At 42.0% G+C, this 144,179-nt stretch overlaps 2 protein-coding genes across 6 annotated transcripts in view; one reads left to right on the top strand and one right to left on the bottom strand.

Annotated features, from left to right (window-relative positions):
- dph3 (diphthamide biosynthesis 3) overlaps nucleotides 1-462 on the bottom strand; it is a 10,391-nt gene extending 9,929 nt beyond the window's left edge. Inside the window, exon 1 of the mRNA XM_067985439.1 lies at nucleotides 1-462. This exon is cut by the window's left edge and continues 286 nt beyond it. The gene's annotated coding sequence lies outside the window, so the exon portion shown is untranslated.
- Nucleotides 463-64,202: 63,740 nt separating this feature from the next.
- nck2b (NCK adaptor protein 2b) lies at nucleotides 64,203-143,865 on the top strand. 5 transcript variants are annotated; one of them, XM_067986189.1, is made up of 6 exons: nucleotides 64,204-64,415; nucleotides 65,790-65,872; nucleotides 115,472-115,570; nucleotides 127,199-127,441; nucleotides 138,548-139,269; nucleotides 142,742-143,865. In XM_067986189.1, the coding sequence occupies exons 4-6, from the start codon at nucleotides 127,216-127,218 to the stop codon at nucleotides 142,934-142,936; spliced, it is 1,143 nt and encodes a 380-aa protein (XP_067842290.1). In that variant the 5' UTR covers nucleotides 64,204-64,415; nucleotides 65,790-65,872; nucleotides 115,472-115,570; nucleotides 127,199-127,215; the 3' UTR covers nucleotides 142,937-143,865. The 5 variants fall into 5 exon arrangements, with proteins under 5 accessions (XP_067842292.1, XP_067842290.1, XP_067842289.1 ...); XM_067986188.1 differs by lacking the exon at nucleotides 65,790-65,872; XM_067986190.1 differs by lacking the exons at nucleotides 64,204-64,415; nucleotides 65,790-65,872 and adding an exon at nucleotides 64,465-64,688.
- The last annotated feature ends 314 nt before the right edge of the window (nucleotides 143,866-144,179 follow it).

Raw genomic sequence — 144,179 nt, 5'->3', positions numbered from 1 at the left:
CGGTCTGCGCATGTGTGAGGCTTGCTGCTGTTCCGCTGCTCGCGGCCAGTGATTCCCTCAGAGGGAAAGACTTGTATTTCTGTAACTTTTCACACCTCAGGGCGACCCAAAGCGCTTTACAGACAATGAGGTACTTTTCAAGTGTAGTCACTGTTGTAATGTTGGAAAATCAGCGCTAATTCTGGTGACTATAGTCGGCTCCTAAATAGTCACCTGAGGTGAGTTTGCTGCTCACCTTCCAAGGCCTTTCTCTGGTCCATAATCTCCCCCTGATGACTTGAGATGGATGACGTTCTTTCCGAATTTGACCAACCCAAAGAAAATTTTAATATTTCTTAAACTCAAAAGAACCTATATTCAAAAAAAAATCCACAAGGCGCTTGTATTTGAATTGAACGACTCTTGGATACTGGTTACAGACAGATGGGGGTAGAAATTGCTTGGAGTGGCGAACCAACACTGCTCAGCGCTGCATAAATTTTTACAAACCCGTTAACTTACTGCGGACTTTTCTTCGGCTCTTCCACGAATAGTAAGCGAAGAAGAGCCCAGCATTAGTTCATGCAAAGCTAGGACCTTGGGAGAAGCGGGAGGATCGATTTCTCCCCTCGACTAATCCGATCGCAGCATTTTTGACAAGCTGCATTAACTCTGCAGGCTTGGAACATTAAAGTAGGAAGTGAAAGATGCATTAAAATCAATGTAAAAACAGTTAAAGACAGCAAAAAAAGAGGGCAAGAAATAATTGAATTAAATGAAAGTGACAGAAGAGAAAAGTTTTTAAATTTTTTTTTAATATATAAAAAATGTTTAATGTCCAAAAACTATTGAAATAAGGAGCAAGAGACTCCACATTTTTAAAAGTTAATTTTTAGTTGTTAGGCAGTCATTAAGACTTACCACATGTTAAAACTTAGTTTAGACCTGGTATTTTTAAGCGTACCGGCTTTTTGGTGTAAACAGTTACTTTCCAGCTGGGCAGATAAGCAAGTTTGCACTTTTTCAATGATTTCTCTGACTGCAGTGTGCGACATACCTTTAATTCGAAGCTGTCATGTCGCCAGCGAACCAGCAAGAGCAAGTTCCGGATTTCTGCATTTCACTGCGCATGTTTTACTTGCACCATTGAGCTCACAGTTCTTTCGTGAGCAATTTCTGCCCCAACATCTGTTCTACGCCTGTTGTGTTTCAAAACAAGCTGGGTCATTTACTGTGAGTGGTTTTTAACCCCTTATGTACTTTGACAAAAAAAGAAGCCAATAAAATGTTACAGTTGGCCTCAGCGTCCCTGGACAAAAGAACATAAGAAATAGGAGCAGAAGTAGGCCATACGGCCCCTCGAGCCTGCTACGCCATTTAATAAGATCATGGCTGATCTTCGACTTCAACTCCACTTTTCCGCCCCATCCCTTAAAATCCAAAAATCTATCAATCTCAGTCTTGAATATACTCAACGACTGGGCATCCACGGCCTTCTGGGGTAAGAATTCCAAAGATTCACACCCCTCTGAGTGAAGAAATTTCTCCTCATCTCAGTTTTAAATGGCTGACCCCTTATCCTGAGACTAATGTCCCCTAGTTCTAGACTCTCCAGCCAGGGAAAACAGCCTCACAGCATATACCTTGTCAAGCCCTCGCAGAATCTTAAGTGTTTCAATAAGATCACCTCTCATTCTTCTAAACTCCATAGAGTATAGACCCATTCTACTCAATCTCTCCTCATAGGACAACCCTCTCCCAGGAATCAAACTAGTAAACCTTTGTTGCACCGCTTCTAAGGTAAGTATATCCTTCCTTAGCTAAGGAGACCAAAACTGTACACAGTACTCCGCAAGTGTGGTCTCACCAAAGCCCTGTACAATTGCAGCAAGACTTCCTTACTCTTATACTCCAACCCCCTTGCAATAAAGGCCAACTTATCATTTGCCTTCCTAGTTGCTTGCTGCACCTGCATGTTAACCTTCTGTGTTTCATGTATAAGGACACCCAAATCCCTCTGAATACCAACATGTAATAGTTTCTCACCATTTAAAAAATATTCTGATTTTCTATTCTTCCTACCAAAGTGAATAACCTCACATTTCCCCGCATTATACACCATCTGCCACCTTCTTGCCCACACACTTAACCTGTCTATGTCCTCTTGCAGATGCTTTGTGTCCTCCTCATAGCTTGCATTCCCACCTAGCTTTGTATCGTCAGCAAATTTGGATGTATTACACTTGGTCCCTTCATCTAAGTCATTAATATAGATTGTAAATAGCTGAGGTCCAAGCAATGATCATTGCAGCACCCCACTAGTTACAGCCTGCCAACCTAAAAATGACCCGTTTATTCCTACTCTTTTTTCTGTCCGTTAACCAATCCTCTATCCATGCTAATATATTACCCCCAACCCCATGAGTCCTTATCTTGTGTAACAACCTTTTGTGTGGCATCTTACCAAATGCCTTTTGAAAATCCAAATATACTACATCCACTGGTTCCCCTTTATCGACCCTGCTACTTTACATCCTCATAATAGATTTGTCCAACACAATTTCCCTTTCATAAAACCATGTTGACTCTGCCAAATCATATTATGATTTTTTAAGTGCCCAGTTACCACGTCTCGAATAATGGATTCCAGCATTTTCCTGACGACTGATGTCAGGCTAACTGGCCTGTAGTTCCCTGTTTTCTATCTCCCTTCTTCCTTGAATAGCGGTGTTACATTGGCTACCTTCCAATCCGCTGGGACCGTTCTAGAATCTAGGGAGTTTTGGAAGATCACAACCAATGCATCCTCTATCTCTGCAGCCACCTCTTTTAGAACCATAGGTTGTAGGCCATCAGGTCCAGTGGATTTGTTGGCTTTTGGTCCCATTAATTTCTCCTGTACTTTTTCTTTACTAATATTAATTGCTTTAATTTCCTCACTCTCATTAGACCCTTGGTTCCCCACTGGGTGTGTTTTTTGTGAAACATAGAAATTTTCTACTGTCAAGATGGATACAAAATATTTGTTTAATGTCTCTGCCATTTCCTTATTCCCCATTGTAATTTCTCCTGTTTCAGCTTCTAAGGGACCCATGTTTACTTTCGCGACTTTCTTCCTTTTTACATAATTGTAGAAGCTCTCACAAGCTGTTTTTATATTTCTTGCTCGTTTACTCTCATATCCTATTTTCTCCCTCTTTATCAATCTATTGGTCATCCTTTGCTCGTTTCTAAAACCCTCCCAATCCTCAGGCTTACTACTCTTCTTGGCAACATTATAAGCCTCTTCTTTTAATCTAATACTATCCTTAACTTCTTTAGTTAGCCACAGATGGATCACGTTTCCTGTGGAGTTTTTATTCCTCAATGAAATGTATATTCATTGAGAATTATGAAATATTTCTTTAAATGTTCACCATTGCTTATCTACTATAATATCTTTTAATCTAATTTCTCAATCAACCTTAGCCAACTTGCCCCTCATACCTATGTAATTGGCTTTGTTTAAGGTTAAGACTCTAGTTTCGGACTTAAGTATGTCAATCTCGAACTCAGTATGAAATTCTAGCATATTATGATAACTCTTCCCCAGAGGATCCCTTACTATGAGATTACTAATTAACCCTGTCTCATTACAGAAGACAAGATCTAAAGTAGCCTGTTCCCTGATTGGTTCCATGAGGTATTGTTCTAGGAAATTGTCTCAAATGCATTCCATGAACACGTCCTCCAAACTACTTTTGCCAGTTTGATTTGCCCAGTCCATATGAAGATTAAAGTCCCCCACGATTATTGCATTACCGTCGTTACAAGCTCCTCTTATTTCTTGATTCATACTCTGTCCAATAATATAACTACTGTTAGGGGGCCTATAAACTATACTACCAGTGTTTTCTGCCCCTTGTTATTTCTTAGCTCCATCCATACTGATTCTACTTCCTGATCTTAGAGTCATAGAGTCATAGAGTTATATATTCCAGCATTTGGTCCGTAGCCTTGTATGCTATGGCATTTCAAGTGCTCATCCAAATGCTTCTTGAATGTTGTGAGGGTTCCTGCCTCCACAACCCTTTCAGGCAGTGAGTTCCAGACTCCAACCACCCTTTGGGTGAAAAAGTTCCTTCTCAAATCCCCTCTAAACCTCCCGCCTTTTACCTTGAATCTATGCCCCCTTGTTATAGAACCCTCAACGAAGGGAAAAAGCTCCTTAGTATCCAACCTATCTGTGCCCCTCATAATTTTGTACACCTCAATCATGTCCCCCCTCAGCCTCCTCTGCTCCAAGGAAAACAAACCCAATCTTCCCAGTCTCTCTTCATAGCTGAAGCGCTCCAGCCCTGGTAACATCCTGGTGAATCTCCTCTGCACCCTCTCCAAAGCGATCACATCCTTCCTGTAGTGTGGCGACCAGAACTGCACACAGTACTCCAGCTGTGGCCTAACCAGTGTTTTATACAGCTCCATCATAACCTCCTTGCTCTTATATTCTATGCCTCGGCTAATAAAGGCAAGTATCCCATATGCCTTCTTTACCACCTTATCTACCTGTTCCGCCGCCTTTAGGGATCTGTGAACTTGCACACCAAGATCCCTCTGACCCTCTGTCTTGCCTCGGGTCCTCCCATTCATTGTGTATTCCCTTGCCTTGTTAGTCCCTCCAAAGTGCATCACCTCGCACTTTTCTGGGTTAAATTCCATTTGCCACTGTTCCGCCCATCTGACCAACCCATCTATATCGTCCTGCAGACTGAGGCTATCCTCCTCGCTATTTACCACCCTACCAATTTTTGTATCATCAGCGAACTTACTGATCATACCTTTTACATTCATATCCAAGTCGTTAATGTAGACCACAAACTGCAAGGGACCCAGCACCGATCCCTGTGGTACCCCACTGGCCACAGGCTTCCAATCACAAAAACAACCTTCGACCATCACCCTCTGCCTTCTGCCACTAAGCCAGTTTTGTATCCAAAGTGCCAAGGCACCCTGGATTCCATGGGCTCGTACCTTCTTGACCAGTCTCCTGTGCGGGACTTTATCGAAGGCCTTACTGAAATCCATGTATACCACATCCACTGCGTTACCCTCATCCACACGTCTAGTCACCCCCTCAAAAAATTCAATCAAATTAGTCAGACATGATCTTCCCTTGACAAAGCCATGTTGACTATCCCTGATTAATCCTTGCTTCTCCAAGTGGAGACTAATTTTGTCCTTCAGAATTTTTTCCAAAAATTTTCCTACCACTGATGTTAGGCTCACTGGCCTGTAGTTCCCCGGTTTTTCCCTACTCCCCTTCTTGAATAATGGTACTACATTAGCGGTTCTCCAGTCCTCTGGCACATCCCCTGTGGCCAGAGAGGTTCTGAATATATGTGTTAGAGCCCCCGCAATCTCCTCCTTTGCCTCACACAGTAGCCTGGGATACATTTCGTCCGGGCCTGGGGATTTATCCATTTTTAGGCCTGCTAAAACCGCCAATACCTCCTCCCGCTCGATGTTAATATGTTCGAGTATATCACAGTCCCCCTGCCGTATTTCTATGTCTACATCGTCCTTCTCCATAGTGAAAACAGATGCAAAAAATTCATTTAGAACCCCTCCTACATCTGCCGGCTCCACACACAGATTGCCATTTTTGTCCCTAATGGGCCCTATTTTTTCCCTAGTTATCCTCTTACCCTTAATATACTTATAAAACATCTTAGGATTTTCCTTTATTTTGCTCGCCAGTGTTATTTCATGGCCCCTCCTTGATCTCCTAATTTCTTTTTTAAGTATCCCCCTGCACTTTTTGTACTCCTCTAGGGCTTCCTCTGTCTTTAGCCTTTTGTATCTGCCAAAAGCCCTCCTTTTTTTCCTAATCCATTCTCGTATATCCCCTGACATCCAAGGTTCCCTGGAGTTCTTGGAACCACCCTTGACCTTTACGGGAACATGTTGCCATTGTATGGTCTCAATCTCCCTTCTGAAAGACTCCCATTGCTCCGATGCGGATTTTCCTACAAGCAGCTGATCCCAGTCCATTTTGGCCAGATCCTGCCTTATCCTATTAAAAGCCAAGCCAAGATCCTTTCTCACTACTGTCTGTATCTCATCTTTTATTATCAGGGCTACCCCTCCTCCTTTTTCCATTTTGTCTGTCTTTTTGAAAAGTCAAGTACTCTGGAATATTTAGTTCCCAACCTTGGTCACCTGGCAATCGCGTCTCAGTAATGGCTACTAGATCAAACCCATTTATCTCTATTTGTGCCATTAATTCATCTATCTTGTTACGAATGCTTCGTGCATGCAGATAAAGCTTTTTACTAATTTTTCCTGATTTAACCTTATTCACTGATGCACTATTACTGTTAAACTCTCTGTCCCTTCCTGACACACGCTGCTTATCTTTACCCAGATTGCTACACTGCTGTATGGCCTTGACTTTTCTCTCTAGATTTATAAGTTTACCCTTACCTGAACCCTCTCCCCTACCCCTTTTTAGTTTAAAGCCCTATCTACAGCCCTAGTTATTCAATTCACCAGGATACTGGTCCCAGCCCGGTTTAAATGGAGCCCGTCCCAACGGACAGCTCCTTATTTTCCCAATACTGGTGCCAGTGCCCCATGAATTGAAACCCCTGTCTCCCACACCACTCTTTGAGCCACGCATTTAACTCTCTGATTTGTTTGACCCTATGCCAATTTGTGCGTGGCTCAGGTAGTAATCCAGAGATGAATTCCTTTAAGGTTCTGCTTATTAATTTGGACCCTATCTCCTCAAACTTCCTCAGCAGAACCTCATTCCTAGTTCTACCTATGTCATTGGTTCCTATGTGCACCACGACAACTGGATCCTTCCCCTCCTTCTCCAAGTTCTTCTCCAGCTGCGAGGAGATATCCTTAACCCTGGCCCCGGGCAGGCAATACAGCCCTCGGCACTCCCTGTTGTGGCTGCATCTATCCCCCTAGGGAAAGGAAATCATCCTGGGCTTCTGCTCCTGAGTGAACCCTGTTTTATGTGTGAATGCTGATTACCAAAGAGCAGCTGACAGTGATGGAACTGTACCCAGCATGACAGGAGGGATAAAACTTAAGAATACAATGCATCTAGACTAAATTTGGAAGTAGGCAGAACAATGGCAAACTAAATTTAATAGAGAAGTGCAAGGTGTGACAGATTTGGAGAAAAAAAATAGGAGACATTTATTCAATGAATGTTGGTTAAACTGGCTAAGGGAGAGGCTGAAAGAGACCTGGGAATGATAGTAGACTCAACACATACTATGGTGGGAGTAACTATAACTCTCAAGGGGTTCTTTGTTATAGTTAGTTATATTGCGGCATGGTCTTACTGTATTATTAATATTTGATGATGAACTAACTAGTCCCAGATTTCTGGATCACAATGTTAATCTGTGTAGAGCATTCCCCCTTCTGGTGAAGGAGATTAGAATTCTCCAATAAAAATAAGAGTATCCATACCAGATGTGATGAGGCCTGAGTTATAAATGGCCTCATCAATGTGCCAACAGTGTCTGGCAATAAGTTGATTAACAATCCACCCATTAAAATACCCATTCTGAGGAGCTGGGTAGACAAAATTTTGTGACCCAAATTGGGTATTTGGATGTTAATTTGACTGAGATGACCAACTTACCTAATTGGAGGCCGATCAGTGAGTTTGCATATCATGTCTAGGAAGTGGACACTTATAAAAATGAGTAGGACAACTACATATGGGTTAACTCCTCATTTAGAAATAGAGGATTTTGGAACTCAGAGCATACCAACTCCGTTGTTCTGTAATTCCACCCTGAAAAATATGCAGGATGACTGTAATGCCTCTGAGAACAATAACAACAGGCAGTTTAGGGAAGATATAACAGATCAGATATACATTGAGAACATAGTAATTCTCCCAAGGGTGATAAAATTGTCAAGTGAAATTATCAATTAAATATTCAATGGATGGTCTTTGTTGCCAGGCAAATGATGAAATATACCCTATTGTGGTTTAAGCAGCTTCTTAGAACAAATCACTATGCACAGCTTTATAACTACTTGTGCTAAATGTGGCATCAATTATTAGCTTGTGACTATGCTAAATATATACCTAGACCCAAGGACAGAATGAAAAAAAGCATTCCCCTGTCAAACTTGTTTGGAGGCTTTTTCTAGAAAAAAATCACCTTGGCTATCATTTAAGACATGAATATCCTCTCTTTGTAATCGGAAGAGAATTGAGAAAATGGAGCCCATGCGGAAGCACAGAGCCAAGTTGTTATGGTCTGAGAAAGAGGCTGACATGTTTTGACAACTGGAAAGAGAATCTATGGGTGTTCAGAATATAAATGTGCTTATCGCCAACAAATTAGGCACACAAACAAATAAGGAATTTTACCTGGAAAAAAAGGAGAGAGAACTCTGAAAATTGGTCTTGTAGGAGTTATATCTGACTCTCTATTTGATCTGTTGTTAGAGGGTGCTGGGTAAAGGTTACAAGAAGATCAAAACGGCTAATATTATTATAGGTGCACATATGTGAGATGCAGCTAAGAATAACATGCTGGTTTAATGCTGGTTTTAAGCAGTGTCACTTTATTAATGCATTACTTCTCACAGCTAATATTTACCCCACCCATACAACAACAACCCATGGTAGACCACATGCTATGAAAATCTGTAGAGGATATGATGTAGCATTAGAAACAATATCAAACATCTCAGGTAGTTGCCTGTTTGTACTAGAATAAAATATCAGAACAAAATCCTTGGAATACTGATTGGCAAGGCTACTGGTTATGAATGAAAAGTGGTAATTGAACCAAGGGTGGAGGCAGCAGATACTTTGTTATGGAAAAGAAATGTAATGTTCTATAAAGAGGGAAAGATGGCACTGCGCAATGGGATAGTTCATCATGAAAACAGTAATCAGTCCCTTCAAAAGACAAATATGGAAAAGAAAATTAAATATCAACATTTAGTGAAGAATTTTTAAACGTTGACTGGTGGAACTGAAATAAATCTCTTTGGTTTTGTTTAAGGGTCATAGAGGCAAATGGATTCCAAAGAACAATTTGTTAATTAGATTTTTAAACATTATGTGTTATAAAGCATTTGAGTGGCATGTTTCCTGATTAACCTTACTTTTAACACTAGACATATTAAAATATTCAGTGATTATTAATTTAATTTATGTTACCAATTTGACCATTTGTTGATTTTGACAAATAGTGGATAGGTCATGCAAATGCATGGAATGAGCACTTTCTTTTTTAGCGTTAATCAACAAAGGGAATGGACTGCTGAGCTATATTGCCATTCAGTAGAAGGTAAGTCTGAGACCATCATGCTGAAGCTGTATAGTGCTCTGGTCAGGATGCACCTTGAATAGTACACTCAGTTCTGGTCACTGAAGACACAAAAGAAATATCTAAGCTCTGGGAACATTGCAAAGAAGGGCCAGGAGGCTACTCTGGCATCAGGTGACTGAGTTATGAGCAAAGTTTACAAAAACTCAAACTTTTATAGCAGTATATAAGACACTAAGTGGAGTAGAAAGGTTAATCAGGAGCATTGTTTTAAATTAAATGCAATTGTAGGACCAGGGGGCATGGGTACAAATAAAAGGCAAGATTAAGATTAATGTCAGGAAGCACTGCTTCAACTAAAGAGTAACTAACACCCACAAGGTTTTTTGGGTAGAGTAGTGGAGGCAAAAACTAATTCAATAGGCACTTGGATGCTGTGATGGGGGTACCAATGGTTTCTATGAAGGATGAGCGAGATGGGTTGAATGTCTCATCATGAAAGAAACTTGCAGCCTTCAAAAATCAGAAAATCAACACTTGCTGCAGTCCTTTAAATCCAGCAATGCCCAATTTACCACCGTCCAATAGATAAGTTCAGGCCAAGAATGCAAATTATGCAAATAACATTGACTCTGGAAATACATGTGGCACACTATGGGTTAGCTGGGTGCTCTTCTTGTTCTACCCCACTTATGGTCAGACTTGAGCTTGATCGGAATATCTAAGCTTCTGGCTCCTGTGACAATTAGATATTTTCTGTTGCTCTGTATATTGCAAGTGATTGCTTTCTTTCCCTTTTTAAAATCCTTTTTAATAAGTGTGACACAGGAGAGAAATTTGTATATAAACAGGTGTGATGGACAAAACACTCACTAGATGTACAGTAGATCTGTGGTGTTGCTCATGGTGAATTGGATAAGTTCTTTCACAATGAGGGAATTATTATAGCATGCCATGCACAATATTATTCTGCTGCTAAGGTAGAGTTGTGTTTAAGCTGGCCTGTCCTTTTGAAGCTATAAAGTTTAATTGTTTTAAGTGGACATAGGCCCTCAATTTTGGTGGGCTTTCCAGCACAATCCCACCTCATAATCTGATAGGCAATCCTTCTCTCACTGTCACAACCTTTCTTCTCTCTCTATTTTATCAGTACCACTATAGCCTGGTTTACTTCTAAGCTGGACTACATGCTCCTTCTCTTCTCTGAATCCTCACTGTGTTGAAATTAAAATTGATCTCCACAGTCTTTTACTTCCCTGGACCTTGAAACTGTGGAACTTCCTCAGTCTCGCCTTCCTCCCACAGTCTTCAGGTTTTTGAAACCCAGGCTTTGTTATGTGCCCTGATATACCTCATTTCTTTTCCTGTTTTCAACTTTGGTGGAGCTCTGTGCTATGGGCAGAAGCCCTTCAGCTTGGTTTCACAATATATATAAAAAGAATTCTTAGCAACAGTCACAAAGGAGGATGAATATCCCTGGAGGTGTCTCATACTATTCCAATATACTTCTTCAACATGAGTCACTTGAAGAATTCACCATGTGCTTACTGATTTTTTTTTTAATTGTTCACGGGATGTGGGTGTCGCTGGCGAGGCCAGCATTTATTGCCCATCCCTAATTGCCCTTGAGAAGGTGGTGGTGAGCCGCCTTCTTGAACCGCTGCAGTCCGTGTGGTGACGGTTCTCCCACAGTGCTGTTAGGAAGGGAGTTCCAGGATTTTGACCCAGCGACATTGAAGGAACGGCGATATATTTCCAAGTTGGGATGGTGTGTGACTTGGAGGGGAACGTGCAGGTGGTGTTGTTCCCATGTGCCTGCTGCTCTTGTCCTTCTAGGTGGTAGAGGTCGCGGGTTTGGGAGGTGCTGTCGAAGAAGCCTTGGCGAGTTGATGCAGTGCATCCTGTGGATGGTACACACTGCAGCCACAGTGCGCCGGTGGTGAAGGGAGTGATGGGGTGCCAATCAAGCGGGCTGCTTTATCTTGGATGGTGTCGAGCTTCTTGAGTGTTGTTGGAGCTGCACTCATCCAATCATACTCCTGACTTGTGCCTTGTAGATGGTGGAAAGGCTTTGGGGAGTCAGGAGGTAAGTCACTCGCCGCAGAATACCCAGCCTCTGACCTGCTCTCGTAGCCACAGTATTTATATGGCTGGTCCAGTTAAGTTTCTGGTCAATGGTGACCCCCAGGATGTTGATGGTGGGGGATTCGGCGATGGTAATGCTGTTGAATGTCAAAGGGAGGTGGTTAGACTCTCTCTTGTTGGAGATGGTCATTGCCTGGCACTTATCTGGCGCGAATGTTACTTGCCACTTATGAGCCCAAGCCTGGATGTTGTCCAGGTCTTGCTGCATGCGGGCTCGGACTGCTTCACCAGAAGGCGCATGTAGTACATGCATTGTTTGCTAGGAAATAATGGAAGTAAAAAATGTGAGCTCAACCACCTAATTTAAATGTATCAGTGCTTCTTTACATTCTTATAGAACAACTCTTGATCAAGTGCCTGGAGGTACATTCAACTTTTCATGAATTTGTTCTAGTAACCATTGCTTCTCAAGCAACTTTTTCTGCAGACATTTTTGATACATAAATAGTCATGTCTGGAAATAGTGAAATCAAAAGAAAGACAACTTGGTGTTCGCATTCCTTTACTTTATGTTAAATGTGAAAGAGGCCTGAATTTGCGTGATAAAAACAGATTGCTATCAAGAATACGAAAGTACACCATTTTTAAATGTGCGATTCCTGCAAGAACAAGGTTCATAATCCTTAGATAGTCAATCACAGTGCACCCGTAATAGTGATCCTTTATCATTCCTCAAGGAACTACTGAGAAGTTAATCTCTGTAAATGTCTCAAACTTTATTAGTCTAACTTTTGGAGTGCAGATTTTTTTCTGTGAAATGATGCAATGCCAATGTTTCCGGCACTTTCCTGTTGGGTCAGGCTGCGGTTTTCTCTGCTCCGCCAACCACTCTAAGCATTTTTCTCTGCTTTCCCACTGTCCCACATGCTCTGTGTATCTGTTTCAGTTCCCATCTCTGTCTTATGCATATGATACTTCCAAATTTTTTTGTTCATTAAAATCACTGATGCAGATCTGACTTGATATTAAATATTCCCCTTTTGAAGTGCCTCCAATGCTGTATAGTTTTGCAGTTTCCCTTAAATTAATCTTTAACAAATCCTTAGCAAGCACAACTGTTTTTTCCCAACCCTTTTGATAAGGTTTGTTAATCCATGGTAATAGGAATCATCAGAGAAGCACGAAACACAGACAGACAGATATAAACTTCTATTTTTCAATAAATGTGTCAAATTTAGTAATTTTGGCCCATGTTTGAATGTCAAAGTGTTACAACAGCTTTTGCATCATGAACTGTGAAAGCAACAGAAAAAAGAAGGCTTTGCTAAAAGTCAGATTTTTAAATTTGCTTTATCAATACAAAAGACCCCATTTATACTGGCCACTCGTCCACTAACAGAATCCTGTTTAACTAATTACAAATGGAAGGAGAGTAGCTAGATGAAAACAAAGGGCCCTTAAAGTGAAACTTGAAGCTTCTGCGCAGCAATCAAAAGCCACTGCAAAGATGGATTATGATGCAGTGCATCATGAGGCCAGAGGATTATTAAGGAGATGAAGCAAAGTCAGCGGATTATGTTTATTCATAAGTGTGCAATTACACAAAAATGATCCTAAATCATTTTTCTGTTAGCTAAAATCTATTGGCAATCATGGCCAATGATAGACAGATCCATTGCTCTCCAACAAACCTATGAGGCATCCTCGGAGTCTGTGGAGAACATTATACTGAGTTGACAGCTGGCCCAAACCCACCTGGATGGAAGTTGGAAAAGCTGCTGCAGTGTGCTGCATGGATCAAAGGCCTTAATGAACCAATTATGATGGAAGGAAGTGGACTCTGCATTGCCCTGCCTAGTTAAGGGTAGGGCGGCTGGTGTTATCAGTATTCATGCTGAATTCTTAAAAGCTGCTTTAGCAAGAGGCAAGATGGAATGGCAATGATCTTAGTGAACATCAGCGTGAACGACCATCTCGACTTGGTTTATCTTTTCTGAGGCTGGTGAATAGGATTCTGTTTGAAGAACACATGCTCTCTGTTACCCAGAGTACAAGAGTGATTATCCACCTGAAGGGGGAATCCTAGTGAGCATGAAAACTAGAGATGAGATCAATAGGTGGTTCTTCGGGTTGTCACAGCACATATATTGGATGTTCTGGAGAACAGAGCAATCAGAAAGAAACAGGCAGGATTTTGCTCTTGTGAGGAATATGTAGTGTAGGCTGTGGCTTTATAGAAGATTTCAGAAAGTTGTAAGGACCAGAAAACCCCACTTACACTGCTTCCATCAATTTTTGTAAGGTTTTTGACTTAGTGCTTCCCTCGTGTAAAAGCTGACAGCAATGAGAGCAGAAATGCCAAATCTTAGATTTCGTCTGGGATGTAACCCCAGCTCCAAGATCCATGTAGAGAGGCTTACTGAACCTACCTGTCTTGAAAGGAGAGTGAGGCAAGGTTGTGTTCTGTCACCCATCCTATTTGATGTTTTCATCAATAATGTGACGGATGGCATTGTACAGGACCACCTCGGTGTGTCTGTTCCAGGCATTTCTAAAAATATTGCAGCACTCCTTTTGTTGATTATATTGTGTTGTACCCTACTCATCATCTTGAACAGTAGGGTAACCAGTGAGACATGGTGGTGGGCACCTTCAAGTGTGGTATTATGGCCTTGCAATGATCAAGAGTGTACCACAAAGGTGTTGAGTGGAAAATACAAGGTGCACCTGAACCAACTATTAGTTCATATTGGTACCCGTGGTCCTGATGGACGCCAACTTCAGCCTGGACGACACTCTGGGATCGTACTGTGAAAGGGTAAAGGGCACTTTGGTATTTTTTTGTCTTTCTTCATTGACAGCAAAATCTCAAACTTGTGGCAAATAAGACATGTGTACAAACACTACTGTTTCATGGTTTAGACCTCATAGGCATGCAATGTAAAGGCTTCTTTCAGCATATCTGCAAGACCCAGGACCAAGTTATGAGGTGGATTTGCAGCAAAAAGAGAAAGTGGCTGCAGGGAGGGAGGGCTCCAACCTACATTAACTTGTCACTGGGTACCCAGGACAGGGAGTTAGCTTCACAGTAGATATACCTCTTTGCTAAAGTACCTGACATGGATCTGGAATAAAAACAGAAATTGCTGAAAATAGTCAGCAAGTCAGGCAGCATCTGTGGAGAAAGAAACAGAGTTAACGTTTCAGGTCAATGACCCTTTGTCAGAAATGGAAAAAGTTGAAGATTAAACAGTTTTTAAGCAAGTACAGTGCCAGGCAAAAGGGGTGGACGAAGGGGAGGGGGGAAAGAACAAAAAGGATCTGGGTTTAGCAGTTGCTGCTGAGTAAGTCTGGTATGTGGCTATAGACTTGGGCATCTATAACATCAAGGTGGCTACCCTGATACAAGCTGCCCTGTGTAGGCCTTCCTTCACGTTGAATGTACAAGTCCATCATATAGCTGAGGAGGAAATTCTGAGACCTGAGGTTGCAGTTGAAGGAAGGCTTTACCTGGAGACTGGGATATATCAAAGGCTCAAACCCATGATTCGGTTGCAGAGAGACAAGCTCCGCTGCTGAAGCTCCACACTACTTAATGGTGGAACCACAGTTCAATGGGATATGGTGTGTGTCCATGGTGTGGCCAGGAAAGTGGTGGCAATGCACTTACATATGGTGAGTTGTATTGCTTACTATACTGCTTGTGAGTATCTCCTAGTACCTGCTGTTCACCTAGTGAGGGTTGAGGTCTGCATTTGTCAGTTGTCTGATGATCACCTAGTGACTATCCTTCTTGAGAGGTAGATAAGTACAGCGTCTTTGTTGCCGAGGTGGCTCCAAGACCTCTATAGTAGCCTCGGTAATCTAAAATCTGAGCCAGACAGGTCTGCAATGCTTAAGGACATTGCTAATGATTGACCAACAAGCCTGACTCAGTAATGGAACTTGAAAGGGTAAACCTGCTACCTAACTCCAGATAACCCTACAAGCCAATGCCCCACCAGATAAGGTGGTCTTAGCTGGACAACTAGCAGTGAGCAACTCTGGTAAGCTGTGCAGTTTTAGCTGGTTAAACTCCAGCAGTATCCCTACCACACACTTGGAAGTCCCTAAGGCTTGATCCTGTCATTCTGTCAATCTGTGAGCCCTTCAAGTTTGGTATTGATGCAGAACGTTGAGCTGCAGCAATCATTGTCCAACAAAACCCCCACTGCAGACTGAGAAGAAGAACAGCAGCTCTTGCATTCATAGAATCATAGAATCTTACAGCACAGAAGGAGGCCATACAGCCCATCCTGTCTGTGCTGGCTCTTTGAAAGAGCTATCCAATTAGTCCCACTCCCCTGCTCTTTCCTCATAGCCCTGCAAATTTTTCCCTTTCAAGTATTTATTCAATTCCCTTTTGAAAGTTACTATTGAATCTGCTTCCACCACCCTTTCAGACGATGCATTCCAGATCATAAAAGCATTCCTAGCATAAATATGGAGGTCTGGCTTCAACATTAACAATTATGTGGTGCTGCTTTTGCCAAAATTTTGTAACACATTTTGCTAATATTGTGGAAAGTGAGGCGATTCTGGTATGGTCGGCCATCCTCATCCAGTCTACTGGTTTACATGACTTTGGACTGAACTGAGCCAGGAGAATAATAAGTTCTTCAGAGGGTTTACCAATATTAAATAAAAGGTCATAGTATATCATTGAACTTTATAAAGTTTCGTTCCCTTGTGGCTGCCCCAAAAGTTGGTAATTTAACAGTGTTAGGTAGTGAGGAAACGTTAGCATTGTGGTAAAAATAGCAAAGTCAAATCTTCATGTGGACAAATTTAGCAATTAAACTGAAGAAATAGCTCCAAAAAGATAGATTAAAATGCTTGCTCAAAAACAAATATAGAGGGATCAGATATTGGCCCTAAAATTACACAACGGTAGTCTTGATCTCCTGCTGTAACTTCAGTGGGAGATTGGCGGAAGTCCAGAGGAACAGTATAAACAGCTGAAAACAAAGTTATGGTGGGAGATCAGGAGAAAAGCTGTGGAATTACGAGGCTAGTAACTGTGATCTTACAGATTTAAGGATGGCTCCAGTAAACTCAGTTTGATTAGAATTTTTATAATTATATACTGATATGGCAAATCATACGAACATATGAACATATGAATTAAGAGCAGGAGTAGGCCATTCGGCCCCTCAAGCCTGCTCTGCCATTTGATAAGATCATGGCTGATTTGATTGTGACCTTAACCCTATTTTCCAGTCTTTGACTCCCTTGTTAATCAGAAATCTATCTAACTCAGCCTTAAAAATATTCAATGACCCTGCCTCCACCGCTCTCTGGGAAAAGGAGTTCCACGGGCTCACGACCCTCTGAAAGAAAAAATTTCTCCTCATCTCCGTCTTAAATGGGAGACCCCTTATTTTTAAACTGTGGCCCCTAGTTCTAGTCTCTTCCACAAGGGAAAACATCCTCTCAGCATCTACCCCTTCAAGTCCCCTCAGGGTCTTATATGTTTCAATAAGATCGTCTCTCATTCTTCTAAACTCCAATGAGTTCTGCAGTCTCTCTTCATTTAAATAATATACTGCTTTTCTATTCCTCCTGCCAAAGTGGACAAGTTGACATTTTCCCACAATATACTGCATCTCCAAATTTTTGCCCACTCACTTAACCTATCTACATCCCGTTGTAGACTCCATGGGCCCAATATTAGGAGGGCGGCAGGTTCGCAGCGGGTTCGTTACTGGGTGGGTAATGCGCCCAATGAAATCGGGGTGCTCCGCACGCAATCACAGGCTAATTGGAGCCACTTACCTGTGCTTCCGGGTTTCGGGCTGGAAAGCAGCGCAGCGGGCGGACTGCGCAGGTGCAGCATAGGCTGTCAGCTGGAGGAGCCCTATTTAAAGGGGAAGTCCTCCACTGACTGATGCTGCAGAAAATAGGAAAAATTACAGCATGGAGCAGCCCAGGGGGAAGGCTGCTCCCAGGTTTAATGATGCCTCACTCCAGGTATTATTGGATGGGGTGAGGAGGAGGGGGAGGACAGAGATCTTCCCCCCGGTGGGCGGGAGGAAGTGGCCTGCCTCTGCCACCAAGATGGCCTGGCTCGAGGTGGCAGAGGAGGTCACCTGCACCACCAACATATCGCGCACCTGCATACAGTGCAGGAGGCGCTTCAATGACCTAAGTAGGTCAGCCGAAGTGAGTACACTTACTCATTCCCCAACACTCCATCTGCCACATCACCGCCACCACCCCACATCTCCTTCTGCACTGCCAAAACTACTCTATCACATCACTCCTCACACCCACTCAAACCTCATCCTCATCTTACCTGCACTTACTCACCTCGCCAGTACTCATCCCGCCACTACCACTCAACCCAATCCTCATACAATCTCATGGCTCTATCTCATACTCAACTTCTCATGCATCTCTTTCATGGTCAGCCTCACTCAACCTGCCACTACCTGAGCTGCAGCCACAGGGCATGCATCACATATGTGCAGTAGGAAGCGTAAGGCAAACGTGCCATGAGCATGAAGGGGATGCACAAGAGTGTTTGAGGGTTTGTCATGGTTTTTACTTATATTTAATTTCTGATCAACTCACATAACACATTATATTGTCACCACTACTGCCACGTCTTTACAAACTTGTCTGATTTGTGCAATAATGCCCTTTCTGAGGATCACTATGAAGACCCACAACTGATGCCACCCATTGTGTCACTGCAGAGTGGGTGTAGGCGTATTTGCAGGGCTCTTTTGTGCAGACGACTGAGAGACGTCGCGATGTCCCTGGTGGCACCCTGGAAGGATGCAGAGGAGAAATTGTTGAGGGCAGTGGTGACTTTGACAGCGACAGGTAAGAAGATGGTGCTTGGGCCAGCCGGGAGCAGCTCGGCATGAAAGAGGCTGCAGATATCCATGACTACATGTCGAGTGACTCTGAGTCTCCGTGTGTACTGCTGCTCGGAGAGGTCCAGGAAGCTGAGCCTCGGTCTGTAGACCCTGTGGCGAGGGTAGTGCCTTATGCGACGCATCTCTCTCTGTCATTGCCCTCCCTCCTGCTGTGCAGGTGGATGTGTCACAGCACTGTTTTGTGGGGGTCCATGTGTCAGAGGTGGACGGCGTGGCCGGTGAGGCTGGTGATGCTGTTCGTCCTCCGAGGAGGTCATGACTGCAGCTACAGCGGCCCCCATCCAGAAGATGTCCATTTGAGGGGGTCCGCAAGGTAGGTACATGTGTCTGGACACTGGGGTAAGTGTGCAAGTTTGTGAATTTTATTGTTAGGAGGAGGGTGGTGGAGGCCAAACTTTGTCCAAAGTGACAGAGTGGCCTCCTGCAATGAGTGAGGGTCTCCACCCCCCCCCCCCCACACCTGTCAAATGGAGCTTTGCAGCTGCCACAGGCTGATGGCTGCAACACGTCCATTTGAACTGGGATTATGGGAAACAGTCCCAGTTGTTTGGAAAATCCCACCCCTCCTAAAATATCATGTTAATCAGGTCTGTAAACGACCTGAAGTACCTAAATAATTACTTTAAGTGGTATCCCACCGGCTTCAATTGCCGGCGGGAGTCCCACATGCGGGGGCTGCGCGCACATGTCAGCGCATCACTGGGGAACCCGGAAGTGGGCGGGTTGGAGCCGGGCTCCGGACCTGCCCCGGGAATGCCCGATTTTCGCAGCCCCTCCCGCCACGAACGCACCAGCTTGGGGGTGCGAAAATCGAGCCCCATGTGTCCTCTTCACAACTTACTTTCCTACCTTCCTTTGTGTCATCAGCAAATTTAGCAACCATACATTTGGTCTCATCATCCAAGTCATTGATATAGATTGTAAATAGTTGAGGCCCCTGCAATGATCCCTGTGGCACTCCACTCGTTACATCTAGCCAACCTGAAAATGACCCATTTATGCCTACTCTCTGTTTCCTGTTAGCTAACCAATCCTTTATTCATACTAATATGTTACCCCCTACACCATGAGCTCTTATTTTGTGTAATAGCCTTTGATGTGGCACCTTGTCAAATGCCTTCTGGAAATCCAAGTACACCACATCTACAGGGTCCCCTTTATCCACATCATACTGCTGAGTCATTCATAAAGCAATAAACGGTTCAGATAAAAGAATATATAATGGGTTATGCTACATTTAACATGAATATTGGGCTAATGAACTCTGGTCTTTTCCTGCTACAAATACATCAAGCAGTACCTCACAGTGAAATGCAAAAAGTAATATCCGACATGTATGCAAGAATTAATATTGAGATCAAACCCTTCCTCTCAGTGTGACTGAATATTCTATTAAAAGGCTTTTGCCCTTCATTTAGTTAATATGAATGTGACGGTTGAGACTAAAAACAGCTAAAAACGGAGCCCAGACTATTTCATCCTCATATACTAATTATTATATCTTTCATTCAAAATGTTATTTATAAACTTGTTTGATAGATATTTTCAGCTGGACGTAATTATATTGAACTGAGGCTAAGGCCTCGATTTTAACTCGTGGCAGGATGAGTGCATACGGGGGGGTCAGGGCAAGCAGCAACCTCGCATCCTGAGGCCCGACATCTCATTTCCATATTCAGGCTCCGACTCCCGCCCGAACCCAACAGGAATCACTGCCTGGCTGGCAGGCGGGAGTGGGAATTCAGGCAACGGGAGGCCACCGGGCACCTGTGGGAAGAGAACAAAGCATGGTAATGATTGATGTGATCAAGCCAGTCAGGCCATGAATGGCTAGGCCACTTTTGCACTAGGTACTTTTGAATTTAACTTCATAAAACCTGGAATTCTATACTATATGCAAGCACTTGTGGATGAGAGTAGTGGACAGGTAAAGTGGTTAAGAACAGAATGGCCCAGAATTTCCTGGAGTCTTAGAAGAGAATTTAGGGGTGAAATTTGTCTGGGGTGGCAGGGCAAAAGGGCAATAATAAAATGTCAGCCTGAAAAACGGGCCGTTGATTCGCTGTCGCCATTTTGCACTACCACCCGAGCCGAATTTCACTCCCTTTGTATCACACCACACACCGAATAGATACAATCTGAAAACTAGGGTCCAAATGCCTGATTTGATGCTCACAGGTAAGAGGTCAGAGATTTTAAGTAATGTTAGATCAATACATGAACATGGCAGCTGTCATACAAGTCAATGATTTGAAGTAATGCAATTGTGCGAGCTTTGCAGTGCAACCATTAAACTATAAAGAACATTTTGCATTCCATAGACAAACATCTGCTCCAACGCAGTGATGATTATCTGGTTCCTTCCTGGTCTGTACTCAATGCAAATTGACAAAGCGTTTCACTTCGGTCAACTGTAAAATAGGATGAGCTCATCATTTTTCTTTCATATCTAATAAGTAAAACAATTATTTCTTCTGTATTTTCCTTTCTGAAAGTCTCAAATCAAACATTATTATAATGGATTCAGCCAACTGTTAAACATGAAGATGACTAAAGGCCTACTTTTAAAACCCTGTCCCCGAAGAGAGCAAGGTGCGCGAGGGGTTAAAATCATGACAGCGTGGTACTAACTTTGATCGCACCGCACTCTCACACTGCGCCATTTTAAAAGGCACGTTTTCCGCAGCATCAGAGGCCCTTGCCTCAGACAAGTGAGGGCCTCATAAATATTCAAAAGTTGTATCCAATTACATCATTTGGACCTCGACGTGTATATAACCCTGGGCTGTGTGTCTCTTGCTGAGTGCCAAAGGCCCAGGAAAGCTGCCAGCAAATAGTTCCAAGGCCACAAAACCAGCAAGGTAAGTTTAAATTTTTTTTATTGGTTTCTTTCTGGGCTAGGAGGAGCAGAAAGCCTCCCGTGCCGCCGACCCTGACACTACCTAATACCTTTCCTTAGTGCCAGGGCCTGTTCACTGGATGGCGGCCTTCAGCTGCCCAAAATCCCATTCCTGCCCATCAGCCTCCACGTCATTGCCGCTGGGATTGGATGGGATTCAGCGTTAACAAATTTAAATGAGGAAGGGGGGGTTAAAATGGCCTAGGCATCCCGCGGGCATTGCCATGCAAGCCTGTCACTCACTTCAGCCCCACACGCCGCACTTACGCCCCCAGTTAAAATCAAGGGTTGAGTTTATGGGGGTTAAATTAGGCTGCATAGTGCCCATTGTGTAGGCGCTACGCAGACTCCTAAGCCCCAAAAATGGCATCCGAAATGTGCGTGCACAGGACACCATCTTGGTAAAGGTGGCTGCACATGGACACCTAACGAGCACCGGCAGCATGTAAAGTAGAGAGATTATGACATACATCAGTGTACAACGCTGATTTAAAGAGACCGCTGCTATATTGGAACTCCACACTCCAGCCAACGTACTGTCTCAACCTCACACAGCTGAACAGGCTTTAAACAGCATGGAGGACCCCACCAGCAGCGCTATTTAAAGGGATCATTCAAGATTTACAGGTTAGTTGCTGGATTATTGCTCCAGCTGCTGATGCATTTGTACCTGTTTTTGGAGGTCTCCTATAGTTGAATACTAGGACTAGGTGACATAGCCTAAAAATTAGAGCCAGGACTTTCAGGAGTGAAGTTAGGAAACACTTCTACGTGCAAACGGTGGTAGAAGTTTGGAACTCTCTTCCACAAATGGCGGTTGATGCTAGCTCAATTGTTAATTTTACATTTGAGGTTGATAGATTTTCGTTAACCAAAGGTATTAAGGGATATGGGGCTAAGGTGGGTATATAGAGTTAGGTCACAAGTCAGCCATGATCTCATTGAATGGCGGAACAGGCTCGAGAGGCTAAATGGCCTTCTCCTGTTCCTATCTTCCTATGTTCCTATAATAAAGTTTCAATACTCTACAGGGAGTGGGCTGGCTAGCTGACAGGCAACAGCATGGGCACTGGAGGGGTGGGGCAGAAATGCTATCATCCTGTGAGAGGGCTGCAGGTTCATGTTCCATGGAGCCACTGCCACTTGCTGCCTCCTGTTATGCGCCACCTTCTCCTGTAAGAAAGTGGGAAGTGTGTCAGTGAGTGTCCTACAAGATGTTTGGGTGATGTGGCTGTCATGGTTGAATAGCTGCTAAATGTGTGACCTGTGAGTTGTGGATGTGCGGCTTGCAACAGTGGTAATGTGTGAGGGTGAGATGCAGCATTTGATTGGAAGGGTTGAGGACTGATTGAAAGAGTTTCTTGGTAGGTGGATGATGGGGAGTATTGTGCGTGGAGCAGTGGATGAGGCTAGTGGTGCAGTTGGTAGGAGATGCCACTTGACAGTTGAACTCACTCACCCTGACCACTCGTATGAAATCATTGAACTTCTTCCTGCACTACATCCAAGTTCATGGTGCTATGCTCCTGGCATTGACCTCGTCCCCTACTGCCTCCCACCTCCTCGGGAGCATATGTCTGCAGGGCCTCTTGCCCCCCTGCGGATATAAGATGCCACTCCTTCTGTTCACCTCTTGCACCAAGGTCCCTAGTGCATCATCAGAGAACCTTGGTGCATGCTGTCACGCATCGGCAAACTCAGATTGGCAGATTGATGGGGTCTGGTGTGCAGATTGGAGGATGTGGGATGTAGTTTTGAGTAACATTTATTCGGTGTTTTAAAATAAATCAACAGTTTTTAAACATAAGGATGGGACCTGCATCTATGTTTTACAACCAAGTTGTTGCTCATTAAAAATTCCAGAGTTCTCATCATCACCATGCTTCACTATATTGCTGCATAGATTCACTTCACAGTTGACTTCCACCACTTTCTCCAGCCAGTGTACCTTCCCTTTGACAGGTGCAGCCACTCCTGATATCTGGGTCTCCTGCCGGATCGTGCAGCCACTCAACAGTGCAGGTAGTGCTGGCTGGATGTAGCAATCATTGAAATCACCAGGTTGCACGATGATTACGCGCTGCCTGCATCTCAACAATTGGGTGTGGGTTAATCACGCATTGCGATCCCAGCACCTGTTTTCCAGGGTTAACCAATTTAACTCCCTATACAACTGTAAATTTGTACAATTGCACAGAAATATATAAACTCTTAAGCTCCAAATTTAACCAGCCCGCTCGGCAGGTAGTTAAAGTGGCGCTTGAGGGATTTGCACTGCCTTCTCGACATGTTCCTCCCCGATGCCATTTTAATTGGAGGAGAAAAGAATTCGGGAGGGCAATCTGCCCCAGTTAAATGAGGGCCTACTTAACGTTCAAAAGTCATGGCCCGCTGATGGCATTGGCGCTGCAACATGATTTTAACTAGAGAAATCAGGAACCCTGCACGGCGCCAAAGCTGCCAGCTAAACTTAGTAAGGAATCTGACGAAGGGGATAATCTCCGAAAGCTTGTGATTTAAAAATAAAATTGTTGGACTATAACCTGGTGTTGTAAGATTTCTTACATTTGTCCACCCCAGTCCATCACCGGCATCTCCACATCATAGCTAAACTTAGCGGGAGGTAGCTAAATGGCCAGAAGACTATATAAAAAAAGTAATTTTTTATCATTTCTTTGAGGATTCCTTGTGCTTTCGGAGCAACCGGAATGCTCCTCCGGCCCCCAAAAGGAATCTTTGGCTCTCCCTAGCCTCAGCCTTCCCTCTCCCTCTCAGCATTGCATCTGTTTGGAAACCCCCCCTTCCCAGCACTAACCTTAAGCTAAGGATCGTTCCCTTGGGTTCCTAGTGGCATCCAGCTCCTGCGTAAATTCCCACTCCTACGTGCCGGTTAGGCTGCATGTAGACCACATTATCTCAGTGCTGGCTGCATGCAGGGCCACCCAATTTTGCACAGGGGGCCTCAAGCAGGTGTTAGGCTCCTTATTTACATATGCAAAGGACCCTGGATGTCTATTTTATTGCCTATACCAATATGGCGGGCAGCACACTTCCAGCTCGTAGTAAGTGAGTGCTTCCTGCCTGCCATATTGGCAGCTTAGTTGCCCATTTAGCATGGAAGATTTGTTTATTAAAGGCATTCCCGCTGTAACTTTCTCAGACTTTTTTTTATCTTGGGAGGAGATAGGAGGCTTCCATTCCAGACACTGATTTGACTAAGTCTAATCCTGGCTGGGATGTGTAGCCACAAGTACTGGGTATGTCCTGTACTGGGACAGTTTCTGTTAATTTTATGTTTGTATGTTATTTGTAAGAATTTGTATAATGCTGTATGTTGTCCATCTGTCTGTGGTATATAGACTGCCAATAGTGACTTCACTATTTTCTGAAATTTCTTTTCCGCTCAGTATTGAAGTGCTTGAGTTACACCTACCAGTTCCGTGTTATGAAACAATCTCAAAAATGCTTTATCAATGTGGTGGGCATGAAATTCTGTGGCAGACTTTGCAGCTGCAGATTGATGAAATTCCAGGGGCCCTGTTAATAATCATGATCTGCCTTTGGGTACAAATCAACCAGCTATTTTTATATAGTAATCCATTACTTATGCGCTGGTGGTGCAAAATGCACATTTAGTGAATTGTTCAGAGTACTTTTAGTTGTTTGCAATCTGGATACATTGTTCTGTGTGTTTATCTCAACCTGCTTGTTTAAATTATAAACAATTTTACAACACCAAGTTATAGTCCAGCAATTTTATTTTAAATTCACAAGCTTTCGGAGGCTTCCTCCTTCGTCAGGTGAACGATGTGAAAACCTGACGAAGGAGGAAGCCTCCGAAAGCTTGTGAATTTAAAATAAAATTGCTGGACTATAACTTTGTGTTGTAAAATTGTTTACAATTGTCAACCCCAGTCCATCACCGGCATCTCCACATCTTGTTTAAATTAAAGATGCAGCTTTGACTACATGCCATTAAGAGTAGTCAAAGATTTAGTAGGCCTACATTATTATGTGGTTTAATAATCAAAAACTAACATCTGAGATTGCATCACCGTGAGTTGTAGTATGTATAATATGTAGTTAAAGGAATTTTACATGGCTCAGCAAGTTTATCCAGTGAGCAACTCACCTTCAGGGAAGTTCCAGGTTTGATTCTCACTCTGCTGAGTTATCTGATTTCAGCTGGGGTGGTAGTAGAAGCACTACAATTGATCTTAGCTCCCCTGATTTGGGAGGGGAATATTGGCAAGATTCTTGCCTTTAATTGTTATCCGGTGACTCCTACTGGAAGTGGGCATGTGTGGATGCGAGGTAAGGACAGGATTAGGCTCTACTGTGATGCCCTTATGAGGTCAAATAGCTTGGCGCCGCTCACTGCCATGACTCACACATGAAAGATGACCACTGAGGCAAGATACCACGGGGTGACTAGTGCTGTGGAACTGCACCCCAGCAGATAGTCAGCATTTCAGGAGACAAGGGACTTGGAAATATATCGCCGTTCCTTCATCATCGCTGGGTCAAAATCCTGGAACTCTCTTCCTAATCAGCACTGTGTGAGAACCTTCACCACACAGACTGCAGCGTTTCAAGAAGGCGGCTCACCACCACCTTCTCAAGGGTAATTAGGGATGGGCAATAAATGCTGGCCTTGCCAGCGACGCCCACATCCCATGAACTAATGAAAAAAAGGAAGGAAAAAACTTGGAGGGAAAAGAAATATTACATGTCTTATTTATTTAGTATAAAACTATTACCATGGGCCCGATGTTAGCAGGGCTGCGGGTTCTTGGCGGGGGGGCTATCGGGCGCGTGGGTAACGTGCCCGGTGAAATTAGTCTGCTTCCCGTGCGATCGTAGCAGACAATCCACTAATTGGATCCACTTACCTGCTCCTCCGGGTTCCCCACTGCTGATCTGCACGTCGGGCGGGCTGCGCATGCGCAGTAAGATCTGTCAGTTGGAGGAGCTCTATTTAAAGGGGCAGTCCTCCACTGACAGATGCTGCAACAAATAGCAAAAATTACAGCATGGAGCAGCCCAGGGGGAAGGCTGCTCCCAGTTTAATGATGCCTCACTCCAGGTCTCAATACATGGGGTGAGGAGGAGGGGGAGGACAGAGATCTTCCTCCCAGCGTGCGGGAGGAAGCGGCCTGCCTCTGCCACCAGGAAGGCCTGGCTTGAGGTGGCAGAGGAGGTCACCAGCGCAACCAACATATCGCCCACCTGCATACAGTGCAGGAGGCGCTCCAATGACCTCAGTAGATCAGCCAAAGTGAGTACACGTAGTCTTTCCCCTACACTCCGTCTGCCACATCACTGCCCCCACCCCACATCTCCTTCAGCACTGCCAACACTACTCTGTCACATCACCCCTCATACCCACTCAAACCTCATCCTCATCTTACCTGCACCTACTCACCTCGCCAGTACTCATCCCGCCACTACCACTCAACCCAATCCTCATACAATCTCATGGCTCTATCTCATACTCACCCTCTCGTGCATCCCTTTCACGGCCAGCCTCACTCAACCTGCCACTACCTGTGCTGCAGCCACAGGGCATGCATCACATATGTGCAGTAGGCAGCGTAAGGCAAACGTGTCGTGAGCCTGAAGGGGATGCACAAGGGTGTTTGAGGGTTTGTCATGGGTGTTACTTATATTGAATTTCTGACCAACTCACATTACATATTATATTGGCACCACTACTGCCATGTCTTCGCGAATCCTGTCTGGTTTGTGCAATAATGCCCTCTCCTGAGGATCACTATGAAGACCCACAACTGATGCCACCCATTGTGTCACTGCAGAGTGGGTGTATGTGTATTTTCAGGACTCTTTTGTGCAGACGACTGAGAGACATCGGCGATGTCCCCGGTTGCACCCTGGAAGGATGCGGAGGAGAAGCTGTTGAGGGCAGTGGTGACTTTGACAGCGACAGGTAAGAAGATGGTGCTCGGGCCAGCCAGGAGCAGTTCGGCATGAAAGAGGCTGCAGATGTCCACGACTACATGTCGAGTGACTCTGAGCCTCCATGTGCACTGCTGCTTAGAGAGGTCCAGGAAGCTGAGCCTCGGTCTGTGGACCCTGTGGCGAGGGTAGTGCCCTCTGCGACGCATCTCTCTCTGCGGTAGCCCTCCCTCCTGCTGTACAAATGGATGTGTCACAGCACTGTGTTGTGGAGCTCCACGTGTCAGAGGTGGACGGCGTGGATGGTGAGGCTGGTGAGGCTGGTGATGCTGTTCGCCCTCCGAGGAGGTCATGACTGCAGCTACGGCGGCCCCCATCTGGAAGATGTACATCTGAGGGGGTCCGCAAGGTAGGTACATGTCTCCGGACCCCGGGGTAAGTGTGCAGGTTGGTGACTTTGATTGTCAGGAGGAGGGTGGTGGAGGCCAAGCTTTGTCCCAAATGACAGAGTGGCCTCCTGCAATGGGTGAGGGTCTCCCCCCCCACCACCTGTCAAATGGACCTTTGCAGCTGCCACAGGCTGACAGCTGCAACACGTCCATTTGACCTGGGAGTGTTTCCCCCAGTGTGGGAAACAGTCCCAGTTTGCTCTAAAATCCCACCCCTCCTCACATAATCTCAGTTAATGACCTGAAATACCTAAATAAATACTTTCAAGTGGCATCCCGCTGGCTTTAATTGCCTGCGGGATTCCCACCGGCGAGTCAGCGGGGAACCCGGAAGTGCGCGAGTTCGTGGCGGGCTCCGGTCCTGCGCCGGGATTCTCCGATTTTTGGAGCCCCCCCGCCAGTAACGCACCCGATAGCGGGTGCTAAAATGACGCCCCATATTCATGTTCTTATTTAAAATTAAAAGTGTATGTTGAAGTAGTATGCTTTACTACCATTTACCAGACTGTACCAAGCTATCAGTTGCTAACACACTCAAGGAAAGCACAGGCAACGTTGTTAACAAATATATGCATGGCCATGCACCAAGAAACTGAATATGTAACATTGTTCATGTGTTCATATGTTTTGAAGAAGCTTCAAAAATCATGAGTTTCAATGAAGTACAAAAATGAAAAATTGTGACAATTACTCCATTGTGTCTGTTGCTGTCCACATCTGCTCAGCATTTACATGATCTGGTGACAAAACAAAACTAAGCAATTTTTAAATACATGAAATGAGGCATTTATTGTACAAATTGTAATTATAAACCAATTTACTATATCAATTGGAGCAAACAATTAGACATTGAAGCTTTCCAAGTTTCTTTGTTGCAAGCAACTAAATCAGCAATGGTTATTCATGTCTGTGAAATATCTTTATGTTGTTATAGGTGGAATAACAATAGCAGTACATAAAAATTCATCAGTAAAGCTTCTCAGTTGTGGAGTAGTCTTACTATTATATATCTCTATTTCCAAGAAACAATAGCAAATTTGGAGTATTGGGTGATGCAGTTAATTAGCACACTAAACTTTCACCTCTAGGGTCTCAGTACAAATCCAGCCCAGACTGAAGGAACAAAAATCTCTCTCGTGACTATAATGGTTCTAATTGAAATTATTTTGAGCAATCTTAGCCTAGTGTCTTGAGGATGTGATCCCATAGCACAAACCTATCCCTAATTTGGCACTAATGGCGTGAAATTCCATCGTGGTGCAGGGGCACTTTCTGCCATTGACACACTGAGGAGACCTCTCCAGATTTTGCGTTGTCCCCTCATTGCCTTATAAATGGTGCACTGCCAGCACACTTTGCACAGCTCACAGAGGTGAGGAAAAGCGCAACTGCTGGGGCAGAGCTCTAAAAGTGCAAGTGTAGGATCTTAAAGCTGCACCGGTACTTCCTGTGGAGCACAAAAAGGGTGATTTGGAGAGCAGCTTTCGTCATAATGGAATGAAAATCAGACAGGTTCTCCAATGCACAGGTGATCCGCTCCATCAGATTACTGCCCAGGCTACTTGAGCTGTGAAATACTGACTGAAAGAAACACTGACAGAATTAATTGGTACTGAAAGAAGTTAAGAAAGCAAATTTGGTTTGAAGAGGAGTTATTGCTGTTGGCAATACTTAAATATAGCTGGTGTAACTGGAGGATGTGTGATGGTGGTGCTGATTGGAGAGTTTGCTAAAGTAAATAGATTAAAGATATTTAAAGTAGTTGCATAATGATAATTATGCTGTTTGAATTAAGGGTGTGGGTAAGACAATTGAGTGAATTCCTGAGTGAGTCATCAGGTAGAGCCCTGTAAGTATGAATTAAGTTGTTATGCAAATAATGAGCTACTTGAGTTGCAGAGACTGACTGAATGGGGGTAATTTTGACTTTGGGCGATAGTGTAAAATGGGTGATATTGGATCAGCCGCCCGTTATACATCTCTCCTGATTTTCATTTTCATTGACTTCAAGTGCAGAAGACAAGACTGAAATGTTCAAAACCATCTTCAGCCAGAAGTGCTGAGTGGATGATCCTTCTTGGCCTCCTCCTGATGTCCACACCATCACAGATGCCAGTCTTCAGTCAACTCAATATCAAGATATCAAGATGGCTAAGAGCACTGGACACAGCAGCGACTGTGGGCCCCGACAACATCCCGACTGTAGTACTGAAGATCTGTGGTCCAGAACTAGCTGCACCTCTAAGCAAGTGGTCCCAACTACAACAACAACAACTCGCATTTATATAGCGCCTTTAACATAGTAAAACGTCCCAAGGCGCTTCACAGGGGCATTATCAAACAAAATTTGACAACCAGCCACATAAGGAGATATTAGGACAGGTGAAGTAGGTTTTAAGAAGCGTCTTAAAGGAGGAGAGAGAGAGGTCGAGAGGCAGAGATGTTAAGGGAGGGAATTCCAGAGCTTAGGGCCAAGGTCGCTGAAGGCACAGGCGCCAATGGTGGAGCGATTAAAATCGGGGATGCACAAGAGGTCCGAATAGGAGGACCGCAGAGATCTCGGAGGGTTGTAGGGCTGGAGGAGGTTACAGTGATAGGGAGGGGCATGGCCGTGGAGGGATTTGAAAACAAGGATGAGAATTTTAAAATCGAGGCGTTCCTGGACTGGGAGCCAATGTAGATCAGCGAGCACAGGGATGATGGAAGAACGGGACTTGGTACAAGTTAGGATATGGACAACAGAGTTTTAGATGAGCTCAAGTACAACACTTCATCTACTCAATAATGTGGATGCTGAAGGGCTGGGATGATTGGCCTCCATCAATCACAACCATCTTTCGTTGTGCCAGGTATGGCTGCAGCCACTAGAGAGTTTTCCCCCTGAATCCCATTGGTTTTACTAGGGCTCCTTGGTGCCACATCCAGTGGAATTCTGCCGCCTTGATATCAAGGGCCGTCACTCTCCCTTCAACTTTGGAATTCAGCTCATGTGTCCATGTTTGTGCAGGGCAGGGAAAACATAGTCAGGAGGGGAGGCTTCAGTAAGAGGCAAGGTGTTGCCACCTGTGAACCAAGTTTCAGTCAAAGCCTTGATGTCATTGCAATCATCAACAGTAAGGTTGTAGATGGCAGGGGCCTTGTTTGCAAGTGGGAAATGCGATGTAGGGCGGTGATTGTTGATCCACTGGCAGTCCAAGGAGTCAGTGGTGGGTGGGGTGAATGAGACGCAAAGGGGGTTAGCGAGATTAGCCCCCAGTGGGCACGCTGGGTGGGAAGGTCGGTGAGAGAGAGGAAGATGGGCCAGTTGGGACTGCTACTCATAAGAAGGCAAAAAACAGTGACGGCTGCCTCAGTGCATCCTTCGGAGAATCCAAAGAGAGTAGCTGTCAGCTTACCCAAGTGAGATTCAAGCCTGGGTCGGCAGCAGGAGAGCAAGAAGGCAGAGGATTAGTGATGGACTAGATTAGGGATTTAGGGGGCAAACCACCTGAGAAGGGAGAAATAAAAGGCGGCATGATTGGCTTACAGGAAAGTAAGGATACAAGTACCAAGAGCAGTGAAGCCCAGGGAGCTTGGGGACAGTGGAATGTAAATCAACAGCATCAGTGCAGATGAGGGAGCTGGTCCCAAGGAACAGCTGAAAGGAGGTAAGGAGCACACAAAATCAGCAGCAGCAGTAAGAGGTTGAGGACCTAGTGCACCTCCCCAGGGTGATGGAAAAGTTCTGAAGGATGAGTAGAGTCAGCGACACCGAGATGAAAGCAGCAAAGCAAAGGTCATTCGGCAGCAATGGAACAGAATCCGAAGCAAGTTGGGAACCAGCAGGAACAGATCAGTGCTGGCTTAGAGTAGAGTGAAAAATTCCCAGCAGAGTAGCAGAAGACTGAGGGTGCAGCAGCAAAACAGCTTCTAGACTAGAGGCATTCTAGCAGAGAATACGGTCTCTGTAGAAAGCGGTGGCGACAGTGGAGGTCACTATGCCAGTGGAGAAATGGACTTCAGCCCAGGAGAAAGTGAATTTCTAGCCAAGACTCAATACAGCAGCAGAGTAAAGCTGAGAAGCCAGCAGTAGGTTTCCATCATTAGGGGGATCAATTGCCTGATTTTCAGATGCAGTCGGGAGCCCTGAATGGTGTGTTGCCATCCACATGCCAGAGTAAAGAAAATGAACGGAGGTGTAAAAACTTCAAGAAAGGGGGGAGAAGCACCAAGAAGACATGGTTTATATAGGAACCACTTACAGAGTAAAAGGAAGGATGGAGGTTCTGTAGAAGGAATTTGAAGAATTAGGTTCTGGATTTAAATACAAGATCTCTGAGGTAACAATCTCCTGGTGTAATGTGTTGGATCAGTTAGGCAGAAACAGATTAGATACATCAATGTGTGGCTACAGAAATGGTGTCGAAAGGAGGATTTCAGATCCCTATGACATTGGAAGAAGCTCGGGGGAAGGCAAGCTCTTTTAGGCAGGTGGGCTTCACCTAAACTGGAATGGTATCAGTGTTCTTGCAAAGATGATAAATCGGGCAGTGAGGGAAGATTTAAACTAGTAAGCTAAAGGGAGATTCAAGCAAAACAGACCAAAAAAATAAATTTATGACATCAACAACAAAAATATTAAATGAGTAAAGAGATGTTTTGAGGGATTAGCTTAAACGTTTTTTATACAAATACAAGGAGCATTAAGAATAAGGCACTGGAGTTAGAGGAAATATATAACTAGTAATAATATTGATGCAATTGACATCTCAAGAACATGGCTGATGGCACAGGATGGCAAAAAGCTGGAGCTGAGAGTATAAAATGTTTGACAAAGAGAGAGAGCTACAAATGAGTAATGATAAGGACAGCAAACTGTTAATTGGAAACTGCTATAAACCACCAGCATGATGTGAGAGAAAGCTGTTTGGGTATATAAGGAGGGCTGTAAAACATTATAATGCCACTAATCATGAAGGAATTTGAACATCCCAGGAGGCTAAATGGAAAATCTGAAGGGAGGGGTAAAAATACAAGCAGATTCGCAATGGCAGTCGGGGATAGTTTCCTTGTACTGGAGGCGGGTTACTAGAGCGGAGGCTGTATTGGATTTCATGTTTAGCAATCCACACTGTTTGGTACCTCAGAGGTTGGTGAATACTTAGGATCTGGGGTTAATTGTATTATTAGATTAGATTTTGTTCTGAAAACTAAGGCCAAAAATAACAATGTGGTAGTATAGGACTTTGAAAAAGTAGGTATTGGAACTAGGAGAGGAGTCGGGGAAAATTAATTGGGAAACCATGGTTAAAAATAGAACAGAAGAATGCATTTAAGGCTGTTATGCAGGATGAAGACAGAACGTATATTCCATTTTTTTTAAAAAGAAACATTGAAAAATTAGACCACAGTGGTTTAAAAAGGTTAGAAGCAACATGGAAAATGTAACTTTTAAAGTATTTCTTCTCAAAGAAACAAAAATAGGCAAGATTGGAATTCACACAAGAAGCAACTGAGAAAGTATTAAAGTAAGAAAGATTTGCATTTATATAGCACCTTTCAAGACCTCAGGGCGTCCCAAAGCTTTGGCTTTACGGCCAATGAAGTATTTTTGAAGTGTAGTCTCTGTTGTAATGTAGGAATGGCGGCAGCCAATTTGTGCACAGCAAGGTTCCACAAACAGCAATGTGATAATGACCAGATAATCTGTTTTAGTGACGTTGGTTGAGGGCCAAATATTGACCAGGACACTGGGGAGAACTCCCCTGCTCTTCTTTGAAATAGTGCTATGGGATCTTTTATGTCTACCTGTCGGGGAAGATGGGGCCTCGGTTTTACGTCTCATCCGAAAGACAGCACCTCCGAAAGTGCAGCATTCCCTCAGTACTGCACTTGAGTGTTAGCCTAGATTTTGTGCTCAAGTCCCACAAACCTTATGACTCAGAGGCGAGAGTGCCATCACTGAGCTACAGCTGACACCTAAAATAAGTGTATTTTATGAATTCATGCTCCATTGCGAAAGTCCATGCCGGGACCAAATAATAGAAATTCAGGCGGATCCTACTGGAATTTTTATACAGTTGGTAGGAGAAAACTCACTGGTGCTGGTGCCCAAAACATATCAAACCCCTCACCCTTTTTGAGAACACCACCCTGGAAATCATAGGCTGGGAGAGAATGGGGTTGCTGAAACCAGAAGCATCCCCGAACTTATAACTAATACCATAATGCCCATGTCATATAATGTCCTACAGGGAGTCTGTCACACAGGTACATATGACTTCAATAAGATCATAGAGAGTATTATTCATTTAAGTCAGTGATTGAAGGTACTGACTTGAAGCAGCATGTTGGCATTTGTACCCTTCTGTTATCTTATGACTGCAAGAGCAGACTGCTGGAACAATCGTCTCTGAACAAGCCAGCACTTCACAGCACCCTCCATCACTATCACCACTTCTGCCAAGTACCACCACAGCTACACATAACTCAGAGGATGTAGATTGTGAGATTCAGGGCATAGTATGAGTCACAGTATATGGGTGAGGAGGATCATGTGGTGGTGATTGCTGAAGGCCAGGCAACTGCTGACCAAGATCCAGCAAAATCCTTGCCTCTGATATAGCTCCTAGGCTTTCAGATATCATAGGGCCTATTTACAGATGGAAATAGCTTTCTGAGCGGGATCATCTACATGAGTCATTTGTGTATATGCAAAATATACTGCTACTCTGGTGAGGTATGGTGGCGTCTGCTTTTCACTCCGCTCCTGTGGGATTACAATACTGAGAGTGCACCACAACAATCTTTTTTAAACATGATAATCCCACAGAAAATTTATGACTAACAACTGTGTATAAAAAAGCTGGCATTGGAGGGGTCTTAAGAAATAGGTGTATTGCTACTATGGTAAGAGAAAGTGACATTTGTGATCACTGTTTGCAGCCCACTGGTGCTGGGCATAGGCTCAACGGTGTTACTGGTTGGTGTGAGCAAATAGTTCCAATTAAGTCTTGGAAGCCCTGTGAAAGTGTCATGTTAAGGCATCTATTGAGGTAATGGTAGCTGCCACTCTGGAAACCATCAACGTCCTTAGAACCTCCTGGTGCCTTGTTGTGGCAGAAATCTCCTACACTATCGCTCTTTCCAGGACGTTCTGCATGGCATTAGAAACTTCCTGCAGTGTGTTCCAGAGAGCTTCCTGCAGTGTGTTCCATGGACTTCTCCAACATTTCAATCATATGCATGTAAATCATATCCACTGCTTGCACATGAAATCAATGCTTCTGAATCATTGTTCTTTTGAGATCTGTGTCTTTAGGTTCTTCAGCCAAGGGCCGACATTTCTCTACTCTTTGTGCAGGAATGGCACTTTCTCACTCCTAGATTCTTATTCTCACTAGTGCTTGGTGCCTCACCTAATGAAAATTCTCCTGGTTCACTAACTACTTCCTCCCCAATGGTTGTATCTGGCCTGGTACTGAGGCAGATAAGAAACCATAATGGAGTTGATGAGGGTTATGCATTTTGATGAACTTGGCTGTTCCTCTGACTAGTTTCCCTCTTCCTCCAAGACATCCTATAGGATTTCAGAAACACAAAAGTTTGTTTAGCTTAAAGAAATAGCAGTTGAGAGCATGCCCATTCTATACTTTAACAATCCACATAAAGTTGAAACAACTTGCTCCTTGTCCTAAAAGGCTCCAGGGGAACCTTCCCAGCCACCAACCTCACAACCTCATATCATTCAGGGAGCACCTTATAGCAGTAAGAGAATAGGAACTAGAGTAATTAAATTAGCTGGTACAATGGGTAGACACAGTGGTAATTAGCTTGTGAAATTACTGGAGTTACTTGGAAAATATTGATTCATCACATAGATTTCAGAGTTCTTTTTTCTGCATTTTAGTGCGTCTGAGTTGATAAAATGTGATCATTCTATTGTTGAGGTAAGGTACAAATGCCTTTGGGAATGCAGGTCTTAATGTTGAATTGGGGGTGGGGGGGCGAACCAGCCATGAGTGACGGATTTTTATTTGCCTTCTCAACTTTTGTTATTCAAGATGTGGAGATGCCGGTGATGGACTGAGGTTGACAATTGTAAACAATTTCACAACACCAAGTTATAGTCCAACAAATTTATTTTAAATTCCACAAGCTTTCGGAGGCTTCCTCCTTCCTCAGGTGAATGTGGAAATGGAATTTTCGAATCCTTCGCATTTGAAAATCACAGAACAATGCCTGGTGATTACTGCCCGTTGCCAAGGCAATCACAGTGTGCAGACAGAAAGGTGTCACCTAAAAGGCCACCGAATATACAAACCCCCCAAAAAAAAGAGAGAGAGAGAGAGAAGGAAGACAGTCAATGACCCGTTATATTCAAAACAGATAACATTTGTTCGCTGGTGGGGTTACGTGTAGTGTGACATGAACCCAAGATCCCGGTTGAGGCCGTCCTCATGGGTGCGGAACTTGGCTATCAATTTCTGCTCGACGATTTTGCGTTGTCGTGTGTCTCGAAGGCCGCCTTGGAGTATGCTTACCCGAAGGTCGGTGGCTGAATGTCCATGACTGCTGAAGTGTTCCCCGACAGGGAGAGAACCCTCCTGTTTGGCGATTGTTGCGCGGTGTCCGTTCATCCATTGTCGCAGCGTCTGCATGGTCTCGCCAATGTACCATGCTCTGGGGCATCCTTTCCTGCAACCCATGAGGACGGCCTCAACCCCACGTAACCCCACCAGCGAACAAATGTTATCTGTCTTCCTTCTCTCTCTCTCTCTTTTTTTTGGGGGGTTTATATATTCGGTGGCCTTTTAGGTGGCGCCTTTCTGTCTGCACACTGTGATTGCCTTGGCAACGGGCAGTAATCACCAGGCATTGTTCCGTGATTTTCAAATGCGAAGGATTCGAAAATTCCATTTCCACATTCACCTGAGGAAGGAGGAAGCCTCCGAAATAAATTTGTTATTCAAAGCAGTGTGTTATAAGTTGCTGCCTCCTTTGTCTGTCTGCATGTGAATACATCTCTTGTGCTCCCTCCTCTCCCTCCTGTGCGACCTCATTCTGATATAGGGATTTTTTTTTTGTTTATTCATGGGATGTGGGCGTTGCTGGCAAGGCCAACATTTATTGCCCATCCCTAATTGCCCTTGAGAAGGTGGTGGTGAGCCGTCTTCTTGAACCACTGCAGTCCGTGTGGTGAAGGTTCTCTCGCAGTGCTGTTAGGTAGGGAGTTCCAGGATTTTGACCCAGCGACAATGAAGGAACGGCGATATATTTCCAAGTCAGGATGGTGTGTGACTTGGAGGGGAACGTGCAGGTGGTGTGTTCCCATGTGCCTGCTACCCTTGTCCTTCTAGGTGGTAGAGGTCACGGGTTTGGGAGGTGTTGTTGAAGAAGCCTTGGCGAGTTGCTGCAGTGCATAGATCATAGAATCATAGAATCATAGAAATTACAACATGGAAACAGGCCCTTCGGCCCAACATGTCCATGTCGCCCAGTTTATACCACTAAGCTAGTCCCAATTTCCTGCACTTGGCCCATATCCCTCTATACCCACCTTACCCATGTAACTGTCCAAATGCTTTTTAAAAGACAAAATTGTACCCGCCTCTACTACTGCCTCTGGCAGCTCGTTCCAGACACTCACCACCCTTTGAGTGAAAAAATTGCCCCTCTGGACCCTTTTGTATCTCTCCCCTCTCACCTTAAATCTATGCCCCCTCGTTATAGACTCCCCTACCTTTGGGAAAAGATTTTGACTATCTACCTTATCTATGCCCCTCATTATTTTATAGACTTCTATAAGATCACCCCTTAACCTCCTACTCTCCAGGGAAAAAAGTCCCAGTCTGTCTAACCTCTCCCTATAAGTCAAACCATCAAGTCCCGGTAGCATCCTAGTAAATCTTTTCTGCACTCTTTCGAGTTTAATAATATCCTTTCTATAATAGGGTGACCAGAACTGTACACAGTACTCCAAGTGTGGCCTCACCAATGCCCTGTACAACTTCAACAAGACATCCCAACTCCTGCATTCAATGTTCTGACCAATGAAACCAAGCATGCCGAATGCCTTCTTCACCACCCTATCCACCTGTGACTCCACTTTCAAGGAGCTATGAACCTGTACTCCTAGATCTCTTTGTTCTATAACTCTCCCCAACGCCCTACCATTAACGGAGTAGGTCCTGGCCCGATTCGATCTACCAAAATGCATCACCTCACATTTATCTAAATTAAACTCCATCTGCCATTCATCGGCCCACTGGCCCAATTTATCAAGATCCCGTTGCAATCCTAGATAACCTTCTTCACTGTCCACAATGCCACCAATCTTGGTGTCATCTGCAAACCATGCCTCCTAAATTCTCATCCAAATCATTAATATAAATAACAAATAACAGCGGACCCAGCACCGATCCCTGAGGCACACCGCTGGACACAGGCATCCAGTTTGAAAAACAACCCTCTACAACCACCCTCTGTCTTCTGTCGTCAAGCCAATTTTGTATCCAATTGGCTACCTCACCTTGGATCCCATGAGATTTAACCTTATGTAACAACCTACCATGCGGTACCTTGTCAAAGGCTTTGCTGAAGTCCATGTAGACCACGTCTACTGCACAGCCCTCATCTATCTTCTTGGTTACCCCTTCAAAAAACTCAATCAAATTCGTGAGACATGATTTTCCTCTCACAAAACCATGCTGACTGTTCCTAATTAGTCCCTGCCTCTCTAAATGCATGTAGATCCTGTCCCTCAGAATACCCTCTAACAACTTACCCACTACAGATGTCAGGCTCACCGGTCTGTAGTTCCCAGGCTTTTCCCTGCCGCCCTTCTTAAACAAAGGCACAACATTTGCTACCCTCCAATCTTCAGGCACCTCACCTGTAGCGGTGGATGATTCAAATATCTCTGCTAGGGGACCCGCAATTTCCTCCCTAACCTCCCATAACGTCCTGGGATACATTTCATCAGGTCCCGGAGATTTATCTACCTTGATGCGCGTTAAGACTTCCAGCACCTCCCGCTCTGTAATATGTACACTCCTCAAGACATCACTATTTATTTCCCCAAGTTCCCTAACATCCATGCCTTTCTCAACCGTAAATACCGATGTGAAATATTCATTCAGGATCTCACCCATCTCTTGTGGTTCCGCACATAGATGACCTTGTTGATCCTTAAGAGGCCCTACTCTCTCCCTAGTTACTCTTTTGCCCATCCTGTAGATGGTACACACTGCAGCCATGGTGTGCCGGTGGTGAAGGGAGTGAATGTTTAGGGTGATGCATGGGGTGCCAATCCTACAAGAAGCAGTGAGATAACGACCAGATAATCTGTTTTAGTGATGTTGGTCGAGGGATAAATATTGGCCAAGACAGCGGGCACAAATCCCCTGCTGTTCTTCGAATAGTGCCATTGGATCTTTTATGTCCACCTGAGAGGGAAGATGGGACCTCGCTTTAACGCGTCATCCAAACAAGGGCACCTCCGACAGTGCAGCACTCCCTCAGTACTGCACTGAAGTGTCAGCCTGAGCAATGAGTGTATCGCTTCCCTGTGAAAATGTGTGTAATGCTTCACCTTACATTTTTGACTTTAAGTTTCATTTGCAATTCCTTAATCTATTTAAGTTGGTAATATCAATTTGAATGCTTTCAATTTCCCTTACACTAATGAACTGGCTGCATAGATAGGTGTCATCAGCAAATTTGATAATATTAATACCAGAAGCCCCTCATCCGCATGCATGAAAATGCCCGTTAGTTAGACTCTGACACCCTTCTGACTCAAAAGTATATTATGGACACGGGGGCTGAAATGGGGGTGCAGTTTATAAAAATAACTGACAAATTATATAAAAATGCATTAGGGGAGGGAGAACCACATAATGGGGGAGAAAGGGGTGCAAAAAGTTCCGATTTCAGGAGGTTATGTCCCACATCGCCCCCCCACAAGGAGCTTGAAATATGTCCAATGCCATTTTGCCTCAGCCAATATTCAGGCATCCTTAGCGGGCACCTTATAAACGGGCGTTAGGCCCCTTATGCTAATGAGGTTCTAACACCTGTTTAAGGACCCTCTGAGAAATTGGTCAGCACTGAGTGCAGTATGCACCACTCAGGTTTTCCTTTTCTTGTTGAGGTCTAACCAGTTTCCCTTAAAGGGACTACTTTTGAGGCGACCAACAAAAAGGTAAATTTCTTCTTTTTAACTTAGCTTCATGTAGATCCAGGAAGAGTATTCCTGCTCTTCCTGACTCCACATTAAGATAAGATAAAAAGAAGAAACTTTCATTTTTGTTGGCAGCTACTAGCTCATTCCCCCCCACTTTCTGTTCTCCTCCCCCATCCATCATCATGGACCTACCTGAGGGCCGCTACCAGCATCACAGCTTGTCCAAATTGGCAGGGAGCCAACCAGTGAGCTGCCCTGGATACCCAATTAGCATCCGCAGCACTCCGGAATTATGTTGATGAAGCCTGAAGCTCAATTTTGGATGAGCCTCATGGCCTCCGGCTTCTGGCACAAGCTCCGAGTGCGTTGCCTATTTCAGGCCCGAAAATGGGCCTTAACCAAATTCTAGCCCAATGTGCTCCAAATAAATGATCACTTGACCTGGTATCTCTGCTCTGTTATTACCACAGTCTAATCTCATAAGTTCTTTAAACCAAAATCACCTTCATATGTGTTAAATAAAAGCTAAAAGGTTGCTGTGATTTTCGGGAAACAAGACTCATCATCCTTTGTAGAAATATGACACCACCACGACAGGGTTCCAAAGAGAGGAGAGTGCTCCATAAACTCAGTTATCATGACTGAATTAAATAGATAAAGTAATCACATTGACAGGATAATAAATTTGAATAGAAACACTCTGTGGTAACTACTGTGCAGGTTACAGTCGGGCCCTTTATCTTTTGAGTGGCAGAGGCTGAGAATTGAGTAGGTGAAGCTGAGATTCAGCAGGCCACCTTATCTTATTTCATCAACAGTTTACTTAAGTGCATTGAGATTATATAGAAGGGGAACAAAGGCAACGGAAGGACCTGTGAATCTATGGAATTCCTGCTCAGCAAAGAATACATGAATTTTATCCAGACCCTCTTGCCACAGATCCTTAATCTTGAACACACCTCTCACCATATTGAAATAGTGATTGTTTAGAATATGAAATTCAAGGCAGTGTGTGAGACAGAAGCAGTCTCATGCTATTACATTTTTTGATAAAATTAGGACAAAGAACAGATATTCATAACAGTTCTTTGCAAGAAGTAAATCTGTGAGGATTAGTAGAAGCTGATTGTTCACCAAGACCTAACTTTCAGCTGAGTTTAGAAAGTGTAAAAGAAGTCAAGAACAGAATATTCTTTACTCCTGCTATCTCTTTAATTCTATTAACGTTTGCCTAATCTACAAAGAATTTCTTATATTCAAAGTCACATAAAAAATGATCAACAAAAGAATCTGTAACAGGCTCACTGCATAAAGATTAAGTTTATGTAATGAAATTTTGTTTATCAAGGATATTTCTTTATGTTGCTGTTGTTACTATCTTATTTCTGGTTATTTTTAGAGAGGTCTGAATCACTGTGTCCCCAAGTCTCTGATAACTTGCAAGTGCTGTCACTATGGTAAAGTACCCATTTCAAGATGTATGTGTACTGAAGACAGCGACGTAATGACAGCATCATGTTTATTACAACAGATGTTTTTCCCCATTTTTCTCCCCTCCTCTCCTGAAGGTGTTGACACACCTTAAATCCATGGCCACTGACAGATTTCCACTGGTTCATCCAATTGGCCATCCTTCATGTGTGCAGGAAATGTAACATGGGGTCAGGGAGTGGAGCAATTGGGTGAAGTGAGAGCTGGAATGCAGTGAAGTAGATCATGAGGTCCAAGTTAAAAGTAGGGATACACCATGCTTATTTTCATGTTATCTAGCAACTGGGAGCAACAAAGTCCAGACTCGAAATGGATGGAGGTGTTCCTGGGATTGAGCCTGACAGTGGAGATGTTCCTGAGGCTAAAGACAGGAGCAGATGCATTCCTGGAACAGATGGTGGCATTGGAAGCATTCCTGGAGCTGAGGCTAGGAATGGAGGCATCACTAGGTTTGAGACTGAGATGGGGCTGGTGTGAACAGTGACAGGTCTGGATAATATATAACTTGTTTGCACTACTATTGTTTGTTAGATGTAGATCATTAGTTACATTGTTTTCTCTGTCAAATTTACATCAGAGTTCAAAAGTTCAAGCTTCACTCTTGTTGGTACAAAATGTTTTTCCACAACTACCTATATATCTATGATGTGGAGGTGCCGGTGATGAACTGGGGTGAACAAATGTAAGGAGTCTTACAACACCAGGTTATAGTCCAACAGCTTTATTTGAAATCACAAGCTTTCGGAGGCTTCCTCCTTCGTCAGGTGAGTGTGGGATTCCATAAAGGTACAGCATATACAGTCAGAGAACAATGCCTGGTGATTACAGATAATCTTTCCAACTGCCCATTATCAAGGCAATCAAAGGAGTTGAATAGTGTTCAGACAGAGAAACATTACATACAAGACTACTGAATACACAAATGGTCAGAACACAAAGACAGAGAGAGAGAGAGAGAGAGAGAGAGCCACCCGAAAGGCAGAGAAAGAGAGAGAATGACCAGTTGTATCAAAAACAGATAACTTTTTTTCGCTGGTGGGGTTACATGTAGCATGACATGAACCCAAGATCCTGGTTGAGGCCATCCTCATGGGTGCGGAACTTGGCTATCAATTTCTGCTCGACGATTTTGCGTTGTCGTGTGTCTCGAAGGCCACCTTGGAGAACCCCAGTCCATCACCGGCATCTCCACATCATGGCTACTATCGACACCACAAACTGCCGGCTCACAGTGGAGAGGATCTCCAAGAAGATCGCGCATATTGACACAGACATCAAGTTTCTACAGAGCTGCAAGAAAGCAGACAAGATCCCGAAAGGACTACAGATCACGAACCCACTCAAGTCGACATACAACTCAGATTACGCTGAGAGACTCTGCCGTCGTACCTCTCGCACACTCCGCAACCATCTCGTACACCAACTCTACAGCAGACGCCGCAACCTCGAAACCAAGATAGAGTCCATACTCTCAGCCTGTACTCAGGACACAGCAGACCAGCTACCAGACACCGCCAAACAGACGAGGCAATGGAACTACGCTGCCTACATGAAAACCAAGAGCAGGAAGCTTGAGAAACTCGGCATCACCACCAGCATCGACCAAGCTTCCCCTGGTACCACGGTTGCAACCACAGGGAAGTCTATCGTCAATTTGTCCGACCACACCCTTCAACCAGACAAAATCATAGTTCTCAGCCGAGGGCTCAATTTCTGCCCCACCACCAAAATGGACCCCATCGGTCTCGCGGCGGACACAGAGGAATTCATCAGGAGAATGAGGCTCCGGGAATTCTTCCACAAATCCCAAGATTTCAGCAGCGAACCCAATGAAACAATCAACGATCCGGAACAGCAGACAGAGGGATCCGCGATACAGCAACCGAAGAAGAAAGAGTCAAATTGGACTCCTCCGGAGGGTCGCTGCCCTAAACTCGACATGTATGCTCAAGCTGCCAGGAGATGCGTCAATGCCAGATTCATCAGCCGCACTCACAAGACAGTCCAGAATGTCACCCGAGCACAACGCAACGCCATCAACGCTCTCTAGACCAACTGCAACATCGTCATCAAACCAGCGGACAAAGGAGAAGCCATCGTCATACAGAACAGAATGGACTATTGCAAAGAAGCATACCGACAACTGGACAACCAGGAATACTACAGAAGGTTACCCGCAGATCTGACCAAAGAACACACCCACCAGCTCAACAAACTGATCAAGACCTTCAATCCAGACCTTCAAAGCATCCTATGCGCTCTCATCCCACGTACTCCCCGCGTGGGAGACTTCTACTGCCTCCCAAAGATACACAAATCCAACACACCCGGACGTCCTATCATATCAGGCAACGGAACCCTGTGTGAGAACCTCTCTGGATAGGTCGAGGGCATCCTGAAAGCCATCGTACAGGGAACCCCCAGCTTCTGTCGCGACACTACAGACTTCCTACAAAAACTCAACACCCACGGACCAGTTGAACCAGGAACACTTCTCACCACGATGGACGTCTCGGCACTCTACACCAGTATCCCCCACGATGATGGCATCGCTGCAACAGCCTCAGTACTCAACACCAACAACAGCCAATCTCCAGACACCATCCTACAACTCATCCGCTTCATCCTGGATCACAATGTCTTCACCTTCAATAACCTGTTCTTTACCCAAACACACGGAACAGCCATGGGGACCAAATTCGCACCCCAATACGCCAACATTTTCATGCACAAGTTCGAGCACGACCTCTTCACTGCATAGGACCTCCAACCAACGCTATACACCAGATACATCGACGACATTTTCTTCCTATGGACCCACGGCGAAGAATCACTGAAGAGACTATACGATAACATCAACAAGTTCCATCCCACCATCAAACTAACCATGGACTACTCCTCAGAATCGGTTTCATTCTTGGACATACGAATCTCCATCAAAGACGGGCACCTCAGCACCTCACTCTACCGCAAGCCCACGGACAACCTCACGATGCTCCACTTTTCCAGCTTCCACCCTAACCACGTCAAAGAGGCCATCCCCTATGGACAGGCCCTGTGAATACACAGGATTTGCTCAGACGAGGAGGAACGTGATGGACACCTACAGACGCTGAAAGACGCCCTCATAAGAATGGGATATGACGCTCGACTCATCGATTGACAGTTCCGACGGGCCACAGCGAAGAATCGCATAGACATCCTCAGAAGACAAACACGGGATACAACCAACAGAGTACCCTTCGTCGTCCAGTACTTCCCCAGAGCGGGGAAACTACGCCATGTTCTCCGCAGCCTTCAACATGTCATCGATGACGATGAACACCTCGCTAAGGCCATCCCCACGCCTCCACTACTCGCCTTCAAACAGCCACTTAACCTCAAACAGACCATCGTTCGTAGCAAATTACCCAGCTTTCAGGAGAACAGCATCCACGACACCACACAACCCTGCCACAGCAACCTCTGCAAGACATGCCAGATCATCGACACAGATACCACCATCACACGAGAGGACACCACCCACCAGGTACATGGTTCATACTCCTGTGACTTGGCCAACATTGTCTACCTCATACGTTGCAGGAAAGGATGCCCCGGAGCATGGTACATCGGTGAGACCACGGATGAACGGACACCGCGCAACAATCGCCAGACAGGAGGGTTCCCTCCCAGTTGGGGAACACTTCAGCAGTCATGGACATTCAGCCTCCGATCTTCAGGTAAACGTCCTCCAAGGCGGCCTTCGAGACACACGACAACGCAAAATCGTCGAGCAGAAATTGATAGCCAAGTTCCGCACCCATGAGGATGGCCTCAACCAGGATCTTGGGTTCATGTCACGCTACATGTAACCCCACCAGCGAAAAAAAGTTATCTGTTTTTGATACAACTGGTCATTCTCTCTCTTACTCTGCCTTTCGGGTGTGTGTCTCTCTCTCTATCTCTCTGTCTTTGTGTTCTGACCGTTTGTGTATTCAGTAGTCTTGTATGTAATGTTTCTCTGTCTGAACACTATTCAACTCCTTTGATTGCCTTGATAATGGGCAGTTGGAAAGATTATCTGTAATCACCAGGCATTGTTCTCTGACTGTATATGCTGTACCTTTATGGAATTCCACACTCACCTGACGAAGGAGGAAGCCTCCGAAAGCTTGTGATTTCAAATAAAGCTGTTGGACTATAACCTGGTGTTGTAAGACTCCTTACACCTATATATCTAGTTGCACATTTTTCCTATCAAAGTTACCTTAGATAATGTTCAAAGATAATACTTTATTTTGTTTCGTTGTCATAATAATGGTTTCCGTCGGCCTTACTGCTGTCAGGGAAGAGAATTGGGATTTACAAACAAAAAGTCCGGGCCTGCAGAATGGCCAATCTTGTCAATCATAAAATAATCCTGGTGTGTAATGCACCTTCACCCCCTGTTCTCTCCCAGATGTGCTCCTTTGCCATGGGGTTGCCTGGGCAGAAGATTCACACACACACGCCACAGTCCCCACTGGAATTTCTCCTAATGCAGCAAACGAGGCAAATCCTGGTGGAACTGGATTTCAACTTATTTTCTGATCCCGCAAACGAAGATCCACCCTGCTTACATAAGAACGTAAGAAATAGGAGCAGGAGTAGGTCACATGGCCCCTCGAGCCTGCTCCGCCATTCAATAAGATCATGGCTGACCTTCTACCTCAACTTCACTTTCCCGCCCTATCCCTATTTCCCATATTCCCTTAGTGTCCAAAAATCTGTCGATCTCAGTCTTGAATATACTCGCCGATTGAGCATCCACAGCCCTCTGGGGTAGAGAATTCCAAAGATTCACAACCCTCTGAGTGAAGACATTTTTCTTCATCTCGGTCCTAAATGGCCGACTCCTTATCTTGAGACTATGACACCTAGTTCTAGACTGTCCAGCCAGGGGAAACAGCCTCTCAGCTTCTACCCTGTCAAGCCCTCTAAGAATTTTATATGCTTCAATGAGATCACCTCTCATTCTTCTAAATTCCAGAGAATATAGGCCTACCTTACAACTTGGTGCCAGTTGGAATTTCAGGCCTTTTATTTTTAGTACCATAATCTCATGCTACTAACAAAATAAGATGGCAGTGAAAAGGATTTTCCAAAATTATCTTACTTCTGCTCCATGCCTCCATACTAGTTGTAAATAAATGGGGTAATTAACCAGGTTTGTACGTTACATCGTATCCAATATATTAAGGTCGATTTTTTAAATTTTGCTGCTTTTAATTTCAGTTGTTTTGACATTGTCCTTCAAATGAAACAATATTATTACCTTGCACTGTGACACCGAATTTATCATAATCATGTGATAACATCGAAATTAAAATTGTGCTGTTTATGATAATTTAATATCCATTTTGGAAAAATATATTTTAAAAATTTACATTCTACAATAGATCATTTTAGTTTTAAATTTTATTGTTTCTCGACTAAAATGAGATATTCATTTCAGAGAATTCTGCATTACTGCAATGGCAGGATAACTAATCTCAGCACAGGCTCAATTATTTGCTTCACCTCAAATAGCTTATTTCTTTCCTTCCAAGCTGAATGTAACAACAGTTTCACAGTTGGAAGAAGGTCAAGTGAACACTTGACAAAAACCATTGCTGGGATAGAGGTTCAGAATAATCAGGCAATGTGTTTTGTATAAATAGAATATAAAATGCATCAAGGACTACTGGAAATATCCAGAAATACCAAATTCCAAAAAACTCCGCAGGATGAATTTGTGTTACAGTAGATGAAGCATGAACTTTTAGAATGCATTTTTTGTTCTGTTTTCTTGTGAATTTATATTGAGCTACGGTTTGTTTCCCAGAGAACATAAGAACATAAGAAATGGGAGCAGGAGTAGGCCAATCGGTCCCTCGAGCCTGCTCCGCCATTCAACAAGATCATGGCTGATCTGATCCTAACCTCAAATCTAAATTCATGTCCAATTTCCTGCCCGCTCCCCGTAACCCCTAATTCCCTTTACTTCTAGGAAACTGTCTATTTCTGTTTTAAATTTATTCAATGATGTAGCTTCCACAGCTTCCTGGGGCAGCAAATACCGACTACCCTCTGAGTGAAGAAGTTTCTCCTCATCTCAGTTTTGAAAGAGCAGCCCCTTATTCTAAGATTATGCCCCCTAGTTCTAGTTTCACCCATCCTTGGGAACATCTTTACCGCATCCACCCGATCAAGCCCCTTCACAATCTTATATGTTTCAATAAGATCGCCTCTCATTCTTCTGAACTCCAATGAGTAGAGTCCCAATCTACTAAACCTCTCCTCATATGTCCGCCCCCTCATCCCCGGGATTAACCGAGTGAACCTCCTTTGTACTGCCTCGAGAGCAAGTATGTCTTTTCTTAAGTATGGAGACCAAAACTGTATGCAGTATTCCAGGTGCAGAGATTGGATGTTGGACTCTCAAGGTTTGTTCTGTCGTGTTTTAAAGGTTGTGCAAGTTATTTTCTGGACGTGGAGAGAGTAGTTATTGCACTGGAGGAAATTACAGACAGGCAGCCAGACAGATTGGATTTTAAGAAGAGAATCCATCACTAAACAAATGGTTGTGAGAAAAATACCTCCAGAGTGACTCTGGCTGACTGCCTCTAAATCCTTTGATGGTAATGTGCACTTTCTCCCACTTAATCATACACCCATTTATACATGGCAGCTCATTATGCCATGGCCTTGGTTGGAACAGTGGGAGGGAAATCCCAGTCCAGCAGTGGTAGGCCTCACTGCCCAAATTTCTCGGCATTCACCACTGCAATCCTGCCCGAAATCAGATAGGATCGCAGAGGAGCGCTCCCCATATAGTGTCAATTTGGTGACAATTTGTATTGAATTACAAGCCATTTTGTGCTGTGGATCTACATCTTACATCTTCTGGGCACTGAGTAATGATTACATAAATTCATTTGAAAAGAAACATTTATATCCTGTCAGCTTGTATTGGATCAAATCTGGTCACAGAGAGATGAAAGCTCATTGTAACCTTGAAATCATCACAGCCAAGCCCAAACCCATCCTCACCCTAAACTAAATTTTTGAAAACTTCTTTTAAGTTGCACTATTATATACTTGCTTGATGGGATGATGCTGAGTCAGTTAAATAACTGGGATATGGTTGTTTAGCAGTGACATTTTTTATTGTCGTTATTATTACAAGAATTCTCTACTTTGGAAGATGTGTGCCTGGAATTTCTGTGGGGGTTCTGAACTTCCACTGTAACTTTAGCAGAAAGCCTGGAGAAACAGCCATATACGCCGTTTTTCTGTGTTTTTCGACAATCTGCTGCCGAATTTATGGCCCGAGATCGGGGAACCCCTGCAGAAATTTGACTCTGTGGTCTCTGAATATTTGCCATGTATCAGCCTTGCTTAACTAATGCCTTTCATTTCTAAAATGTATGAGGGAATCTTGAAACTGCATTCTCAAAAATACAGGGAACTCCCATGACAAATATTATAGAATATCTCAATGCTATTCTGAAAGTGCTGAACAGAATTTCAATATCATTCCTGTATGTTCAACTTAGAATCTGCAGCCCTGTAATATGCAGGTTATGAAAAATAAAGTACACATTCAATTCACAATTTGGGATTTTATTGCTCAGAGCAGGACACTTGAAGATTTCCATTCAATTCTGTGCACACAAGTTTCATCCCCTGCCAGACACAATAGGGAATATTTTCCAATTGTCACCACAGGTGGTGTGGAATAAATGGTTGGGACGTCAGGAGGAAAACCTGATTGCTGGGCTCCACCCATAATGCACCATACATGGACGGGGGTGGGGGGGTGGGTGCTAAAACAGGTGAGAGCTTCGTTATAATATCAAAGTCAGCACTAATGATATGCAGAAAAGTGCAATTGCAATTTTCTATGATTCTCACCAGGAATGTACTATGCATTAGTCTCACCGGTATAAACTGGGCTTTGGAAAGAAGGTTGTTCAGCACTGACAGAAAATCAGTATTTAATAGAGAGCTATGATTTCTGAGTGCTGGAATTTGAAACTGCAACTTGAGTAAAGATTTGTGGTACAGGGTATTTTCGTTCCACATTATTTATTATTTTTATAACTTTTAGGACAAGAATTTTGGTTGAGATATTTAGTTGCATCACCTATAATTTACAATATTGCCATTCCAATGGGAATTTCATACAGGTTATTTTATGAAATTAGTGGATGGAAAATTGCATGGGCCATCCTTGTTTCTGATACATGCTCCCAGCAGATGAAGTTCCAAGCTGGGAGTGTGAATTGTAAAATGATTCCTATTGTTTTTGAAGACACTCTTAGCTGGCATTGGTCCAGCAGTACATTCACTCCACTTAGTATGCCAAACAGAGCATGCTAGGCACTGGAGGTTAAAACCTGCTGTCACATCAAAAAGCCCTCATCATTTATTTCAATAATGAAACATCTTTCAGGAGCCATTACTAAAGTCAAATGTTACCTCCTTTACTGTGTAATGGGTCTGAATTGAGGGGGTCCTCTGGTTTGTTTTTGTTCTCTTCTGCTCTGAGTAGCTTTGTCCTGCAAACAAAGAAGTAGTGAGATGCTGGAAGTTGAAAGGGCACATAGACTAGTGAGAACCAAGTGGGTACCCTGCATCAGACAGTTTAGTAATGTGCTAAACTTGCTTTGTGGAGTCACCTTTCCAAATGGTAATGCAACATCAGTTTATGTCTTAAGTGAGTGTGCCCTGCTGCAGTATGGGCATGCATCTAAAGCTTAGGAAGAGCTGCTTTCTGATGATATATCATGCAATCTCAGTTGGGGTGTAACAGTGCAAGAGGAAACAATTAGTTGGCTGAATATTTTGTGAATCTACATGATATTGTGCAATGCTAGCTAGCCTTACCTAGGCAGACATCCTGAAGGTATTTTTTTACCCCCACGTCATCTTCCAGGCCCTTTGAATGATTGGCAGTGCATTAATTCTGTCAGCCATCACCTGCCAAACAGCCAGGATATATCTCAACATAGGAGGATGACCTATTCCACACCTGAAGTTATTAAGAATATTTAATGCGGCTGATCTTGGAAAATCCAGCGATAATGATCACTATCCATTTCAATGTGCATTTATCTTTACTGGGATTAGAAAATTCGCCCTTATACATATTCTAGATTCTGCGTCCATACTTTTTTCCCCCTTAGTCTAATATGGGGCTCTTTATCTTGAGTAGATAGTCTGCTACTATTTGGAGAGGGCTGTTTTATTCTGCCATGGAAAAGCAGCTTAGACTGAAGTGAGAAATCCATCTAAGAACTTAGGTTACATTTAACCACTGGAGATAAGGTGACTTTGAAGAAGTTGAAATCCTTAACCCAACATCTGAAAAGATTTTAAACTAGCAGCATAAAATAGCTCAATAACCTTATATGGCCCTTCTCGACTTTTAGCTGTGGTATTATGATGGACTCTTGCCTATTAACAGATTCTTTCATTCTCTAATCAGAGGAAATTTGAGGTCCCAGCACATTTGGAACACACGTTAAAAGCTTTAATTGAAAAGATCAATGCTTCTGTGGTTGATAGTGGAAACACAACTTTATCAAGACAGCTTCCCTGCAGCTATGCTTTGTTGCTTTGGGGACAGTTATGGTGCCTGCTTTTCTGAAGAAAGATATAAGGGGTTAAATTTGATAACCTGCAAATCTGGGGGCAGGGGTCGCAATGCATGATTGACCCGCGCCTGGTGGTTCCGATGCAGGTAGCAGGCGAGATTCATGCTGCCTGGACATTTACCTGATTCCAGCACGAGCAGCCAGGCCTAGCTGCGGTGTTGAATGACTCCTCACAAGCAGGGGGGTCCGATATCGCGTGGATGCCTCGCACCTCTTAAAGGCAGCCTGCACCTCTTAAAGGCAGCCTGCACCCATCCCGTCCCGTCCCTATGTTTACAAGCTGATGAGTTATGTTAAAACATTGAATAAAGGTTGAGCACTACTAAATCCCACAATCTCCAATCTGCATGCCAGACCTCACCAATCTGCCAATCTGAGTTTGCACCATGCCTGCGAGAGAGCGTGCACCGAGGTTCTCCGCTGATGCACTAGAGGCTTTGGTGTAAGAGGTGGAAAGAAGGAGGGGCATCATATATCTGCAGGGGGGCAAGAGGCCCCATCACCCAAACGTCCTGCCGACATACATCCCGCTTTCTTGCAGGGGAAAGTGGCGCATAACAGGAGGCAGCAAGTGGCAGTGGCATTTAGCCCCTCGAGCCTGTTCCGCCATTCAATGAGATCATGGTTGATCTGTGACCTAACTCCATATACCTGCCTTAGCCCCATATCCCTTAATAACTTTGGTTAACAAAAATCTATCAATCTCAGATTTCAAATTAACAATTGAGCTTGCATCAACTGCCGTTTGCAGAAGAGCGTTCCAAACTTCTACCACCCTTTGCGTGTAGAAGTGTTTCCTAACTTCACTCCTGCAAGACCTGTTTCTAAATTTTAGGCTTTGTCCCCTAGTCCTAGTATTCAAGTGTAGGAGACCTCCAAAAACAGGTACAAATGCATCAGCAGCTGGAGCAATAATCCAGCAACTAACATATAAATCCTGCATGATCCCTTTAAATAGCACTGGTGGGGGGTCCTTCAGGTTGTCTACGACATGTTCAGCTGTTCATGGTTAAGACAGTTCATTGGTTGGAGTGTTGAGTGCCAAAATAGTATCTATCCCTTTAAATCAATGTTGCACACTGATCGACTGCATATTCTCCTTACTTTACATGGTACCGGCGTCCGTTATCTGAGCGTGCGCAAATGCCTTTACCGAGATGTCATCCAGTGCATGTCATGCTAGAAGCGTGCGCGCACATTCCGGACGTCATTTTGGGACCTTAGGAGGCAGCGTAGCGGCTAAAAAACAGGCGCTACATGGCCCAATTTATAGCCCATAGTGCAGCAGAAGCATCCTCTTGAAAGCTTTTGTACCATGTTATGTTCAAAAGACATATTTGACCCTCATGAGTTTTTTATCCTTATTTTATAGAGCATTTACATTCACAGTTTTGGGAGCACCCCTAAAGTTTGGAACATTACTGTGAATATAAAAAAGTGGTAATTGTGTCAGAGACAATGGGTAACACCATACTAGGAGTGATGATCTGCATCACTGATGGAAGCATAAAGGAAACCATGAATTTTTGCTATAAACGGTCTAATCAACTCCAGCACTTCTCTGTAATTATTGATGAAGCAGTTTTGCTATCGTTGGCTTCCATGGACCTTGCCCAATGGAGAGGACACCAGACCCAGCAAAATATTCAATGCTTGCAATTAATAAAATGGCACAATATATAAGCTTGCGCATGCATAGTTGTTTTAAAGTTGATCTGGCTTCTGCAGAATTTGCCCTAAAAGATAAATGCAGTGGTATTTACAAAAGTGGGAGCAGCAGTCAGTATTGAAGGCAAGCTCCTTCATTGCAATATGGGTGAAGCCTGGAAGCTCAAACACAGTTGGCTGGAATCTGGGAGCACTGCTGCAAGTATTTAAAGATACAGAAGGGTTCAGCAGTGCAGCACCAGCAAAATAAAGCATTATAGCAGCATAAAAGCCTGATTTTGTGATTCACCAGTAGATGACCTGCTGCATGAAATATCTGCCAGGCACCCTCCTTAAAGAAGAGCTGTGTTCAGTACCTGGGAGAAAGTCACTGCAAGATTTAAGTATTTAGCACCTGAAGTACCTGGATACGGATGAGGAAGAAATCAGACTTGAAGGGAACTACAAAGTGCCCTACACCAAATAGCTGATAGAATTATGCATTCCATTAACTGTTTCCTCTCAATGTACAACACAGCTTTTTCAATGTTTGCCATATAACAGAAGGGCACTCCTTCAAACTCAGCTTACCACTATCACTGTTGTCACACTTGCTTCTTCAAAGGCCGTCATAACAAACATTTTTGTAACACAATGTAACTGCACGATACAAGACGGGTGAATTTACTTAGGGTTCTCCCACTCTGCCACTGTAACTTCGGTGGAAACCCCATTTACGGATGTAAACGAGATATCTGCCAAATTTATGGCAGCAAAATGGGAGAAGCTTAGAGAAAATTCACCCTCATGGTCATGGTTTCGCAAACACATGGCTACAGGGTAGCCACTTGTGTCACTGTGTATGTTCTTCAAACTTACAACATCACAAAATTGCTTCTCTGTTTGCATGTCGAATTGGATAACAACAGGAGAGCAAACTTGCACACACTTCAGTTGTAGGCTACATCACATCCAAAGTGAATACTGTTCTCACCTGATACCCAAGCACATATATTTTCCAGCATGATCATTGAGTCAGTCAGGAGCAGATTGGCAAGAGCTGAGGCTAAGGGATCCCGAAGTGTATGTGAGAATACAACTGGAGTTTAATCAGCTAAAGCTGTGCAGCTTGCCAGCAGAGAACACAGGTAAGCTTCTCTCTGCTTGTCCAATGGAACCATACTAACCGTATCTGCAAAAATGGTGTATAACACAGGTGAAAATGCCAGACTTCAGCACCATGGAAACACCAGCAACATTTTACGCAGAGGAGAAGCTGTCCTCGTGGTCAGCTCGACCAATAACTGTTCCAGCCCAGCTATAACAAGCAGCTCCAACAAGGTACATCATAGCAAAGGGAAAGCAGCACCCAACCACATTCTGGATGGAGTACAGCGGCGGGTCTAGCATGCCTTGTGAAAGAAAAATGAATAAAGGATTGAATAGATTTGCAAATGGATAGATTTGTCACAGGAAATAGGGAAACAGCGACAGTTTCTGTGAATAGCTTATTTGGAGAGCTGACTGATTTGCCTGGGAGCCTCCAATCAAAAAGGGTCCAGATTGAACGAAAGTTGGACGAAAATTTCGTGATGAATGGAAAATTCAGTTTTTAGTTGTGAAAAATGATGAGAAGTCATTTTGCCTTTTGTGCACAGTCATTTGCTGAGAATAAGGTGGATAATTTGAAGAAACATTTTGAACATGCATACTAAATTTGACAGAAAATTATCAATCGGTTTGCAGAAAAGAGTGCATGAAACTTCTCAACTAAAATGCACTCACAATCAGTAGAAAATGGTTCCGAAACAATTTTTCTCGTCATCAGATCTTTGTCCAGTTCCAAAACTGCTTGGATTCTGGTACTTCTTCTGATAGAGAGGTGATGAAAGCGATTATGGTGACAGTCTTAGACACTTTACTGGAGAACTATGAAGTGAAAATCAGAAATTATGTTCTGCAGAAAATTTGAGAGCTGCGATTGAATCATCAGACAGTTTGTCATCATTTGCTGGTTCTGTCTGGCAGCATCAAATCTCAACTGAAAGCTGAGCAGAAAGATTCTTTTACATTTTCACTTGCACTGGATGAATCCTGCGACATTTGTGGAACTGCCCAGTTGGTGTTCTAGGTATGATTTGTTAAGCAAGACTTTGAACTGGGAGAATAGCTGTTGGCACTTACAGGATTGAAAGACTGCTTATGTTTTTCTGACATTTTGGCTATTGGAAAACTCGTCATCAAAAGATTTGAGCTGAACCTGGACAAGCTGGTATCATGATTGGACAAAACTCTGGATTTGTTATATTGCTGAAAAAATATCTGAGTGAGATCAGAAACACACAGCAGTCACTAGTCTCCTTTCACTGTATAATTCACCAAATGAGTCTTTGTGCTCAGATGGCAGCTGATGATTTGTTGAAAATTGCAATGGAAATTGTTGTAAACATCATAAATTTTTTCCGATCCAAAGTGCTAAATTATCAGCAGTTTGTCGAGCTGCTGAAAGAGGCTGATACCCCTTATTCAGAAATCGTGTACTTTGAAAATATGCGCTGACTGAGTTGGGGCAAAGTGTTGGAAAGGTTTGTCAAATTGCTGCAACCAATCAGAGACATTTTTGACGAGAAAGGCAAACTGGACAAATGGAAAATGAAGCTCGGAGGTATGCGGGCAAATAGTTCTAATCACATTTATCCACCCTGTTCCCATTTCCCTTCAACTCCTTTTCCTTCATCCACCTATCCAATCTAATTTTGAATGTTGACATAGTTTCTGCCTCAACCACTAACCCTGGAAGTGAATTCCACAGCGTCACAACTCTCCATGTAAAGAAGTTTCTCCTGCCCTCTGCTCAAGCTAAATTGCCTTTGTGTTCTATATGGAACCATTAATGATACTGTAGCAAAATATCTCCATCACAAAAACCGACTACTTCCATTTCCGTAACATCACCCACCTACACCTCTGCCTCAGTGCATCTGCTGCTGAAACCCTTATCCATACTTTTGTCACTTGACTATTCCAGTGGCTTCCGATCCTCCACCATCTATAAACTTCATGTTATCCAAAACTCTGTTGCCCGTATCCTATCCTGCACCAAATCCCAATCACCCATCACCCCTGTCCTCGATAACTTATATTGACTTCTGGTCCTCCAAAGCCTCCAATTTAAAATGTTCATCCTCATGTTTAAATCCCTTCATGGCCTTTCCCCTACCTGTCTCAGTGGCATGAGCAGAAACCTGATTGGAAAGATTCAAACCTGGAGTTTCAGGAAAGATGGGCACAGATGTAGAAAGCGACAACTCATTTTAATAGACTTTAGAAAGGAAAGAGAGGTTGGAATGGGGCAGTAGCTTGAAAGGACAGAGGGCCAAGGGTGGGCTTTTTGAAGAAGGGGATGAGGACAGCAACTTGAAGAAAGGGATTCATTTATAATGCCAGCTTGCATGGCGACCAGGAAAGGAAGTTGGATGGTCAGCTGTTTAGTGGGAATTGGGTCAATGAAGCAGGAGGTAGATCTCCTGGAAAAGATGAGCTTGGAGAGGGTATGAAGTGAGATAGGAGAGAAAGTACAAAAACGGGTTCAGAACTAGACTAAGGGGAAGCCTGGGGGAAGTTTGGCTGAATGGCCAAGGGGAAGGAAGGGATGCAGCAGGGATAGCTGAACAGATAGAACCATAGAATCATGGAATCATACAGCACAGAAGGAGACCATTCAGCCCATCGTGCCCATGCCGGCTCTTTGAAAGAGCTATGCAATTAGTCCCACTCCCTTGCTCTTTCCTCATAGTCCTGTAAATTTCTTCTATAGGCCAATATTGAAAACCAAAACATAGTTTATTGGGCATTAGCAGTTGATCAGGCTTGTTTTCTGATTCGGCTTCCAGTCTTACAGAAGAGAGACTGCTTAAGACAGTATATTAATGGGGGGAAAGAAGTTGGATTGACGTCTCTCTCTTAAAAAGCTGGTCTAAAATCTAAAATCGATAGTCTCAATCTTAGTGACAAAGAAGTCCATGAGCTCCTTTCATTTGTTGTTGAGTGGAAGATGAGGGGAAGGGACAGGGGAGGTGGGTTTAAGGAGACAGTTGGTGGTAGTACAGGAAAGAAGCCAGGGGCTATTTTTGCTCTCCAGGATGATTCTAGAGTAGTAGGCGATTTTGGCAGGGGAGAATGAGGTCTGATAGCGCTTGATGTGGTCCAACCAGATCCGATGATGGATGGCTGAACCAGTTATGTGCCAGATACGTTCAAATCTGTGCCACTTGGACTTGAGGAAGCGAAGATAGGGGATGATACTAGGGGAATGACGGGGATGGGAGAGAGTAAAGGTTTTGCTGGGGATAAGGACATCAAAGGTGCAGGTGATGGAGTTGTTGAGCAGATTGTCAACTGCAGAAGTACTGTGATGGACGGAGGGTCAAAGGCTGGGCAGTTGTTAGTTAGAAGGTACAGTTGTAAGTGACTCAAGGGAGAGTTTTTTCCTGGGGCAGACGCAGAAGGAAGTGGGGTGGAAGGAGGTAGGGAAATGTAGGTGGTGAGGGATACAAGGAAGTGGTTGCATATGGCCTTGTCTGTGATTGAATATCGAGGCTGCATTAACCAAATAACATCACAATAAAAGCATCCTTAGTTTCTTCAGGTCTATAAAATAATAATTTATTAACTAATCTTCAATTAGAGGGGAAAGCTGGAGATTCCTTCAACTTGTGCTGTAGCCACACAATTCTTTGTGATTGGCCACAGAATAATATTGATATAATACTAGCAACAGGTTTGAATGCTTCTTTTTTGATAGTCATGGAATCAGTACATTGCACAGCAAGACCAAGAGATGGGGGCAGTGGTTAGGAGTGTGGAATAAAGTAATTTACAAACTGGATAATGTTTTTAAATTAAATAAAGCTATAAAAACTGCTAGTGATTACCTCTTTCAGAATCACAAAAATGAATAAAATATTCCTTTTTGTAGTATTTCAAAACTCTAGCATTGATCTGATTATGTTTCATTTTTATTTAATTTGATAGTTTAACATATTTGTTCATAATGAACACAAACAGACACAAGAGTTCATTTTATTTTTCAGAAAAGTATCTTTTCTGCTCAAGTCACAAATAAGTAGGGATTTTTAAAATCAGTTCATAGGTTGCCAATATTTTCCAATCTAGCCTTTCCTGTTCATATAAAAACCCTAAAGAAGGGTCTAGACAGAGTCGATAGAGAGAAACTGTTCCCATTGGCAGAAGGGTCAAGGACCGGGGGACATAGATTTAAGGTGATTGGCAAAAGAACCAAAAAGTGACGAGGAAAATCTTTTTTATACAGCGAGTGATTAGGATCTGGAATGCACTGCCCGAGGGGGTGGTGGAGGCAGATTCAATCATGGCCTTCAAAAGGGAAGTGGATAAGTACTTGAAAGGAAAAAATTTGCAGGACTATGGGGATAGGGCGGGGGAGTCAGACTAGCTAGATTGCTCTTGCACAGAGTCGGCATGGACTCGATGGGCTGAATGGCCTCCTTCTGTGCTGTAACCTTTTTATGATTCTATGATTCTAAGAAGCATTATCTATCATATTGTCCATTAAGCTGCTTTAGTGGTTTTTAGTGCCACAGCCTTTTGCTGGATTTGCTAAGCTTGGCTGCAGGGAAGACCTATTTTATAACAAGTCATCCCAGAGATTGGCTTTAATGAATCTGGCAAGATTACTTGTAGTTTCCATTGGCTACGCAAGATCAGCATTTCAGGAGCCGGCAGAAATATTATGACACAGAAGAAATATAAAAACTGCTTTAAGATGTTCTGCTGTGTTTATGCTACAAATCTAGAATAGCAAGTGGTTCTGAGCTTTCTGCATTTCTTCCTCCTGTTGGTGAAACCACCCATTTATATTGCTGCACAGTTTCACCAACAGGAAGGAGTAAAAGATGGCTATGGTGCCAAACAAAAAAAATGGAGGTTTCTGCCAGTCAAAGTGGCTCATTTTCAAACAGTTTTGCTAGACCAGAACATAGCACCTTGTGATGTGGCTCTGGAAAGCTTAAAAACAATTGTGTGAAAAAAATGGTAAAAGATAAGCAAGCGTGCACCAACATATTGCATTCATATACTGCGTGCATGCACAGCATATTAGCCAAAGCAGTTTTAAACTCCTTGGTAGCTCCTTTTCAGAGAAGTGCAGGTGGCATTATTTTGTAGGTCGGTCCCATGAAAACTGCTTGATCAATGGACTGTACAATGATGACACCATTTTAATTCACCACCTACATTTGATGCATAGAAATGCTTGTACACAATTATTTTTGTGACCATGTAGCTGATGGCCGGGAAGGTCCATATCGGTCAGCAAATGCAAAACTGCTTTGCTGGCCTGTGCAGGCAGACTGGGCCATTCAGCTCACTGGCAGCCAAAAACATAGTTGCCTCTACCTCTGACATCTAGGCCTTGTTGGGTGTTTGGATGGTTGGCAGCAGCACAGCCGCTTTGTTTACATTGCCTTTAGCCTCTGAAACAAACTGGAAATCTAAATGAATCATCAAACTCTTTCGGTTCCATGTCATAAACTCTTCTACAACACATTCACTCACAATAGCAACATGAGGGAGCAGGAAAAATGTGTCTTGCCCTGGGCAGGATGACATTCACATGTGCTCTTGTCCCTCTTGTCCTTCTATTGTTTTCAATGGGAGAACAAAATTCTGATATGAGCCTCCTCCGTGATCTAATCCCCTAACAAATAAAAGAGTTCCTGGCTCAATTATTTTTCTTCAATTATAAAACGAAATCTAAACCAAAACATTTACTAAAATAACAGGATGTATTATAAAAACATCAATGACTGACGCAGTTCCACAGAAGCACTTCACCCATAATCTGCACTGTCACAAAACTACATTTCATGCCTCAGTTACACTGCATCATACAGTGCAATACCAGGAATTCTTCCTCATAACATTGTGTGGACAGGTATAATTATACTGAAATAAAAATTTGTAGTATCAGCCTTGGCTCAGTGATTGCACTCTGAGTCAGAAGGTCATGAGTTCAAGCTCCACTCCTGAGAATTAAGCCCATAATCTAGGCTGACAAGTCACCACAGTACTGAGGGAGTGCTAAACTATCAGAAGTGCCATCTTTCAGATGGGACATTAAACTGCACTCTCAGGTGGATGTAAAAGGTCCCATGGCACTATTTGAAGAAGAACAGAAGAGCTCCACTGGTGTGCTGACCAATATTTAGCCCTTAACTAACATCACTTAAAAGAGATTATCTGGTAATTTATTTCATTGCTATTTGTGGGATTTTGCAATGTGCAAATTGGCTTTTTTGTCTGCATTACAACAGTAACTGCACTCCAAAAATGTACTAAATTGGCTGTGAAGCACTTTGAGGAATCTTGAGGCCATGAAAGGTGCTATATAAGTGCAAGTGCTTTCTTTAAAAACAAAATACTGGAAATACACAGCAGGGCCATTATCATCGGTAAACCTTTCTTCAGAACTGAAAACTGAAAGATAAGCAAGCCCATTTGTAGTTTGGAAGAGAAAAAAAGGAAGAGACAACAGATACTCCAATCACCAAGTCAAAGTTAATGGGTAGAATCACCTGCCAATGCATAATAGGGAAGCAGGAATCTGTTAAATGATATGAAAGATCACCTCAGTGAGGCAATGAAAAGATATTCAAAGAATAAAAGAACATGCAAATAGCTGAGATAGTGAATAGTGCAGGAAAGGCATGAGGTCTGAAATGAAAACAGGGAATGTTAGAAACGCACGGTAGGTCCACCAGGCCCAAAAGAGAATAAAAAAAGGTCAAACACCTGGGCGCAGAAACCCCACTACAGTTGTGCCCTGATAGAGTCCACACTGGAAGCATCAAACCACCTGCTTTCTCCTCAGATATCAACATACCCACTCCACATCTTAGTTATACTGTCTCTTCATGCTTATCTCAAATTGGGGAAATAGAATTCTGCATAGGGATACTTGAATATGCAGCTTTGCTCATTGGCCCTGACATTGACATTTCCAACATTGACAGAAACTCTTTTCCACCATAAACAAAAAGCAAAATACTGCAGATGCTGGATATCTGAAATAAAAACAAAATGCTCCAAACACTCAGGTAGCATTAGTAGAGAGAGGAATGTAGGGTTTCTGACGAAAGGTCATCAAGCTGAAATGTTAACTCTACTTTCCTCTCTCCACAGATGCTGCCTTACCTGCTGAATGTTTCCAGCATTTTCTGTTTTTATTTCAGATTTCCAGCATCTGCAGTATTTGCTTTATGTTTCATTGTTTAATTCACCCACCTCTCTTCCAGGGATTGTCATCAGCCTAGGGGAATGTTACCAGTGAGGTCCCAAAGGAGTCTGTTTTTGGACCTCTTTTGTTTAATATATTCATAAATGATCTGAAGCTAGGAGTCAAAAGCACAGTGGCTAAATTTGCAGATGATACAAAGCTAATAAGGATGGTAGACTCCAAAGCTGAACAGGATAAGCTACAGGAGGATTTGAAAATATTTGGAAATTGGGCAGACAGGTGGCAGATGAAATTCAATGTGGAGAAATGCAAAGTGCTTCACATGGGGACAAAAAAATCCATTAAGGGACTATTACTTAAATGGAAGAAAATAAAATGCATGGAAAATGAAAGAGATCTGGCGGTCCCGATTGACATTAAATTGAAGCTATCGTAACAATGCTCAGTAGGATTGAGTAAAGCAAATTAGATGTGGGAATGTATTAAACAGTCAATATTGAGCCAAAATAGCGAGGTAATCCTGCCGCTTTATAAATCATTGGTGTGACCGCACTTAGAATATAGTGTACAGTTCTGGCCGCCACAGTACAAAAAAGATATTGTAACTGTTGAAAGGGTACAGAGAAGAGAGCAACCAGAATGATTGAGGGGGTGAAGCGATTGGATTATGAGGAGCAATTATGTAAATTGGGCATTCTTTCGCTGGAAAAGAAAATTGTAAACAATTTTACAACACCAAGTTATAGTCCAGCAATTTTATTTTAAATTCACAAGCTTTCGGAGACTTCCTCCTTCCTCAGGTAAATGTTGAAAAGAAAAGGTTGAGAGGTGATATGATTGCAGCTTCATCTTGTCCAGAACAGTAGAACCAGAGGACATGGCTTGAGCTTGAAGGTGGTAAATTCAAAACTAATCTGCAGAAACAATATTTCAGTGAGTGTCTAACAATTCATTAGTTCCTCGGAATGTCCACCTTGAAGACGTTCTGCTCTTCTCTTCAAAGTTCTGAAAAAAAGTCATTGACCTGCAACGTTAACCCTACTTTCCTCTCTCCACAGATGCTGCTTGACCTGCTGAGTGTTTTCAGCATTTTCTGTTTTAAATTCTTTTCCACCATTTCCACCATCTCAGTGTTCCTGCACCCCCTTTAGGGTTGTGCCATTTGGTTTATATTGCCTCTCCTCATTCTTTCCACCATAATATATATTATGGGGAAGAGAAGTTAGATCTGAGTTGGAAACTCAAATTCAAACAGCTTCACTGCAGACAGATTACCATGGCAACAGTGATAAGCCATTCCATTCCACAGAATCGGCTAGTTGGAAACTCTAATCAGATAAGAGAAAAGAACAGTGATTTGTCTGTTATTAACCATAATTTAAGCTTAAACCGGCGTGAGTAATAGAATAGGTTAGATTATAATCTAACCTACAACCTATAATCTAACCACCAATTAATGGGAAAGATATGGAGGAGCAAATTTGCAGGGAAATTACAGAGAGGTGCAAGAACCATAGAGTAGTGATAATGGGGATCTTCAATTATCTTCAATTATCCTAATATAGACTGGGATAGTAATAGTGTAAAGGGCAGAGAGGGGGAAGAATTTGTGAAGTATGTTCAGGAGAACTTTATTGATCAGTAGGTTTCCGGCCCAATGAGGAAGGAGGCATTGCTGGATCTGGTTCTGGGGAATGAGGTGGGTCAAGTGGAGCAAGTGTCGGTAGGGGAACATTTAGGGAACAGTGATCATATTATCATAAGGTTTAGATTAGCTGTGGAAAAAAACAAGGAGCAATCTAGAGTAAAAAGGAGGGCCAATTTCAAAGGGTTGAGAGTGGATCTGGCCCGGGTAAATGGGAATCAAAGACTGGCAGGCAAATCTGTAAGCGGCTTTTAAAGAGATGGTTCAGGTACAGTCTAGATACATTCCCAGGAGGGGGAAAGGCAAGGCAACTAAAGCCAGAGCTCCCTGGATGATGAGATAGAGAATAAGGGATGAGGGACTTTAGTTACATGGATAGACTGGAGTTACTGGGGTTGTTTTCCTTGGAACAGAGATGGCTGTGAGGAGATTTGATAGAGGTATTCAAAATCATGAAGGGTCTAGACAGAGTAGATATTGAGAAACTGTTCCCATTGGCGGAAGGGTCAAGAACCAGAGGACATAGATATAAAGTGATTGGCAAAAGAATCAAAGGTGATGAGGAAAAACTTTTTTACACAGCGAGTGGTTAGGATCTGGAATGCACTGCCCGAGGGGGTGGTGGAGGCAGATTCAATCATGGCCTTCAAAAGGGAACTGGATAAGTACTTGAAAGGAAAAAAAATGCAGGGCTATGGGGATAGGGTGGGAGAGTGGGACTAGCTGGATTGCTCTTGCATAGAGCCGGCGCGGACTCGATGGGCCGAATGGCCTCCTTCCGTGCTGTAACCTTTCTATGATTCTATTACTTAATCAGTGAACTGACTGAGAACGTTTTTTCCTCTGCTCCTATCCTGAAGGTGCAAACCCATGCTGGGGTAAGGCTCCTGAGTGGCCATTCTTCATGTCAAATCTTGGATAAGGGGTAGGCCTCATCCAGTCATCATCCAATGTCCATACATTTGTATTTTCTAACACAAATCACTGGATAGCTATGAGATGCAGAAACCCTGTTTGAAATGTTTTGGCCTCCCTAAGCTGGGGGCACTGTGCTTCAATCGCTGTGATCAGCTAACTCAGCATAGTTCAGGGATAAAATGTGGGATCTTTCTATCCCTATGGCCCAATAACACGTTAGGTGATTCACTTAACCACAGAACCATGGGGGACATCCTGAGTAGTTTTAAACTTTCACATTAAATTAAGTTAGCTTGGCAGCAGGGGCAATAATACTGTATTTGATGTGTAGCACAAGTGGTATAAAGCTACCTCACTTATTGAGCCCTTTATCCAGGTCTCACAATTTAAAAAAACTTCCCAAAACCAACTTTTTGCGCACAACTTTAGGTGAAACTTGTGATTAACTTTGTTCAAGTCAGACTTTTAAAAGCACTAGGATTCCTTTACAATAAAGGGACAATATAAACTCCAAATCCAAGAATACTCGGACTATTATTGATGTGAAGTTTGAAGACTGAGACAGTCAGCTTGATACAATCTCTAAAGAGCTGTCCAAGTGCCATCTGTGAATTAGGGGGTTTTGCTAAAGAGAACGCGGGGAGGAGAAGGCAAATGCCATTCCCACACAGCTGATAGAAAGATATTAATACAGCGCCTTTTGTTACAGTATTCAGTGATTCACTCTGCTTGCAGCTCGGAGTGACCCCGTTAGCAGGATCAGGACGCGGATCCTGCAACACCCCGGCTACTTTCTCCCTTTTGTTCTGTGTCCCCCGCTCCTGGCAGCGGGGATGGGACTGGGCGGCGCGTGCGCAGTCGGGCGATTCCTGGCGCAGTCCATTTGACCTCATCCCGGGGAGGAGTGAAGCAGGATCGGGAATCAGTTGGAAAGAGGAGGAGTGGGATCAGGAGTGAGAGTGAGCGCGGCCGCTCGGCGACGGGATCGAGGGTGGGGAAAGGAGATAAAAGAAACCACGGAACACAAAGCAGGAGAGAGGAGCGGAGTCGGTGAGGCGGAGGTGAGTGTCGACGGCGGCGGCGGCGGCGGCTGCTGCTGACGGTGCGGGAACTCGGCGCCGCTGCGGGCCTCTCTGCTCAAGGGCCCGGCACCCCCGGTGCTCAGCACCGTCATGTACCGGGTGCAGAATAACTGTCACTGGGGAAGCCCGAAGTCCCTTCTCGCCACCCACTCCCCGGGCTACAAGTAGTCGTCAGTCAAGAAGCAGAGCAGAAAGGAGCACCCCCATAAAAGGACAAAAGCAACACCACAACACAACAAATTCATCCAAAAAGTATAACTTCCTTTACATTTAGATCTTCCTTCTCTCATCTTTAGTGCTGAAGTTGAACCCTAATATTTGCAGTACGCATTTGATAGTATTTATTGTGCCGTGACTTCCAAGTCACGGTATAATAAATATCACCCACTTTGTATTTCAGATCTGTTGTCTTGGTAGAAAAACTGGCCACCGAGTTACTGGAAATGCCCATTTTAAACCCAGCATGCCACAAGGCCACCTGCATACTATTTTTTTTTCCTTTTCATTTTCCCTTTAATATCCTCCCCTTACTCCTCACTTTCTCAATGGTAGGGTTAGTTTCACAGGTGCCAGTGGGCCCTGGAAACTCTCCTAAGTGTGAGTGGTTGGATGCTGATTGTTGGCAAGATATTCAACTGTGGGCCCATCACAGTGGAGCCTAATGCTGTTTTCACCCAACATCCACACAACAACTTAGATTTATATATGTTTCAAGGTGCTTCACAGGAGTGCAATTGACACTGAGCCAAAGAAGGAGATATTAGGAGGGAAGACTAAGGTTTTAGGTTTTAAGGAAGATCTTAAAGGAGGGGAGAGAGATTTAGAGAGGAAATTCGAGAGATTAGGGCCTAGACGGCTTAAGTCATAGCTGTCAATGGTGGGGCGAAGGGAGTCTGGGATGCATAATAGGCCAGTATTGGAGTATGTCAAAGTTCTTGGAGAGTTGTAGGGCTGTAGGAGGTCACAGAAATAAGATGAGGTGAGGATGAGAATTTAAAATTTGAGGCGCTGGTGGTCCAGGAGCCAGTGTAAGTCAGCAAGCATGGGGGTGATGGGTGAACGAGTCTTGGTGTGGGTTAAGACATGGGAATCAGAGTTTTGGATGAGCTCAAGTTTATGGAGGGTGGAAGACGGAAGAATGGAGAGGATATGGAGTCGGAAACTCAGCACAGGGTCATAGAGAACGCAGAGGTTGCAAATAGTCTGGCTTAGCCTGAGACAGCACCTGGGGAAGGAGATGGAATTAGTGGCGAGGGAACGGAGTTTGTAGAGGGAGCCAAAGACGAGCTAAAGTTGAGGTCACTGGATAGAGTCAAGAGTAAAAATTCCTAATTTTTGCTTTTCCCTATTGAGGTGAATTGAGTACAGACTGAAGATGTACCCTATGACTTTCTGGATTTGTGGCTCAGTGCCACACTATTTGGTGTCTTTACTCAGTGAGTATTCATAGTCGTCTTAAGATGAATTACAACTGACTTGTTTATATACATAAGCTTTTGTGGCCACTCCACTCTCATTCTAAGTCAGTGAAACAAGTTAATAGTGGTTTTGTGTGCTGTATCGATACAGGTAAATCAGAAATTGCCTTGCAGATTATAGAATTCTGATGGGTAAATGCCACACGTGTGTAGTTCCTCAAACTGGAGAATGAGTTTGCAGCACTCCCAAAAGTAAGATTTTACAATTCAGAAATACAAATCTCACAGTTCAGGCTCCATTTAAAAATTGAGATTCTCTTTTAGGTTTTAAAAAAATTATAGATTTTCCTATTGAGAGTAGACTGCATTAATGTACATTTTCTTAGCAAAATGAATGTTTCCTTCAGTCTAGAAATTGAAACCCTTGAAATCTAGGATTGTAGATATCTCCAAAAGTTTCTTTTTAGTTGTAGGCTGCAGGAGTGTAAATTGTATTCAGGATTTAACTTATGAAAAACTTGTAAATGTTGAAAATACTGTATACAGTTTTGTGGAGAAATTTGCTTTTGAGGTCTCAATAAACAATTAAAAGCATTGTAATCAGACATTCAGCCAAATACTGTTTAAAACTGTGTCAAAGTACATTTTTGGGTCATGAATTTGTATGCAGTGCCACTGCTTTCCAGCTTAGTTCCATTTTATGAAGTCATAGAGTATTAAAGGCAATTATATTGTTGAAAATACAACACTTTATATTGTTGGTACCTAGTTTTAAAATTGGAATCACTTGAAATAAAATCTTAAATTTCCCAAGAAATGTTTTTTTTACTTTACCAAGGATTATGAAGTGATGCTATTGGGTAACCCAAAGGCTTGTATGTACAGTGAGAAAAAGGAGCAGATTTTTTTCAATTCGCATTGTTATCTGTGCAGAGTTTTGAATGCAATATTAGTGATCTAGCTAATGTGAGAATAAACATTTCTAAGTCAAAGCAAAATAATATTTATTAGTAACCAAAATCCTAATTATTTATCTCTTATAGTATCCAGCTTTAAAATGAATTAATAAAAATTAGTGGTGCTCCATTGTAGTGAAATCACATTGACAAAATGTCACTATAATCTTGAATCAATTGAGATGACAGTTTTGATGAAATAGAGATATTGGCTGAGTTTTAAATGATTGCATTCTCAGTATTGATTCAAGACACTGAGGTTTCTCTTAGGTTGTGAGCCTAACTTGAAACATCACATATTTTGCCAAGAATTATTGTGACCTGATATATACTGTTATCTACAGTTGAACTAGAGTGAACTCCTATTTTTTTTTAAAAAGTAGAATATCCCATTTATAGCAGCAAATAAGAGTCAAAGCACACATGAATTGGCTTCTGTTGGCCATTGTAAATATTGTGAGTCAAAGAAAAATGACTGAAAGGAAGCCCACCTTTTTGGTGGATTTCCAAAAGTTGAAAGTGCCAGATGAGAGTTCTGACTTTGCTTTTTTGGTACTCTGAATTGTGGTTCAAAAGACAAATCAACAGTAGAAACATGGTTGGCACCAATCTGAGTTCATAAGTGCTATCACTTATTCTCACACTGGTGCTGGATATTTTCATGTAAGGAATCTTACAACACCAGGTTATAGTCCAACAAATTTATTTTAAAATCACAAGCTTTCGGAGATTATCTCCTTCGTCAGATGATTGAATGAAAAGGTTCTCAAATCGCATATCTTATACGATGTTGGGATTGGTGTGATGCTGTCCCAACATCGTATAAGATATGCGATTTGAGAACCTTTTCATTCAATCATCTGACGAAGGAGATAATCTCCGAAAGCTTGTGATTTTAAAATAAATTTGTTGGACTATAACCTGGTGTTGTAAGATTCCTTACATTTGTCCACCCCAGTCCATCACCGGCATCTCCACATCATGGATATTTTCATGACCACTTAGGGGTACCATGACTCCTTTACTAACTCCTTTACTAACTGTAAAAATCTGGAAAATATTGTGTGCCAGCATGCAGCAGCTGACACACGTTTAAATTTTTTAATGCTTCCTTGAAATATATTGGGGCATCAAGTATTGGCTGCTTCAGTGCTGGTACAGGGAGTGTTGTGAAGGCTTGGGCAGTTAGGCTGATAGATTTTCATTTTTTAAGAAGATAACAGCTCTTTTTCTGTGCTGCTGAAGAAAAATCCTAGCCAAAAATTTGCAGGGCTTTGGAGAAAGAGCAGGGGAATGGGACTAACTGGATTGCTCTTACAAAGAGCCGGCATGTGCTTGATGGGCTTAATAGCCTCCTTCTTTGCTGTAACCATTCTATGATTCTAAAAATGGGAATTTTATGAACAGCAGGGCAAAACTAGAAAAAGTACAGGGCTGCTTTTGAAAGTGGCTGTGTTCCACAAATCTGGTATTAGTGGTTTATTCTTTGCTGGGACAGAATAATAACTATGACTGGACTCCCTGGTTTTTCTTGATCTAGGTAATGGCTTTTAGTGTTGCTTGTAAACTATATTATAAAAAAAAGTACTCAGATTTTCAATATAAGGGGCTAGTTATAATATAAGCATTATTCCATTCAATCGCATGGTAAACGAATTAGTACATTAGAATTTTTTTTAAATGAGCTTTTAATTTCTATGCTAATTTTCAGTAGTGGCATATCTTGTAGTAGCAGAGAAATATGTTGTTTTAAAAGTTCCAATCAGATGGAGATATTTGGTTATGGCTATTTTGTGTGTGGTCAGAAAACCAAATAGTGACACATCTGTGAACGAGTTAAGCTGTTATAATGTACCTCATAACCGATTAGCTCTGAACATTTATCTCAATTCAACTTAAAGTAAATACATGGGCCTGGAGTTTCCTCCATGGACGTAACCCAGAAGTTAGACGTGAAAATGCGCCCAATGTCGCACCTATTTTGCCAATGTCAAGTTACGGCCAATTTCTTTAGAATACATCTGAACTCAAAATGTGCGTAAATCAACGAAAACAATCGGGCCCTAAGGAAAGCACTGAACCCACGCTATATATTTCTTCTTGAAGTATGAAAATGTAAGTTTCAACTCATTGAACCATCATTCGTGTTCATTAGGCACACGTTTTGGAACCTGCAACAGAGGAAGATTTTCATTTTTTAATATGACATACTTTTTTCATAAAAATACATCAAAAGAAACAGAAAATACAGAGCAGGTCTCAGTGAGGATAAATTTTTAAAAATGCTCAAAAAAATTGCAATAAAACACTAGAAGAACTATTTTCATTCCTGCTGCGCAAGAAAATCTAATCACAATGTGAAGAGACCCTCTGAACAAGTGCAATTGAAGGATACTCGCATTTGAGAATTGGGGACGTAGCCAGGTTTGTGGGCGGAGATTTGTTCTGACGGAGGGTTTGATGGACAGACGTAAAAGATAGAGGGGACTTGGGTGTATTGTCGTTGCTTGTGTAACTCGTGCCCAAAATTCTGCGATCTTTTAAGTTACAGAAACTTAGCTTAAAAGATCGCAGCATTTTGGGCGTAATAATCTGGGCGCAAATGTGGAGGAAGCACCAGGCCATAATCTGATGAGAGTTGTCCTCCATGCATTAAATGTACACTATAAACTATAAATGGTGATTGGTTCACAACATTTTACGAATATAAAGCACTCCTCTTATACTTTCCTCAGCTTGTCTATGTGTTTATCAGTGCCATTCTTCTTTGTCTTAGAAAATCTATCTGTAGTTTTTGTACATGAGATAATGTGAATATGCAACAATGGTATTGTGGCCTATGGGTTGAGAACTACAGGCATATCCTGTGGAAAACTGGCATTGAATGACTCTTGGTGCTGAATATTAGCAACTAGAATTAAGTTACCTTGTTGAACAAGGTTTTATATTCTTGTAATTAAATCAAACCATGCTATGTTTAAGCTAAATAACGTAGTTCTCCAAACTAAATTAAGTTTCTGTCAGTTATTTGATTTATGTAGTAGAATGTGCAGTATTCTAAGTGAGTTATTACAAAAATCAAGTTTCCATACAGGAACAAGGATAGCTGTGAGGTAAATACTGAGTTCCAGGAAGTTGAGATTTTGGAGATTAGTTGTTCTAAAATGATGAGCTGTTGTAAGGTATGATATGTTACTAGATCATACCCTTCGATATTGATGAATTTTACATTTAAGTAACAACATTTCTACACTACAACAGTGACTACACTTCTAAAGTATTTCATTGGCTGTAAAGTGCTTTGGGAAGTCCTGTGGCTGTGAAAGGTGCTATATAAATGCAAGTCTTTTTAAAAAAAAATCATTTTCTAATTTGACACAAAGCGAATGTCACTCCATTGGAAAATGAACAATTTAATGATCATCCAACCTGATTGCAGGATTTACCAGGCAATGAAAGTGTAAAAGAGCTGTTGGGACTTAGTGAGCTTGACTTAAATATTCAATTGTAGAAAATGTTTCTGTTTTACACTGTACAATTATTTTTATTAGCAGGAATACAGTATTTTAATTATAGACGTAGTGAAATTACATGTTCTGAAATCGAGTGTCATAATTACACTTATCAGGAATGAATATGATGCAGCATATTGTGATACCAGAGAAAATGGGATTTTTTTTTCCCCTCCAATTATTCCTCATGCTCCTGAAGGCACTGTACTGGAATGTTGTTCCATGAGTGCACCTTGATTACCTCAGCTGAGTAGCCGTTCTTCAAATGTGATCCTGTGCAAGTGTCAGTGATTTACTCGGACACTGTAGGGCAATTACAGCTGAACCAGGTCCTGTCCTTGCCAGTTAAGTTACACTTTTCCACAGAGGTTGATGGAGAAGGAACAGGAATAAGAACTATATTCCCTCCCTCCCTCTCTTCCCCCCCCCCCCCCCCCCAGCTTTCGCTACCCTGGAATGCGATGGGCAAATGATAGTGGCTGCACAGTTGTCCCAATTCAGTTTTGTTCAGATCAGGGGCAGAACTGTAGAAAGACTCATTGTGCTGTATTTACCTACTGTGCTGTTGGGAAGGAATGGGTCTTTTAAAATCAGATCTCAGGAGCTGCTAACTTCTGCACTGTAGTTGTGCTGCAGCTGTGTTTATATTATGTTATTCCTGTGTATTTGTAACAAGTGAAACTCCCTTGTCATTGGTTCATTCTCATGGACTGAACAATACTTTCCATGGTTTAATGTTTTTAATAAAGCTCTCAGGATGGTCCAGAATCACAGATGCATATATCCCAATCATGGCCTTGGATTGAAGTAACTTGGTTACCTGTAACTCAAGTTGTTACTTTTTGACTTAATGGATTGCCATAATGAGACAGGATGCTCCATCTTGAAGGGGATACGTGAAGACAGAAACTTCACTGTAAAATTCATGTCCTTCAGGCTAATTAGGGCCATTAATTAGGGCTGCAGTTGGTGAAATCACACCTGGAGTACTGTGTACAGTTTTGGTCTCCTTACCTAAGGAAATATATACTTGCCTTAGAGGCCGTGCAACAAAGGATCACTAGATTGATTCCTGGGATGAGAGGGTTGTCCTACGAGGAAAGATTGAGTAGAATGGGCCTATACTCTCTGGAGTTTAGAAGAATGAGAGGTGATCTCATTGAAATATAAAAGATCCTAAGAGGGTTTGACAGGGTAGATGCTGAGAGGATGGTTTCTCCTGGCTGGAGAGTCTAGAACTAGGGGACATAGTCTCTCAGTGTAGTCAAGACTGAGATCAATAGATTTTTGGACTCTAAGGGAATCAAGGGATATGGAGATCAGGTAGGAAAGTGGAGTTGAGGTCGAAGATCAGCCATGATTTTAATGAATGGTGGAGCAGGCTCGAGGGGCCATATGGCCTACTCCTGTTCCTATTTCTTATGTTTCTTATGTAATGGCAGTTGTGGTTCCAACTGATTGATTCTTTGGCATAAATGGTGGTGTGATTCCCATAAGAAATGTAGAGAAGAAATCTTCAGTTTTTTTCCCCCATAGTTTTGATTATTGATTGAGAATAGTACTTTAAAAAATCTAAACCATAGTGATGGTCAGCTCTTGGCTTGTGCTCCTAGATATCATTTTATCTTTCATATTGCTTGTCACCAGTCTTGCATCTGGGTGTTACTTGTATAATAAATAATGCTTGATAGACAGTTTATGAAAACAAAAATGAGTGTGATGAAGTGAAAAGAGTTAAATTAAATACAACTGAAAGATGTGCATTTTAAAAATGAGATCACAGGTTAGTGCTGTGCAGAGAAAAACCTGGAAAAGAGTGATGCTATTTGTTTGAAAGTAGTCCACACAAAACAACTTGTGGATTTGTTTAATATGCATATTGCACTGAATGGTGTAGCAAGAAGTACCAATAAAAAATGAAATATAAATAATGATTGAAAGGTGAAAAAAACATTCGAAATAGTATTGGACTCATACAACCACTGCAGCTCACTGTTGGACATTACGATTGTCCTCAATGTCCAGGCTAGGATGGGGGTGGGGTGGGGGATATCAGCCAGAGATCCTGTTCCTGATTGGGGGTGGGGAGAGGGAAATAAAACCAGCTACAGGGGACATAATTTGGCCTGAGAGTTTACACCATTTCAGAAGATGGTGTGAAACTCTCCATTGTGTACTAGAAATGCCTAACTCTCTCCCGCCTCAACTAATAACCATTTCTAAAAACTCAGCAAATGGTTTGTGTTTTAAATTCCTGAGTCCATCTAGGCTGAAAATACTCCTACTGTTACTATTGACTTATGGAAGTGATGTGAATATTTAATTTTTTCTATCTTTCACATTGCTCACTGTCTGAAAAGAAACACCAATTGAAACATGCACAATGAATTATAAAGCCTTAACACAGTAAATATAATGCAATAATAAAGGAGAGAATTCATTTTCATATAGAAGTTTGTGGTTAACTTTTGAATTTGACAACTTAAAATATGTTTATACAGAGGTGATTTGTTAAATATTAAATATATAAATTTAAGAAATGACACTTTTACAGAATATTTTTAATCTTACCAGCTGATTCAAAAAGCCAAGACTTCTGTTTTTTATACTAATGATGTATTTCGGTTAAGTTTACAAAACCTGAACTAGTCCATCCCCTGGTGTTTGTTTTAGCATGTCAAAGGGAATCGTTTTGATACATTATAAGTATTGTCACCAATCCTTCTGACCTTTTTATTAAAGTTTATTTTTGAAAAAGCCTTATAATTTCTGTATAAACCTTCGCAGTGGCTCTGGAAATGGGCAGTGGTTTTTGGCTTGTGTGCTCACCAGCCCATCATTTCCCCAACCCCCCCTCCCCCCATCAATCTATTTTAGTGGACAGGAAACTGCAAGCTGATGAGCACACAGTGGAAAATCTTAGCCATGGTGTTTTGTGAGCAGGTCTTTCCTGGTACTTTCAAGACCTGAACCTGCATGAAGATTCCTCAGAAGTGTAATGTTTGCCTCTTTAAGAACAAATTCAGTTTTAAAGAATATTAATATAGAAATGTCTCATAGGTAATAGACGTTCCTATTATTATAAATTGATCCAAGAACTGAGATATAGGGATATACTGTAAATGAGCTATGTGGCATTTTATCTTTCCAAAATCATCTCCCTCAGATGACTTTCTCTTCCTGGTCATCCTGGTCTGTGCATTGAAACTGAAGAAGGAAGAAAATGCTTTGAAATGAAATAGGTTGCTCTCATAAGAAATTTAATACCATTGAAATAAAGAGGTCAAATCCATTTATGGAGCCAACTTGTTCTTGAGAGCATGCTTGTATAGATTGCTCTTAAGCCCCGGGGCTAAATCAGCCCATGGGTCTGAATCTAACAGTATCAAATTACTGATCAAAGTAGCTAGCCAGTACTGTAAAGAGCAGAGAGAGCTGCTTTGATTGAAATCTGAATGCTTGCACTGTGGTTCTAACTCCATGCCTTTGGAGGCATTTTGAAACCAGCCTCTTGAAGTGAAAGTGTATCTGTGATCTAAAATTGAAGTAAATAACTTTGTATAGTTTGCACTATACTTTGAATATTCAAATGGCAGTGAATTTGTAACAGTTTCAGATGTATTAATGGGCATGATCCTGGCTCTTTTTCAGTATGGTCTGGCTGGAGAACCTGATTCAGTCTTTTAAGGTGAAAGTTGGTAACAGTCTCAGCTGAGTCAGTTTGTGGGTTCAAGCCCCACTGTAGGACTTGAGCACTGTCACGTTCTGGGATTTTTAATTTTTTTTCTTCATAGGAATTTGGGATTGAGTTATAGTTGACGTTTTGTTTTAAAACAAAGTGAATTTGCGCAGGTTTCATAAACCTGGAGGCATTGATGACCTATCCCGGGTCCATTATTCAGGATAGCCCTTGTTCATTTTGAGGCCAACATGAGATGTTTTCTTTGAACCCACGCCTAAGAAGGGAGGAGAAGTAGCTGTTTTTATTTATGGGGAGGAAGTCAGTATCACATTCACCCCCCCAGCTGGGAACACAGAAGGACAAATCGACACATGGGCAGGAAGATTTTAGACAAAAGACTGCAAGATGTAGGTAGACCTGAGGCCCAGAGTGGGAAGGTGGTTAGTTTTTGCAGAAAGTTAATGCCAGAAACAAGTAAGTCAGCCCATGAAAGGGACAAGGTACATAGGAACAGGAGTAGGCCATTCAGCCCCTCATGCCTGCTCCACCATTTGATAAGATCATGGCTGATCTGTGATCTAACTCCATATACCTGCCTTTGGCCCATATCCCTTAATACCTTTGGTTGCCAAAAAGCTATCTATCTCAGATTTAAATTTAGCAATTGAGCTAGTATCAATTGCCGTTTGCGGAAGAGAGTTCCAAACTTCTACCACCCTTTGTGTGTCGAAATGTTTTCTAATCTCGCTCCTGAAAGGTCTGGCTCTAATTTTTAGATTGTGCCCCCTACTCCTAGAATCCCCAACCAGCGGAAATAGTTTCTCTCTATCCACCCTATCTGTTCCCCTTAATATCTTATAAACTTCGAACAGATCACCCCTTAACTTTCGAAACTCTAGAGCATACAACCCCAATTTGTGTAATCTCTCCTCGTAACTTAACCCTTGAACTCTGGGTATCATTCTAGTAAACCTACGCTGAAATCCCTCCAAGGCCAATATGTCCAGAACTGCTCACAGTACTCCAGGTGCGGTTTTATATAACTGCAGCATAACTTCTGCCCCCTTGTACTCTAGTCGCCTAGATATAAAGGCCAGCATTCCATTAGCCTTATTGATTATTTTCTGCACCTGTTCATGACACTTCAATGATCTATGTACCTGTACCCCTAGGTCCCTTTGGACATCCACTGTTTTTAACTTTTTACCATTTAGAAAGTACCCTGTTCTTTCCTTTTTTGATCCAAAGTGGATGACCTCACATTTGTCTACATTGAATTCCATTTGCCACAGTTTTGCCCATTCACCTAATCTATCAATATCGCTTTGTAATTTTATATTTTCATCTACACTGCTTACAATGCCACCAATCTTTGTGTCATCGGCAAACTTAGATATGAGACTTTCTATGCCTTCATCTAAGTTGTTAATAAATATTGTGAATAATTGAGGCCCCAAGACAGATCCCTGCGGGACTCCACTAGTCACATCCTGTCAATGTGAGTACCTACCCTTATCCCTACTCTCTGTCACCTTTCGCTCAGCCAGCTTCCTAACCAAGTCCGTACTTTTCCCTCAATTCCATGGGCTTCTATCTTAGCTAACAGTCTCTTATGTGGGACCTTATCAAATGCCTTCTGGAAGTCCATATAAATAATATCCATTGATATTCCCCTGTCCACTACTTTAGTCACCGCTTCAAAAAATTCAATCAGGTTTGTCAGGCACGACCTATCTTTCACAAATCCATGCTGGCTCTCTGATTAACTGAAAATTCTCGAGGTGTTCAGTCACCCTATCCTTAATTATAGACTCTAGCATTTTCCCCACAACAGATGTTAGGCTAACTGGTCTATAATTCCCTGGTTTCCCTCTCCTTTCTTAAAAAGCGGAGTGACATGTGCAATTTTCCAATCCAGAGGGACAGTTCCTGAATCTAGAGAACTTTGAAAGATTATAGTTAGGGCATCTGCAATGTGCTCACCTACTTCCTTTAAAACCCTGAGATGGAAACCATCTGGTCCTGGGGATTTGTCACTCTTTAGTGCTATAATTTTCTTCATTACTGTTGCTTTACTAATGTTAATTTTATCGAGTCCATGTCCCCAATTCAATATTAGTTTTCTTGGGATTTCCGGCATGCTATCATCTTTTTCTACAGTAAATACTGACGCAGAGTAATAGTTCAACATGTCCGCCATTTTCCCCATTGTCAATGACAATATCCCCACTTTCAGTTTTTAAGGGGCCAACACTGCTCCTGACCACCCTCTTTTTTCCTAATGTAACTATAAAAGTTCTTCGTATTGGTTTTGATATCCCTTGCAAGTTTCTTTTCATACTCTCTTTTTGTAGCTCCTACTATCTGTTTTGTGACCCTTTGTTGATCTTAGTATCTTTCCCATTCGCCAGGATCTGTGGTATTTTTTGCCTTTTTGTATGCCCTTTCCTTATGTCTTATACTGTCCCATACCTCTTTAGTTGTCCATGGTTGTTGTTTTGGCAAGTAGAGTTCTTGCCCCTTGGGTATAAACCGATTCTGTATCACGTTAAATGTTTCTTTAAACATTTCCCACTGATCATCAGTCGTTTTACCCATTAACAGATTTGCCCAGTTTACTGTGGGCAATCTCTGTCTCATCCCATTGAAGTCGGCCTTACCCAAGTCTAGAATCTTAGCAGCTGATTCACTTTTTTCCCTTTCAAGCACTACATTGAACTTGATCATGTTATGATCGCTATTGGATAGATGTTCATGCACAGTTAAGCCGTTAACTAAATCTGGTTCATTACTTATTACTAAATCTAGTATGGCTTGCCCCCTTGTTGCCTCTAGGACATACTGCTGTAGAAAACTATCCTGGACACACTCAAGAAATTCACTAACTTTCTGACAGTTGCTAGTCTGCTTTTCCCAATCTATTTGAAGGTTAAAGTCCCCCATTAAGACCACTATGCCTTTGTTACACACTTGTCTAATCTCTGCATTTATACAATCTAGCACTTCAGAGCTGCTGCCAGGGGTCCTATATACAACTCCCACTATAGTCTTAGATCCTTTCCTATTTCTCAATTCAACCCATAAGGTCTCTGTTGGCTGCTTACGTCTTGTTATATCCTCCTTTATCATTGCAGTGAATTCATCTCTAATCATTAAGGCTACTCCTCCCCCTGTTCTATTTTCCCTATCTCTCCTGTAGACCTTATAACCCGGTATATTTAGTTCCCAATCCAAGGTGCATGGTTTGTTACATTTTCCCAGTTTTTGAGAAGTGAGATTGTATTAAGTAAGTGGAATTTGCTTTGACAGTGACTCAGGACATTCGCTTGCTGTCTGTGAAATAAAACAGCTTGACGATTTATATCTGGCCTCATCTCACCAAGTGTTTCAGTCCATCATTGAAAAGATTAGAAGCACACGTGAGAGCACATCTCTAGTTACACTGTCATGTAATTACAAATTGGGCAGTAATGGGTACACTCCTAGACGGAAGCTGCTCAGACCACTTACATGAGTGACCAACTCTTTGAGAGAATATCTAAGGCAGACCCAAAATTTGTAACAAGCACATAATCTAGCTAACAGTGTAGAGCATTACCAAAGTGCTGCATTGTCAGAAGTACTGTCTTGCACTTGAGACATCAAACTGAAGCTCCACCTGCATATTCTAGTGGTTCAAGTGGAAGTAATAGATTCCATAGCACTATTTGAAGAAGAGCAGGATGTTGTGTGTGTTCTGGCCAACATTCCTGCCTCACCAGTAGCAGCAAAAACAAATTCCAGATTAACTTGTCATGCATCTCTTCTGTGTGTGGCACCTTTTGGGCATCCTGAGGACATACGATCTTGTAAAAAGCATGCATTCTGTCAGATTTATTGCTGTGATGGATATGGTAATGAAATTGCAATAGTGCTGAGGACAGATGACCAGTTTGTAGTATAAGATTGTGTTTTATTTGTAAAAGGAGGAATAAACTTGCATTTATATAGTGTCTTTTATGATTCCAGCAGGTCCCAAAGTGCTTTGCAGCCAATGTAGTACTTTTGAAATGTAGTCACTGTTGTAATGTAGGAAACGCGGCAGCGAATTTGCACACAGCAAGGTCCCCAAAACAGCAATGAGATATTGACCAGATAATCTGTTTTAGCGCTGTTGGTTGCGGGATAAATATTGGCTCGGACTATTTCTTTGAAATAGTGCCATGGGATCTTTTACGTTCACCTGAGAGTGCAGGTTTAATGCCTATTGTAATAACTTAATTGCTCACCTTTGAGACAGGATGACATGAAAATGTGATTACCCTATCTGATTTCAGCCAATTGCTTTGTCCTCTGCTGATTGCAAATACCAATTTCAGCACAGATGGCATCCAAGATTTGCTATGTCTGTGTGGCTTGGCTCCACATATATATGGTTCATTTACCCTATGAGTTGGGGGGGATCTTTTTTAAGGTGTTTATTAATAACCTTGCATTCAGGAGAGGAACGAACAGTTACAGTACTTTAATAATGATAGCTGTGAATGTAGTGATACTGTTAAAAGTATTTCCTAGTATTTAAAGTTCGTTTTTATTAGCCTGTGATTATGCATTTACATTTCCAATGCAAATGGCAACTGTAGGACATTTGCATGCACTCCAAATACTCCTTCAAATTTAGACTGTTAACAATTCACATGAATTCTTGAATATAATAAAGTGGGGTGTGTCACTGTATATGATTCGGATTACGGTATTATGTTAAAAAAAGAGACCACCAGTAATGAATGATGCGGTAAGGAAGTTCCTATCCCAGGACTGTTGAGCAGAGTTAACTCGACTGTCATTTGTTCCTGCAGTGCCGGTGCTGCTACCGTTGTGTGATTTAATCTTTACAGATGGCACTGCCCCCAAAGTATTTCCCGGCTCTTAGTTCCTGTATCTTACCTACAGATATCTTAGTTAATGTAATGTAAAGGTTTTCTATATTTTTGTGCGCCACTGAGATTCTCTTGGTTAAAGTCGCATCCTTGTATGCGTTCCCAACAACACCCAACCTTCAGGCACTTTGCTAATTAAGGGGTATGTGGTGATGACATTTGGACACAATTTCTAAACTAGAATATGCAGTGATCTGGTCAGCGAGCAGTTACTGTGTATCTGATGAGCTCTGCCATTGTATTTATCTGTTTTATGAAGTAGAAGAAGTTGACGTTGTGGCCATCAGTGTCCCCACCGTTTCCATTAGTGGCTGCAGGTTAACCCCATGTTGCTGGGCTGTATTTCCTTTCCTTTTTAGCGCTGATCAACAAAATCCCATACAACCACCTGCCGTCTGCACCAGGGTGGGCAGTCACTCTCTTATCCTGTCCTCCCCCTAGATATCAGGCGCCTGCCGGGACTGTTCCGCGGTTCGCCATGTTGATCCCCCCCCCCCCCAATTTCACGTTCCACAGTCGATAGAGAAGCTGGGGCTCCCGCCTGGAACCGCGGGTGAGGCTCGGGTTCGGGGACGGAGGTACCGAGACAGGGAAAGTTGTACGGTGAAGCTGGGATTTGTGGCCCTGTGCATTCACAAGTCATAGACAAAATGTACTTGGTCTTAAATGGGCTTATTCGCCATGTATCGGTGGCGGTGACAGCACTTCATAGGCTTTACTGTGCAAATAGATTTTCTTCTTGCCACACGGGTGTTGTAGTCTGGAGACTTCCATAGTGTGGAAACAAGATTATTTGAGACATATCTTATCGTTTAAAAAGGAAAAGGAAAAGAAAACAGGCTTGTAAAAACAGGACTGTGAAGATTCGGCTTCTGGTACAGTAATTAGAGACCAAGCCAGTGTTTTATTTGAAGAGGCGGTGGTTAGTACCACAAGCACTTTATGCACTTCAATTTCCCTGTGGAGGCCGAGGTAGAGGTGTGAGTGATGTCTGCAAGTGATGAGAGTATGAATAATTAAATCTTTATATCCTTGCTAATTTTCTTCCATCTTCTGAAAGAGCTAACTCTTGTTTGGGGTACAGTTCCATGGGCACTGGCAGAGCCTACAGCAGTGAGCGTTGGTAGCCGACACAATTGTAGATGGGATTGCAGCTGAGTCTGATCCTCTTACCTACCATCTGTGTGCACGTCCTTTTTAGCAGGAATTAATGGTTGAAAATCAAGAGCCAGAGCCAGAGCTGATAATTTTCTCACCTTAGCCCAGGTTCTGACACCAACTGTTGTGCCTTTATTACTGCCCTGGTTGAAATCAGTTAACTCAGAACCTTCTGATTTGTATGGTTTTATACTATACCTGGAAATGTTTTCAGCTAGTAGGCTTCAGGGAGTCTTCCAATACAAGTTGACATACCTATCAGTCATCTCTCTATCCTCTTTTTTTTATTCGTTCATGGGATGTGGGCATCGCTGGCAAGGCCACCATTTATTGCCCTTGAGAAGGTGGTGGTGAACTGCTGCAGTCTGTGGTGAAGGTTCTCCACAATGCTGTTAGGTACGGAGTTCCAGGATTTTGAGCCAGCGACAATGAAGGGACGGCGATATATTTCCAAATTGGGATGGTGTGTGACTTGGAGGGGAACGTGCAGGTGGTGTTGTACTCATGTGCCTGCTGCCCTTGTCCTTCTAGGTAGTAGAGGTCACGGGTTTGGGAGGTGCTGTCGAAGAAGTCTTGGAGAATTGCTGCAGTGCATCCTGTGGATGATACACACTGCAGCCATGGTGTGCCGGTGGTGAAGGGAATGAATGTTTAGGGTGGTGGATGGGGTGCCAATCAAGCGGGCTGTTTTGTCCTGGATGGTGTCGAGATTCTTGAGTGTTGTTGGAGCTGCACTCATCCAGGCAAGTGGAGAGTATTCCATCACACTCCTGACTTATGCTTTGTAGATGGTGGAAAGGCTTTGGGGAGTCAGGAGGTGAGCCACTCACCGCAGAATACCCAGCCTCTGACCTGCTCTTGTAGCCACAGTATTTATGTGGCTGGTCCAGTTAAGTTTTTGGTCATTGGTGACCCCTGGATGTTGATGGTGGGGGATTCGGCGATGGTAATGTCATTGAATGTCAAGAGGAGGAGGTTAGACTCTCTCTTGTTGGAGATGGTCATTGCCTGGCACTTGTCTGGCGTGAATCTTACTTGCTACTTAATGCCCAAGCCTGGTTGTTGTCCAGTCTTGCTGCATGCGGGCACGGACTGCTTCATTATCTAAGGGGTTGCGAATGGAACTGAACACTGTGCAATCATCAGCAAACATCCCCATTTCTGACCTTATGATGGAGGGAAGGTCATTGATGAAGCAGCTGAAGATGGCTGGGCCAAGGACACTGCCCTGAGGAACTCCGGGGGGAACAATGTCCTGGGGCTGAGATGATTGGCCTCCAACAACCACTACCATCTTCCTTTGTGCTATGTATGACTCCAGCCACTGGAGAATTTTACCCCTGATTCGCAATGACTTCAATTTTACTAGGGCTCCTTGATGCCACACTCGGTCAAATGCTGCCTTGATGTCAAGGGCAGTCACTCTCACCTCACCTCTGGAATTCAGCTCTTTACAGCCTTGGTCCAAACATGGACTAATGAGGTCTGGAGCCAAGTGGTCCTGGCGGAACCCAAACTGAGCATCGGTGAGCAGGTTATTGGTGAGTAAGTGTCGCTTGATAGCACTGTTGACAACACCTTCCATCACTTTGCTGATGATTGAGAGTAGACTGGTGGGGCGGTAATTGGCCGGATTGGATTTGTCCTGCTTTTTGTGGACAGGACATACCTGGGCAATTTTCCACATTGTCGGGTAGATGCCAGTGTTGTAGCTGAACAGTTTGGCTAGAGGTGCGACTAGTTCTGGAGCACAAGTCTTCAGCACTACAGCCGGCATGTTGTCCGGGCCCATAGCCTTTGTTGTATCCAGTGTACTCAGCTGCTTCTTGATATCACGTGGAGCGAATCGAATTGGCTGAAGACTGGCTTCTGTTATGGTGGGGTATTGGGAGGAGGCCGAGATGGATCATCCACTTCTGGCTGAAGATGGTTGCAAACGCTTCAGCCTTGTCTTTTGCACTCACGTGCTGGACTCTGCCATCATTGAAGATGGGGATGTTCACAGAGCTTCCTCCTCCTGTTAGTTGTTTGATTGTCCACCACCATTCACGACTGAATGTGGCAGGACTGCAGAGCTTTAATCTAATCCATTGGTTGTGGAATCACTTAGCTCTGTCTCGCATGTTGCTTCTGCTGTTTAGCATGCATGTAGTCCTGTGTTGTAGCTTCACCAGGTTGGCACCTCATTTTTAGGTATGCTAGTTGCTGCTCCTGGCATACTCTTCTAAACTCCTCATTGAACCAGGGTTGATCCCCTGGCTTGTTGGTAATGGTTGAGTGAGGAATATGCCGGGCCATGAGGTTACAGATTGTGCTGGAATACAATTCTGCTGCTGCTGATGGCCCACAGCGCCTCATGGATGCCCAGTTTTGAGCTGCTAGATCTGTTTTGAATCTATCCCATTTAGCACGGTGGTAGTGCCACACAACACTTTGGATGGTGTCCTCATTGTGAAGACGGGACTTCGTCTCCACAAGGACTGTGCGGTGGTTACTCCTACCAATACTGTTGTGGACAGATGCATCTGCGACAGGTAGATTGTTGAGGACGAGGTCAAGTAGGTTTTTCCCTCGTGTTGGTTCGCTCACCACCTGCTGCAGGCCCAGGACGATTGTATTATATGTAGCTGTCTATGTCCTTCTATTCTTTGCTGCCTGTGCTATCTCTGGGTGCAGTTGCTTTCTACACTATGATGGCTTGCATTGTGCCTCTGGCCTTCCACACATCGCTCACTTCCTCTGTATTGTTGTGCTTGTACTCTACATGTTGACATTGTTCACCCCCTGTGTTGTGCGTATCATCCATCTTGTACCCATTGTACACATTACTCTCATCTTCAGGCCCCCCCTCCCCCCCCCCCGCTGGCAACAAGTGGTTTTTCTCTATTCATGGTCTTGCCTTTCTCGCTCTTAGTTCCTCTTTTGCTCTCTCTTCTCCCCCCCCCCCCCCCCAATCTTCTTGCATGCCAACTTGTGTGCTGTATACATCTCTTCCAATACAGAAAATCAGAGAACATAATTTTTAAGAGGAAGGGCAGAGAAATTGTGCACAATAAGGTTTAGAGGGCACTTATTTTCAAAGAGAATGCATACATGGTTTTTGATGAGCTTGTACTAATTATAGAAGTCAGACAACTCAAGAATGGTTTATGAATGTTGAAAGTCTAATGAATACAGTACTCTCTGTGCGATTTTCCCACCTCCCTCTTCATGTGTTTGACTACTCCTTTGTTGACCATGCTTAGGGTTAGTTATGAGATTAGGATGTCATTAATCACTTTTTTGTAATTTGTGCACTGTGATATAGAAGTTGTTAAGTAAAGTCGCTCACTTTTACAGTGCCACTTATGCTGTTTAAGTCAGACTATTATAGAGTTGTGTTACATGTTTTTTGAAAGAAAGATGAGCAATAAGCCATTCTAGTTCTGCCACTGTCTCCTGTCCAATCACAATGCAATTTTCATAATTTTATTGAGGACATATCTGATGCTTAAAGTCACCTGGAAGGGGTTTTGAGGATTGTACTTTGATGTTACTAGCTACCGTTGATGAGAGTAGACTGACAGTAATCCAGTATATAGCAATTGGATGACCATTTAATGATTCCATCACAACTACAGAGAACCTGTGAAAGTAAGAAAGAAAGAACTTGCATTTGTATAGCAGCTTTTATGGCCTCAGGACACCCAATGAAATACTTTTGAAAGGTAGAAACACGCCAGCTAATTTGCATGAATAGCAATGAAATAAATTGTAAACAATTTTACAACACCAAGTTATAGTCCAACAATTTTTATTTGAAATCTACAAGCTTTCGGAGGCTTCCTCCTTCGTCAGGTAAATGAAATAAATGACCAGATTAGCTCTTTTAGTTGTTGGTTGGGGGATAATTGTTGGCCAGGACGCTGGGAGAAGTCCTTGCTTTTCTTTGAATAGTGCCGTGGGATCATTTACGTCCACCTGAGAGGGCAGACAGGGTATCAGTTTAACGTCTCATCCAAAAGATGGCACCTCTGACAGTGCAGCACTCCCTCAGTACTGCACTGAAATGTCAGCCTAGATTATGTGCTCAAGTCTCTGGAGTATAGCTTGAACCCACAACCTTCTGACTCTGAGGCAGAAGGATTACCGCTGAGCCAAGGTTGATATCTGTGAACTTTGAGATGGTCTTTAACCAGCACAGTTGCTGCTGTTTTCTATAATAAAACTCATGTAAAATTCTTATTGCTTCTCAGACCCTCAGGAGAGAGCTATGTTGCTTGTTTACTTTACCACACCTTTGAAGTTTGAGATGCCTTGAGCAGCCGTGTGGTAAAGTAAATGTGCTTTCAGTTTTTCTGTTTGCAGATTGTGTGATAGCAAGCATTGAGACAAAAGTTTTGCTGTCATGGTTATGATGTTGGTAGGACTGGTCTGGGAGGTTCTTTCAGTGTTGCATGGATATTCAGTACTTTGTAAAGTAGAGTAGAATTATGCTTTTAGGGATTCTTATCGCATTGTGATTCAGTCATCAATATTTGAAAAGAAAAGTATTCGTTTTATCTTTGTCATGCTACAGTGATAAATTATGCAACCTGGTGTAATCATTAGCTAGTTACAGTACAGGCATGTGGATGATAAGTGTATTTCATAAATTCCACATGAAAGTCTTCTAATTAAAAGTAACAGAAATCTTGGAGTAGAATGTGGGATTTGGGCAGAAGTTGTTTCAAAAAAATTAGGAAGCAAGGAGTATTTGTGAGATGGTTTTATAACTAATAAAACTAGCAGAGCAGCTGCTGTTCTGAGTGTCAAGGAATGTTGACTCAGGGTCCACAGGACTTTTAATAATCTAATATAGAAACTAAATATAAACTTCTCAAATTTGGAACAACAAATCTGGAACAATAAAATTTGGGAGGCAGTCAAGGCACAGGATGCAACAAACGATTTATTGAAGCTATGCAATTAGGCAAACAAATGGCAAATTAAATTCAAAACTGACAAATATGAAAGTATTACACATTGAAGAAAATTTGCAATTTGCGTATAGAATGGGGTTGAACCGACAGCTGGAGACTGAGACCCTGGGAATGATGGTTGTTTCATCACTTCTAATGTCTGAATAATGTGGCAAAGCAATTGAATAGAATGCTGGGGTATGTAGCCAGACAGTAGAGTACATGTTTGCAGAGGTTATGCTGGGGCTCTACAATGCACTGGTCAGACTATATTTGGAAAATTGTGTTCAATTTTGGTCAGACATGTGCAAGCATTAGAGAGGTTGTACAGAAGAGCAACAAGACTGATCCCAAGGATAAAAGGGATAAGTTATGAGAAGTTTTAAGATAAACAGATAAGAAAGAAAGAGCCTTATTGAAGTATACAAAACATTAAATAGTACCAATAGGGTAAACCCAGAAGATTACTTTACATTAAGGTAGGAAAATGGTGACACGGAATACATTTAATTTGCTAAGAAATTGTTTTAAATGGATATACGTTGGGAACATTTTTTTTACTTAGCATGGTGAATGGATCAATTTACCAAGTAAAAATATTAGCCGCATATAAAATGAGGTAGTATGCTATAATGGAAGAGTTAGGGTACTAGATAGATGGACCCCTATGTATCTCTAGTGTGCGCTTTGCACGTAAAGGAGAGAAAAAATGGATTGCATGCTTCCTCTTAGGTTGTGATTCTGTGCCTCAGAGGCGTTCCATTGGAAATAACATGCAAATAGGGTCAAATGATGTCACAAGTGCCTGCAAATAGGGTCAAATGATATCACAATTGCCTGCAAATAGGGACAAATAATGTCACAAGTGCCTGTGACCAACTTTCCTCTGTATTCACTGGTCTCAGGCATAATGCAGGTTACTTCCATAAAACGTGGCCATTGAAGTTCCAACGGCTGCATCTGAACAGTGCAGTATTTTAAAGTGATGGCAGCAAGTTCTGTGAAATAGCTTTTTGCAGTCCTGCCCCTTTGCATCTCCAAATTTCTGTCTGATTTTGCCAGCCTTAGGAATGTGCTGATAGCCAACTTGTGGAAGAGCTGATGTGGGTTAAGAGACCAGTATCCCTGCCTGCAGAATGGGGGGCCCAATTGAGATTCCCTTAAATTTAGGTGATGAGGGGCAGGACAAATGGAAGCTCTCTGGATGCCACAGAAGTGAGATCACAGGAGGAGAATGCCAGCTGCAATGCCATTCCCTAGGACCACACTCGATGCATTCATTTTGATGTGGTTGACAATGCCTTCAGCAAGTAAAGGGTTGGCTTTTGAGGGACCAGAGCAATCTCTGGAAGAAATGGAGGATAGCCACAAAACGGCATTGAGGCTACCACCAGCAGCTGTGTTGCGAGCTGCTGGAACCACTATGCAGACAATGATAAATTAAACATTTTTCTGAAAGAACCATTATTCCCACATATAGTATGGTTAATATAGCTGAAAAACATAGACTTTATCCTTTCTGCAACCTCAACTCTCAGCTTAGTTTGCAATTTTTCCCCTTAATGTCCTTTGTTTATAAATACAGTTTGTGATACATTAATGTGGTGAGTAGTAGTTTCAATAAGTGTGTATTTCATATCAAACTAAAAATTTTGAAAGATAGTAGTACTCCTATTACCCTTTCAAAGCCACAATTTGTGTGGTGAGCAGACTTCTGCTGCATATTCTTCCCTGCTTCCAGCCTGACCTAGTTTTTCAGGCAGTATGTGGTAAACGTGATACCCAGGCTATTGTACCTGTCACTGTAGTTGACCTAGAGAGAGGCCAAACCAGATGAAAAAATGTATATCCTCATGAGGAATGACATTAAATATACATTTTATTAAATATGTATAGCTTCTTTCTGGACAGTGGTGATGCAAAGCCTTTTTGTGGTTTCAAAAAAAACAACTGGACTTGTTTTGAAATTGTTCTCATAGAATTCAGTGATACAAGTGATTGTTTTGCATTTTTCCACTACCTGCCGTGGAAACAAATGTTCTTTTCTGTTTGTGCTGCTGGAGAAAAAAAAAGAAAAATGTCGAGATCAGTCATTCTTGATAACTCTTCGTGTGCTCCATTCTGAATTTTGAGTGTTGGTATTCTCCCAAAAATTGCCGATTTAGTATTAATAACAACTTAGAACCATAAAAAAGATACAGCACAGAAGGGGGCCATTCGGCCCATCATGTCCGCGCCGCCTCGAAGAACAACCAGGTGCCCATTCTAATCCCACCTTCCAGCACCCGGCCTGTAGCCCTGCAGCTTTCAGCACTTTAGGTGCAGGTCGAGGTACTTTTTAAAAGAGTTGAGGGTCTCTGCCTCTACCACCAATTCGGGCAGCGAATTCTATACACCCACCACCCTCTGGGTGAAAAAGTTTTCCCTCATGTCCCCTCTAATCCTACCGCCAATCAGCTTAAATCTATGTCCTCTAGTTCTTGAACTCTCTGCTAGGGGAAACAGGTACTTCCTGTCTATTCTATCTGGGCCCCTCATAATTTTGTACACCTCAATCAAGTCAACCCTCAGCCTCCACTGCTCCAAGGAAAACAACCACAGCCTATCTAATCTCTCCTCGTAGCTGCAATTTTCAAGCCCTGGCAACGTTCTTGTAAATCTTCTCTGCACTCTCTCCAGAGCAATTACGTCCTTCCTGTAATGTGGTGACCAGAACTGCACACAATACTCCAGCTGTGGCCTTACCAGCGTTTTATACAGTTCCATCATTACATCCCTGCTTTTGTATTCTGTATCTCGGCTAATAACGGAGAATATTCCGTGTGCCTTCTTCACAACCTTACCTACCCGTACTGCCACCTTCAGGGACCTGTGCACATGCACTCCAAGGTCTCTCACTTCCTCTACCCCTCTCAATATATTCCCGTTTACTGCGTTTTCCCTTTTACTGTTTGCCCTCCCTAAGTGCATTACCTCACATTTCTCCGGGTTGAACTCCATTTGCCACTTTTCTGCCCACTCCACCAACCCATTGATATCTTCTTGGAGTCTACAGCTATCCTCTTCACTATCACTAAACGGCCAATTTTTGTGTCGTCTGCAAATTTGCTAATCATGCCCCCTACATTCAAGTCCAAATGATTAATATATACCACAAACAGCAAGGGACCCAACACTGAGCCCTGTGGTACACCACTGGAAACGGATTTCCATTCGTAAAGACATCCATCGACTTTAACCCTTTGTTTCCTGTTACTGAGCCAATTTTGGATCCAATTTGCCACATTTCCCTGTATCCTATGGGCTTTTACCTTTCTGACCTGTCTGCCACGTGGGACCTTGTCAAATGCCTTACTAAAATCCATGTAGACAACATCCACTGCACTATCCTCATCAATCCTCCTTGTCACTTCCTCAAAGAATTTAATCAGATTTGTAAGGCATGACCTTCGCTGAACAAATCCATGCTGACTATCCCTGATTAAACCATGCCTTTCCAAGTGACAGTTTATCCTATCTCTCAGTATTGATTCTAATAGTTTGCCCAGCACCGAGGTAAGACTGACTGGCCTTTAATTGTTCGGCCTTTCCCTCGTACCCTTTTTAAATAATGTTTGCAGTCTTCCAGTCCTCCGGTACCTCTCCTGTATCTAGTGAGGATTGGAAAATGATCCTCAGAGCATCCGCTATTTCCTCCCTGGCTTCCTTCAATAGCCTAGGAAACGATCCATCCGGCCCTGGTGACTTATCAACTTTCAAGGATTCCAGTCCCTCTAGTACTTCCTCTCTCATAATGTTTACCTTATCCAATATTTCACACCTCTCCTTTTTAACTACTACGTCCGAATCATCTCTTTCCTTTGTGAATACGGAGACAAAATATTCATTTAAAACCCTACCCACATCCTCTGCTTCTACACACAAGTTACCCTCATCATCCCCGATAGGTCCCACCTTTTCCTTAGCTATCCTCTCGTTCTTAATGTACTGATAAAACATCTTTGGGTTTTCTTTAATCTTACTAGCTAATATGTTTTCGTGCCCTCTCTTTGCTTTCCTTATTTCCTTTTTTACGTCATCCCTGTACTTTCTATACTCCTCTCGGCTTTCTGCAGTATTTAGTTTTCTGTGACAGTCATAAGCATTCTTTTTCCGCTTTGTCTTGCCCGGTGTACTTCTGGACAGCCAGGGGGCTCTAAATTTGGCAGTACTACCCTTTTTCTTTGAGGGGACCCATAGAATTTCACTTTTTAGTGCCTCCCACTGGCTTGCCACTCATTTCTCCTCAAGTAGTTGTGTTCAGTCCACTTCTGCCAAATCACCTCTTTGTTCTGTAAAATTTGCCATCCCCCAATTTAAAACGTTTACTCCTGATTTAACTCTTCTTTTCCATAATAATGCTAAAACTAACTGAATTATAGTCACTTCACCCACTTGCCCATCTTCATTTCCCAGGACTAAATCTAGAATTGCAACTCCTCTTGTTGGGCTTGTCATGTACTGGCTAAAAAAGTTCTCCTGGACACCGATCAAGAATTTTGCGCCCTCTGTGCCCCTCACACTGTTTGAATCCCAGATGATGTTAGGGTAGTTGAAGTCCCCTACTATTATTGCCCTCTTATTTTTGCACTCAGAAATTTGCCCGCATTTTTGTTCTTCTCCCTTTCGCTATTCCGGGATCTATAGTACACTCCTAGTAATGCCCCTTTTTTATTTCTTAGCTCAACCCATATGGCCTTGATTGATGATCCATTTAGCATATCATCCCTTGTCACAACTGTAATTGATTCTTTAACCAATAATGCTACCCCCCCTCCTTTTTCATCACCCACTCTATCCTGCCTGAAAATTCTATATCCATGGATATTGAGATGCCAATTATCCCCCTCTTTAAGCCAGGTTTCCGTTATAGCAATGATATCATGCTGCCATGTATCTATCTGTGCCCTTAGCTCATCTGCTTTGTTTGTAATACTCCTTGCATTGAAGTATTATACCCTTTAACCCCGTCACGTTCCTGTGCTGAACACTATTTCACCTTTGCTTCTTTTGCCTTTCTGAGTTGGTAACTACGTCACTAACTGCTTTTCTACTTCCCGTTTCCTGGTCTGAATTTGTCCTATCTGTACCTGCCCTTTGGTTCCCATCCCCCTGCCATACTAGTTTAAACCCTCCTCATCAGAACTAGCAAATGCCCCCGCGAGGATATTGGTCCCAGTTCTGCTTGGGTGCAACCCGTCCAGCTTGTACAGGTCCCGCCTTTCCCAGAATTGGTCCCAATGCCGCAGGAATTTAAACCCCTCCCTCCTACACCATCTCTCAAGCCACACATTCATCTGGTCTGTTCGTCTATTTCTGCTCTCACTAGCACTTACATTTATATAGCGCCTTTAATGTAGAGAAACATCCCCAGGCACTTCACAGTTGCATTTTCAAAAAAAAATGAACGACAAGCAAAAGAAGGAAATATAAGGAGGGGTGACTAAAAGCTGTGCAACCCAGCAATTTTTTTAGGTTTGATCCTGAAGTAGCTTCCTAATGAATTATATAATCTAATAGTTACTAGTTATGTAAAATATCATTTATGATGAATCTGTAGAATGACATGTGAATCTGTGTTGTTTCATTGAGCATTAAATACTCTTCACCGTTTTAAAGTACTACAAGTACATTTCATATCAACAAGTAAAAGTTATTTAATATCAATTTACAGTGCTGAGTATTGTCAAGCAAAACTTTTAGAAATGTATGAGAAAGGTTGAGTGATCTAATATAGAAAAAAAAGTGCAAACCATGCCTGGACAAGTGAAGTGAAATGAGATTTATATTTTGTAAAATTGATGAGTACAGTAGAAACAAAATCAATTAGACTAAGTTTCTGTTGCTTTGGAAAGCTTAATTTACATGTTGTATTGAATGGCTAATAAATCACATGTTTGATTTCCTAGCAGCCTTTTTCCCAATGTTACCACTTTGACACGTGGAATATCTTTAGCCGCATTCTCAGCTTGTTGTTCATCTGTATTGTTAGTGATGGAGTTGACGTCATAGCTATTAAGCAGCATCAGTACTCCCATTTCCATAGAAAGTAAAGAGCCAGCACAGACATGATGGGCCAAATGACTTCCATAGTTCTAAGTGGTCTGAACAGAGTCCCTTTGGAGTGAGTAAGTGAGAGACTTAAAATTGGAGGAACATTTGGGAAGCAGTGACTGCAATGTAAGTGGGTTCAGTGCAAGAATAGAAATGGGAAAAAAACAAGTTTTAGCAAGATAAAATGGAACCTTGCCCAAAATAAATGAAAGGGGAAAAAAGGCAAATAAAATGTAGATCGGCAATGGGAAATATTTAAACAAAAGTGGAGGGTATAAATCAGATATATTTCAGTAAGGAGAAAAGGGCATGTATCAAAGGCTGAGGTTCCATTAATGAATCGGAATATTAGATCAAATTTGAAACCAAGAAAAACTTTTAGTGCTTACTGAGTAGATTTTTAAAAAAAGCCAGAACAGGTATAAATAGGAAAGCTTAAAAAAGGGAGATTTGAAAGGCTAAGAGAAAATTAGAAAAATCATAAAGAGCAATAAAAAAGCTTTGTATCAGCACATTAGCTGGAGGGTGAGGGAAAGGCTGAGATACTAAATAAGTACTTTGCCTCCGTTTTTACAGCGGAGATGGATAGTGAAATTGTAGAACCACCAGAGATGGAAATAAAATAGTTGATGGAGGTTATTATTCAAAGAGAAATAGTGCTATAGAAGTTATTCAAACTTAAAGTAGAGAGATCACTGGAACCTGAAAGTGAACATCTGAAGATCTCATGGGAAACTTGGAAAAAACAGCAGAGGTTCTGATTGTGAAAAGGAAAATTGGGCCAGAGGACTTTAAGGTGTCAAATGTGACATCCCTCTTCAAAGAAATTATAGGTCGGTTAGTTTTACTTAAATTGTTGGTAAACTACAAGAGTCTGTAATGCACAGGGTGAAATTACTATGCACTTGAGGAAGAATGAGGTAAGCGGGGGATGGATTTTGCTTGATCAATGTTTAGAATTCTTTGAAGAAATAAGAGAATAGACATAGCCCACTCTGAATTTGTTTTATTTGAATATATTTATTTAAGTAGTTAATTAACAGATATTTCAAATTGATATTGTGCAAAAAAGCTTTGTGTTTTATAAAATTGCTTGTTTCTAATTATTGGATAACTTTTTTTTCAAGCAAATAAGTTCAAATTAACAAGAGTAGACTGTAAAGGAAATGCAGTGGATGTAATTTATCAATTTTGAAAAAGTATTTCATGAGGTTCCACAAGAGACTTATGGCAAAGATAATGGCACGTGGAACTAAGGGAAATGGGCAGTATTGATGGGGAAATGGTTGGGGACAAAACACAAAGGGCAAGGTTAAAAACATTTTCTTGGTTTGGAAAAAATGTACTGAGTGGTATTCTACAAGGGTCTGTGTTGGGCTGTTAATTACTATATACACAAATCTGGACTTGAGAATTCAGGAAACAATATCAAAAATCTGCTGATGACGTCAAATTGGGAGGTGTGGCAAATTGTAAAGAGGATTGTGAAACATTGCAGGAGGACGTAGATGGGTAGCAGATGCAGTTCAATGTAGGAATATGTGAAGGAAAAGAGAAAAGCAATTCACCTTAAATAGTGCAATTTTAAAAGAAGTATATAGGAACAGAGGGCCTTTGTGCAGAGTCATTAAAGGTGGCAGCTCAAGTAGGTAAGGTCATAAAAAGACAAATAGAACCTTTGACTTTGTAAAGGAGGCATAGAACACAAAAAGAAGGAGGCAGTGTTGAACTAGTACAAGACCTTGGATAAATGTAAGGAATCTTACAACATCAGGTTATAGTCCAACAGTTTTATTTGAAAATCACAAGCTTTTGGAGGCTTTCTCCTTCGTCAGGTGATTTTCAAATAAAACTGTTGGACTATAACCTGGTGTTGTAATATTCCTTACATTTGTCCACCTCAGTCCATCACCGACATCTCCACATCAAGACCTTGGATAAGCCAGATTCGGAATACTATGTACAGTTTTGGGTCCTCCATTGTAGAAAAATAAAGGAAACGATGCAGTGTAAATTCACTAGAATGTTGTTATGGTGAGGGATTTGTTGTGATGATTCAAGAAGTTGGGGCTTTTTTGAGTAGAGCTGAGAAGGTTAAGGAGCACCCTGATGAGCTCTTTAATATTATGAAGGGTTATCATAAGGTAAATAATAGATTGTTCTCACTGGTTAGGGAGATGGTAATAAGAGAGCACAAATTGAAGATCATCTCAGAATTAAAGAGAAAGATAGAAAAAAAATTCTTCACATAGAGAGTCATTAGAATGTTTTAATTCTCTGCCACAAACCAAAATAGGAGCAGAGTCCATAAATTATTTTGAAAGAGAATTGGTTGAAAAAAAGAGGACTGGAAGGATATGGGGAATGAGCAGGAGTTGGAACTAGACTTGATGGACTGTTTCTGTTCTCTAACATTCTATAGTAGTGATTAACAAACTTAGTGTTGCTAATGGGCAAACAACAGAGGGAAATTATGGCATTTCTTAAACAAATTTAACACATTTAAGGTAGATTTTACATTTGATGTAAAATTGCACTGTAGATTTCCAGCATTCTGAAAGAAAACATAAATTGGGACATCAGTTTGAATCCAGTCTAGACTGATGGGATGAAAGCTTTGGTGTTTGCTGGAAGGGTCCCATATGAAATCAGTTTGGGTAGCCTCTAGTGAACATGGTTTCGCAGTACAAAACTCTGCATAATTTGACTTATATCGCTACCAAATTGACAATCTCACTCGAATGACAAGGATGGAAATGTTGCACTGGTGCAGTAGAGAGTGCTTCCACGAGGGAGGCAGAGTAGTGGGAGACTCAGTCTCACACAGCACAAGTTAGATGCTATCTCATTCTGGAATTTACTGACTATTTTTCCACAAAGAGGATTTGGGGGGAAAAAGATACATTTAAGGGTTATGAAATTTTTTTAAAAAGACACCAAGAAAGAGATGGTTAAAATTCTAATAAGCTAAGCTTTGGTGTTTCCCCAAAGACCATAAACGATAAGCCATTTGATATATGATGAGCCATTTGTTAGCCTGTCTTGGCAGTCAATAAAAACCTCATGGCCATTATGTCCGAGGTCCCTGGTCTCAGATGCTTAGCAGGGATTGTGTGCTCTTCTCAAGTTGTGAACATAGAGAGATGAAAGATAGATACAGGCAGCCAATCGGGTTTTTAAAACTGAAAGCTGCAAGGGGAGCTTTTGTCAGGTTCAGAAGGAGAATGCAGGAGCGTAGTGGGGAGTTACTTTGTTTAAGACAGGCTAGCGGACTCAATGATGTGGGGAAATGTAGTGTGTTCATTATTTTGTCTTCAAGCAAGAATACAAGCTGTAATAATTGAATTGTGAGTCCAATCATAACTGTTACTGTATATTTATATGCTGTGAAGTAAAGCAGCTTAACAATTTGTATCTGGCCTTGTCTTACTAAGTGTTTTCTTGGTTTACTTTTAGAAAGATTGGAGAGACACATACAAAAGACACAAATATCCGGTTAGGATAACAAGGGGGTACCATTGTTACATCCCTGGTTATGCTATCGTATAAATAGATATTGGGCAGAGTGAGTCCACTCTGGCACATAAAGGGTAGGGTAACTGCTTACGAGAGCAGCGGATGCCACTGAACCCAGGAAAGTATCTACTTGAATTTGTAACAGTGACCAGGAGAGATTGTTGCTGACTTTGGGTGCTCAAAATGGGAAAGTGTTCCATTTCTTAGCACTAACCACCCTCGCCCTAATGAGCACACAATTTCACCAAAAAGGATTTGTTTTAATAATAGTATTAGTCATGCCGTGCTGCATACAGTAACCATGATGTGTCAATTTATGATCTCAAAAGAGTGATTGGGTGATTCTGATGCCCATAGGATTTTTAGTTCAGACTTGTGAACATCATGAACAGCATCTTTTTCTTCAAATTCTCCCCTTTTTTTCTTGAAGATAGCATGTCCTACTGAATTAAAGTTCTACAAGTGCAAGAAGGCCGTCAGTATCTCCCCCTTAGTGACTGTTCTTCATGTGAGAGCCTGTAAATGTTGCCATGCTATTCAAATGTGGTGGTTATCGTAGCCAAACCCAATCTTGATGTCCATATGCTTATATTGTACAGCAACAATCACTGGCTAGCAGTCAATAATGAACAATCTTTTTTTTTCTTTTCGCCTCCTAAACTTGCCAGCCAATAGTGAAGCCAGTTGTTGCACCCCACCACTGGCCTGGCTGTTTTTCTTGCAGTAAGATCTTTTCTAGTTATTTTCATTTCATGTCCATAGTAGGAATGTTGAAGTTTTTTTTAATTGAAAAAATGCTATTGCTTTTCTTCCTCTGAATTGTACAACCTCATATTAAATGTTCTTCGCCTCAAACTTAGTGCGTGTAACACTGCTGTGCCTGCTTTGGATTGCTGCAACATGATCTTCAAAACCATTTAAATGTTTGAACATATCCAGTGCATCTTGTCAAAGATATATAACAGGCCTAAATGGCGCCATCTACAGCAAAGGCCCCCCCATAGTAGCTCCTCAAACATATGGAACTTAGCTTCTACTAAATTTGGAGGTACTTTAAGTCGTGGTGTTTATTTTCTACCTGAAGGTTTAAGACACTATTGTTGACTGTCAATCCCCAGAAGCGTTCATGATCATATTGTTGCTACCAATGCAGCTTAATGCAACTGCTGTGACCATATGCTTACCTGCATTTGTGGAATTGCTGTAGTGGCCCATAAGAGTTCTGTCCATGATCCATGCACATGGTTGGGGTTGTCATTTAGCATGTGTACCTTTTTTCTCCGTCCTTTGCTTGTTTCTTCAAGTTTTAGCAATATCTGAATGAAAACTGACATAGCGATTTTCTCTGAGTTTACCTGGATTTTTTGGGGTCCAATTCTCTTCCCTCCCCTGCCCGCCCGCCCGAATTTTCTCCAGTTTTGGACACTAAAAATAGAACCTGAAAAATATCCAGAAAACGGGCTTTTTTAAATGAGCAATAAAATCTATTTTAATGATCCTTAACCACAGATTAGGGATTGAATCTGAGATCTCCGTTTTGTATCCTCAGTACCATATATCAAATGGTGTATTTAGTTGCTGAGTTGTCGAGACTGCCACTTAATGATATTTTACTTTAAAGCATCACCTTCATCATGACAGAATTAACTGTCTTTCAGTAGTTCATTAACTGATCACCCAGTTGCATTGTTGATGTTATAACTCAAAATCACTCCAGATGCAAACATAATAAAGTCTGAATCAGCTGAAATGTACCCTATGTGCAAAATGTTCTGGAATAAAGTATCCCGGGCAAACAATGAATCCTTTCATGCTATCAGACAACGCGTAGGACCTCCAGTACCTCTTGGGTTACATCAGAAGGAGGTTAGTATCAGCTAGGCCAGACACTTTTGTATCAGACTAAATTATCAAGCATGCTTGTTCTCTTATAGTTATTAATAGAAGTAAGCAGTGCTGAGATATTGAGGTCAGGCCAATAGCACAGTACTCTGGAGCCGTTTGTATAGGGTTAAACAGACAGACAAGCCAGAGGAGGTCCTTTAGATATTCCTTGCACACCTTGTGAGTGGGTGGGGTGGACGGGTAGAGAGGGAATGATTTCTTCTGTGAGAGAGAGACAGAGAGAGAGAATGAGCAAAGCGAACCATCAAGATGCATTCTTTGCAGGACTTATGTAAGCATTTACCTATGGAGTTGCATTTTACCTCTGTGTCTATCACTAGACAAAACCAAACTAAAAGTTGGTAGTACTGAAATGTTTGTATTTAAGATTCTTCTTTGATTTCAAAAATATTCTCAGCACTCTGTCCTGATGAGATTTACAGTGCAAATAGATTACCAAAATCATCCATAGAACTGTAGAAGCTCCCTAAATCTGTCAGCCTTTCCACCTCTCTCTCCTTTTCTAGGGCCCTCCTTAAAACCCACCTGTATGACTACACTTTTGGTCACCTTTCCTAATCTTTCCTCCTTTGGCTTGGCCTCTGTTTTTCCTTACATCTCTGTGAAGTGTCTTGGAATGTTTTTTTAACATTAAAAGTACTATATAAATGCAGGTTGTCAACAGCACAGAAGGAGGCCATTTGGCCCATTGTGTCGATGCTGGCTCTTTACTAAAACAATCCAGAACAATTCCCGCTGCCCTGCTCTTTCCCAATAGCACTGTACCTTCGTCTGCTTCAAACATTTATCCATGATTTCCCTTAAAAATCTCTGTTTCAACTACTCCCTTTATCAAAGCATTCCATGCTCGAACAACACTTGTGCATAGAAATAGAGCTCTCCTCACAATTTGAAATTGATGACCCCACGGTACTGCCTTCCCAACCAGAGGAAATAGTCTTTTCCTATTTGCCTTGTCAAAACATTGTAGAATTTTAGAAACCTCTATTAAATCTCATCTTTAACCTGCTCCAGTGGACATAGCCCCAGTAACTCACGTCTCGCATCCTAGTATCATTCTTGGTGAACCTACGCTATATGGTCTCTATGGCTTTAATGTCCTTTTTATAATGGGGCGACCAAAATCACACACAGTCCGCAAACTCTGACCTTATCGTTGCCTTGTATCATTACCTCTACTCGTATACTAAGTATAAGAGTACAGGTAATGATACAAGGCAACGATAAGGTCAGAGTTTGCGGACTGTGTGCGATTTTGGTCGCCCCATTATAAAAAGGACATTAAAGCCATAGAGACCATATAGCGTAGGTTCACCAAGGATGATACTAGGATGCGAGACTATAGTAATAATGAGAGACGTAAGTTACTGGGGCTATTTTGGGTTTTATGATTGGGTACTCTTATACTAAGTATAAATCATAAAACCCAAAATACTATTGGCCTTTTTCATGGCTTTATCTACCTGCACTTGCATTTTTAAGGTTTTATGGATTTAAACTTAGTTCTGCCTTTTTGTCCACACTATTCATTTTGTTTCCATTGATTTATACTCATTGCTCGTTTTCCTGCCAAAATACATTACCTCACACCTCTCTACATTAACCTACATCTACTGCCTGTTCTGCCAACCTGACCCTGTTGGTCCTCATGCCTCATCACAGTTTCTTAAAATTCCTACTTTGTGTTGTCAGTAAATTTCCATATCTTCATCATCATCATCATCAACAACTAGCACCTTTAACTTAGAAAAACATCCCAAGGCATTTCACAGAGGCACAAGGAAAAACAGACACGAAGCCAACAAGCAGAGATTAGATGGGGTGACTAAAATGTTTGTCAAAGAAGTAGGTTTTAAGGAGGGGAGTGAGGTGAAGAAGAGGATGTGAATAGGAAGGGAATTTGAAAGCATCAGGCCTAGATGGTTGAAGGCATGCACAGCCACCATTGATAGAATGAAAGGAGTGAGGGAGCGCATAAGGAGTCAGAGGAATGGAGAATACTGGGGTCTGTAAGGGAGGGAATGAGGCAGTAGAGTGATATAAACACACTGATCAGGATTTTAAATTTGAGGTGTTGGGATCAGGAGCCGTTGTAGGTCAGTGAACACTGGGTGATGGGTGAAGGGGACGTGGTGCAGGATAGGATATGGATGGCAGAGTTTTGGATGATTTGAAGTTTCCTTCGGGTGGAAGATAGAATGATAACCAGGAGACTATTGGAATAATCAAGTCTAGAGGTGACAAAGAAATGGTATTTATATAACTTTTTACGTTGTCAGGGCATTCCAAAGCACTTCACAGCCAGTGAATTACTTTTGAAGAGTAGTTACTGTTCTCTACCCATATAACTCTTCTTTGCAACTCCTTTTTACCTTTTAGGAATATATCTATTGTTTGCTCTTCATTTCATGTTTGAAGATGTCTAATTGTTGACCCATTATCCTGTTTGTTAATTATTCTGCCCAGTTAATTTTGGCCATTTCCCTTCTTATCTCACTGTATGTTGCCTTTTTCCAGTTCAGCGCTCTCATCTTGACTGTTCATTATCCTTTTTTATTTTCAAATTGAACTCAACTATGTTGTGGTCACTATTTCCGAATTGTTATCCTGCTCTCATCAGTAATTTGCCCCACTTCATTTCCTGGAACTAAATCAAGCAATGATTGTTACCTTGTTGCACTAGAAACATGTTGATCCAGAAAGCAGTCCAGATGCATTCTAAAAAGCGTTCCCCACTTTGACCACCTACATGACTTTTATCCCACTGTATCTTGGGATAGTTAAAATCACCCCATATTTCCTTGTTTGTTCTTGCATATATATATCTGAACTGTCTGCAGATTTCTCCCTCTATCTCATCTCCACTGTTTGGCCTATTATGCACACCGAGAATTGTACCATTTCTCTTCCTGTTCCTTTAACCATATCTATAAGTATTCTGTCTTACTGCGGCCCCTTAGAATATCCTTGCATTTTAGTACTAAAAAGATTATCTTGTCGAGGCAGAGGGCATGGCTGAGGCACTAAATGAATACTTCACTAGAGAAGAGGATGCTGCAGTATTTGTAGCAGCAAAGGAGGAGGTAGCAGTAATACGGGATAGGATAAAAATAGATAAAGAGGAAGTACTTAAAAGTTTGGCAGTACTCAAAGTAGAAAAGTCACTTGGTCCAGATGAGATGCATCCTAGGTTACTGAGGGAAGTAAGGGTGGAAATTGCAGAGGCTCTGGCCACAATCTTCCAATCCTCCTAAGATATGGGGATGGTGCTGGAGGACTGGAGGATTGCAAATATTACACCACTGTTCAAAAAAGGAGGGGGATAAAACCGGCAATTACAGGCCAGGCAGCCTAATGTCAGTGTTGGGGAAACTTTTAAAGACAATAATCCGGACAAAATAAATTGGCACTTGGAAAAGTATGGGCTAATAAATGAAAGTCAGCAAGGATTTGTTAAAGGAAAATTGACTAATTTGATTGAGTTCGTTGATGAAGTAACGGAGAGGGTTGATGAGGGTAGTGCGGTTGATGTGTATATGGACTTTCAAAAAGCATTTGATAAAGTACCACGTAATAGACTCATTGGCAAAATCAAAGCCCATGGGATTAAAGGGACAGTGGCAGCGTGGATACAAAATTGACCAGGGGACAGAAAGCAGAGAGTAGCGGTGAACGGTCAGTATTAGGACCACTGCTCTTTTTTGTATATATTAATGACTTGGACTTGGGTATAGAGGGTATAATTTAAAAGTTTGTAGATGATATGAAACTTGAAAATTTAGTAAACAATGTGGAGGATAGTAACAGATTTCAGGAGCACATAGACTGGTGAAATGGGCAGACACATGGCAGATGAAATTTCATGCAGAGAAATGTGATGTGATGCATTTTGGTAGGAAGAATGAGGAGAGGCAATATAAACTAAATGGTACAATTTTAAAGGGGGTGCAGGAACAGAGACACCTGGGGGTGCACATACACAAATCTTTGAAGGTGGCAGGACAAGTTAAGAAGACTGTTAAAAAGCATATGAGATCCTGGGCTTTATTAATAGAAGCATAGAGTATAAAAGCAAGGAAGTTATGCTAAGCCTTTGTAAAACACTGGTTAGGCCTCAGCTGGAGTACTGTGTTCAATTCTAAGCACCATTCTTTAGAAAGGATGTCAAAGCCTTAAAGAGTGCAGAAGAGATTTACTAGAATGGTGCCAGTGATGAGGGACTTCAGTTATGTGGAGAGGCTGGGGTTGTTTTTAGAACAGAAAAGGTTAAGGGGAGATTTGATAGAGGTGTTCAAAGCCATGAATGGTTTTGACAAAGTAAATAAAGAGAAATTGTTTCCAATGGCAGAAGGCTCGGTAACCAGGGAACACAGATTTAAAGCAAAAGAGCCAGAGGCGACATGAAACATTTTTTACTTGGTGTGTTGTAATGCTCTGGATTGCACTGCCTGAAAGGGTGGTGGAAGCATTTTCAATAGAAACTTTCAAAAGGGAATTGGATAAATACTTGAAGGGAAAAAATTTGCAGGGGAATAGGACTAATTGGATAGCCTTTTCAAAAAGCCAGCACAGGCACAATGGGCCGAATGGCCTCCTCCTTTGGTGTACCTACTATGATACTATGAAAAGCTCACCCCTTCGATGCTAGGTTACAGTATTGGCATCCTGGCAATGTGCTTAGTATCATGTCAAAATGAGCCTTTGGTCTTCCTGAATGTTTTGAGGCAATTGTTATGCTGACTTGGCGTCAACATACCGGCATTCCTACATGTTGAATTGGCTTTGAAAATCCACATTCTGCAGCAATGTGGACAAAAATAAGTAGACTAAGGATTAGTAGAACAGAATACCCTGCAAACAGATGTACTTATGAATCAATTCATGTTTAATGGCTTTCATAATGTTGCCCTTGTAAAACTTACTTCTTATTTTGTTGAATAGAGACCTTAAAGAATTTCTCACTGCAATTGTGCCAGTATTATAGCCTGTTATAATAGTTATGTGAGTTATGGTTAGGGTCAGTGTATAAGAATGCTGTGTTCATTATTGACTGATGCTCATACATTTGAATTATTGATATTAGAGAAAAGCTGTTGTGTCTCTACGCCAGCTTATTTGGAATACTTGTTCGTGTTGTACATAGTCATCATTGCAACGACCCCTTAGACGTAGAGGAATCCAGGCTTATAATTAGCTGACTATTAAATATATCATTTAGAAAGGAATTTTAAATTTACCAGGACTATAATTTAATGTGGATAAACAAACATTTTTAGTTGTCTATCAGGACTTCAGTCATTATGGTTGGTGGTCTGGTTTATAATCTTTGGTCTTGCAATTCACTTTCAATTTTATTTTGCCATTAAGATGGATCTTGCTATGATTTGCAATTCATGTCCTCATCTGCCTTAAGTCCCACATTCCCATCACCCTCACCCTCACTCTCCAGTTGGCTCACTGTGCTCCAGTGTGTCAATTTCAATATTCTCATTCTTTCAAAATGTATCCATGGCTTCAAGCCACCCTATTTTATGTCCCTGCATGCAACCGCTGCTCCTCAGCTTTCTATTATGAGGAGCTGTAGTACGTTAGCACAAATTGTAGATAAGTGAAAGTCTATTAACTTTAGCAGTAGAGCATTGAACCCCAACTCAGAAACCCTAAGTTTAAATTTGAGCATTGCTTGAATTTGGCCATTCTGTGTATGAGTGTTGGCAGTTCTCAGCTTAGGCATGAGAATGCAGCACATTATGATAATCAAGTAACTTAGTAACATAGGAACAGGAGTGGGCCATTCAGCCCCTGGAGCCTGTTCCACAATTCAGTTAGATCATGGCTGATCTGCACCTCAACTCTATTTACCCACCTTCGATCAATATCCCTTGATACCCTTACCTAATAAAAATTTGTTGATCTCAGCCTTGAACATAAGAACATAAAAATAGGAGCAGGAGTAGACCGTATGACCTCTTGAGCCTGCTCCGCCATTCGTTAAGATCATGTCTGATCTTTGACCTCAACTCCGCTTTCCCGGCCGGTTCCCATATCCCTTGGTTCCCATAGAGTCCAAAAATCTATTGATCTTAGCCTTGAATATACTCAACGCTTAAGCGCAAACAGTCCTCTGAGGTAGAGAATTCCAAAGATTCACAACCCTCTGAGTGAAGAAATTCTTCCTCATCTCAGTCCTAAATGGCCAGTCCCTTATCCTGAGACTATGCCCCCTAGTTCTAGAGTCTCCAGCCAGGGGAAACAGCTTCTCAGCATCTACCCTGTCAAGCCCTCTCAGAATCTTATATGTTTCAATGAGATCACCTCTCATTCTTCTAAACTCCAAAGAGTATGGGCCCATTCCACTCAATCTCTCCTCATTCGACAACCCTCTCATCCCAGTAGGCAGCGGACACGACAAAGGCAAACCAAGCCCAGTTGACCCTGCAAAGTCCTCCTCACGAACATTTGGGGACTTGTACCAAAATTGGGAGAGCTGTCCCACAGACTAGTCAAGCAACAGCCATACTCACGGAATTATACCTTTCAGCCAACGTCCCAGACTCTTCCTTCACCATCCCTGGGTATGTCCTGTCCCACCGGCAGGACAGACCATCCAGAGGTGGCGGTACAGTGATATACAGTCAGGAGGGAGTGGCCCTGGGAGTCCTCAACATTGACTCCGGACCCCATGAAATCTCATGGCATCAGGTCAAACATGGGCAAGGAAACCTCCTGCTGATTACCACCTATCAGTCCTCCTCCATGTTGAGCACCATTTGGAGGAAGCACTGAGGGTAGCAAGGGCACAAAATGTACTCTGGGTGGGGGACTTCAACGTCCATCACTGAGAGTGGCTCGGTAGCACCACTACTGACCGAGCTGGCCGAGTCCTGAAGGACAGAGCTGCCAGACTGGGCCTGCGGCAGGTGGTGAGAGAACCAACACAAGGGAAAAACCTACTTGACCTCATCATCACCAATCTACCTGTCGCAGATGCATCTGTCCATGACAGTATTGGTAGGAGTGACCACCGCACAGTCCTCGTGGAGACGAAGTCCTGTCTTCGCACTAAGGAGACCATCCAACGTGTTGTGTGGCAATGTCACCGTGCTAAATGGGATAGATTCAGAACAGATCTAGCAGCTCAAAACTGGGCATCCGTGAGGCGCTGTGGGCCATCAGCAGCAGCAGAATTGTATTCCAGCACAATCTGTAACCTCATGGCCCGGCATATTCCTCACTCTACCATTACCAACAAGCCAGGGGATCAACCCTGGTTCAATGAGGAGTGTAGAAGAGCAGGCCAGGAGCAGCACCAGGAGTACCTAAAAATAGGTGCCAACCTGGTGAAGCTACAGCTCAGGACTACATGCATGCGAAACAGCGGAAGCAACATGCTATAGACAGAGCTAAGCGATTCCACAACCAACGGATCAGATCAAAGCTCTGCAGTCCTGCCACATCCAGTTGTGAATGGTGGTGGACAATTAAACAACTAACGGGAGGAGGAGGCTCTGCAAACATCCCCATCCTCAATGATGGCAGAGTCCAGCACGTGAGTGCAAAAGACAAGGCTGAAGTGTTTGCAACCATCTTCAGCCAGAAATGCTGAGTGGATGATCCATCTCGACCTCCTCCCGATATCCCCACCATCACAGAAGCCAGTCTTCAGCCAATTTGATTCACTCCACGTGATATCAAAAAACGGCTGAGTGCACTGGATACAGCAAAGGCTATGGGCCCCGACAACATGCCAGCTGTAGTGCTGAAGACTTGTGCTCCAGAACTTGCTGCACCTCAAAGCCAAACTGTTCCAGTACAGCTACAACACTGGCATCTACCCGACAATGTGGAAAATTGCCCAGGTATGTCCTGTCCACAAAAAGCAGGACAAATCCAATCTGGCCAATTACCGCCCCATCAGTCTACTCTCAATCATCAGCAAAGTGATGGAAGGTGTCGTCAACAGTGCTATCAAGCGGCACTTACCCACCAATAACCTGCTCACTGATGCTCAGTTTGGGTTCCGCCAGGACCACTCGGCTCCAGACCTCATTAGTCCATGTTTGGACCAAGGCTGTAAAGAGCTGAATTCCAGAGGTGAGGTGAGAGTGACTGGTAGTGGTTGTTGGTGGCCAATCATTTCAGCCCCAGGACATTGCTGCAGAAGTTCCTCAGGGCAGTGTCCTAGAGCCAACCATCTTCAGCTGCTTTATCAATGACCTTCCCTCCATCATAAGGTCAGAAATGGGGATGTTCGCTGATGATTGCACAGTGTTCAGTTCCATTCGCAACCCCTCAGATAATGAAGCGGTCCGTGCCCGGATGCAGCAAGACCTGGACAACATCCAGGCTTGGGCTCATAAGTGGCAAGTAAGATTCATGCCAGACAAGTGCCAGGCAATGACCATCTCCAACAACAGAGTCCAACCACCTTTCCTTGACATTCAACGGCATTATAATCGCCGAATCCCCCACAATCAACATCCTGGGGGTAACCATTGACCAGAAACTTAACTGGACCAGCCATATAAATACTGTGGCTACAAGAGCAGGTCAGAGGCTGGGTATTCTGCAGCGAGTGACTCACCTCCTGACTCCCCAAAGCCTTTCCACCATCCACAAGGCACAAGTCAGGAGTGTGATGGAATACTCTCCACTTGCTTGGATGAGTGCAGCTCCAACAACACTCAAGAAGCTCGACACCATCCAGGATAAAACAGCCCACTTGATTGGCACCCCACTCACCATCTTAAACATTCACTCCCTTCACCACCGGCGCACAGTGGCTGCAGTGTGTACCATCCACAGAATGCACTGCAGCAACTCGCCAAGGCTTCTTTGACAGCACCTACCAAACCCGCGACCTCTACCACCTAGAAGGACAAGAGCAGCAGGTACATGGGAACCACACCACCTGCACGTTCCCCTCCAAGTCACACACCATCCCAACTTGGAAATATATCGCCGTTCCTTCATCGTCGCTGGGTCAAAATCCTGGAACTCCCTTCCTAACAGCACAGTGGGAGAAGCTTCACCACACAGACTGCAGCGGTTTAAGAAGGCGGCTCACCACCACCTTCTCAAGGGCAATTAGGGATGGGCAATAAATGCTGGCCTTGCCAGCAAAGCCCACATTCCATGAACGATGTTGCAATAAAGGCCAACATTCTATTTGCCTTCCCAATTGCTTGCTGAACCTGCATGTTAACTTTCTGCGTTTCGTGTACAAGAACACCCAAATCTCTCTGAACACCATCATTTAATAGAGCCTCACAATTTTTAAAAAATTATTCAGTTTTTCTATTCTTCCTACCAAAGTGAATAACCTCACATTTCCCCACATTATACTCCACCCTCCACCTTCTTGCCCATTCCATTAACCTGTCTATATCCCTTTGCAGACTCTTTGTGTCCTCACTGCTTATTTAAAAATTTCAATTGACCCAGCATCCACTGCCATTTTAGGGGAGAGAATTACAGATTTCCTCTACCCTTTCTGTGAAAAAGTGCTTCCTGATTTCACTCTTGAATGGCTTAGCTCTAATTTTAAGATTGTGCCCCCTTGTTCTAGATTCCCCCACTAGGGGAAATAGCTTCTTTGTATCTACTGTATCAGATCCTTTTATCATTTTAAATACCTCAATTAGATCATCCCTCAACCGTCTTAACTCGAGAGATTATAACCTAAGTGTATGCAACCTGTCACTGTAATTTAACTCTTTAAGCTCCGGTATTATTCTAGTGAATGTGGGGTACCCCTCCAAGGTCAATACATCCTTCCTGTGATGCAGTGCCCAAAATTGAATACAGTACTTCCGATGGGGTCTGACCAAGTCTCAGTGGAACTGAAGCATAACTCTCCCCTTTCTATTTCAATCCCCTTGAGATAAAGACCATTTGTCGTCTTCATTACTTTTTGTACCTATGCACTAGCTTTTAGTGATTTGTGTACATGTGTATCGAAATCCCTTTGCTCCTCCACATTTTCTAATCTCGCCATCTAGAAAATATTCTGAATTGTCTTTGTTGGATCCAAAGTGGATTACCTCACATTTCCCGCCCCCACCCCGACACACTAAACTCCATCTGCCACAGTTTTGCCCACTCACTTTATCTGTCTATGTCCCTTTGTAATTTCCTGCTCCCATCCATACAATTTACTGTGCCTCCTAATTTAATGTCGTCGGCAAACTTGGATATACAATTCTCTCTTCCTTCATCCAAGTCATTGATATCATAATAGGTGCAGCATAGGAGGAGGCCATTCGGCCCATAATGCTTGTACCGGCTCTTTGAAAGAGAGATCCATTTAGTCCCACTCCCTTGCTCTTTCCCTGTAGCACTGTAATTTTTTTCCCCTCAAGTATTTATTCAATTCCCTTTTGAAAGTTACTATTGAATCTGCTTCCACCACCTTTCAGACAATGCTTTCCAGATCATTACAACTCGCTGTATTTAAAAAAAAAAGTTTCTTCATGTCGTCTCTGGCTCTTTTGCTGATCACTTTAAATCTATGTCCTCTGGTTACCGAGCCTTCTGCCACTGGAAACAGTTTCTCCTTATTTACTCCATCAAAACCGTTCATGATTTTGAACACCTCTATCAAATCTCTCCTTAACCTTCTCTGTTCTAAGGAGAACAGCCCCAGCTTCTCCAGTCTCTCCACATAATGGAAGTCCCTCATCCCTGGCACCATTCTAGTAAATTTCTTCTGCACCCTCGCTAAGGCCTATTTATATGATGAAAAGCTGAGGCCCCAGTACAGATCCCTGGGGAATACCATTTGTTACATTCTGCCAATCAGAGTACATTCCCTAAATCCCTATTCTCTGTCTCTTACTTCCCAATCAATTACCAACCCATGCCACAAGGTTACCCCCAATTCTATGTGCTTTTATTTTTGCAATAATCTCTTGTGTGGTACCTTATCAAATGTCTTCTAGAAGACCATATAGGCAACATCCATAGACACTCCCCTGACCTCAAAAAAATTCAACTAGATTAGTCAGAAATGACCTACCCTTCACAAATCTGTGCTAACTCTTTGATAATCTCATACATGTTCAAATGCTCAGTCATTCTGTCCCTGATAGTTGCGGGGAAATTACTGGAATCTAATGTTAAACTGACAAGTTTGTAATTTCCTGGTTTCTCCCTCCCTCCTGTCTTAAATAATGGACTGACATTTTCAATTTTCCAATCCAAAGGCACAATTCCCAAATCTTGGAAAATTATGACTAACACATCAGCAGTTTCCCCACCTGTTTCTGTTAATGCCCATGGGTGGAAACCAACAGTCCCTGAAGATTTGTCTACCGAAAGTCCCATTACTTTCTCCATTACCATTTTTTGCCTGTATTAAATTCCTCCCCTTGACTTATTTTTAGGTTCTCTTGTACTGCTGGTATTTATTCCTCTTCCTCCACTGTGAAAACAGATACAAAGTATTCATTATAGTATTACCTACATCTGTCTTTAATGAGCTCACATTCCCCTTACCACTCTTTTTCTAAATATATTTCTAAGAACTTTTACTGTTAGCTTTGATATATCTTGCAAGTTTTTGTTCATACTCCTCTTATTACTTTCTTTGGGCCCGATATTAGCAGGGCGGCGGGTTCGCAGCAGGGGGGCGACTGGGCGCGTGGGTAATGCGCCCAGTGAAATCGGGGTGCTCCGCACGCGATTGCAGCTTGATTGGAGCCACTTACCTGTGCTTCCCGGTTTCCCGCTGGTAAGCTGCGCAGCGGGCGGACTGCGCATGCGCAGCATAGGCTGTCAGCTGGAGGAGCCCTATTTAAAGGGGCAGTCCTCCACTGACTGACGCTGCAGAAAATAGGAAAAATTACAGCATGGAGCAGCCCAGGGGAAAGGCTGCTCCCAGGTTTAATGATGCCTCACTCCAGGTCTTATTGGATGGGGTGAGGAGGAGGGGGAGGACAGAGATCTTCCCCCCGGCGGGCGGGAGGAAGCAGCCTGCCTCTGCCACCAAGAAGGCCTGGCTCGAGGTGGCAGAGGAGGTCACCTGCACCACCAACGTATCACGCACCTGCATACTGTGCAGGAGGCACTTCAATGACCTAAGTAGGTCAGCCAAAGTGAGTACACTTACTCATTCCCCTGCACTCCGACTGCTACATCACTGCCCCCACCCCACATCTCCTTCTGCACTGCCAACACCACTTATCACATCACTCCTCACACCCACTCAAAGCTCATCCTTATCTTACTTGCACTTACTCACTTCGCCAGTACTCATCCCGCCACTACCACTCAACCGAGTCCTCACACATTCTCATGGCTCTATCTCATACTCACCCTCTCATGCATCTCTTTCACGGTCAGCCTCACTCAACCTGCCACTACCTGTGCTGCAGCCACAGGGCATGCATCACGTGTGCAGTAGGAAGCGTAAGGCAAACGTATCGTGAGCATTAAGGGGATGCACAAGAGTGTTTGAGGGTTTGTCATGGTTTTTACCTATATTTAATCTCTGATCAACTCACACTACTGCCACGTCTTTGTGAATCTTGTCTGGTTTGTGCAATAATGCCCTTTCCTGAGGATCACTATGGAGACCCACAACTGATGCCACCCATTGTGTCACTGCAGAGTGGGTGTAGGTGTATTTGCAGGGCTCTTTTGTGCAGATGACTGAGAGACGTCGGCGATGTCCCCGGTGGCACCCTGGAAGGATGCGGAGGAGAAGTTGTTGAGGGCAGTGGTGATTGACAGCGACAGGTAAGAAGATGGTGCTCGGGCCAGCCGGGAGCAGCTCGGCATGAAGGAGGATGCAGACGTCCATGACTACATGTCGAGTAACTCTGAGCCTCCGTGTGCACTGCTGCTCAGAGAGGTCCAGGAAGCTGAGCCTCGGTCTGTGGACCCTGTGGCGAGGGTAGTGCCCTCTGTGACACATCTCTCTCTGTGTTGCCCTCCCTCCTGCTGTGCAGGTAGATGTGTCACAGCACTGTGTTGTGGAGCTCCACATGTCAGAGATGGCCGGCGAGGCTGGTGATGCTGTTTGCCCTCCGAGGTGGTCATGACTGCAGCTACGGCGGCCCCATCCGGAAGATGTCCATTTGAGGGGGTCCGCAAGGTAGGTACATGTGTTTAGACACCGGGGTAAGTGTGCAAGTTTGTGAATTTTATTGTTAGGAGGAGGGTGATGGAGGCCAAACTTTGTCCCAAATGACAGAGTGGCCTCCTGCAATGAGTGAGGGTCTCTTTTTTTCCCACCCCCCACCTGTCAAATGGACCTTTGCAGCTGCCACAGGCTGATAGCTGCAACACGTCCATTTGAACTGGGAGTGTTTCCCCCAGTACGGGAAACAGTCTCAGTTAATTTCAAAATCCTAGCCCTCCTAAAATATCAGGTCTGTAAACGACCTGAAGTACCTGTTTAAGTACTTTAAGTGGCACCCCGCCGGCTTTAATTGCCGGCAGGAGTCCCACATGTGGGGGTTTTGTTGTTTTTATAGTTCTCCCAGTCTGCTGCAATTCCACTTTTCTTTGCATTTGTGTAAGCCTTTTTCAGCATAAAATTGTCTCTTACCTTGGTTAATGATCATGGTTGTTTAACTGCACAAATGGAGCTTTTACCTTTTACGGGGTATGTACTGGTTTTGTATTGTTTTGAATACTTCCCACTGTTTGTCTGTAGGTTTACCATTAACAGCTCAGCCCAGTTTACTGTGGTCAGTTTATTTCTCATCCTTTCGAAGTTTGCCTTACTTAAATTTAAAATCTTGGTTTGTGACTCTTGCTTCTTCCTCTCAAACCTTCTTCTCAAACCTAACATCAAATTCAATCATATTATGGTCACTATTCACAAGGTGTTCCCTTACAGTCAGATTGTTAACTAATTCTGGTTTATTATTCATCACTAAATCTTGTATGGCCTTTTCCTTTGTCAGTTCCAGAAAATTGTCTCAAACATTCCAGACATTTATTGCCTTTACTACTTGAGCTATTCTGCTTCTCCCAGTCTGTGTGAAAATTAGAATCTCCCATTATAACCATATTTTTTCTCCTACATGCTTCCCAAATCTATGTATTTATGCATCCTCTCACTACTGTCAGAAGGTCTGTAGACAACACCCACCAGAGTCATGCATCCTTTATTCTTTAGTTCTACCCATATTGTTTCCACTGCCTGTTCACCCACACTGATGTCCTTTCCGTTGCTGTGATTGTATCCTTTATCAATATTACTCCTCCTTTCCCAATTTCCCTGTCCTTTCTGAAGATCCTATAGCCTGGAATATTTAGCTCCCAATCATGCTCAGCCTGAAGCCAGGTCTCTGTAATGGCTACTATAATATTTCTGTAGCTGAATTTGTGCTTCTAACTTATTTGTTTTATTTTTATGTTACGTGCATTCATGTACATAACTCTTATTTGGGTAACTGGCCCTACTCTGCCCATATGCCTGATGGTATACTTTTTGACATATCACACTTGGTTGCTGATGCTCTGTACATTGCAATTCAGGCAACTTAATATATTTTTCATCACACCTTTGTTTTTAACATATTTTATTATTACATCTTATACCTTTTTCTGTTCCTGGAATATTTATATTATCTTTATCTCCTTTTGTACACTGACCTTTGCTTTTATCCCCTTTTTAAAAAAACTTTAGGTTATTATTTTTCCAACTGGATCTTCCTCCCTCTAAAGTACCCCATAATCAGGATTAGGACTGGGCTTCTCTCCCATAGGATGAAAGTGCACTTACTGTCAGCTAGCCAGCATGAGTATTCACCATTGTTGTTCAAAATTTCCATAGAATAAGTGCTGAAATAGTTCTAATTCACTGTGCTGCCACTAAAGAAATATTTTTTGATAAGGTATCCATCAATTTTATGCTACTAAAATTTTTATTTGACTTTTTTTTAAGCACAAATTTAACTCCAATACACATAGCTATATAAATGACAAAAATAAATTCAGACTGTTGGTTTATGCTTCATGATGTAGCGGGGTGACCTTATTCACTGTTTCTGTTTTAAATAGCAAGATGTCTGACAACTTAGGCTGTAACAAATTGGTCCACAGATCCAGGATTTCTCAAGCATCGCTCCCCGCTGTGAGTGCACGATCAGGGAGTCAGTCCTGTAAACTCCTGTAATGTTTAGTAACCTCAGCAAGTCCTGTCAACCTAGAAAGACATAACCTATACCATTAGCATATGAATGATGAATAGGAAATCTCTTCTGTCAAATCTTGATGGTATTCTACCTATTAAACCTTAGGACCATGGGTTTATAGCTATCTCATAGTAATTCATGGTGTAGAATGTTAAAGTAGAGAAGTGAAATACTGTACAAAAGGTCATTTTTGTAACATCCATTACAAAAAAAAGTATTTATTTTAAATGTGATTGAGTCTCATACAAGCTCTGCTTATAAATTATGCTGACATTGATTTGCAGAACTGGTTGTTAACTGCATTTTGGTTGAGCTAGTATAAACGTGGTGTCAGACAAAAAATGACACATGGAAGCAAATTGCATTGAGTATGATTTATTTTAAGTCATAATTCATGTTCTGTACTTTCAAAATTCAATTCATTATGGGATGTTCGATTTTAGGATTCAAGATTAGGTTGGATAGGTGGATGAAGGAAAAGGAGCTGAAGATATGGGAATGTCGGATAAATGTGCTTAGAATTATTTGTACACGAGGTAAATACTAACATGGACTTGTTGGGCCAAATGGCCTGTTTCCGTGTTGTGTACTTATATGTATACCTCCCAAATCTCCATTCCCTTACCTCGAGCCTCGTGTCATCACCCTGCCCTTCATCCTGCCATTGGCAGCACAGTCTTCAGCTGACTGGGTCCTGGTCGTAGAATCCCCTCCTTAAACCCCCTACCTTTCCATCTCCCTCTTTTTAAAAAAAAACCTCAAGACCCATTTCTTCGTCCATGCTTTTGGTTTCTTGTCCTGGCTTAGTGTCTGTTTTCCAAACACCTTCTGTGAAGTGCTTTAGAACTTTTTTAATGTTAAAGGTGTTACGTAAATGAATATTTTTAATTTGAAATACTTTTATGAACCTGAACACCATATGGCCCAATAAATGCATTTATCCGACAAAATATTTTGCCTAATGGTTTTTATAAAAAAAAGTGATATCCCTATTTTAACACTTAAGCCATGAATATTAACCTTTTTAAACACAGAAGTACAAACTTCAAGTCTGTGTGCAATGATCTACATTAGATGACCAGTTGCACTGAATACTTTTGTTTTTTTTTCTGCATGTAGCTTGCTTTACTAAAATGCATTTTTTTAAAATTCTATGCCAGTTTTCTTCCCTCCTCCTTTCCTGAAAGTTCTGACTCTTCGTGGTGTGGTTCCATGGGCACTGGTCATCCTCTTGTACCCTGCTCATAATATTCAAGTATGAAGTGTTGACTGAGTGTTAGTTAGCTATTTGACTACAAGAGCATCACAGCTGAGTCTGATCTTGCCTTCAGATGACACCCACAGACCGGGACTTCCAGCTGAGGTCTCTGCATTTGGATTAGGATTTGTAACCCAGAGGTACTGAGGGTAATTATCCTACCCATTCCAGCATGGGGGTGCCTGAGATTAATTAATTCAAAATGTCCTAACATACATATAAATGTGGGACATTCCTAGTTTGTTTTATTCAGCTACACACTGGATAACCTCTGAGACATTCAAGATCTCTCTATATATCTATTGGCCAATTTAAGATGGGGTTCTCCCTGGTTTTCCTCATTTAAATTAAGGCTTCTGAGTCTTGATTTGCCTCTTGTCTTATCTGCAAGTCCATTTAAATTGAGGCTGCTTTTGCAAAATGGGCATAGTTTTGACAAGAATGCCAGGTCATGTGCAACCACTCACTGGTGCCCATTGTTTTTACAAAAGTGCTGACACTTCCGGTTTGTATTCCTGTAGTCCCTAGAGAATATTTGATCACTTTATTTCTATATTCAACCTTATAACCTTTAATTCTTTTCTTTACCAGATATTAATACAGCTTTTTAAAGGAGTTAATGAGATACTGGCTATTTTTGATGCACATCACCACATAGACTTGTATCGTACCAATTTTTCTTGTGTTTCTAGGTTGAAATGGTTCTTGGGAGTTGGGGATTACACCAAAAAGTAATTGAAGTACTGATAGTTCACTAACATATTTAACTCTACATGGACTTGAACTCCAGAAGGCAGTAAATTAAAACTTGCATGGGTTCATAAAACAGTTCTTGGCTATGCTGATAAATGAAGTCCTAAGTTGGCACTGGAGTGTGCCACTTCAGGAGGAGGAAAAATGGGTCTGGTGAGTCTGTCTGCAGAATTGGACCACAGTTAGCTGCTCATTGTTGTAAGCTGCCATCGTGAAACCATAATCATGGGATTTGGAAGGTAGCATCCTGACTGTTAGTTGCCAGACCACAGAGTGCTCGTGCCAACACTGGTTTTCCTGTGCAGAACCCAGCCTTAACATGAACAATTAACAGTGAAATCTAACAATAGAAACTCAGATTGAACGCTGACCCATTCCCCTAGTTATACTTCATTGCTAGTCATAAGTGTTGTTTTCTTTAGCTTACCTCTGTGGTAGAATTCTTCTAAAACTGGCATCCACCAAGGTCAACCAGGCTAGTCTTGACCCAAAGCAAGGTTGGTCAGATTTTCCTTGATCCCAGATGCATGCAGAAAGCAATGTTTGAATCTGTATGCCAAGAGAAAAAACTTTGAAATGCAGGTTTTAAAACACCTATAGTTAGTGCAGTTCTGGAACTGCTTATGTAGCTGTTTGACATCAGTAATCAGTCAGTTTATGGACATGGTAAGATTTTTAGGCTACTGTGTACTGATATACGATGCAGAATTGGAGCTGTGCCTGGTTCCTTAATTATTCTAAAATAATGGCAAGGTTGTCAATTAATCCAACTGTCAAGTCTAAGAATTTTTTTAAAAAGCTTTGATAAATAGATCACTATTTAAAACCTAAATGCTACGTTGTCATTGCATGTTTAACTACTAGAACACCTATTGGTGCTGCTCTTTGCCATATTATCATTTTACCCAGTACAAGATTTTTTTGAGCATCTCAATGTCTCAATAGGTAAATGTATCATGTGGTGCAAGTATTTCCATACAGCTCCCTGGTTCAATCCCTGGTCTGTGCCGTTAGCTTATCTAAGTTCGGGTGGTAGGAAGAGGCAGCAGTTGGCCTCAGTGCCCTTGCACTAGTGGATGATGGTCGTGGGGGTACAGCCAGGTTTGCACTTCTGTTTACTATCTAGAAGGCGCATGTCTGGACACCCAATGTGGACAGCGACAGGTTCAGCTCTGATGACTTAACAGTTGAATAGCCAACTGACTTTGAATGTATAAGCTCATATATATTAAGAATTGCACTTGGGCCAGTTACCAAAGGGCTATGGTGCCTATGGAACTGTACACCAGCATGAGTCAGCAACTTGAAGGAGGAGAGAAAATTGGAAATATGGGGGAGAAAAATTAACATTTTGTATAAAAATGACTGATTTGGGCTGAGTGTGTTGCATTGTGTAGTATGTTTTGTAAAGTGCCTGAAGTATTTACTTGTCAATTTTATCTGTAAATTCATGTTAACTAGAGTGCATACTAAGAACATAGAAATTAATTTAACTTTTTGATGTTTAATTCACTTTTGATGGCGATTATCTAACTCCTTTGGCCAGTGTTTTTGAAGAATGACCTCACGCTGAATTGCTGCTGTAACGTGCAGAGATCTCGGAGCTTTGTGCTTTTGATTTCCACATCTTTTTCTCAGTTCCTGTTTTAGGAGAGAGCAAGATGATCGGTAACACAGAAAAATCTTCTTTTAATAGTAGTAAATTAATTTTTATTAAGCTTATATTGAAAGAAAAAGCCCTCCATATTTACATTTGTAGTTTCTCATGTATTTCAGCCAGCAGTTGTAAATTGTGTGACACCACCACCATCACCTTGTGACAAAAGGCTGCTAATCCCATCTCTTCAAAGCAGTTAATGGCTGCCACAGTACCAAGTAAGCCTCCGATTTTCATTTTTTTCTACCATGTGATGAACTATGTTCTGTGTATAAAGTACAGGTTATTTGAAACCTGAGGATTTTCACAATGTACTTAAGGCATTGATGGCATTCCAGTTTGATTTTCTTTTAGGCCTTATTATTAATTAATTTTAGGACTTATTATTAATTAGCTAAAATTCAGTTATTTTGCCTGACTACCCTGTCATAATTCACCCAACAATGGCAGGACAAGTTGAGAAGGCTGTTAAAAAAGCATGTGGGATCCTGGTGCTCAGAACTGCTTTATTAATAGAGGCATCGAGTACAAAAGCAAGGAAGTTATGCTAAACCTTTACAAACACTGGTTAGGCTACAGCTGGAGTATTGCGTTCAATTCTGGATACCACACTTTAGGTAAGATGCAAGGCCTTAGAGAGGGTGCAGATGAGATTTACTGGAATGGTACCAGGGATGAGGCACATCAGTTATGTGGAGAGACTGGAGAAGGTGGGATTGTTCTCCTTAGAGCAGAAAAGGTTAAGAGGAGATTTGATAGAGGTGCTCAAAATCATGAACGGTTTTGATAGAGTAAATAAGGAGAAACTGTTTCCAGTGGCAGAAGTGTCATAGAGTCATAGAGTTATACAGCACGGATAGAGGCCCTTCGGCCCATCGTGTCCGCGCCGTCATGAACAGATGCAGAAAATAATCAGTAAGGCTAATGGAATGCTGGCCTTTATATCTAGAGGACTAGAGTACAAGGGGGCAAAAGTTATGCTGCAGCTATACAAAACCCTGGTTAGACCGCACCTGGAATACTGTGAGCAGTTCTGAGCACCGCACCTTCGGAAGGACATATTGGCCTTGGAGGGAGCTCAGCGTAGGTTTACTAGAATGATACCCGTACTTCAAGGGTTAAGTTACGAGGAGAGATTACACAAATTGGGGTTGTGTTCTCCAGAGTTTCGAAGGTTAAGGGGTGATCTGATTGAAGTTTATAAGATATTAAGGGGAACAGATAGGGTGGATAGAGAGAAACTATTTCTGCTGGTTGGGGATTTTAGGAGTAGGGGGCACAGTCTAAAAATTAGAGCCAGACCTTTCAGGAGTGAGATTAGAAAACATTTCTATGCACAAAGGGTGGTAGAGGTTTGGAACTCTCTTCCGCAAACGGCAATTGATGCTAGCTCAATTGCTAAATTTAAATCTGAGATAGATAGCTTTTTGGCAACCAAAGGTATTAAGGGATATGGGCCAAAGGCAGGTATATGGAGTTAGATCACAGATCAGCCATGATCTTATCAAATGGCGGAGCAGGCACGAGGGGCTGAATGGCCTACTCCTGTTCCTATGTTCCTACGAAAGCTCAGCAACCAGAGGACACAGATTTAAAGTGATTGGCAAAAGAGCCAGAGGTGACATGAGGAAACATTTTTTTACGCAGCAAGTTTCAGTGATCTGGATTGCACTGCCTGAAGGGGTGGTGGAAACAGATTCAATAATAACTTACAAAAGGGAATTGGATAAATACTTGAAGGGAAAACATTTACAGGGCAATGGGGAAAGAACAGGGGAATAGCAGTAATTGGATAGCTCTTTCAAAGAGCCGGCACAGGCACGATGGGCCAAATGGCCCCCTCCTGTGCTGTACTTACTATGAATACTGCACTTGAAAACTCATTGACTTGAAGCCTATGAACATTTTTTACAGTTCATCAAAGACAGCTGTATGTATATTAGATGTACATTCATTTCTATTATCCATTATATAAGCCATGTTAGTGTTTAGTATCGATAAGTAAACGTTGGTGCTTGCCATGCTGCTGTGCAGGCCATTTCTGCTGAGGTTCCATGTGGAACCACGTGTTTTGGAAGAGAGGGTGCTCAAATTGCAGTATTATTGAAAGAATCCTACTTTAACCAGGGAATTGTTAGATTTTTCAGTCTTAGCATTTGACATCAGCACAATACCACCAGGAAAATTTACAACCGGGCCCTGTATTCCTTATTTTGTCAATCTGATTGGATTTGCTAATCAACCAAGGCAAAGTGACACAGCTTTTAACAAAAATCAGCATGTATATAAAAAAAATTGCACTTTTATTCAAGCATATGATGGGTAACTAGTCAGTGTTAAATATATATGGTGAACCTGACAACTGTTCTTTTAAATCATCATAATTTTTCCCCGACTAAATGCCCTGTTTTGAGATGAATATATAGTTGGTAGATTATTGTTAACTAACGTTTCCATTCATGAGAATTCACAAAAGTAACGGTTGTGTTAAAACATGTAATGACTGTACTTATTTCTTGAAAACCAATACTACATCTGTCTAAGTGATTAAGCCATAGATTGGCCTTGGTGCTTTCCTAAGTTTCTGTGGAGAACATAATGTACTCTATGTTTTATAAAAGATCCAGAAGAAATGTTACTGTTGAAGGAGATAAGTGTATTTTACCAAGAATGAATGCAAGAGGTAACTTGGCTATTAATTTATTCAGATTAACTGAGTTCACTGCCCTTGTGGTTCAGCAATGATGACATACAGCTGAAGTCTGAGATTCTAATTAGAGTGCTATATGATGCATCCAGAGTAATGTTATCGTTTAATTCAAAAACAATAAAGTTTTATTTCACTGCTTTAGACTACTTGAAAGCTAGATTATTGTTTTCTTTTGCTTGCTATCGATGGACATACAACGCAAATGCCCTGAGGTGTTTTGGATCCAGGTACAGGGGCAAGTGTTCTGTGGGTTCTGTCCAGGGTTTGGGTTCTGTCCAGGGTTAGATCAGGTTGGTTCTTGAGGTCTAGGATGGATCGTAGGGTTTTTTGTATGAAGAGAGTAGATGTGTTTTTCTCTCTGTCCTCAGGGACGCTGATGATGTAGATGTTGTTGCGATGTTTTTGGTCGTTGAAGTAATTTATTTTTGCAGCCACCTCCTGGTGTCTCTTCCACAGCTGGGCCACTTGACTCGATTTCCACAAAAGAAATCGGTTTGGTTTGTGCAAGAATCGAGGGACAGCTGCGCTTCCACAGCTTTCATTATTTCAATTCACGCTGACCTCTTGGCTGCACTATTAGGGAGACGCATTGTAGGTTAGTGTTCCCTGTTTAACTTAAAATAGTGACTGAAGAGTTTTCATTCCCCTTTCAACACCCCCTCACCAAAAGGTGCCCCTTCCTTCCTGTAACACAAAGACATAAGAACTGTAGTGCCCAGTCATTGAACAACCAACATAATGCCTCAGGCCCAGATAATAACTTTTCCTCAGAGCCCTTACATAGGCATCACAAGAACTGTGGCATCTCCTTTTAAGTGCTATGTGCTTACCAGTTTGCAAGCAGCCAGGCCACTGGTACAGCCAGTGCTCTGAGCCTAGGTAAAATTGTACCACTGCTCTGTAGACTGGTGTTTACTAGTTGAAGGTAATAACAAACATAAATTGGCAGTCCATCAGCCTCCTTGATGACCATGTACATGCCTCTGCACTCCAGCCAAACTAGACCAGCCAGAAGAGAGAGCTGAACTAGCTTTAATCAATTACTCAATTAAAAGGATTTTTCTTTTACTAAAGAAAGATTGTGCAAGAACCCCACCTTAACCTGCTTGAGCATGTAAAATTCAGCTGAGATTGGATGCGTAAATGTGGGCTGCCTCATTCTCTTACAAGTATTATGAACATGAATCCTGTATCTTTGCACATAGTCTGTATCAAACCATGTCCCAAAAGTGAGTTTAAACTTCTTGAAGAAAATAGATTTTTTTATGACCTCTACTAGCCATTGTAGTATTGTAGAGCCTCTGACCAGACAGATTAGATAATCACTCCTGCCACAGTGAAACATTGTTTTTGTAATGTAAATAATTTTTAGTCTTTCAATGTACAAGATGCGTCCAAACAGTTCTCCTAGTGGTTCAGAACTCTTAGGCATGCATTGGAAAGGCTTCCTCTGGCCCACATAAGAGATTCAGAATTAAGTTGTGAGGTGGATTTGTCATAAAAGAGGGTGCTGGTTGCTGGCAGGCAAGTCTCTGACCTATGCTACCAATCGCTTAGTACCTAGCAGGGAGTGTCAGCTTCAAGGTGGACACATCTTTTTGCCAAAGCCGCTCACATGAGAATGTGGATTATCATTGGTAACAGGTAAACCTGGTGTGCAGCATTGAATTTGGACATCCAGAATGTAATGATTGCTGGCACGTCATAGCTCTGTGTAGGGTCTTTCAACACTGAAAGTAGATGCCTGTCGCATAGCAGATGAGGTAACTCAGACATTAGATAACAGCTACTGGAAAGAGTTATCTGCAAGCCAGGAATCTGAGCATGCACTCATATATCCAAGGCTCAATGCTCACCGTAAGGTTCTAAACAGACAAGCAGTTGCTGCTGAAGCTCTGTGCCTCCAAGTAGTGAAACCACCATTCGATGGTGTCTGATGTGTATCCATATTGTGGTCAGAAGGATGGAGGTAGTTCACTTATGGTGAATTATGCAGCTCCCCATTCTGCTTTTAAGGAGCTCCTGTTACATGCTGCTTGCTTAGCAAAGGCTCAAACCTTCTTTAGAGGTGGAGGGAGAAGAGATAAGCAGGGTCTTTTCAGGATTGAGGTGGCTCCATGCCTGGTGATGGAAGTTTGGGATCAAGTCAGCCTTCTGTGGTAGACTCAGTAATCTGATATGTGAGCTAGGCAGATTCTCAGTACTGCAGAGCACTTTTGATTGATCAGCTAGCCTGGCTCACTGATGGAAGCTGTCACTGGAGGCTGGGATCTTTTCCACATTTCTACAGATGACCTTTAAACCAATGCCATAACAGGTAGGGTGGTTCTGGCTGGGCAAGCAGCAGGAGGGCTACTTGTGCTCTGTGCTGTTGGACTGTGCAATTTTAGCTGATTAAACTCCAGTAACACCACTGCCACACACTCAAGGTCCTTAGGCCTTGACTCTGTTAATCTGTGTCTAAACTCTGTGGATTTAGGTAAATGGATTGTCCCTATAAGAAGGGGAGGGGAAAAATGTGCGCTCCATATCAGGCCATCGTGGATTTCATAGTAGCTTGGTATGGAAACTCTTGCCTATGGTGATGGATTTCTGTCCAAGTCAGATACTGAGCTGATCTTAAAAAAAGTGTTTTTTGAGGGTTTTTTTTCAAGCAGATCTCACTCTGGTATTCCTGTACAGCCATTAGTCTATAAAAGTTCCCTACATACTGTAATGATTTGTGTTTGTAAAAGTTTCTCAGCATAGAGCAGTGTATTTCTGATCGTCCATACTAATACTTGGCTAGCACTGTGGCACTGACGTCAAATGTTCTACTGGAAGTTCCGGTAGGCTATTTGAATGTGATTTATGGAAACTGCTAAGTGCTTTTAAGTCTGAGTTCCAACTGCAGTTTGCACATTTTAGAAATACTTTGAATTAACACTTTGGGAATTTCTGAAAAATGCTGATCTTTTTCGGTTAGCAAAAATATAGATCAATCATGGTGAAATATGACCTCTGACTTGTGCAGTAGCCAATATGAATAATAAACAGTGGGAGAGCAATCTTCTCTTAAAACATTAGATTAACAACTAATCATAAATCTCCTTGCCTCCTGCAAACCATATATCGCAATAGCTGGTCCTTAAGTTTATTTGAATCTTCTGAGTTCTTCCCTCACCTCCACAGTCACAAGGCAACTGCTGTGATGCATCCCACGCATTCCTGTCTCGTGTTCTAAGCATTATTTTGAATTCCTTCAGATAATCTTGAACATCTGATGTCTTTCTGCATTTACTACATTATAACAGTGACTACACAGCAAAAGTACTTAATTGGTTGTAAAACACTATGGGACATCGAGGTTGTGAAAGGTGCTATATAAATGCAAGTCTTTTATTAATATATATCAGTCCTTCTAGATTCATATTATCCAAAATTGCATTCTCATGATGATGGTGTAGTTTTTTTTAAATGTTAGAAACCAAGATGATGGGCAAAGGACCATAGTGTAGTACATCATCAAGGTTGAAAAGAATAAAAGAAAAGACAAAGTAAATCAGGAAGTGACGATTAAGTGATGCCAAACTTGGGTTTATAAAACCAATGGATTCCAAGAGGATGGAAAACCTGAGGTATTCATTTACATTGCTAAACTCAATGTTTAGAGTAGATGTGCAATTCTAATAGCCTACCTTCAGAAAGAAATTGGTCCATTAGAAAGAACTGAAGGCCAGACTGATGTTGGGACAGAGCATAACAACAACTTGCATTTATATAGTACCTTTAACATAGAAAAATGCCCCAAAGTGCTACACAAAGGCATAACGAAACAAAAATGGATGCCTAGCCCATCGAAGGAGATATGGGAGGGGTGACCAAATGTTTGGTCAAAGAGTTGGGTTTTAAGGAGTGTCTTGAGTGAGGAGAGGGAGATGTAGAGGGTGAGGACTTTAGGGAGGAAATTGCAGATCATGGGGCCTGGGTGGCTGAAAGCACAGCTGGTAATGGTGGGGCGAATAGATGGAAGGATGTACAAGAGGCCCGAGTTGGAAGAATAGTGAATTCTGGGCAGTTATAGAGCTGGCGGAAGATACAGATGTAGGGAGGATATGGCTTGGGAAGCTCAGCTTAGGGTGGAATAGGATGCTAACGTTGCAAACAGTCTGGTTCAGTCTGAGACAGTGGCCTGAGAGGGGGATGAAATCAGTGGCAATTTGTGATGGGAGCCAAAGACTAAGTTCAACTGGAAGAAATTGCAGATCAACTAAGATTGGATGTCAAGGCAAGCAGTCCTTGAGCACAGAGGCAGCAGAGGGGTTGAGAGAGGAATAGCTAGGTGTTGTCAGCGTACACATGGAAGCTGCCCCCATGTCTTTGGATGATGTTGCCAAGGGCGAGGTTGTATGAGAGGCATGTCTTATTGTAAGAGCTCTGCATTTTTGGTTTAATTTCTGGAAAAATATCCCTGAAATTTTCTTGGTTAGTTTTTGAAAGGTCCAAAACGAATAAAACGGGAAGGGGGGGAGAGGAAATAAGGTTTGAAAAAAGATTGGGGGAAATTGAAAAAAGTTGTTTGTATGTCATCAGTATTCATTTTCTGAACATCCTGTCTGTGAGTGTGTGAAGTATTACACTTAGTCTCAGCTTAATCAGAATACCGAACAGAAAAATAAAGTGTTTTTTTTAGGAAGTCAGAAGCAAGGTTTGAGGTTTAAATCCAAATATAATAAATGGAAAAATTGAGGACAATGGAATGCTAAAAAAGGGTGAAAAACCAGGAATAAAATTAATACGTTCAGGTGGGGCGAGGAGGAGAAAATAGGAATGTTTTAACTTGAAAGCATGGAGCTTTCTCATTGTTTACAATACAAATTTATTATACCTGCATTTTTAATTTTAAAAAGTTACCACTGTCATATCAACAAAAGCTGAGGCCATTCTGTTTTGTCTCCTGATATTCATATGTAGTTGTGGGTAGGGGAGAGAAAACTCAACAGTTCTTTAATTACCGAATATAGTGATGTAAATATTTCTGTATTTGTTTCCTTTTGAAACTGTTTTGTTGCAAGACTGATGTATGAAAAGATGTGGTGCAAGTAAGGCATTTTTAACAATGGTGCCAGGAGGGTTACACTGGCTACTACCTGGTGTTCGAGTTTCTTTTAAAACTCATAGCCCTATGTGCCTGCATATCTGCAGTGGGACTCCAGCTTTCGGAGGTAACTGGAATGCCTAGTGTACGGTCTGTTTTATGAGTGAACATAAAATTAAATTAACCTTTTGGCATAAGTCTGACAACTGTGCTGTCGCAGTCCCTTTAGTACTATGTATCTTTCTTTTAACAATAGGTTTCCTGTGCAGCACCTTATTCAATGCCAGCTCTAGCTGTTATACTGAAGCCAGCACTGCACTTGGGTGGTGGTTTTGCAAGTTTAGGGTCTTGTCTTAGATATTCTCTAGAGAACTAGTCACTCCCGTAATCAGTCTAAGCCATGCCCATGCTGCCAAATATCTAACCAGTGATATAACAATCGTATCTCCTTTTGATATGAATGGGATATTCATCTCTTCTATGCACGTACTTCTTCAATCTTTTAGAAGGTGGACCAAAAAAATACTTGGTCAGATGAGATCAGATACAAATCATTAAGTTGTTTTATTTCACAGCAAGTGAACATGTATAGTAGTAATTATGATCAGACTTGGTTAGATCAATCTGTACAAATTGGCTTTGCGTAATGATACAAAATAATGAAAATGCCTTGCTTCTCAGTGGGTTGTCTTTCTTGATTTAAACAAAATAACTACTAATTAACCACCTGTATTCGCCTTCTGGGTCTAGTCAGAGCTTGGCCTCACAGCTTTCTGTTCTAAAAGCTTGACCAACTTCACAACCGTTTCTGGACCTCATTGTCTGCCTGTGTCTGTCTCTGTATTTTCTCTCCCTCTGTTCTCAGTCCAAAAGGACCGGTGACTACCCAAGATGGTGGGAATGAGTGTTTATCAATTGCTGAGAGAGGCTGATGAATTGCAAAACAGTCTATGGGGAAACCATACATCAAAGCCTATATCATTAGCATTTTAACCACCTATGGTTTCGGTGCCTTTTTTAATTTGTGAATATTGTTCGCTTTTAAAAACTCAACATTTAAAAGTAACTTTTATTTTCCAAATTCTTTCTGTGGAAAAATGATCAAAAAATCCTGAAACATGACCGTATTGCTGCATAGTCAAATAGATACATTTGCCTCAGAGATCGTGGTGGTGTATCATTTGACTGGCTAACCGTTCTAAAGTTAAACTAATACAGTAAATGTGACTAATAATGTAGAATTTGAGGCTATTTGTGTATGTTTTTAACTAAACTGATAAAGGAAAGTGTTTTTTTTTATTCGTTCATGGGATGTGGGCGTCGCTGGCGAGGCCGGCATTTATTGCCCATCCCTAATTGCCCTTGAGAAGGTGGTGGTGAGCCGCCTTCTTGAACCGCTGCAGTCCGTGTGGTGATGGTTCTCCCACAGTGCTGTTAGGAAGGGAGTTCCAGGATTTTGACCCAGCGACGATGAAGGAACGGCGATATATTTCCAAGTCGGGATGGTGTGTGACTTGGAGGGGAACGTGCAGGTGGTGTTGTTCCCATGTGCCTGCTGCTCTTGTCCTTCTAGGTGGTAGAGGTCGCGGGTTTGGGAGGAGCTGTCGAAGAAGCCTTGGCGAGTTGCTGCAGTGCATCCTGTGGATGGTACACACTGCAGCCACTGTGCGCCGGTGGTGAAGGGAGTGAATGTTTAGGGTGGTAGATGGGGTGCCAATCAAGTGGGCTGCTTTGTCCTGGATGGTGTCGAGCTTCTTGAGTGTTGTTGGAGCTGCACTCATCCAAGCAAGTGGAGAGTATTCCATCACACTCCTGACTTGTGCCTTGTAGATGGTGGAAAGGCTTTGGGGAGTCAGGAGGTGAGTCACTCGCCGCAGAATACCCAGCCTCTGACCTGCTCTCGTAGCCACAGTATTTATATGGCTGGTCCAGTTAAGTTTCTGGTCAATGGTGACCCCCCCCAGGATGTTGATGGTGGGGGATTCAGCGATGGTAATGCCATTGAATGTCAAGGGGAGGTGGTTAGACTCTCTCTTGTTGGAGATGGTCATTGCCTGGCACTTGTCTGGCGCGAATGTTACTTGCCACTTATGAGCCCAAGCCTGGATGTTGTCCAGGTCTTGCTGCATGCGGGCTCGGACTGCTTCATTATTTGAGGGGTTGCGAATGGAACTGAACACTGTGCAATTATCAGCGAACATCCCCATTTCTGACCTTATGATGGAGGGAAGGTCATTGATGAAGCAGCTGAAGATGGTTGGGCCTAGGACACTGCCCTGAGGAACTCCTGCAGCAATGCCCTGGGGCTGAGATGATTGGCCTCCAACAACCACTACCATCTTCCTTTGTGCTAGGTATGACTCCAGCCACTGGAGAGTTTTCCCCCTGATTCCCATTGACTTCAGTTTTACCAGGGCTCCTTGGTGCCACACTCGATCAAATGCTGCCTTAATGTCAAGGGCAGTCACTCTCAACTCACCTCTGGAATTCAGCTCTTTTGTCCATGTTTGGACCAAGGCTGTAATGAGGTCTTGAGCCAAGTGGTCCTGGCAGAACCCAAACTGAGCATCGGTGAGCAGGTTATTGGTGAGTAAGTGTCGCTTGATAGCACTGTCGACGACACCTTCCATCACTTTGCTGATGATTGAGAGTAGACTGATGGGGCGGTAATTGGCCAGATTGGATTTGTCCTGCTTTTTGTGGACCGGACATACCTCGGCAATTTTCCACATTGTCGGGTAGATGCCAGTGTTGTAGCTGTACTGGAACAGCTTGGCTGGAGGTGCAGCTAGTTCTGGAGCACAAATCTTCAGCACTACAGCCGAGATGTTGTCAGGGCCCATAGCCTTTGCTGTATCCAGTGTACTCAACTGTTTCTTGATATCACGTGGAGCGAATCGAATTGGCTGAAGACTGGCTTCTGTGATGGTGGGGATATCAGGAGGAGGCCGAGATGGATCATCCACTCGGCACTTCTGGCTGAAGATGGTTGCAAACGCTTCAGCCTTGTCTTTTGCACTCACATGCTGGACTCCGCCATCGTTGAGGATGGGGATGTTTGCAGAGCCTCCTCCTCCCGTTAGTTGTTTAATTGTCCACCAACATTCACGACTGGATGTGGCAGGACTGCAGAGCTTTGATCTGATCCGTTGGTTGTGGAATCGCTTAGCTCTGTCTATAGCATGTTGCTTCCGCTGTTTAGCACGCATGTAGTCCTGAGTTGTCGCTTCACCAGGTTGGCACTTCATTTTTAGGTACGCCTGGTGCTGCTCCTGGCATGCTCTTCTACACTCCTCATTGAACCAGGGTTGATCCCCTGGTTTGTTGGTAATGGTAGAGTGACGAATATGCCGGGCCATGAGGTTACAGATTGTGGTGGAATACAATTCTGCTGCTGCTGATGGCCCACAGTGCCTCATGGATGCCCAGTTTTGTGCTGCTAGATCTGTTCTGAATCTATCCCATTTAGCTCTACATTGCAGCAAATTTGAATCACTTTGCTAACAGTCAACCGTGAGAGTTTCAGAGCTACTGATTGCTAATAGGGCAGCTTGGATTTTGAAAAGCATTTCAACTTAATGCGGCAATCATGTAAGAGTGTGAATTGTGATATGATTGCAGAAGCTGTTCTCAGCCGAGCAGGTGGAACGGATAGTGAAACCGAATCCAAGACTGGATCCATACATAGAATTACATACAATGTTGTACTGCACAGAAGCAGGCCATTCGGCCCAACAGGTCCATGCTAGTATTTATGCTCCACACGAACCTCCTCCCTCCCAGTACTATTGTTTTGATGTGAACTTTACCCTTCCTATTCTATTCAGACCACTTCTATCAAGAATTAAGTCCAAAATGACACTGTTATGAAAGGAGTTTTAAAAGAAATTTATGTACGTGATTCTTTCAATTTTGTATTTTTGCAAAGGAGAGAAGAGTCACCATTTTTTAAAATGCAGTTATTGGCTAGCACATGGGTTCTCAATATTAAGTAGACAAAGGTGAAATATTGTGCTAACTGATGCATTGTTTAATGCTGAACTATGTTGTCTCTGACAGGAAGGACTCCATGAAAGATGACAGAAGAAGTTATTGTTATAGCAAAGTGGGATTACACAGCACAGCAGGATCAAGAACTTGACATCAAGAAAAATGAGCGATTGTGGCTGCTCGATGACTCAAAAACTTGGTGGAGAGTAAGAAATACATCAAATAAAACTGGATACGTTCCGTCAAACTATGTAGAGAGGAAGAACAGCTTAAAGAAGGGGTCACTTGTAAAGAACATCAAAGATACATTAGGCAAGTACAAAAATTTAACTAAAGGATTCTTTAATCTGATTTATTAGAATGGTGGAGAGTTACACATTTCTTCTGCTCTGATCCATCAAAGCATTGTGGGTCTGTCCCTGTTCAGTCTCATTAATGTGAAGATTTAAATGATGCTTGATTGTTTGAAATCAAGTTCCCCGAATGTTGGTGGAGTAAAGGGGACAAACATACATTTCCTTCACCAAGGAACAGGTCAGGTACAAAAAGTAATCAAAAAGGCTAATGGAATGTTAACCTTTATAATTAGAGGGCTAGAATATAAAGGGGAAGAAATTTTGCAACCGCTATATGAAACCCTGTTTAGACCACATCTGGAGTACCGTGTACAGTTCTGGGCACCGCACCATAGAAAGGGTATATTGGCCTTGGAAGGAGTGCAACGCAGATTCACCAGATTGTTACATGGGCTCTAAGGGTTAGATTATGAGGTGAGATCACATAAACTAGGCTTGTATTCCCTGGAATATGGAAGGTTAAGGGGTGAATTGGTTGAGGTTTTTAGGATTTTGAAAGGAATTGATAGGGTAGATGGAGAGAAATTTTTCCTGCTGGTGGAGGAGTCTAGGGCAAAGGGACCTAATCTTAAAATTAGAGCCAGGCCATTCAGGAGAGAAGTTAGGAAACACTTCTTAACGTAAAGGGTGATAGAAGTGTGGAACATTGTCCCACAAAAAGTAGTAGATGCTAACTCAATTAATAATTTTAAATCTGAGATCAATAAATTTTTGCTTCTCAAGGATATTAAGGGATATGGAGCCAGGCTGGGTGGATGGTGCCAGGATACAGATCAGCCGTGATCTCATTGAATGGCGGAACAGGCTCGAGGGGTTGACTGGCCTATTCCTGTTTCTATGTAACAAAATGCATTTGGATAATTATTGCAGGCTGTCCTTCCCCCTCTTACCAAACAAGAATGGTTTTGTCTTTTCAGTTGAGCTTTATGTTTTTCTCTCCTACTTTATAGTGTTACCATATTACAGACAAGCTATAACCCATAAAAGAAGAAAGGAAAGACATGCATTAAGATAGTGCCTCAGACCTCAGGATGTCCCAAAGCACTTTACAGCCAATTAAGTACTTTTGAGGTATAGTCACTGTTGTAATGTAGGAAATGCAGCAGCCAATTTGCACACAGCCCACAAACAGCAATGTGATAAAGACCAGATAATCTGTTTTTAGTGATGTTGATTGAGGGGAGGGGAAAAATTGCTAGGACACTGGGGAGAACTACCTGCTACTCTTCGAAATAATGTCATGGGATCTTTTACATCCACCTGAGGGCAACTGGGGCCTTGGTTTAACGTCTTATCCGAAAGACAGCACCTCAGACAGTGCAGCGCTCCCTCAGTACTGCAGTTGAGAGTTAGCCTAGATTATGTACTCAAGTCTCTGGAGTGGGGCTTAGATTGGATTAGCGCTACCACTGAGCTATGGCTGACACCTTTAACATAAATCTATAACTGCTTGTTCAAAGTACAAAATTGCTGAAAGAATGCTATTCATTCTATATATTCGTCTGTCAAATGATAAACATACAAACTAGAGGAGTATGTTTGTCCTGGAGGGTCTGTCTATTATAAAAATATATTTGAGGTAATGGTAGATATAATATAACAAAATGTATCTTGTACTTTCAAGAAACAGTTCCTTATTCTCATGCATAATCAGCAAAAGTTAGGCCAGAGTTTTGAGATAAGTATTGCAATAGTCGGGTGTAGGCAAATATCTAGGAACATTTGGCATGTTACCATCCAATGCTATATTCCACTTTATTTAGGTGAAAGTAGAGGCAGCCGAATTGCTGCAAAAGCAAATAGAGTGCTGAACTATATAGCCAAATTATTATAGCACAAGTCAGAGGAAGTCATGCTTAACTGTGCAGTGCTCTGGTCAGAGTACACCTACATACTATATCCAGCTGTGGTTACGGAGACACAAGGGAGACATTCAAGCACTGTAGGCGGTACAAAGGAGAGCCATTCGGTGATCCCCAGAATGAGATAAATATGTCACGAGGAAATACTGGACGAGTATGGACTTTTCAACCTTGAAGGAAGGTGACTAAGAGGGACATTATAGAGATATATCTATAATATATTGAAAACATTGACCTATTTCAGAATTCGAAAGGCACCACACCTGTAGGTGGTGCTCTCAACATATTGTTATGGGGCATCACCTTAAGTTACATGACAGCTCAACTGATACCTTGAGTAAATCCTTTCAGTAAGCACAACAAGTGGCAAAATGGAACTGCAAACAGACTGATGAAGAAAAACCAAAGAAGGGGAAGAATGAAAAATTTATTTTGAAGATAAATGTCAAATGTCAGTGACCCGAGAGGACTGAATATGAAACGCCACTGAAGCTACACAATTCCAGTAAGACAAACCTTTTGAAAGGAGGAGTTCCCTTCACAGCTGAACAAGTTTCCAGCTTCCCCCCCCACCCCCCCCCCCCCCACAAACAAACTGGAAATAGCATCAAAGATCTGTGGTCGATACTGGCTGGAAGAAAGCAAGTCCAATTAGGCATCGATTGCGTTAGATGCTGAAATCCTAAAGAAGCATTGGAATTGCCAGCATTTCATTGAAATAAGCAGCAAAGTAAAGACCATGGCTAATACCTGCATCTTTCTCTCTCATCTGGACCCTCCTCTATCTGAGCAGGAATCGTGGACCACATCTATCTCCCTCCCCCCGCAACAAGCAGTAAGCCTTGTATTAAATTAAACCCCCAGTGGCTTAAATTATCATTTGTTCAGGATGCATCTCCCCTTCGCCCCCCTGCTGGCTATATTTCCCGTTCCAGCTCACCCACTGGCTGCCAATTCCTTCTTCCAACCTTCCACTGGCTACGCTTTCCGCTCAGAGGATATTTCTACCCTGGATAACTTTTCTCCTTTTAGAGTAAACCATCTTTCCGACTTCATTTCTCCTCTGTAGCGCCGTCCCCCCGTCCCCCCTCCACAGACTGGTATTCTCCTCTCTCAATGGCTGGCTGTCCCATGCTTCAATTCCCCTACACCCCACTGATCTGAATTCCCTTTCCTCAGCACTCCCCCTGCTAGCTGAATTTTAGTTATTGGCAATCGTTCCCCCTGAAAGATTTCCCAGACAGAAACGCAGTCCACTGAGCAGCACCCCCTTCTCTGTCCCTCCCTCTCCCTCCTTCTGCTACACCCTCCTCAGTTCATCCTCCTTATCCCTTCCCGTATAATCCACTCTTGTGTATTTTTGGACAGTGCTGTAGAAATGCAACTGCAGTCCAAAGTGCTAATGAGCAAATAAAAGGTTCCATTGAAATTGTGTATGAAAATGTATTTACCAATATAGTTAATATAAACAAAAAAAAATACTTTTTGTGGAGATAATAGGCATTTTTATTTTCACAAAGGAATTTAATTACTACAATGCAAACTGAAGTATTTTTTAATTTTACAATTGGCATTTTAATTGGTATAATCCAGATCTTGCATGGACAAGAGCGACCATTTAGGATGTTTTTGCAATGTCACATTGTGTGGAGTTGTTCCAGTTACGACGTAGTCTCTCAACAGGGCAGCATCATTTATAGTTCTTATGATGTGTATATTATAATGTATTCATACATATTTGCATGTCAACAGGCAGTTACTTAAATTTATTCAATTTCTAACATTGACTGTAATATTAATGACAAACAGAATGAAGCTCAATTTAGTGTCAGATTTATTAAGTTTAGACTATACTATCTTTGACCTGGTCTTAGTACAAGATTTCCCAGAGGGAAGTTTTACATCAGGACCAATGCAGAATACAGTGCCTTTACGCTTTCATTTAGAGGTTGAATTTAGGTAGGCCCCTAGACTTCTGATCTCCATTTATCAGTACAAAATGAGTATTAGTGAACTGGCCACATTTGTAATGGACTATCTATTCTAGGCAACCAATCAAATACAAGTAGTTGTTGTCGGCATTTGATTGGATTCCTTATTCTGCTGCTGACACTGCAACTACAAAGCAATCTCAAGGCTTATCTGGACTGTATCCAAATCCATACTTAAGCTTGCAGAACCATTTATTATTAAATTTGTTACATATGTGGTCTGAATAGTTAAACACTTGACAGGAATACAGTATTTAAACATTTTTTAAAACTTTCTGTGATGTGTGATTACAGGCCACATTTTTCATGACTTGGGTGTGGTTCAAGAAAAAAGTTTAACTGAATACAAAAAGCTTGATACTGAAGTTTCCCAATAGTACCAAAGATACCCAATAGCTTTGTGAATACTGAGCCAACCAATATAAAATGCAAGCACAGTTGATAGCTGTACTCTGTGGCTTTGTAAAATTAAGAGAAAGGAAACAAAATATTGTACAACATCATGCAAGTCTCTCCAAGGAAAAATGGGTAAATCATTGTTTTAATTGTTCTACCGATAGTGAGCCTAAAAATTTCATGAATAAATATTGTTCTCCTAGTCAGTCACCACCAAAGTAATAAAATTGTTGTCACTAAAGTGAGTATTGCACCATTTTCATGGTGGTAAAGTAAAAACGAATCGGGAAAGAAATCACTAAAGTTGAAAGTCTCCAGTTTGGACACATTTGCACTCCTGTACCAGTTGCAACCTACATTCATTTCTCATTAGCTAACATTTGCAAATAGGTTTTTTAATGTGTCACTTTTAATTAATTAGGTTGAATAATCATGTACAAATCTATACTTCATGAGTTATACTGTATTAGACAAGACTGTTGTCATTTCCTAAGTCCAATAATTTTTTTTTAATTGAAATGATATTTTAAAAATCCTTACCTTTTATCACTGGGGAAAAAAAAGCATATTTTAATCTGTGCATTGCATGCCCATCACTATTTCACGATACATAAAATGGTTACAGCAATCCATTTAGTCCCATTCCCATGTTCTTTCCCCGTAGACCTGAAAATTATTTCCCTTCAAGTATTTGTCCGATTCCTTTTTGAAAGCCACGATTGAATCTGCTTCCACCACCCATTCAGGCAGCACATTCCAGATCATAACTACTCGCTGCATAAAAAAGTTTTTCCTCATGTCGCCTTTGGTTCTTTTGCCAGTCACCTTAAATCTGTGTCCTATGCTTCTCGACCCTTCCTCCAATGGGAACAGTTTCTCTTTATTTACTTTAAACCCTTTATGATTTTGAACACTTCTATCAAATCTCCTACCAACCTTCTCTACTCCAAGGAGAACAACCCCAGCTTCTCTCATCTATCCATGTAACTGAAGTCCCTCATCCCTGGAACCATTCTAATAAATCTCGTCTGCACCCTCTCTAAGGTCTTCACATCCTTCCTAAAATGTAGTGCCCAGAATTGGACACAATACTACAGTTGTGGTCAAACCAACTTTTTATAAAGGTTCAACATAACTTCCTTGCTTTTGTACTCTGTGCCTCTATTTATAAAGCCCAAGATCCCATATGCTTTTTTAACCACTTTCTCAACCTGTCCTGCTACCTTCAAAGATTTGTGCACATATACCCCCAGGTCTCTCTGTTCCTGCACCCCCTTTAGAATTGTACCATTCAGTTTATATTGTCTCTCCTCATTCTTCCTATTGAAATGTATCACTTCACACTTCTGTGTTAAATTTCATCTTCCATATGTCTTCCCATTTCACTAGTCTGTCTGTCTGTCCTCCTGAAGTCTCTTGCTATCCTCTACATTGTTTACTACATTTCCAAGTTTCGTGTCATCGGCAAACTTTGAAATTACACCCTCTATACCCAAGTCCAGGTCATTAATATATATCAAAAATAGCAGTGGTCCTAATACTGACCCCTGGGAAACACCACTGTATACTTCCCTCCAGTCTGAAAAACAACCACCCACCACTACTCCCTGCTTTCTGTTCATTTACCATTCAACAAAAAATAAATGCAATCTATCAACCAAGGTATGTAAAGGAGACTATGAACAGGAAGTTTTTAAAGTGGATGTAGAAATCATAGGAGTGAATTCTTAAAGTGCTCAGTCTACTTAATGGCAATATATTGCATCCAGCCAAATCCTCTCTCTGATGCAAGGTAGTTATTCTATGTAGAGGCAGCAGATTACTTGTAATCTACACAACTAGATGTTTAAAACCAAAACTGTCCCTCTTGTAGGGAAATCAATCTTTATCTCAGAAGAAAGCTGTGAGCTTAATGCCGTAGTCTTTGTTTCAGTATGCCTTATTATACTCTGGTCACTTTATTGTACAGCTCACTCATAATGAAATGTGCACTATCCGTTTTCTTAGCTGTGGGCTTGTCCACAACTGCTATCAATGCATTTGTTTTTGCTTCACCAGAGCAAGAAGGTCTTCCACTACTGATTTTTTTTTAAACTGAACCAGCATGTTTCTACACAGATGGTTGCACACTGGTGGGTAACTTTTTATACACTTCTTCCCATTACCAGCATGTGGGCATTGTGAAGGTTATTACTACCATCTGCGAACATGTATGCAAAAGAAGAGTATAAAGTAATTTAGTTTGAAGAGGCCCTGTAGGAGCAAAATGACTGGAAAAATTCAAGAGTCCAAATTGTTTTGAGAATTGAGTCAACAATTAAAAATGTCAGAGGTGGCACTGTGGGTTAGAATGCTGTCCACTCACCTTTTAAGGCCCAAGTTTAAGTCCTAGGCCAGATTGATGAAATGAAGATGCCTCTCCACTGTGTGTACGGGTTTATGAAATAAGGTTGGACAGACTCAATTTAATTAGCAGTAGATTCAAGAGAAAACTGTCTATATTTTGGCAATTTACTGCCAATTGATGCCACTTTTGCTAAAAGTGTAATTGGTGTGGTCACGCATGCAGTAGAGGTTCAGTCTGCAGTTGAGGTTAAGGCAGATTGTTGGGACTTAAACATGAGCTGTACCTGACCTAGGAGTCAGGGAGATAAAAATTGGAAACATTCCATTCCCCAGTCCCTAGAGCACAAAGTGCAGCCCTTCTCCAAAAATGTTATTCTAAAGTACTTTGGACTAGCACAGATTATTTCAGTTTTAGTTAACATTACTTTTCTTGTTATGATGTGTTTTGGAATCTGCATTAATATGGATTCACATATTTTGTATTAAAAGTAAAATGAAAATATAAAGTAGTAATATAATTTTCTTGATTATCTGATCTAATTTTACATTTCTCATAATTAATAATAACACGATGTGGAAGAGCGGAAAGACAACATTGAGGCTGAGAGGTATGTTCAAAGCTTTGAACATCTTCACAACTCTTTGAAGTTACCAAACAATGGATAATATTTTAGCTTCATATTTTTGGTGGTAGATTTCATAAATTGTGTAGGTAATAATGACTGAAACTAGTGTCATTATCAGCTAGGGATTTAATTGTGAAAGGCAAGATGCAATCATCTTTGTAGCATTCTGTGTAAGTTTAAAAAAAATGTTTTAACTTAATAGTAAATATATTGTTTTACTTTTTGATTTTTGATCTTTCTCCCCTCCCCACCAAAATAATTGAATTTCTGCCAATTTCCTTTGAGAATGTATTCAAAGATATTTATAGCTATTTCCGATGATTGTGTCAGAAGCAACAATAGCAGTGTTTTTATGCTGTCATTTTGCCAACCAGCAGTCAGTCAGTGCCAGCAACACATAATCTAGGTAGTAGACTATGAATACAAGTAGAATCACAAAAGCACTGGCTTTCAATGGAATAGTGTGCAAAAACAGCACAATGGAATCTGATGCAATTAACTGCATTGCTTCAAGAAAGCTTGGATGTTGAGGTGCCATTGTTATGAAGTACCTAACTCCAGGACTATAATAAATCTGTTTCTATTTTAACATTGTGAGCTCTTTCACTGATACTTCTAAGTTGTCTTAAAAATTCTTCCTATATCTTTTTTGTTTGCAGGATTTTATTGCAAGGTTTGTTAATACCAGTATATTTTCATAGTGTTCTAAAATAGAAATCTGATTGAAGCTGGTAAGAACTCTAGCAACTTGGAATATGGTGCACTGTGAGTTCAGCAAAATTAGCACTGCTTCTTTCCCATTCAGTTTAAGTCAGATGGAGAGAGATTGCAGGGGAGGCGATCAAAGCTCAAGTAGCAGGGGAGACTAGGGGAGTTTTGATTTGGTGGGCAAAGGGAAGGGGAGAAGCCACTGAATGGACGGTCTCTATCTTGGAGGCTAACAAATCCATGAGCACTTCGCACTCAGTGGTGAGGGGATGGAGAGAAGATTAAGGAGGCAGTCAGTAATAGAGAAAAGGAGCCTGGGTGACCCTAGAGTAGTGGGCAGTTTTTGGCCGTACCACAGAGAATAACAGGGATGGGCTTTCTGTGGTTGAGGATGTTGAAGTTGTTATTGCTTAAATTATAGTAAGTTTAAGAAACAAGTTACTGACAACGTGACAAACCTCCGCTTTCTCTTTTCCCGTGGAATCTTTTGTTAGCTACAAAATACTGTACTTTAATAGATTCAACCCCTACCTCTCCCACTTGCACATAACACTTTACAGATTAGCCCTGACAAAAAGTGTGCTGCATGTTTGGTTAGAAAGGGGAATCTGCATCTCACATTTAAGATTTGAATCTAGAAGCTTAGAAACTTGGAACAGGAGTAGGCCGTTCAGCCCCTCGAGCCTATTCTGCCATTCAATGAGATCATGGTTGATCTGTATCCTAACTCCATTTACCCGCCTTGGCTCCATATCCCTTAATACCCTTGGCTGGCAAAAATCTATCAATCTCAGAATTAAAATGATTCATTGTGCTAGCATATACTGCTTTTTGTGGATGAGGGTTCCACACTTCTACCACCCTTTATAGAATCATAGAATCATAGAAGTTTACAACATGGAAACAGGCCTTTCGGCCCAACATGTCCATGTCGCCCAGTTTATACCACTAAGCTAGTCTCAATTGCCTGCACTTGGCCCATATCCCTCTATACCCATCTTACCCATGCAACTGTCCAAATGCTTTTTAAAAGACAAAATTGTACCCGCCTCTACTACTGCCTCTGGCAGCTCGTTCCAGACACTCACCACCCTTTGAGTGAAAAAATTGCCCCTCTGGACCCTTTTGTATCTCTCCCCTCTCACCTTAAATCTATGCCCCCTCGTTTATGTGAAGAAGTGTTTCCTAACTTCTTTCCTGAATGGCATGGCTCGGATTTTAAGGTTATATCCCCTTGCCCTAGACTCTCCCACCAGCAGAAAAAGTTTTTCTCTATCTACCCTATCAATTCCTTTAAAAATCCATAAACCTCAATTAAATCACCCTTTAACCTTCTGTATTCCAGGGAATACAAGCTTAGTTTATCTAATCGCTCCTCGTAATTTAACCCTTGGAGTCCTGGTAACTGCTTAGAACCCTCTAGTATTGTTCAGTATTTTCCTAATGTTATTGTAGAGTTAAAAGCAAGTTGGCTGGCTGATTGAACTAGTCCAAGAACACAGTAAATTTAACCAGGTCGAGACAGAATATATTTAGACTAATTCTTCATTCACCTTGCAAAAATAGATGTTAAGATGCTGGTATCCAATATGTAGGAAACTCCATTTAACAAGGAAGGAAAACCATTTTTGCTTTTGGGGCAGGAAGAAGCTAAGTTTGCCAGATGCTTTGCAGGAAGGCAGTGTCCTTTTAGTGAAAAGTGACACTTCAAAATGAATAAAAATTGACTCAACACATGAAATGTTAATGCTCAGATCCTGGCACTAACTGGATTCTTCTAAAGTATTTGTTGAATTGCTACTTGGTAGTGAGGAGCTATAATTGTATCCTAATTACGCATCCGAAAACCAAAAAATGCCCCTCAAGGCTGTGGAAGAAATGAGAGCAACACACTGCATAGACTAGACTTTTTAAAAATATAGGTTTCTGTTGAGCAATTACACTCTTTTGAGTGCTACCATATCTGAGAAGGCTCTTAGAATCCAGTGGTTATCAATCAAATGCTCATGTGTTTTCAAATGCTTTCTGAAAAACTTTTTTTTTTGAAACCCCATGTTGCATTGTTCTATTTCTCATCTTCACGCTGCCACTCAGCAACATCATCTGAAAACGCATCAGGTTCCACATGTATGCTGATAAAATCCAGCTCAACCTCACCACCACCTCTCTCGACCCCTCCACTGCCTCTGACTTGTCACACTGCTTGTCTGACATCCAGTACTGGATGAGCAGAAATTTCCTCCAACTAAGTATTGGGAAGACCAAAGCCATTGTCTTCAGTCCCTGCCACAAACTCCGTTCCCTAGCCACCAACTCCATCCCTCTCCCAGGCCACTGTCTGAGGCTGAACCAGAACGTTCGCCGCCTTTGCATCCTATTTGACCCTGAGATAAACTTCCGACCCCATATCTGCTCCATCACCAAGACCACCTACTTGCACCTCTGTAACGTCGCCCGTCTATGCCCCAGCCTCAGTCCTTCTGCTGCTGAAACCCTCATCCATGACTTTGTTACCTCTAAACTTGACTGTTCCAATGCTCTCCTGGCCAGTCCCCCATCTTCCACAGGCCATAAACTTGAGCTCATGCAAAACTCTGCTGCCCGCATCCTAACTCGCACCTAGTCCTGTTCACCCATCACTGACCTAAATTGGCTCCAGGTCCAGCAACACCTTGATTTTGAAATTCTCATCCTTGTTTTCAAATCTCTCCATGGCCTCACCCCTCCCTATCTCTGTAACCTCCTCCAGCCTTATAACCCTCCAAGATCTCTGCACTCCACCAATTCTGGTCTCTTGCACCTCCCCGATTTTAATCGTTCCACCATTCTCGGCCGTGCCTTCAGCTGCCTAGGCCCTAAGCTCTAGAATTCCCTCCCTAAGCCTCTCCTCCTTTAAGATGCTCCTTAAAACCTACCTCTTTGACCAAGCTTTTGGTTACTTGTCCTAATATTTCCCTATGTGGCTCGTTGTCAAATTTTGTTTGTTTACGCTCCTGTGAAGCGCCTTGGGACATTTTACAGCGTTAAAGGTGCTATATAAATACAAGTTGTTGTTGCTTTATTCATAGAATATTGTGTATTACATTGTTATCCGTTGCAGTTTATCTTTTTATCCCCTTCTATTTTCACTTAGGTTTGGGTAAAACGAAAAGGAAAACTAATGCAAGAGATGCTTCCCCTACACCGAGCACAGATGCAGAATTCTCATCAAATGGTGGAAGTGCTGATCGTATATACGATTTAAATATTCCAGCATATGTCAAGTTTGCATACGTTGCAGAGAGAGATGACGAACTGTCTCTTGTGAAGGGGTCACGTGTTACTGTTATGGAAAAATGTAGTGATGGTTGGTGGAGAGGTGGCTACAATGGACAAGTTGGTTGGTTTCCATCTAATTATGTTGTGGAGGAAGTTGACGAGGCCACGGCAGATTCACCTAGCTTCTTCACTTCCAGACTTGGAGCAGCAGTGAGTAATGGGCAAACCACAAAAGTCCTTCATGTGGTGCAGACTCTTTACCCATTCAGCTCTGTCACAGAGGAAGAATTAAACTTTGAAAAGGGGGAAATTATGGATGTCATTGAGAAACCGGAGAATGACCCAGAATGGTGGAAATGTCAAAATTCTAAAGGGCAAATTGGTCTTGTTCCCAAAAACTATGTAGTAATCTTAAATGATGGACCTGCTGTGAGCAGTTTACATGCTCCCCAGATAAGCTATACTGGCCCATCTTCTACCGGAAAATTTGCTGGAAAAGAATGGTACTATGGTAGTGTCACACGGCACCAGGCTGAAATGGTTCTAAACGAGAGGGGGATTGACGGTGACTTTCTTGTTAGAGATAGTGAATCATCGGTAAGTATCATGTTGCACTACTAGTGAGCAATGTGATATTTGTTGTATAGCTTTTACCATTTTGAGATTGTGAAGGAGTAAATTAACATATTGTATTCCAACTGTTAAGTGAGTGATTAGTGAGAGTTAGATAGACCTGAAGGAGTTTATTGGTGAGAAACAGGCACTAATACTGCTTTTTTGTTAATTGCTATTATGAAAAACAAAAATCCCATTATCAAATACAGTATTTCACCAAAAACTTTGCAACATCTTTTTAGTGAATGTCAGTTTAGCAGTCAAATCTACTCCTTTCATTTTGCGTTATTGTAACAGATATGTATTTGTGCTATGTAGTGTTTACTAGATCAAGTATTAGAATTTTTTTTTAGCAATTGATAATGATTGGTAGTGCTTCAGCCATCATATAAGTGTATAATATAATGGTTGCCTTTGATTTTTTTAAAATTTGAAATTCACATGCCATAATTTACTACTGCTTATTAACCTATTATAAATTCTCAAACGATGAAAGCCTCAGATATAGGCAATAGAAATTTGTGGTCTTATTTGCATTTTATTTACATGAATATATTAGCACATTAAGTATCACTAGCTCAGATTGTGCAATGACCAAACATGAACTACAAATTCAGAGATGCTTTTATTAAGTAGCCATTAAATATATTGGCATAAAAAGGCAAGTAATAGGTGTTTTCATTTCCAACTTGCTTAAAATGTATTCATGCTTTCCTCACAAGCATTTTCATCATTTGGGTTTTAGGACTGTACTATATATCAAAACTAAGCTTCCCATGTGAATATGGCTCCTGGTTTGCCCTCCCAAAAAATTCCTTTATTTGGATATAAAACTTCTGATTCTGTGTTTTTTTAAAAGGGGAATATTCAGTCAGTTGCAATGCCAACAGATGGCACCGTTGCACTGTGTAACTCTTTTATATGTGTGCGCAAAGTCTATTACTGTATTCTCCCCCAATGTGATATGACTGCATGCTTTTTAATATGCATTGTTACTATTGCTATCTTGAACAAAATATTTTTATCCTGCTGATTTTCTTCCACTAAAAGAAGGGAGGATTTTGTGCTTCTGCTTCAAGAATGCACTCTAGGGAGGAAAAAGTTCTTAGTTTTAAGAAAAATCACCATTTATCTGCTTTTGTCAGCAGCTTTTCTTTCTCCCTCATCTTGTGAAGCAGAATTTGCCATCGGTCTCCCTTTAATTTTCCAACTCCTCTTCCCCCTGTCCCCAGGAAAACTTCAACCTTTATGTAGTACTAAGACTCCCCTATTCTGTTCAAACAGACTGTGTAAGAAAAGTTGCAGCAGTAAATTAGAGATGTACCATTTCTAATTTATTAAGAACTTGTATCCATAAGTTACAAAAATTCATCTCTCTCCCCTCTGCACTTGCAGTGGAAGAGTTAATGCCTAGTATTGCTCTTGCTGCTCCTTGGCCTTGCTCTTCATGGAAATGAGGACTGTCAGGCTACATTTGTTTTTTAGTCTATATTGGCACTGTGGTCAGCTATGCACATTTTCGTGTTGCCTGTGCTGCTGTGATTACATCTGTTATTTGTACCGAAAAATATTCTCTAATTGACTTAATTCCATTCTGACTTGGAAACTGTAGCTTTAAAATCCATAGTTTGCTGTTAGAAAACCTATATTTCAGCCCATCTGAAGCTGATACCTGAATCTAGCTGTTTAGCCAATACTGCTTTGTGCATTCTTACAAATCTGGTGATTGGCTCCATGCTCCTCATTTCAAGGTTTTTATGTATAATAGTCAATCTGCTACCATTTTTTTGCGAGGCATTGGGGAGGAGGGGACAGGAAAAGAGCATAAAATTAATTTTTGTGAAATCTCGGCAGACTTGGCCTAGGATCTGCATTGGGTATAATGTCTTACTAATTCCTCCTGAAATGCAGATGTTTCATTTTTGAAGTTGTTAGAAAGATTATTTGTCCACATCCCGATTTCCTTTCATTAATGGTGAGAGTAAGGCTTCATCCTATATCAGTATATCATCTCCCAATTTGTTAATACTGTTTAATTCTCTTGAAATCATTTTGTTAGGAAATGAACTGAATGTTTTATCAGTTTAGTTCTGTGTCTCTTCCTTAACTGAATTTTGTGTTTGTTGCCAACGATTTCCTTGTACAAATATTACCTGCAGCTTTTTAACTTTGGTTCACTAGAGTGTGGTACGTTGTTTAGGCGCGTTTGTGCCTGCATATGTACATTCCATAAAATTTCCATCATTATCCGGTAGTGCCTTTTGTGAATTAAAAGAACATATTCTTTATGCATCAGTGAGGCTATATGGATAGTGTTACTAGAGGTAAATTCAAACCTCTGTCACCAGAATTAGGCCATTTTATGAATAACTTGCTTAACTCAAATCAGGCACAGAGGTTTAAAATGCGAATCAGTATCTGCACAGCTGTTCTGTGAACTTATAGAACAGATCGTACAGTTTTGATGGAGCCATCTCACTTTCTTCTGTGGCAGCTAGAATAGTCCACCTTCTCATGGTGCTCCCTTGTTTTCTATCACTGAGGATTGAGAAGGAGCAAGAATAGAGTGAACTGCAGGAATAGCATGATCCCACAGCCAGTTGAGCCATGAACAGAGGCTCAGACACACATGAAGCAATGGGTATGGTGAGGGGGAGGCAATTCACGAGTTCCCCCTTGGGCTGTATTATAAGTGCCAATAGTTTTATGATATATTTCTGTGCAAATGTTTTTCTTTGTTAAGTACAGAGTAGTTCTTTTCTCAGTCTTCAGTTTTTCCATTGACTCATTGTTTATTTCATGACTACTCAATGACTTAAAAGGTAAATACCAAGAAACACTAATTAAGATACACTGTGCCCATTATATTTGCTTAACTTTGTCTAAATATATATATATATATATATATATATATATATATATAATATATAAAATTGTGAGCCATCTTCCAGAATTTTGACTTTCTAACCACATCTGATACAGTTACAATCTTTATCCAAAGACTTGGTCAGCTTCCCAGATATGCTTGTTATTTCTTTAAAAACACTTGCAGAAATGATTTCCATGAGATTTCTAATCCAGTAGAATTAATGAAATGCGCAAAACCACGAAAAGCATTTTAGCTCCTTGCATTCTTAGTATAGAAGTGCAACTGCATTCCTCAAAGGATACAAAGATCCATGGTAAACCCCACAGTGGCTGAAGGCTTAAAGTGTGTATTAGCTTTTAATTATTATAAAATATAACCATCAATTCTCCTCGTGGGGGGGGGGGGTGGGGGGCGGAAATTAAGATTCATTGCTATGGAGTAAAACATCTATTTTATAGCAAAATTTATCCTGACTAGATAGTGTAACTGTGATGGTCTGGTTGGATGGTTTTATCCGGAGTAAATGTTTTAAGGGTGATATTCCTGTGTTAACAATATAGTCATAGCCAATTATTTTTCTTTCAGCCAAGTGACCTCTCAATATCACTAAAAGCATCAGGAAAGAACAAACATTTCAAGGTCCAGCTAGTAGATGGAGTGTACTGTATTGGGCAACGTCGATTTAACACCATGGATGAATTGGTAGAACACTACAAAAAGGCACCCATCTTCACAAGTGAACACGGAGAGAAGTTGTATCTAATTAAACCCTTGCAGTGATGCAGGCTACAGACCTGGCAATGACCAGGTTTGACATGGAGAAAAGCCTTAGATCTGAACAATTACGCAGAGCAGAGAATTTAAGAGATTCTGATACTTTCTTGGTTCTCTTTATGGATTCGCCGCTCTGTTGTGTGTCTTCAATTATTTTTCCTTTTTATTTTATCTGTTTTTCCTGTTTATTTGCCTGTATGTCTTTAATTCTATTAAACTTGCGTTGCCTTCCAAAGGTTAGGTTGAACCTCTTCACTTTCTCAGCGATCACTTTAGCACTCGCTTGGGCTAGAATCTCCCCAATTTACATTTAATTAGCTAGAAAATATGGATGATTGGGGGATATTGTCCTTGAAAATGCAGTGTTAATGAATCCAGTTAAAATGTTCACTAATTATTTTCCTTTTGACAAAGACATTGGGCACAGTTTAAATGCACTGAAGCTACAGCTAATTAAGAGAAAAAGTAGATATAACAAATGTGGCAGTAAATACTGTAGCTTTTGCTTACCAAGTAGTTAATGAGATTTCCTAGAATCTAGAAGTACTCTATACTGTACTCTGATATATAAACTTTTTAAAAATTTCATGTAAAGAGTACACTAATGGAACTGTTAACATTTAACTTACTAGACTACGATGGTAAGATTGTAGAAATAACAATATAGCAAATTTTGGTCTGTAATTTGCAGCTACTGGAGAGTGCATACTTTCTTATTGGATCAATGGAAGTCAGGCATCCGTAATGTATGAGGCTGAATGTTTGGCAATGTTACCTGTGCACTTAGCTGTGCCATTCACATTATGCTTGTTTCTTGCGCCCTTATGCTTGTTTCAAGTAAACAATACATATTTAATTCTCAACATAATATGTAGCAGGTTGTTGACACTAAAAAGTGAGATTAATAAAACTGATCATTTTGGGGGTTACTGGCATTAGACGTGTAATTTGTGATTTTTTTTTCTGCACTCTGTTTACACTACATAAGCTTATTATGACTTTTATTATGTAATGAAGAAAAATGCCATTTTAGCTAGATAAGCCCCACATGTAACCATGAAATGGGATAATGTCAATTTTAAAAAAAACATTATGTTTTAGTACTGCAGTTGTGTAGTTTGCACACACAATATGCATTTTTGGATTGATTGGCCACTGATGCCTTATGTAAAGGCGCTTAGTCTAATTTTTTCTAATGTTTAGCATAGTGTGGTGTATGTCAAACAAACAGCAATTCATAGTTCCACTT

The sequence above is a fragment of the Heptranchias perlo genome, chromosome 6, assembly GCF_035084215.1.
Source record: "Heptranchias perlo isolate sHepPer1 chromosome 6, sHepPer1.hap1, whole genome shotgun sequence".
Taxonomy (NCBI): domain Eukaryota; kingdom Metazoa; phylum Chordata; class Chondrichthyes; order Hexanchiformes; family Hexanchidae; genus Heptranchias; species Heptranchias perlo.
This window is presented reverse-complemented; position numbering and strand designations above follow the sequence as displayed.

Excerpts from the sequence above, each read along its gene's own strand:
- nck2b (XM_067986191.1), top strand. The coding sequence starts at position 127,216 with ATGACAGAAGAAGTTATTGTTATAGCAAAGTGGGATTACACAGCACAG. Across the intron at positions 127,442-138,547 it reads GAACATCAAAGATACATTAG|GTTTGGGTAAAACGAAAAGG; the intron begins GCAAGTACAAAA and ends ATTTTCACTTAG. Across the intron at positions 139,270-142,741 it reads TTAGAGATAGTGAATCATCG|CCAAGTGACCTCTCAATATC; the intron begins GTAAGTATCATG and ends TTTTTCTTTCAG.